The sequence below is a fragment of the Xyrauchen texanus genome, chromosome 22, assembly GCF_025860055.1.
Source record: "Xyrauchen texanus isolate HMW12.3.18 chromosome 22, RBS_HiC_50CHRs, whole genome shotgun sequence".
Taxonomy (NCBI): Eukaryota; Metazoa; Chordata; class Actinopteri; order Cypriniformes; family Catostomidae; genus Xyrauchen; species Xyrauchen texanus.
The window spans coordinates 23,734,372-23,864,759 of record NC_068297.1 but is presented as its reverse complement, the minus strand read 5'-3'; the positions used below and the strand labels follow the sequence as shown (position 1 = coordinate 23,864,759).

The 130,388-nt window shown below is 39.0% G+C and overlaps 4 protein-coding genes across 7 annotated transcripts; 1 reads left to right on the top strand and 3 right to left on the bottom strand.

Moving 5' to 3' along the window:
* Positions 1-16,368: 16,368 nt before the first annotated feature.
* On the bottom strand, positions 16,369-24,689 carry LOC127662528 (dnaJ homolog subfamily C member 27). Its single transcript, XM_052153748.1, has 7 exons — positions 24,332-24,689; positions 23,621-23,703; positions 22,404-22,473; positions 21,949-22,113; positions 21,603-21,725; positions 21,287-21,447; positions 16,369-19,615 (listed from the first exon to the last, which is right to left on the bottom strand). The coding sequence occupies exons 1-7, from the start codon at positions 24,416-24,418 to the stop codon at positions 19,483-19,485; spliced, it is 822 nt and encodes a 273-aa protein (XP_052009708.1). The 5' UTR covers positions 24,419-24,689; the 3' UTR covers positions 16,369-19,482.
* Positions 24,690-27,503: 2,814 nt separating this feature from the next.
* Positions 27,504-64,566, top strand: LOC127662417 (protein EFR3 homolog B-like). Of its 4 annotated transcripts, none has more exons than XM_052153576.1 (22): positions 27,504-27,830; positions 34,587-34,663; positions 36,858-36,985; positions 37,235-37,385; positions 43,842-43,963; positions 44,249-44,398; positions 45,023-45,142; positions 46,324-46,402; positions 46,570-46,705; positions 47,017-47,178; positions 47,559-47,670; positions 49,603-49,654; positions 49,810-49,982; positions 50,146-50,383; positions 53,118-53,246; positions 55,412-55,479; positions 55,877-56,004; positions 56,137-56,228; positions 56,368-56,416; positions 56,614-56,720; positions 62,560-62,609; positions 62,846-64,566. In XM_052153576.1, exons 1-22 carry the CDS (start codon positions 27,824-27,826, stop codon positions 62,937-62,939), a joined length of 2,424 nt encoding a protein of 807 aa, XP_052009536.1. In that variant the 5' UTR covers positions 27,504-27,823; the 3' UTR covers positions 62,940-64,566. The 4 variants fall into 4 exon arrangements, with proteins under 4 accessions (XP_052009536.1, XP_052009537.1, XP_052009535.1 ...); XM_052153577.1 differs by lacking the exon at positions 27,504-27,830 and adding an exon at positions 30,019-30,055; XM_052153575.1 differs by lacking the exon at positions 27,504-27,830 and adding an exon at positions 31,326-31,353 and having other exon boundaries at positions 56,617-56,720.
* Positions 64,567-64,599: 33 nt separating this feature from the next.
* Positions 64,600-67,854, bottom strand: LOC127662418 (pro-opiomelanocortin-1-like). The gene is made up of 3 exons (XM_052153578.1): positions 67,762-67,854; positions 67,313-67,452; positions 64,600-65,511 (listed from the first exon to the last, which is right to left on the bottom strand). Exons 2-3 carry the CDS (start codon positions 67,448-67,450, stop codon positions 64,981-64,983), a joined length of 669 nt encoding a protein of 222 aa, XP_052009538.1. The 5' UTR covers positions 67,451-67,452; positions 67,762-67,854; the 3' UTR covers positions 64,600-64,980.
* Positions 67,855-80,035: 12,181 nt separating this feature from the next.
* Positions 80,036-93,103, bottom strand: snx9a (sorting nexin 9a). The gene is made up of 18 exons (XM_052154268.1): positions 92,746-93,103; positions 90,685-90,771; positions 90,451-90,525; positions 89,373-89,462; positions 86,382-86,481; positions 84,762-84,906; positions 84,577-84,664; positions 84,304-84,429; positions 84,074-84,191; positions 83,787-83,917; positions 83,231-83,334; positions 82,965-83,068; positions 82,297-82,374; positions 82,036-82,112; positions 81,745-81,834; positions 81,036-81,150; positions 80,779-80,870; positions 80,036-80,669 (listed from the first exon to the last, which is right to left on the bottom strand). Exons 1-18 carry the CDS (start codon positions 92,755-92,757, stop codon positions 80,622-80,624), a joined length of 1,680 nt encoding a protein of 559 aa, XP_052010228.1. The 5' UTR covers positions 92,758-93,103; the 3' UTR covers positions 80,036-80,621.
* Positions 93,104-130,388: the final 37,285 nt, after the last annotated feature.

The following is a 130,388-nucleotide window of genomic DNA, read 5'->3' as shown; positions in this document are numbered from 1 at the left end:
CACCTGTTTTTCAGGAGACAAGCCAGATGCAGCCATGTAACAGCTGCCAATGGTTTTGATCTTTTGTATTTCCTGGAAGTAAGGCTCGTCCAGTAGCTAAGTGAAAATAAAATAAGTAATAATCTCTACTGGTGAAAAATAACATTGTTTCATATAATGTCTTTTGATAAAATAAGTGGGCATTTGCACATTTTAAATACACTACACTTAGTTATATCTGATTTGCTAGCTAAGGTATAAGCTGCTTCCACCGAGTATATCCAGGCTTGGGCTTTGACGACATTTGGTGTTAAGAGGATGCTGCTCAAATCCACATACCTCATCAAAGACAGCAATGATCTCATTAAGAAATCACAGACACTGAACATCCTAATGAATCAACTCTTTTTTCTCATAATAATCGGTGAAGTCTGGAATGGAAGCAAACATCACATCAAACTCTCTCTAAGGATTAAGAGTACCTGTCCTTGAAACCAAAGAAAATACAGTGGTATTTATATTGACTTAATTATACTTATGGATATTTTTTTATTTTTATTGAACAAAACACAAATTAACAAGACATATCAGCTTATACAAGTAAGAGACCAATGACACACACACACACACACACACACACACACACACACACACACACACACACACACACACACACACACACACACACACACACACACACACACAACAAAACAAAAACAAACAAACACAATTATAGATGTATAGATATAGTAGTGTCTGCAGGTATTCTGATAAGTTTAAGGAATAGGTTAATTTAATGTCATATAATAGTAATCATTATTATTAATACAATTTTTCTGGTGATGTTGTGGAGAGAGAGAAAGAAAGATATATATTTAAACTAGCTGAGTGATAGATATGGAACAATCATAGTTATAATAATAATAACAATAGTTGTAGTAGTAGTAGTATAATACTAGTAATAATAATAATAATAGTAATAGTAGTAGTAGTGGTAGCAGTGATAATAATAATATTATTGGGAGTGGTGGTGGTGTAGTGGTCTAAGTGTCCTTGAGCAAGGCACTTAACTCCAGGTTGCTCCAGGGGGATTGTCCCTGTAATAAGGGCTCTGTAAGTAATGTCAAAGCGTTTGGATAAAAGCAGTGCAGTAGTCAAATAATAGTAGTAGTAGTAGTAGTGATAATAATAGCAGTAGTAGTAGTAGTAGTGATAATAATAGCAGTAGTAGTAGTAGTAGTGATAATAATAGCAGTAGTAGTAGTAGTAGTGATAATAATAGCAGTAGTAGTAGCAGTGATAATAATACTAACAATAGTAGTAGTGATAATAATAATATTAATAGTAGTAGTAGCAGTGATAATGATAATAATAATGATAATAATAATATTAATAGTAGTATTAGTAGGAGTGATAATGATAATAATAATAATAATATTAATAGTAGTGGTAATGAGAGAATTTTCATTTTTGGTTGAACACTAATAAATAAACTGAGAAAACTGAAAAGAAATGATATACTGCTTATTATTTTACTATTAAATGACTGTTATTATGATATACTGTATAACTATACAACAATATAATATAATAGTATGTATATTTTAATTAAATATTAAGCTAATTAAACATTAATATCTACTTAATATAATAGATAATTATTACACATTTTGATACAATAACTGTCTACTGTTGTAGACGACAAACATTGCCATTAGTAGCACAGAAATGCCTTTTCGTTTGAGGTATTGAGAACTGGGTGAAACACAAATCAGATTGGGTCCCCACCAACTCAACAGAAGACAGTTATTTGTTTCATAAACAAACATTAAATACTGCACCTCTGAATTTGGCCATTTTCATGTTGGTGAATAAAGAGCACATGGAAGGCAAGCTCAAAGAGGAATGTGTAAACAACGATGACCAACTGCCAGCACTACTGACTGACTGTACTGCCAGCTTCAACAGACAACTGAGCCTCAGGAACACCGCATGTTACCATGGCCACCACACCACTCAACACAAAGAGCTGCAAAAAGACAGTATTATTTTCTGCCTTTTTGAGTAGTCACTGGAAAGGTGATCATGAATATGGGGCCAAATTTTTATCATCATACCAGTATAAAAAATTCACGAGTTGTGTTTACAATATGTCTGCTATACCTCAGGGTGAGTGCAGATGTTCACTGGCCACTGAGCGCTTTGTTGCTCAGAGCTCTTGTTACTCTCCTCACCCTCCACAATTGTGTTACACCACAACTGTACAAAAACAAATCATATATGGGTAACAATGATTCAGTCCATATTACTAGACAGTCTGTTTGAAAATGTAAAATATTCTAGCACTCAAAATATCAGTAGAGGCCATGCCAAAGTTAACAGCAATAGCAGTGAGGGTAATCAGGTTTCGGATGCCCTTGGTCTCGTGGACCCAGCTGCACAGATGATGTAGGTATGGTGGGGAGCACTTAAATTCCTCAGCCAGTGTGACCAGCAGCAATAGCATGTAGGCAAATAGGAATAATAGAAACTGGGCTACCATATGGACCATAGATTCTGTGAAGGACACATTCATAGAAAATTATTTAGAATATGTATTACTAAGAATGGGGAGGTACAACATTTATTTATTTTGTGCGTGTGTGTGTGTGTGTGTGTGTCTATATCATTTGAGACCACTGTGATGTTGTTGGGGTCAGGGTGGGATTGTGAGGGGTAATAGTGTGGGTTAAGATTAACTGTATTTATATATGTTTTGTTTTATGGTGTTCATATATGTGTGTGGAGCGGAGGGGGGTGGGGCCGGTTCGGAATATCGCGCGCCCGGTCCCCAATCGGCCTGATGAGGCGCGCAAGGGATAAAGGCGGCCGGTGACAATGGTTCGAGAGAGAGAGAATTACAGACATGTCCGTCATGTGTGTGTTTGTTTATGCTTTTGTTTTAAGTTTTCATTAAATTATGATTTATGTTGACAAGCAGGTTCTCGCCTCTTCCTTGCCCATCTTTAACCGTGTTACAATGTGAATCAATAAAAATTGTTAATCTGAAAAAAGAAAATGTAATACTGTTTTTAAATGTAATATCAAACATTTTTAAATGAACACATTGGGCTTTTATACGAATAGTAATTGCTCACTTTGGTGAGGGAATGAGAACCTGAACAGCCATATTGAAGAGGAGCATGAGGAAGGAGAAGGCTAAGTTGGACTTAAACATCTAGTCTCTCATCTGAGAAAACTGAAAATAAATTATTTACCTCTTAAAATGTACAAATGTGCAATAAAGCAGCCGGCTTACAGTCATGCACACTTTGAAAGTGATTCTACCAAAAAATTGAAATACTGTTATCATTTACTTACACTGATGTTGTTCCAAACCTGTGTTACTTTCTTCCGTGAAACACAAAAGGTTAACCAGAATGTTAGCCTCAGACACAAACCATCATAGCAGGTGTTTTGCCCTAACAAAGGAAGTGACTGGTGACTGAGGCCATCATTCTGCCTCAGTAAGTAATCTCCTTTTGTGCATCGAAGAAAGTTATTGTTTTTAACAATGTGAGGGAGTAAATGATGACCGAAATGTAAATTTTTAGGTGAACTATCCTTTTAATTATCAAGTAACAAATCTGCTCAAAAAGTACTTAGAAGCAGGCCAAGACTGAATTTGCAGGACATTTTCTGTATTAATTTCTGGGGGAAAATATAGCTGAATTTTGTGGAATGGATTTTAACATGGTTAAATGTGTTAATTTTTTTATTTTGATAGACATTACAATTCTGCTGAAATCTACTGAGCCCTCTGTAGATATTGTATGAAAAATGTGAATATTTTTTGCTTTTTAGCAACAATACTACATAAAGCATACTGACATTCAAAAGGAGACATGCCTAGTGAAGAATTGTAAAGGGTGTTATGTGTGAACTCAGCCCAGGTTAATTGAGAGCTCCATGTTGATTGATTGTCGGCGACCGGGCATCTTAGTGTCCTTTCAATCTCTTGATTTACACTCTCGGTCTGGCCATTGGACTGGGGGTGGAAGAGACGGCAAGTCTTTGAAAATCTGTCCACCACCACCAGAATTACCATATTTCTTTGAGACTGTGGTAAACCTGTGATGAAGTCCAAGGAAATGTGGGACCAAGGGCATCTCAGGATAGGTAGTGGGTGCAGCAGGCCTTGAGGGTGGGTCCTAGGTTCCTTGTTCTGGGTACAAACGGAGCAAGCAGCGACGAAGGCCCGGATGTCTCTCTGCAGTTTAGGCCACCAGAAATTCCTTTGGACAAGCTTGCAATTTCTAGTAGTTCCCAGGTGTCCAGAAGGGAGGGAGGCATGAGCCCACTGCAAAACCTCAGAACGCAGACAGTTAGGGACAAAGAGGTGCCATGGAGGGCCATTACCTGGTCCTGGCAGCTGCAGTTGGGCCCTCTTGACAGCCGTCTCAATATCCCACTGGATGGGGCCCACCACCCTGGAAGTGGGTAGAATGGGTTCTGGACAGGACTCCCCCTCTGGTGGCTCAAACTGTCTCGAGAGTGCATCTGGCTTGAGATTCTTGGAACCTGGGCGATAGGAAAGAGTGAAATTAAATTGGTTAAAAGAGGGCCCAACGGGCTTGTCAAGAATTCAATCTCTTTGCCTCCTGGATGTAAGTGAGGTTTCTGTGGTCCGTCCATATGAGGAAAGGGTATTTGGCCCCCTCCAACCAATGCCTCCACTCTTCCAATACCATTTTAATGGCCGGCAGCTCCCTGTTCCCAATATCATAATTCCTCTCAGTTGGGGTAAGCTGACGAGAGAAGAATGCACACGGGTGAAGCTTGTTATCACTCTTACTCCTCTGTGACAGGACAGCTCCTATCCCCACATCTGAGGCATCCACCTCCAATACAAAGGGCATCTCTGGATCAGGAAGTGTTGGGATAGGGGCAAATGTGAAGAGTCGCTTCAATTTATTGAAGGACTGGTTAGCTCTGCTGGTCCACACAAACTGTTTGGTTGGCTTCTTAGTCAGTGCGGAGAGAGGCTCTGCAACAGAACTGAAGTTTCTAATGAATCTCCTATAAAAATTGGAAAAGCCTAGAAAGCGCTGTACCTGCTTCACTGAAGTTGGACAGGGCCAATCCAAGACTGCCCAAATCTTGCCAGGATCCATCTGGAGGCTGCCCTTGGACACACAGAAGCCGAGGAATGAGACTGCTGGAACATGAAATTAATTCTTCTCCAGCTTCACTTGCCGAACATACTGAACGTGTTCTTGGTAGTTGCGGGAGAATATGAATGTCATCCAGATAAACAAACACAAATATATTCAGCATCTCTCCGAGAGAATCATTAATAGAGGCCTGGAAGATGGCTGGGGCATTTACCAGGCCAAATGGCATTACCTGGTATTCGTAGTGGCCTGTCGGGTTGTTGAATGCCGTCTTCCACTCATCTCCCTCATGGATTCTAAAGACGGTGGTACCCTGCAGGATCTCAAAAGCCGTGGTCATGAGGGCAAGAGGGTACCGGTTGTTGATGGTAATACGGTTTAAACCTCGGTAGTCTATGCAGGTAGTCTATGCAGGTAGTCTATGCAGGGTCGGAGGCTTAAATACATTTAAGAACTGTGATGAATTCTTCAAGAAGTTTGGAACATCCTGTCTGCAGACAACCAAGAAAAACTGTTTCCAGGGGGACTTTGTATGATGTTAACTGATAAATGAAAACTATTTATGTATTTATTTTTGAAGACATCCTCACTATGCAAAATTTTTCATATATGCCAAAAACTTTTGCACAATACTGTATATTTTGAGATGTTGTGTTTATAGGCCCTATTTAAAATATGTACACTACCGGTCCAAAGTTTTGAAACACACAAATTCTTTATTATAATTTTTTCCCCTCACATTTAGTAAATAATAGTAATAGTAAAGTCATCGAAACTATGAAATAACATAAATTGAATTTTGGGAATTATGTTGTGACTAAACAAAATCCAAAATAAATCATAACTGTGTTATATTTTAGCATCTTCAAAAGTCCTCACCTTTTGCCTAGAATTTGCAGACATGAACTCTTGACATTTTCTCAACCAAATTCTTGAGGTATCACCCTGGGATGCTTTTAAACAGGATTGAAGGAGTTCCCATCTATGTTGGGCACTTACTGGCTCCTTTTCTTAATTATTTGGTCCAAGTCATCAATTTCAAAAATGTTTTTATTACATTTTAGTTTTATAATGAAATAAATTTATATGATGGCACAATTATGTTTTTGTCTACAAAACTAATTTCAAACATTTAAACAAACTCCTTCAGATCAAAAGATTTTTAAGATCATGAGAAACATTTCAGTCAAGTGTTTCAAAACTTTTGACCTGTAGTGTACATATTTTAACTTTTGCACACATTCTGATCAACTTTTTGCTTTCATTGATTTTGTTGCTGTAAATAAACTTTTACGCATAGTTTTGTGGGTTGAAATGGAATTTCAAGCATTGTCATCAGTGTCCTTTACAATTCATCTAAAACTATTTTAAACAATATTTAACAGTTGTAAAAGTTAACATTAGTTAATACAATATGAACTAACATAACAATGCACAATTGTAATTTTATAAATCAACATTAGCCAACATTAATAAATGCTGGGAAATTCTATTATAAATGGTTAATGATTCCTAATGCAAACCTTGTTGTACAATGTTACCCAGTAATTATCATACTTGCAGTTTCCATGACCTCATATTAATTGAGAAAAGTTATTGGATATGTTATTTGTCATCTACCGAGCTATATGCACTAAGTATAGTGCCTATTTTTTAATGCTTTCTATCAACTGCACAAACCTAAACATATTCAGAAAAGTAATACATGGTTAGCGGAGCCAAAAAAGAAAATTCTGTCTACATTTACAGTATTCACACTCATTTTGTTCCAAACCCGAATTATTTTCTTTCATCTAAGGAGTAAAAGAGGAGACACTTGAGGAGAAATGTGATGCTGTTCTTTTATCCATACAATGAAAGTGAATAGAGACTTAGTTCACACTAACACGTTTCCATTTGAAAACACATTGATTTCGCTATGGTAACACCTCTCATTCACACCAGATCTATCTGTTTTTATCTACTGAAAACAAATACTCTCTCCATAACCACCTATGACATTATGAAAACTGAAAACATACATTTCAAACAAAAATGGATTTGTGTAAACATTGCCTTTTGTTTTTCACTGGAAGATACAGGTCATACAGGTTTGGAACAACATAAGGTTAAGTAAATAATCCTTTAATATTCAGTATTGAAAAACTTAAATAGTATCAGTATTAAATGTAACATAAATATGGCACCCAAAAACAGAATCAAAGGAACATTTTAGAATAATGCATTTAAAATGACAGCACAAGAATTTACTGTACACAATGCATACAGCGTGAATTAAATCGCAGATTAAAGATGCATTACTGGCCTGAATGGTACTGAAAAAGTAGATCATATTAAATTTGAATATTTTATAATGAAATAAATGGATTTAAAGGAATTCTTCCCCCAAAACAAAAACATTCTGTTATAATTTACCTCAGACAACTATGACCGTTGATAGTGACTCACGTGACAGCTTAAAAAAGCCCCCAAAGCCCCCAGTCCATCCAGTTTGTGCATCATATTCCAAGTCTTAAAGGTTTAAAATAATTTAACAAAAAATGTAACAAATTCTTAAAAAATTATGATAGAATTATCATTTTTGGGTGAACCATCTCATTATTTCAGTATGTGTATATAATTAAGCACAATAAAATAAAATACTTGCCATTGGTGTGGTGCTGCAACCTTGATAAGACTTGTAACGATGCATGCATCTACTCCTCATCCAAGTACAGTAGCCCAGGTTAAAATGCTCCAGACACATGGTACATTCTTGTCCCTCAGCGGTGTAATAATTGGCAGCAGAATGCAGAAAGATTCTTCTTTGACAGATTTCCTTTCAGCCATAACTATGCAAACCATAGCCTTCTAGCTATTGCAATCATATTATCTGCTATCTTGTCTCAAGTCTACTCCAGTAAGATGTCTCTTATGTGGTTGATTGACTGACTGTTAAGCAGTGCTGTCTGCAGGAAATGAAACTTGGCTTTGACCCTTCCCAAAGGTATCAGGGCTAAATCTGCTAGAGCTTATCCACTAGAAGAATTCAGACTCTTAAAAGAGGAAAAGTTTAAAGGCAGAAATACACTCACCTAAAGGATTATTAGGAACACCGTACTAATACTGTGTTTGACCCCCTTTCGCCTTCAGAACTGCCTTAATTCTACGTGGCATTGATTCAACAAGGTGCTGAAAGCATTCTTTAGAAATGTTGGCCCATATTGATAGGAAAGCATCTTGCAGTTGATGGAGATTTGTGGGATGCACATCCAGGGCACGAAGCTCCCGTTCCACCACATCCCAAAGATGCTCTATTGGGTTGAGATCTGGTGACTGTGGGGACCATTTTAGTACAGTGAACTCATTGTCATGTTCAAGAAACCAATTTGAAATGATGGCTGGAAGTAGCCATCAGAGGATGGGTACATGGTGGCCATAAAGGGATGGACATGGTCAGAAACAATTGTTACGTCCAAGAACGTATATTTTTTTTTGTGAAATACATGGCACTGTGATCTGTGTGTGCTTTCTATATCAAGTTGTCTTGCCTTCTGATTATCATTCTCAAGTATTGCAGCTTGCTCATGAGCATCCACTCTCTGGCCATCTCGGCGTTAATAAAACCTACAAGCGCATTCTACTGTACTTTTTTTGGCCAGGATTGAAGTCTAGTGTTCCCAAATTTTGCAAAAGTTGCCATGTCTGCCAACTTGCGGGTAAGCCGAACCAGACTTTACCTCCTGCTCCCCTCCATCCGATTCCAATAGTGGGTGAGCCGTTTGAACGGTTGATTTTGGATTGTGTTGGGCCGTTACCAAAATCAAAATCAGGGCATCAATATATTTTGACTTTGATGTGTGCTGCAACTCGGTTCCCAGAAGCTGTTCCGCTCTGTACTCTCAAAGCTAAGGCGGTGGTGAAGGAGATAGTTAAGTTCCGCTCAACGTTTGGATTGCCTAAAATTATCCAGACCGATCAAGGTACTAATTTCACTTCCAAACTGTTCGCTCAAGTATTAAAGGAGTTAGGGGTTGATCATAAACTCTCCAGCGCATACCATCCAGAGTCCCAAGGTGCGCTGGAACGCTTTCACCAAACCCTAAAATCAATGCTACGTGCATATTGTCTCAGTACTGGCAAAGACTGGGTTGAGGGTTTGTCGTTGTTAATGTTCGCAGCTAGAGAAACTGTGCAGGAGTCGTTGGGTTTCAGCCCTGCAGAACTTGTTTTTGGACACACTGTTTGTGGGCCCTTGAAACTGCTAAGTGAGCAGTTATTATCAAAGAACCCAGTGTCGAGTAATGTATTAGACTACGTGAGTGACTTTCGTGAACGCCTTCATAAGGTCTGTGATGTAGCCAAAGCTCATCTGGTATCTGCACAATCCAAGATGAAATTGCGTTATGACAAGAGATGTGTAAAGCGCAATTTTCAACCCAACGATTTAGTTTTGGTTTTGCTTCCGGTTCCAGGGACAGCATTACATGCTAAATTCACAGGTCCTTATGCTGTTGAGAAAAAGCTTTCTGACACTGATTATGTAATTTCAACGCCAGATTGTAGAAGAAAAAGTCGAGTATGTCATGTGAACATGTTGAAGGCTTATGTCACAAGTGAAGCCTCAAATGAAACCCCTGTCTCTGATGTGGTGTCTGCGGCTATTTCTACAGTGTTGCCTGCTGCATATTGTCCATCAGAGGATAATCTGATTGAAAATGAAGACCGAATGTCTTGTACACGTCTAGACAATTCTGTAGTACTGAGTAATTTAGACTCGTATCTTGCTCACTTGCCTCAGAACCAACGCACAGATGTAGTGGAGTTAATTAATGGGTATCCCATCTTGTTTTCTGATGTTCCCAGTCAGACTACTGTTCTCTCACACAACATCGACATAGGTGACTCTGTGCCCATTAAACAACATCCTTACCATGTTAACCCACATAAACGTGAAGTAATGAAATCAGAGGTTGAATATTTATTGCAACATGGTTTTGCTACCCCCAGCCAAAGCCCCTGGAGTTCACCATGTTTGCTGGTTCCTAAATCTGACTCGTCCTTTCGCTTTTGCACTGACTACCGCAAAGTTAATAACGTCACCAAGCCAGACTCTTTTCCTCTACCTCGAATAGAAGACTGTATTGACAGAATTGGTTCTGCACGTTATGTCACCAAGTTGGACCTTTTAAAAGGATACTGGCAAGTGCCACTCACGCCTCGAGCCTCAAAAATCTCTGCTTTTGTTACCCCTGACAACTTCCTACAATATTCCGTTATGGCGTTTGGGATGCGAAATGCGCCTGCGACCTTCCAACGCCTAATGCAGCACGTGTTGTCAGGAGTGACCAACTGTGAGGCCTACTTGGATGATGTGGTGATCTATTCAGCTAGTTGGGAAAGCCATCTGAATAGTCTTAACCAAGTTTTCAGTAGGTTGTCTAATGCGTCATTGACGTTAAACTTGGTGAAATGTGAGTTTGCGAAGGCTGTAGTTACCTACATGGGTAAAAAGGTGGGCCAAGGACAAGTAAGGCCAGTTGAAGAAAAAGTTGCTGCCATACTGAATTTTCCCATTCCTAGTAACAAAAAAGAACTGAGACGATTTCTGGGTATAACTGGTTACTACAGGAGCTTCTGTAAGAACTTTGCTTCTGTGGTTGCCCCGTTGACGGATCTCCTGAGTACCTCCAGAAAATTTGTGTGGAGTCATGTTTGTAACAATGCCTTTAATGCTGCGAAAGACCTGTTATGCCATGCCCCCGTCCTTGCTGCTCCAAGTTTTACTCTGCCCTTCAAGTTGCAGGTGGATGCGAGTTCTGCAGGGGCAGGTGCTGTTTTGCTACAAGAAGACTCAGCCGGTGTAGAGCATCCTGTGAGTTACTGCTCCAAGAAATTTACCAAATGTCAACAGAAGTACAGTACTATTGAGAAAGAGGCTTTAGCCTTACTCTTAGCATTACAACACTTTGAAGTTTACTTGGGTGGTAATTGTAATCCGGTGGTGGTTTACACTGATCACAACCCCTTAGTATTCCTTGGGAGAATGTGTAACTCAAACCAACGTCTAATGCGCTGGTCTTTAATCATTCAAGAATACAACCTTGACATTCAACATCTGAAAGGTTCAGAAAATATTGTAGCTGATGCACTTTCCAGAGTATATAGTGTGGATAACTAGGATGATGTGAATAACAAGTATGAAACTGTTATTGGAAATAACTAATTCATGAGATTACAAACATTTCTTTGAGGGTATTGTTTGTAACTTATGGGTGGGGGTGTTACGTTCAAGGACGTATATTTTTTTTGTGAAATACATGGCACTGTGATCTGTGTGTGCTTTGTTGTTTTGGGGTCTCCTGCTCTCTTTTGGCTCCTCCCACTTTGTCACTCTGGCAGGTAACTGATTACATCTCCAGCTGAACCTGCTTATCCAGGAGGGACGCAGCATAAAAGCCAGCAGAACTATCATTCAAGGAGAACCTTTCTCCAGAGCATGGTCTGTGTCCTGCCCGGCCCAGTTGTTGAGAGCTGTTGTGTTCCTTGTCGTGGACCTGTGCAACACTGTGCTTCTTTGTGTCACTGTTGCTTCTTTGTGAGACGTCCCAGTCCATACCCTTTTGCTTTACCTTTTAAGCTGTTATCTATCTGATTATTTGCTTTTTTTTTATTGTCTGGGAACTGTAGGGAGGTGAGTGCCATTTTTATTTTGCTATCCCCCGTTTTCTCCTGGTTTTCTGGTCAGGTAGGGAGAGAGTGTACATTTCTGTTATTTATTTGTATTTTCTTTAAGAGGTTTAATAAGAAATTGACTCTCCCAGGTAGATTAAACTTTTGTTTGTTATTATGGCATTGCCCCCTCCTGAGGTCTTTGTTTCCTTCCCAATTTACTCTCTGTAAATTGTTAACTTTTTAAATAAAATTGTTGAAAAGAACTTTGTTGTTGTGGTGCTGTGGCAGGGCCCTGACTATAGCTCTTTAAAATCTTAAACTTTGTTATGTTCTGACCCCTAGACATTCTTAGGACGTAACACAATGCTCGGGTAGGCCGTGGCATTTAAACGATGCCCAATTGGCACTAAGGGGCCTAAAGTGTGCCTAGAAAACATCCCCCACACCATTACACCACCACCACCAGCCTGAACAGTGGTAACAAGGCATGATGGATCCATGTTCTCATTCTGTTTACGCCAAATTCTGACTCTACCATCTGAATGTCTCAACAGAAATCGAGACTAATCAGACCAGGCAACATTTTTCCAGTCTTCAACTGTCCAATTTTGGTGAGCTCTTGCAAATTGTAGCCTCTTTTTCCTATTTGTAGTGGAGATGAGTGGTACCCGGTGGGGTCTTCTGCTGTTGTAGCCCATCCGCCTCAAGGTTGTGTGTGTTGTGGCTTCACAAATGCTTTGCTGCATACCTCGGTTGTAGCAGTGGTTATTTCAGGCAAAGTTGCTCTTCTATCAGCTTGAATCAGTCGGCCCATTCTCCTCTGACCTCTAGCATCAACAAGGCATTTTCGCCCACAGGACTGCCGCATACTGGATGTTTTTCCCTTTTCACACCATTCTTTGTAAACCCTAGAAATGGTTGTGTGTGAAAATCTCAGTAACTGAGCAGATTGTGAAATACTCAGACCGGCCCGTCTGGCACCAACAACCATGCCACGCTCAAAATTGCTTAAATCACCTTTCGTTCCCATTCTGACATTCAGTTTGGAGTTCAGGAGATTGTCTTGACCAGGACCATACCCCTAAATGCATTGAATCAACTGCCATGTGATTGGTTGATTAGATAATTGCATTAATGAGAAATTGAACAGGTGTTCCTAATAATCCTTTAGGTGAGTGTAAGTGGACTTGAACTCAATGCTGAGGTGGTGAGAGAGGAGTCAGAGATCTAATACAGATGCACACAAACACACACTCAATGATAGGTTGAGATATATGGGATTATCTACTCAGCAGAAGAGCACATGATCTATTAAGGCCTCATGGCTACAGCTAACAGGATAATGTTCTTGACAGGTGAGTTTATATGTGGAGGTAACGGTTTAGAAAGGCTCTGGAAATTCTTATTCTTGTTTGGAAAGCTTTATTAGTTTATTGCAAGTTAACCTAAAAATATATAATTATGTCATCATTTACATACCCTATTTGACTTCCATCAACATACACATTAATTGCACATTTTATAATCTTGTACAATGAAAATGTAGCAAGCTGCAGTTCGCTGCTTGAGGCAATGTGGGAAGTAAGCTGGATAAAGTGTTTCTCACTGATCTAGTTACCAGCAATATGTGCAAGTCAGAAAGTGACTGAGTCACCTGTTTCCCTCAACACACATAAACAGCCATGCTTCTGACAGTAGTGGGGGTGACTTAGGCTAAACAAGGTCGAGTTACTCAAACCTGCTCATTATGGTGGCTCGACAGAGCCAAAATCTGTTATTCTGTCATTTTCTTTTTTCAAATTCCCTAAACCAAGACCAAAATTCCAAACTGAAACTCCTCCTACATCCACCAAACTTGGCAAAGACCTTCAGCCTGTTCTGACCTAGGCTGCTATGTCTTTTCTAACTGATAATGGTTTTGTACTGTAAAAATCTAAAAACATCTCATAGACTTACATTATCTGAATCAACTAATCCATCAACCAACCTAGTATCAACCTATCTACAGTGGCAAGAAAAGATATGTGAACCCTTTGGAATTACCTGCATTTATGTATAAATTTGTCTTAAAATCTGTTTTGATCTTCATCTAAGTTAAAAGAATGAACAAACATAATCTGTTTCAACTAATAACACACAAATTCTTGTATTATTCTTGTCCATACTGAATACATCATTCAAACATTCACAGTGTAGGTTGGAAAATGTATGTAAACTCCAAGGTTAATGACATCAACAAAAGCAGGCATCAAATTAATGAAACGAGATTGGAGGTGTGGGTTAGAGATCATCATGCCTCATAAAAAAGAGAGATCTCAGGAGGCCTATGATCAAGTATTGTTGCTTTGCATAAAGATGGAATGGGTTACAAAGTTATCTAGAAAAGCTTAAATATTCATCTGTCCACAGTTATACAAATTGTCTATAAAGGGAGACGACTTAGTACTGTGGCTACTCTCTAATGTTTGGTGGACTGATTAATCCAAGGTTGAATTGTTTGGGAAAAACATGCAGTATTGCATATGGTGTGAAAAAGGGCACAGCATAACAACATGAAACCATCATCCCAACCGTAAATAATGGTTTAGGGAGCTTCATGATTTAGGGCTGTTTTGGGGCCTGGACCACTTGCCATCATCAGGGGAAAAATTAATTCCAACGTTATCAAGATGTTCTACGGGATAATGTCAGGGTGGCTGTGTGCGAGCTGAAGCTCAGCAGAAGTTGGGTGATACTGCAGGACAATGACCCTAAACATCAAAGTAAATCCAACTTTTGGAGTGACTAAGTCAAAACCCAGACCTTAACCCAATAGAGCTGCTGTCGAATGACCTCAAAAAACCTGTTCACATCAGATATCCTAAGAATATGGCTGATCTGGTACAGTTCTGTAAGGAAGAATGGTCCAAAATTGTTATTGCTGCCAAAGGCAGTTTGACCAATTCAACCAGTTATTAAATCCAAGGGTTCACTTGCAATTTCCACAGCACAGTGAATGTTTAATGGGATGTGTTCAATAAAGACACAAAATATTATAATTATTTCTGTGTTGTTTGCTTAAGCACATTGTGTTTGTCTATACTTGTGACTTTGATGAAGATGAGATCACATTTTATGACCAATTAATGCAGAAAACCAGCTAATTCCAAAGGGTTCACATACCTTTTCTTATCTATCTATCTATCTATCTATCTATCTATCTATCTATCTATCTATCTATCTATCTATCTATCTATCTATCTATCTATCTATCTATCTATCTATCTATCTCTACATTTGAAGTCAGAAGTCTACATAAACATTAGCCAAGTACATTTAAACTTCACAATTCCTGACATTTAATCATAGAAAACATTCCCTGTCTTAGGTCAGTTAGGATCACTACTTTATTTAAGAATGTGAAATGTCAGAATAATAGTAGAGAGAATTATTTATTTCAGGGTTTATGTCTTTCATCACATTCCCAGTAGGTCAGACGTTTACATACACTTTGTTAGTATTTGGTAGCATTGCCTTTAAATTGTTTAACTTGGGTCAAATATTTTGGGTAGCCTTCCACAAGCTTCTCACAATAAGTTGCTTGAATTTTGGCCCATTCCTCCAGACAGAACTGGTGTAACAGAGTCAGGATTGTAGGCCTCCTTGCTCACACACACTTTTTCAGTTCAGGACTTTATTGTCCTTAAGCCATTTTGCCACAACTTTGGAGGTACGCTTTGGGTTATTGTCCATTTGGAAGACCCATTTGCGACCAAGCTTTAACTTCCTGGCTGATGTCTTGAGATGTTGCTTCAATATATCCACATCATTTTCCTTCATCATGATGCCAAAAAGCACCCCCACAAAATTATGCTGCAACCCCCATGCTTCACAGTTGGGATGGTGTTCTTCAGCTTGCAAGCTTTACCACTTTTCCTCTAAACATAACGATCGTCATTATGGCCAAACAGTTCAAATTTAGCTTTATCAGACCAGAAGACATTTCTCCAAAATGTAAGATCTTTGTCCCCATGTGCAGTTGCAAACTGTAGTCTGATATGGTATCTGATATCTTTAAGGTGGTTTTGGAGAAGTGGCATTTACTTGCCGAGCAGCCTTTCAGGTTATGTCGATATAGGACTTGTTTTACTGTAGATATAGATACATGTCTACCTGTTTCCTCCAACATATTCACAAGGCACCTTTACTGTTGTTCTGGGATTGATTTGCATCTGTCTGTCTGTCTATCTATCTATCTAAGGAGGATTTGTCAAGCCAATATCAAAGTTTGTCTCAAGGATCGAGTGCTCCTTCATCAACACCAAACCAGACATGTGTTCCTGTAACTGGATATGTAAAATGTTATACTTAATATGATTTAGCATTACCATGAACATTATTGAAGTAAAAAATTATAATGTGGGTGGATAACAAAGGGCTGTAATTAGCATTGATAATTTTTTTTAATAAAATAAATAAAGAGATTAATAAATTCTCATTATTTTAATCTATTGATTTATTTTCTGAAAAGAACTTGTGATGACCAGTAATGTTATCGGTTTCACTGCAATTTATAATCAAAAGGCAAAAAGCAAAGTAATTTTGTTCCTTTATTAGCATAACCAAAATGGAGAAAGTAAATGCTTCTGTGCATAAAACAGAGCCAAAACATTTCCTCATTAAGCAGTGGCCTTGTCATTCATGTAAACAGGCCTGATCTTTGAGTTCTGTATCATCACAGATATGTTTTTTCATGCTTCTTAGCTCATGCCTTTTAACACATTTCTTTTTTACATCAGTGTCATACAATGAAATGAAAGGAGAAAACAATACAAAGCAATTCAGTCAATCCAGTTCAAAGATGTGGTTCTGTATAGTGAGGGTAGCTAATGAAACATTTAGTGAATTATCATCTCTTCACATTATGGGTGAAGTAACTAAACATTGGGGTAAACAGGTTCACGTTACATAGTCCAACATACAGAAGAGAATAAGGCAGCACATAATCCAATGCCCACAAACACCTTTTTACAACGTGCTTCAAAGGAAGCAGGACATTAAGGAACAATAAAAAAAATATCTTAAAAGTAAATAAATGTAATTATTTTTACATAAATATTTTAAAATATAAATAACATGTACAATCACATCATGATGTAAACTCCACAAGTCCATAAAAAATACAATATGTTATATACTTGCATTATAGTGATTTTTACATAGAACTTTTAACATACAAGAGCCAAACAAAACACTGTCAAACTAATGAATGTTGGCACATAAACACAGATTTGTTGGGCATTTCTGCTAATATAACAGTTGTAATGTTTTTAATAATGTATTTGATGTCTTTCAGTATGTAAACAAAGACCCTTTCTCCATACAGTATCCTAGGATCACACAATCACAGGACAGGTTCGCTGAGAGTTTCGTTCATGCTTAATCCATTTAAAAATAGAAACTATCTTAAACATTTCCATTTAGCACATGCATCTTAATGTGAGGAACCTAAACTACTTCACCAATATCAATGGACCCTTCTCACATATCTAGGTTTGGAAAGTGAAGTAAACTGTAGTGGGGTAAACTTCTATAGCAGTGAATGTAAACAACAGCAAATATAATATTTGCATTCTCATAACTAGGGCAGGCATTAGGGGTGATTGTAAAATACCATTAAGTAAGAGTGTTTTTGGTCAGTTATATTTTGCTTTAGAGCAACCCAAGACTGGAATGGACTTGCTGCTGAATTGAAAGCTCTAACAAGTCATCTAGTTCTCTCTCAAAATTAACCCGGAACTGCCAACATGGCATTAAGTGTTAGTATTGTTTTAGGGATTTTTTATATTGTGTTTTTGAGTTTCAAGATTTGTTCTTGATTAGTTTTGATTGTGATGTATTTTGAGTGTAATTTTGACCTTTGACATCAACCTGCCCAGGGACAGCAGATAAAAACTAGCCATTGGTTAAATCAGACAAATTTACATAAGTAAGATGTTTGATTAATAAGTAATGTGTGTTGTCCTTGACAAATAAATAAATAAATAAATGATATATGCCCAACAGCAAAAGAAAAATCCACTATTAGGTTTTCACTACTTTCCAAAAGAGGAATACATACAGAGAGATGGATTACAACAGTTATTGTCACCACCTAAACTCCACTATAGCAGCGTTGATTTTTTATTAATGCCCGGTTAATAACAAAGAATTACATTATAAATGTGTATTTACTAACTCAAAAAATTTTAAATATAAAAACTTTGCTAGATTTATGGCGCTAAATGGAGCGGAAATGCATCATAACGGTCTGTGAAAGGGGTCCATATTGGTTTTGTTAGCTTTGCACTTTGCAAAACCCCAAAAATGTGTTTACACAAAACATTGTAATATAGCAGTCTTGGCACCAGTAATCACAACCTATATCCTACATTTGATAAATCCATTATTATAAATATTAAATACTGTATTTAATAACTAATGTACAAATGCAATTAACAAAAAATTTTGGTACCACTTTACAATAAGGTTCCATTTCTTAACATTAGTTAATGCACTATGAACTAAAATTAACTAATACAAATATATATAGTTCATTGTTTGTTCATGATAATAAACACATTTACTAATGTTAATGAATGGAAATTATTGTAAAGTGTTTCCAGTTCTTCTTTGTCTAATGTATTTAAAATATCTTTAGATGTCCAAGGACCAGTACTAATCCAGTGAGTGAAATCAGATGTTCAAACTAAGATGAGGACTTCCATTAAAGTCACACTGGTTTCTTCCAAATCTAATGTGTTGTATTGCACTGATGCAAAGGTATTGGATAAGTTACATTGTTTCGTTTCAGGTATTTTCCTCCTCTTTGCAGTGAGCTGAGGTGAAGTAGAGAAGAGTCAGGTATTTAACAACAGCATTAGGATGCTAAGTCTGTCTTGCAAATCAGTAAATTAGTGGTCTTTCACCTGGACTCCTGAGCAAAACAATAAAGTCAGAATTCTCACAATAGGTTGGGAGGAGAAAAGGTCCACTTAAGTCATCATCATGCCTCATACCTAAAGAGTGAAGTTTAGTTACTGAGCAATGGATCTGGGCTGTGGCTAGACAGATACACTTCTTTAGATCATTATTGCTGTTGCCCATTTAACTGAAAAATGCATATTACATTATGGTAACCGTGCCATAGCTGTTTATCAAACTCAGCTGTATCTGCATCTTTGCTGAAGTCCAGAGGATTCTCCATGTGTCTTAAGTTTAATCTTCATTGAGAAGGCAAATCTGCTAATGCGTGGCAACACTCCAACTCCAATTAACGGCAATGTGAAGCTGATCGACTTAAAACAAGGGAACTTAAGGGTTACGTTTCAGTGTTGTTTTTTGTAACAATACAATCTGTACTTCTGATATTGTTAAAGCACACTCAGTGTTCTGACTCTAACAGTTTTTAATGCATGTTTAATAAACATAATAAATAAATATAAAACAAATCAACAAGCACCACAGCAAACAATCAAAAAAAACTAAAACAAAATAAATCCCCACTCTTATTACAAAAAACACACACACACAAAAAAAAAAAACAATGAAGTATTCATATGGCACACTGAAGATAAAACAATAGATTTGTTTTATGTTATATCTTTCAGATATGTAATAAAGAGGATGTATTTTTAATAGAAACCAAGGGGATGTGTGTGTGTGGGGGCATATGCTCCTACTTGATATTCTTGAGAAGGGAAGTGCGAGCATTAACCACTGCTTTAAAGGCATCCTCGCTGCCTGGTGCCACACACTTGTCTGGATGCAACAGTACAGCCAACTTCCTATATGCCTTGTTGACTTCCTCCCTACAAACACAAAACAAGAAAAAGTTCTATTAGTCATCGCTAACACACATTAAAACAGGCCTTCTGTTGAGGTTCCAAAAAACAGGGATCACAGTGAAGAATCAACTAATGATGATAGGCTTCGCTCTGTGCATGTACAAGAACATTGATTGGTTGGCCATGAGGGATGACACAAGCTCATGGTTGGTTTCTCAGGCTGCTGGGGGAAATCTCAAAGAGGCTGATAAAGCTGGCAGGAGAGATTCAGGAATGATAATTAGATTGCAGCCATTCTCTATGGTCTGATCCACATGATTAAACTAGCCAAACTAACAAACAGTGTGAATGTTGCAACAATCAGTTTTGAAACACTGCGATTAAATGGGAAATAATGGTATTTGGTCATGTTACTAATGTGATGTTTGTTAAATGTGTTTTTTCTAAGAACATCTGATTTTTAGTAAACGTCACAGAAAGCACACTGTAAATACTAATATCAATTGGCTCTTATAACATTGGAGAGGTTAATGGTTTAAGAAAATCAAGTCAAATCAACATTCTTATCCAAATGTAACACCAAAAGGGTTGCACTAATGGTTTACCTATATATCGAAAAGGCTGATAAACAGCCTATTTGATTTGAAATTGCATCAGTCAAATAATTACTGTGCATACTGAAATGCACTGCAAGGATTATATAAATATTTTTGATATTACATGCTTTAAAGGAACAGTTCACCCAAAAATGTAAATTCTCTCATTATTCACTCACCCTCATGCCATGCCAGAAGTGTATGACTTTTTCTTGTGCAGACCACAAACACAATTTTAAGAAGAATATCTCAGCTCTGTTGGTCCATTTTAATGCAAGTGAATGGTAGGCAGAACGTTGAAGCTCAAAAGAATCACATTAAGGCTTCAAAAAAGTAATCCATTAAGACTCCAGTGGTTAAATCCATGTTTTAAGAAGTGATATAATAGGTGTGGGTGGGAAAAAGATCAATAATTAGTCTTTATTTTTTTTTACTATAAATGTCCACTATCACTTCCACATTCTTCATCTTTTGTTCATGGTGATTTGCATTCTCAGTATCACCACCTTCTGGGCAGGGAGGATAATTTATAGTAAAAAAGAAAAAGGACTTTAATATTGATCTGTTCCTCACAAACACCTATAATACTGCTTCTGAAGACATCGATTTAACCACTATAGTCTTATGGATTACTTTTATACTGTACTGCCTTTAAATGCTTTTGAGCTTCAAAGTTCTGATCACCATTAACTTGTATTGAATGGACCAACAGAGCTGAGATATTGTTTTATAAACCTTTGTTTGTTTTCATCAAAAAACAAATCGCATCTAGGATAGCATGGTAAGTAAATACATTTTCATTTTTGGGTGAACTATTCCTTTAAAATAGGAGAAAGCTATCTTTTAGTAAACACACCTGTGAATCACTGTATATGACTAACCTTACAGAGCCCATTTTGCAGTGCAAGTCAATATCTAAATAGTCATTCATCTGGAGCAAAGTGTATAAAGTACAAAAATTCAGCAGCACAAGTAAAGCCATTCAGCATGAGATTGAGCAATAATGTGTTTCTAAAATCCATGACTATAACAAAAGTGTGCAGGCAGGATTATAGTAGTCCAATAAAATAATATGAGAAGAGGACTGCCTCTGTTTTACCTTGTGGCCCCTGGTTTAACCCCCAGCATGTCCCAGCTGTCTTTGCTATTGCGGATGCGCCGGATAGTGTCAGCTTGCTCTTTGGTAAAACCTACATTGACCTCTGGAGTGGGTCGTTTCCCTCCATTCTCACACATGTCCGTTATAGAAGAGAAAAAAGCCTTTGGAGGGGGCAAAAGCAGATAAATAAAAAAAGTGTTTTTTTTTTTTCATATATAGGACAGAAAAAACTTTCAAAAGTGTTTTTGTGTTTCCAAGACATATTTCCATTCCTACTGAGATGGTGCTGGTATCAGGACTGTAAGAAAGTGCACACCTGAAACATTTCATTGATGCCTTCACCGCTCTGGGCAGAAGTCTCAAAGTAATGAAATCCTCTGCTTTCAGCCCAAAGTCTCCCCTCACTCTCATCCACCACTCGTCTTTTTGTCAAGTCAACCTATAGTAAACAACAGCCACTCGTTATTATGGCCCCTTTGAAATACATTTGCAAGCATGAATGTTTAGGTTCATATACTGTCCTTCTGCAATTGAAATATGCAGTGAAGACTTCACTATAGTTGCTTATAGATAGACCGATAATCGGTTTAACCAAAAAGTGTAAATATGGGCAAGAAATATTGGTTATAAGTTAGTGGAAAATGCTTAGTAAAGATGTGGACCTTGTTGGCACACACAACAAAGATGATGTTCTCCATGTTGGCCTGTGATCCCATTTCCTGCTTCATCTCTGTAAGCCAGCTGTCCAGAGCGTCAAAACTCTCTCTCAGACCAACATCATAGACCAGAATAACCCCTTGAGAGTCCTTATAGAACTCATTACGTACCTGTCAAAACAAACAGCATCAATCCCTTCCAACAGCAAAACTTTAATAGAACATGTCAAACACTGATGCTGCTCTCATGTTCTTCAGGGAGGATCTTGTATTGACTGCAGCTCAATACTGCCACACTGTGGTCAGTTAGCTGTGCCTTCATTATTCACAATTCATTATTACCTTCTCTGGATATTAAGAAACCAGATTTTCTAATTTGCAATAACATTAATTCAGTATTACTTTCAAACAGACCCTATTGAGTGCTTACATATGAAAATATTAAATAAGTAAGGCAATACCTCATAGAAGAATGGATGTCCAGCCATATCAAAAATGTTAACTTTTATCTCCCTGTCCCGAACCTGAACCCTTGAGGTGAAAAAATAAAATTTTCATTCCATTACAGAGAAAAAAATTAATTACTATTGTTTTTTTAATTAAATTACTGTAGTAATAAGAAGTGTCAATAGCATACTGACTGACAGAAAAATTACCACAACCACTTCCATCATATGCTTGTTGATTATTGAAAGGTCATTATTGCTTTTGCACATTTAACTTAAATCACAGTAGGCTACATGGGCAAATAAAATCAGGCTACATGGGCAAATAAAATCAATGAATAACAAAAACAAGAGGGCCTGGGTAGCTCATCTAGTATTGATGCTGACTTCCATCCCTGGAGTCGCAAATTCGAATCCAGGCCATGCTGAGTGACTCCAGCCAGGTCTCATAAGCATTTGAGACTCAAAAGACTTTTTTAGAAGAATACCTCAGCTCTGAAGGTCCTCCAAATTCAACTGAATGGTAATAAAAAAAATCATCACTAAAAAGCACAAAGTCAGCATAGAAATAATCCACATGACTCCAGTTGTTTCCTCTTGTCATCTCAATTGATCTAATCGGCTTGAGGTGAATACATACAAAAATGTAACTCCCTTTTCACTGTACATCTTGCCATGGCGGTCTCTAGGCATGATCATGATTTCAAGCTCGATAACACTTTCTAGTGCTTGACAAATGCGCAGAGCACTAGATAGCACTAGGAAGTTCAAATGAGCTTGAAATCATGATTGTCAAGGAGACTGCTGAAGACAAGATTTATAGTGAAAACGGAGTTAGGCCTATATTTTAGTCTGCACTCAAAACTGAATGTATCGCATCAGAAGACCACTGAAGGCTCATGGATCACTTTTATGCTGACTTTATGTGCATTTTTGAGCTTCAAAGTTCTGTCCACCATTCACTTGCGTTGTATGGACCTAAAGATCTGAAATAGTTTTCTAAAAATCATAATTTGTGTTCTGCAGAACAAAGTCAAACACATCTGGGATGCCAGGAGAATTGTAAATTTTTGGTTGAACTATTCCTTTCATATCTAAGGAATTGTCATTCAACTAAGATGTTTTACTCTATTGAGTATAGATGTGTATGTATATGACAGAACTTTGAATGAAAGATGCTGGGTAAAAAAAGAAAAAAAAAAGACAAGAGATCATTTTGCCCCATTACTTACTTGGTTACTCCATAATCTATACCTATAGTGGCCAGATATTTGGGCACAAATCGCTTCTCACAATATCGTTTAATAATGCAACTCTGGAACAAATAAAGAAAAAGACAAACAAAATGATTAGTGTTCATATTAATACGATTTCTGAAAATACCCAGCCTCTCCACATGCACTACACCTACATTTACATTTACATTTATGCATTTGGCAGACGCTTTTATCCAAAGCGACTTACAGTGCAATTATTACAGGGACAATCCCCCCAGAGCAACCTGGAGTTAAGTGCCTTGCTCAAGGGCACAATGGTGGTGGCCATGGGGTTCGAACCAACAACCTTCTGATTAACAGCCCTGTGCTTTAGCCACTACGCCACCACCATTCCCACACCTAATAAAATAGCTCCTATATTCAACACTGTAAACAACAGATGCTTGGCAGCACATCTTTACAGTATCAGTGATTAAATACATAATTTGGATATAGAAAACTGATTACAATATGTGTAACACATGTCCAACCCTAACTAAAGATTCAAATGATTTAATGGTTATTTCGAAGCGAGACAAAGTGATCAAGCTATTAGAAATGTGAAAACGTATAGGAACAAAATGCCAGTAAATATTCATAAAGATGCAAACAGGCCTATTAAATATTTTTCTTGTTTGATAATTCTGGTCTCTGTATATTTGTCACAATTCAAAGTCCGTTTCTTACCTTCCCCACTTCTGCATTACCAAGACTAATGACCTTAACCCGTAATGACTTTTTGTTTTCTCGTCTCTTCTGAACATTCGTGTCCATATTGCACTTATTCACAAAAATATATCTACAAAATCACGTATGACTTCGCTATGTTTGTACAGTCTGTCTGTAAACAACAGTGAGCCGCTCGCCGTATGGCTAACAGATAGCTAGTGCCTGTAACATGTCACCGACAATTATGGACAGCATTTTTCCATATACAGTTAGCACATTTTGTAGCCGAAAAAAAACGCAAATATTTCAACAAGTAAAAATGTTTTTAAAAGCTAAATTCATTATGCTAACTGGCTAAATGCCTTAGCAACGACGGGTCAGCTGCGTTTGTGTATTTCTAAATTGAAAACGCAGATTCAACACAGTGCGTTACCTATAACAATAAAAATACATATAAATACATAAATTAAGACAGACATTTAAAGAACAGAACTGTAACGAAGTTAACTTAAATACTTATAAATAAGCTAAATATGTATAATCCAAACAAATGGTGGGTAAAATAAGGTAAAAGGATGAGGGTTTCTATGGCTGCAGCATCAGTATTACATTATTAGACAGATTCGTCACTGGGGAGTCAAACAGACATACAAATGCTGTTCAAATAGTTTGATAAAAAGGCTAATTAATTCAATGACATAATAATAACATGTTTATAATAGGCTGTTGTCTACATAAGGAGTTGCACGTTCAAGTGGTTGACAATGGGATAGATAGAAAGAGAATGAAACACAGAGAGGGAGGAGGTGGTGGACTTTTATTAATAGTCCCTACAGTGGATGAAGGTTTGCAGGTCTGTTGGTCCAGGCTGGATTCATATGCATTTCAGAAAAGGACAGAGAGGACTTGGAACAGATTCTGTTTTTCTACCTCAATGGTTTAGTATACTCTGATAAGCCAAGAAGACCTGGAAAGATGCCACTCCCAAGTTTCCTTAATTGTTCAGGTCGCCCAGATCTTCCAAGTCCGAGAAGACTACTAGTAGACTGCAGTGCTCTGTTGGATCATCAGGTTGGTAAGCAGTTGCAGATTTATAAACTCTCTATATATATCTGTTTTCCCTCCATGCTTTGTGATGAACAAGCCATGTAGAATACAGCACATCATTATAGCTCATGAACTGCATAATTTTGTGTAAATAAAAATTTGTGTGTCAGTTATTTAATCACTGAATTTTTGGTTTAGACATGTTACATGCTACCTGCAGTCAATACTCTCTGCAACTAATAATCTGCAAATTGCATATTCAAAATCAGAAGAATTAGTCTATAAACAAATTGACTGATTTTACTATTAAAAACTGTTAAATACAACATTTATGAACTGCAAAAATTATGTGGTCTTTCTTTAGCAGTTTTGCCTGTAATTCATGAAAAATTCAGTTCCGCATCTAAAACTAAAGCCCAGCCAGATTATCACTGAGCCATTTCACATGCCAGGGATCAGACACCAGGGCTTCTCCCATCAGGCCAGGGTATCACGGAAAAAACTCCTGATGTGGATTTAGATTATTCAGTGACAACCCTGTTGAAATGGCCAGCTAAAATCAGCAACCATACGCTATTTGGGTAGCTCAGGGAGACGCCATTCATGGAGTTGTGAGTTTGAATCAGGGCATGCTGAGTGACTCTAACCAGGTCTCCTAAGCAACCAAATTGGCCCGGTTGCTATGGAGGGTAGAGCCACATGGGGTAACCTTCTCGTGGTCATGATAAGGGGTTCTCACTCTCAATGGGGCATGAGGTAAGTTGTGCATGGATCGTGGAGAGTAGCATGAGCCTCCACATGCGGAGTCTCCGTGGAGTCATGCACAATGAGCCACATGATAATTGCCTGTCTCAGAAGCGGAGGAAACTGAGACTTGTCCTCCGCTACCCGGATTGAGGTGAGTAACCACGCCACCATGAGGACCTACTAAGTAGTGGGAATTGGGCATTCCAAATTGGGAGAAAAGGGGATTAAAAAAACAAGCCTTTTTGTTATACCAGCATCACCTGTGCCTGTATTCAAAACACAATAGTTCTGCTGTTTTCTTTTTTTTTTTTTTCTGTTTTTGTTTTTCCAGCAGTTATAAAGTTGTCAAATACAATTAAATACATTTATAAGCAGGGTTTCCACTGTCATAGACAACCTGGATATCCATCCATCCATCCATCGTCAACCGCTTATCCTGTGTACAGGGTTGCGGGGGGCTGGAGCCTATCCCAGCTAACATTGGGCGAAAGGCGGGGGACACCCTGGACAGGTCGCCAGTCAACCTGGATATATCAGGGAATTTTACAGTTGTGTTTTCCAAATAATAAAGTAAATTTCTATCGTGAATTTATAGTTTTCAAGTTCCGAAGATATTTAATCACTTAAATATTGCTCTTGGTTAGAGCTTTTGTAGATCAGAACTTGCTTGCCATAGTGATGTCCGATTTGTGAGTGAATCCTGCCTTTGAGTTGGTTCTGTGCAGCTAACTGGTCACAGATTGGTGTCAATGTTTAATTAGCGGCTCGGTCTGAATTAAAATAATTTTAAAAATGTGGTTTTTCAGTGTTAAAGGAGGTTACTAGGAGAGAACATGAAGCAGTCATCAAGCTATTATTTGATATGTAAAAACATAACAAGAGTTCATAATAATAAACAGATGCAAACGGATCCATACAATGCATTTATTGTATGATAAGTTCATCTAATTATGGATGTCATTTTATCAGTTTTTAATTCCCTGTAATGAAAATTAAAAAAGTGTCACTCAACAGTTTTAAGATATGTAAAAAAAACAAAAGGCAGTTTTATTTAAATAGTTCATTATTTTTTTTTTGTGAGAAGTGATTTATTTACTGAAAGTTGACCATATAAGATATTTAACACTTTGTGTTTTTGTGGTGCATCCATATATTGCATCCATGAAAATTAAACAAACACACACACAGGCAATTATAAAAAATAATCAACAATCCATAACTACTACTGTAGCTGCTTCTAGAGAGAGTGGGCAGTGGGAGGCGGTGTTCTCGTTGATTGCTTCATGGTTGCACCAATCAATTCTTTCCCCCTCTCATCCTGTCTTCACACTCTCCATCTCTGACGTCCTGCTTATCTCCCTCCCCTGTGCCTCTCTCATTGTTGAATGGTCAGGAGGTGTGTGCATGTGTTCATATTTGCTGAGGAGGGACTGCATGCATGCTAGAATGTGTGTGATTGTATTTGTGTGCATGTGTATATGTGGGTGTGCACCTGTGTGTTAAACCAGCATTGTTCCTGATAGAGGGAAAGCTGTGCCGCGCTGTTTGAAGAATCCAAGGTCATTGGAGAATAGTCTTATGTGAGCGTGCATGTGTGAATGAGTGTCTATGAGAGAGTGAGCGTGTGTGTGTCTCTCTCTCTTCCTTTCTCTCTGGCTGTGTGACAGAGAAAGAGGCTTCAGGCAAAGAACAGTGAATTTCATCTGCTTTTCATCAATGTACGGTAAGGGCATTTGTGTTTGTTTGTGTATGTGAGGGTATGATTATGTGCATAAATATAGTAATCATTTCCTTCCTGGATTAGGGTAGACAAAATTCATCTGCATCACAAAAGATTATGGCACATTAGAGTGATGCTGAAGCAACAGATTGCATGCAGTATTTATTATTAATATTTAATTTGAGTTATATACTGTGCATCACCCATTTAAGTGCATCCTCACTACTCATGTGCATTTATCAAATACTAAAAAATGCTACTAAAATACACACATATACCGCAATAGTAAGAAATTGCAATGTTCACATTCAATAATATACTCTAACTGTAAATTTACATGCACATGTATTAACTGTATTAATATCTCCTGCTTTATTAAAATGATTTTGGCATGAGCATGGCATGAGAGCTAGCAGCATGCACAGCAGATGATGTTTTGAATGAGCTGCAGGCTGTTGGTCTGTGATTTTTGATTCCTCACAGCATGGATGCCTACGAGACATGCGAATGGCTCGAGTGCTTCATAACCAGATCGTTTACATTTTTAACAGCCTGAGTATTTCACCCAGATTTCCCCACTTATTTAAACATGCCACAAGCAAACAAGCTTGTTCGGAGACTACAGAATTATAAGCGCATACTGATTAAGTTATGCAGATTTGACACTTAAAGGGATATTCACCCAAAAATGAAATGTATTTTTCTTTTTGAAATGTACTCACCCTCCTGGCATCCCAGATGTGTATGACTTTCGTTCTTCTGTAGAACACAAATAAAGATTTTTAGAAGAATAGTTCAGCTCTGTAGATCCATACAATGAGAATTGGTGAATGGGTGGCAACATTTTTAAGCACCATAATCCACATAAAGGCAGCGTGATAGTAATCCATTAGACTCCAGTTGTTGAATCCATGTGTTCAGACATGATATGATATGTGTGGATGAGAAACAGATCAATATTTATGTAATTTTTTTATAATAATTTATCCTCCCTGCCCAGTAGGGGGTGATATGTAGGAAGAATGTGAATCACCAAAAACAGAAGAAGGAGAAAGTGAAAGTTAAAGAAAAAGGACTTAAGTATTGAACTGTTTCTCACCCACATCTATCATATCGCTTCAGAAAATTTGGATTTAACCATCAGAGTTGTCTGGATTACATTTATGTTGCCCTTATGTGGATCTTCAAACTTTTGGCACCCATTCACTTGCATTGTATGGACCTGCAGAGCTGGAATATTCTTCTAAAAATCTTCCTTTGTGTTCAGCAGATGAAAGAAAGTCTTACACATCTGGGATGGCATTAGCGTGAGTACACAATGAGAGAATTTTCAGTTTTGGGTGAACTAACCATTTAAGGACTTAGAAGAGATTAGATGATCAACAATGACAAATCATTAATGGAATACTTGCTGAATATGTTTATTCTGTTGTTGGGAATAAAATAAATGTTTGTTTTTAAAGGATGATTGAAGCTTTACTCTTAAATGTACATTCTGTCATTATTTACTCAATATTATGTCATTCCACTTTCCTTCGTGGAATGCTAAAAGAGAAGTTTGACAGAATGATCAATCTGTTTTAGATGGGGACCAGGGGCTGTCAAGTTTCAAAAGGACATAAGTAGAAAATAAAAGCAGTCCATATGACATTTGCTCTCTATTTTATGTCTTTTGAAGCTATGTGAAAGCTTTGTGTAAGGAACAGACTGAAATTTTAGTTGTTTTTCACTGAAAATCTTGCTTGACTTTATGGTCGCCATTTACTTTCATTGTATGAAAAAGAACAGCTTGAACATTCGTCTAAAATATCTCCCTTTTTGTGTTCTACTGACATTAGGGTTAGTAAATTATGACAGAATTTTCATTTTTGGGCGAACTATTCCTTTAAGCTTGCCTTTTTGGAAATCTCACATTTTATATTACTTACATTTTAAGTATGCAATTTACATTTTCATTTTGGCCGAAATTGCAAACTATTTCTTTGTGCAAAATCTGACACTTTGTAATATGTTTTCACAGCAATACTGAAACATTAACTTCACCTCAAAACAAAAGTTCCTGTTACAGAGGCTGTCTACAACTGTAGATTATTTGCATAGTTTTAGATTAACCAGATACACATGAAAGTACACATGACTGAAGAAAATCAATAGATTTCATTCTTTGCTCTACCATCAAGTTATCCATCTGTGGTTGGTCTTCCTCTCTGTGACATTTCCGTGTAAGCGTGAGTGCCTTTGATATTGTGTCCTGTTTTGGGCAATCTGAAGGCATATGGCATGGCTGATGTTCTAAATATAACTGTCATTTCAAGCAGCTCTAATAATTCAGTGGAACAATATTTAGAGTGACTGCGTCATAAAGGGAGAGAGACATTGGCTGGATTTTGTGTATGGGAAAGATATGCAGCCGCTCTGATTGATTCACATGCATAGTGTGATGTGTGTTATGTAATTGCTGTAGTAGTGCGGTTAAAGCCATTATAAAGCTGGATGTCTTCTAGTCTCCCCACCAGTTTTGAGGATATTAAATCAGCCATTGTAGTACATCTGAGCAAGACTAGCACTTTGTTATGACCTAATCCTCTTTGTCACAATGCCCAGTATAGCCATTGTTTTGCAGTTTATGCTGATGTGCATGTACAGGATTACTTGGCAACAAAGTATGCACTTACCCGAGTGTAGATGTTGCACCCCTGAATCAAATTACTGACAGCACAATTGGTACTTAATTATTTAGTTGTTTGTGTTTTCTAAGCTAAAATTTTACGTTTAATTTTTTGCATCATATCACCTCATCATTAAAGAGAAAGTTCACCTAACAATTTACTCACCCTCATGTTGTGGCAAACCCTAGTGACTTTTATTCTTTGGTGGAAAACAAAAGGAGATTTTAGTCAAAATGTTAGGGACTACCAGCCTGTTTTCCATACAGTGAAAATGAACGGTGACTGGGGCTGTCAGTCCCTATAATCGTGCCTAACATCTCTCTTTGTGCTCCATGAAAAAAGGAAAGTCAGATGGGTTTGGACCAGCATAAGGGTGAGTAAATGATGGCAGCATTTTCATTGCTGATGAACTATCCCTGTAAATGTACTACATGATGATATGGCAAGATTTTATACACCCTGAGCAAAAAGTATTAATGCTGGAAGTAGATATTTTGGCCCCTGGGTCCAGACAGTCACCAGAATGCAGTGAATGAGTGATAGAGGCGAGTACACAGCCATACGAGAGTAATAAACAGGAGGGAACAGTGGAGGCAATATTTACCATCCTGTCAGAGAGCTAGAATGCCAAATCTCTTATATTTAAGACATATTGCCAATAAAATACTCATCACATTGTGCTTGTGGTCAAGTAAAGCAGTTGTTCCTGCTACTCTTGCATGGAGCTTGGATATATGAAATCAATATTTACTTCATGCTATTCATTATTTACACAGATGGATGATGGTTGGTGGGCTGATTATCAAGACTGTCTGTTTAGGAGCCCAAATGCAGGAGCCAGATGCTTTTGATTTCTTGTAAATCACTTTGTTAATAGAGTATGTTCAATGTAAATGTTGTATTATTCATGAACGGTGCTCTTTGTCTCCTACCTGACCTTTGAACATTGTTTAATGATTTATAAATTAAAATTGAAATGTTATTATCTTACATTTTTATTTTATTTTATTTTATTTGCAAGACTTGGCTATGAGTCAAAGCAAAGCCTGTATAGTATTTTGAAAGTATTTTTCATATCTAGCCATTAATTTAGGCAAAAACAGAAGCACAAAACCACATGTAACCTGTCCTGCGGAGTTCGAACCGGCATCAGCCGGCATGGGAGGCGGGCACAGTAGCGAGGTGGTTGAAGGCTACAAAGTATGCACTAATGAGTCACTAGTGTGCCTCTTCAGGCCAAGGGAGTGAGACTTACAGCTGGCTCCCATTACACTCACCCCCCTAAACCTCACTCCCATCCGGGTCACGGCACCACTGTAACCAGTCCTGCTCGACCTGCTCCGAGAGGGATTCAAACGGCCTCAGCCGGCATGGGAGGCTTACACGCTAAAGAGGAGGCTAAAGGCTACAGCCTCTAGTGTAAGTCGCTAATGCGCCTCTTGAGGCCAGGGGAGTGAGGTTTAAACCTACCGCACAGCTATCACATACCAGCTGGCTCCCCTTACACACAGATCAATTAAATTCACAGCGATTCTTAATTCTTTGTTTATTTGTTGTTTCTTTTTAGTGATTAAACATTGCTCTCATTAGTGATATTTTTTGTCAGACTGTAAAATCATTATGAGAGTGAGAAATAAAGTGAAAGAAAGAGAGAATTCACTGCTGTCATTGCAGTGGGGAAATATTCAGTCTGGGCTGTCAGATTTATTTTTTTCTCACTCAGACCTCTCACTTCTGTTGCTTTTGGCAGAGAGGGTGTCACACTGAGATGTCAAAACACTAGCAGGCGGCCCAATGTGTGACTCACACACCAGCTCCTCTCCCATCCATCCAATCACAGTGGAATGACCAATTACGATCTTTGTAAAAGGCAGCTTGACTCTAGTTTAACAGCAGGTTTGACTCAATATAAGCTTATGTTGATTTTAATAATCGTGCCTTCCAGTGATAGCCCAATGTTTACATTGTAGGATAGTATGGGTCACTTTTCTGATATGGTATATATATATATATATATATATATATATATATATATATATATATACATACATATTCATTTGGCAGACACTTTTAGCCAAAGCGACTTACGTGGCACTTCAATACATTTGATCAGTTTGTGTGTTTCCTGGGAACCGAACCTATTATCTTGGCATTGCTTGCACTATGCTCTACCAGTTGTTACAAAATCCAACTAACCATATAATCATGCATGTTTAGAGTAGCAAAATAAATCGGCTTATATTTATCAACTTCTAAAAAAAGAGAATGCTTCTAAAGTTTTTTGTTTTTGACATCAAAGGTTGTGCATCCAATCAAACTCTGGTAGAAGCTAGTCAGATTAGGCAAATGCCAATATTGGAAGGTTGATTGACATGCCCTCATCCTCAAAAACCATGAACAAAAATATGAAAAATAAAATAAATTACAACCCACACAACATTAAATATGTTCATTTGCAATAACAATAAACATTTTGTGCTGTGAAAATCAGTTTAGAACCACTGTGTATTATATAGATTAATCAGACTTTAAACAATAATTAATTATTGCATAATCTTTAATATACGTGACACAAATCTTTCTTTACACAATATATTGCTTTTATTGGTTATCACACTGCAATGTGGTATGTTCCATAATATATGATGAACAGAATGAGAAGCCAGTTTCAGTTATATGTGGGTGGTTGAGCACTGCTCTGATTTCTCCACCTGCTTTGGTTTGTTTACTCTCATCCATGACGAAGCCCTTTCTCTTTGGTAATGGAATAAACAGCTCTTTCCATCTCAGGGGTCCTGCCAAGGTGTTGCCTCTGACTCATCAGCCCAGAAGGGGCTTTGAATGTGTGCGTCATCGTGAAAGAATGTTTTAGCAGCTTTATACTGTAGTTGATAAAAGTAGCATGGACATTATTTTTTTATTCAGCATCAAAATATTATGTTAAAATTTAGGTTGGGAAATTATATTTATTATTTTGCAACAAATAGAAGACAATTGATGAATGGTAAATTTGAGGTGCTTTTTCTGTGATTTGCAATGTGTGCTTTATAAACCTTTTGTGGGCTTTGAAGTGCTGGTGTAAAGCAAGATTCTTTTCAAATCCGTTTAACTGGCTCACCAAGCTGCAGACATTTCCTAAATACAAATTAATGCCTGGCCTCACTTACTTGATTGCAGCACGTCTGATTTATTTAATGTGTTGATGCAATAAATAAATCTCACTTTGAGTATTATTACACAGACTCTTGATCACTAGGGCTCCACAACCTGATGATTAAAAAAGAATGAGGTCAGGTGATATGACAGGCCTTTTTTTTTTTTTCTTTAAGAATAACTTATATATTGGGTTATTTTTGTGGTTTTGTGCTCAGTTATTATGTTATTTGAAAAATTAGCATGATTGAAAGAAATCTTTTTTTTTTCTCAAATCGAAAATGTATTTAGTTTGATCCATCACGTATTTAAAAAATGTACTACAAATTGTATTTCACTGGCAAGAAAATACATTTCCAATATCAAAATTGAAAACAGATTTTAGAAAAGAGATTGTCCAAGAAAAAACTGTGAGGGAAAAGGAAATGTTTTATGTTTCTTAATTGTGTGTGTGTGTGTGTGTGTGTGTGTGTGTGTGTGTGTGTGTGTGTGTGTGTGTATATATATATATATATATATATATATATATATATATATATATATATATATATATATATTAGGCCAAAAAATATATCAGGAAATTAAATGACATAATACAATGCTTAAATATTTATATTTAACTTAAATATTTTAATGTATATATTATAAATGCACTTTTAAAATATACTTTAGACAATATTTGTATTGTCTAAAGAAATACAAAAAAAAAACATTGCCAAAAATATATCCAGAAAAATAAATGACAAAAATATATTCAAATATAATGTATACATATAAATATTTTACATATTAATATGTACTTTATAAATATTTTTGCATATATATTATAAATATATTTTTCCTGATAATTTGTATGTAAATCTTTTTATTGTTTTTGCTATATGTACAGGGGCTTATAAGATGGAAGCTCTAATTCTCCCTTCCCCATGTGTTTCAGGTGTTTGTGGATGTTGTGGGGCCCTGAGACCCCGTTATAAGAGACTGGTGGATAACATCTTTCCTGAAGACCCTGAGGTAAGGGCTCAGGTCAAATAACAGTTGCTGAGCATGAAATAGGTATGTGTTTACGGCCGAGGTTTCTGGTGGTTATGAGTTATCTGTGATCAGTGCAGTAATGTAAACATTGCCCTCTGTAGTGTCATAAGAGGTAGGTAGTAATGCGCTACATTTACTTTTACTTCTTACAATGGGCTCTTGTTACATCAGTTTTTAAGTGTACATATCAATGTGCTTTGTCCCGTGTCCCGCTGCAGTATTTGCGCATTTACCCCACGCCCTCACGGGGGTAGTGGAATTTATCGCAGCTACTTTGGGCTGATGAACTGTATAAATCCATGTAAACATCCACATTAAGTGTAAATGCTTTTTGCTCTGCCAAACGTGTAATTGACAACTGGGGCGTGGACAGACAGCCTTTCTGAGCGTGGCATACTCTGTGTTTAGGGAGCGGCAGTACCGTATATAGATCTAATGATCAAAAAAAATTTGACACTGAAAACTGTAACTACACTGAACTAACACAACTAAAAGTTATGAAATGGTGAAAGTAGGCATTAATAAATCTTGATCTTGCTTTGGTTTATAGTTCAGCATTTTATATAATGTCCCTGTTGGACATTGTTCACGTTTTCACCATAATAATTACTAGAAAGGTTTCAAAAATCTCTTCTTATTGACAAATTCATCCAGCTCTGATGAGTCCTTAAAGGGATAGTTCACCCAAAAATTAAAATTCTCTCATCTTTTACTCACCCTCATACCATCATAGATGTGCATGGCTTTTTTTCATCTGCTACACTCAAATGAGGATTTTTAGAAGAATTTCTCAGCTCCTTTGGTTCATACAATGCAAGTGAATGGGTGCCAACATTGCTAACATTTTCAAGCTAAAACATTTCACATATGTCAGCATAAAAGTAATCCATAAGACTCCAGTGGTTAAATCAATATCTTCAGAAGTGATGTGATAGGTGTGGGTGAGAAACAATCACTTTTACATTCTTCTTCTTTTGTTTTTTGTGATTCACATTCTTCTCTGCATATCACCCCCTGCTGGGCTGGGAGAAGAACTTCTAGCAAAAAATTGCTTAAATATTGATCTGTTTTTCACCCACACCTATCATATCCCTTCTGAAGATATGGATATACTACTGGAGTCATATGTGTTACATTTATGGCATCTGCATTTGCTTTTTGGAGCATCAAAATTGTGGCACCCAATTACTTGCATTGTACTGACCTACAGAGCTGAAATATTTTACTAAAAATTATAATTTGTGTTCTGCAGAAGAAAGGAAGGAAGTCACACATATCTGGGATGGCATGCAGTTGAGTAAATGATGAGAAAATTTTTGGGTGAACAACCCCTTTAAAGTGATAGCTCAGCCATAATGTAATATTCTGTTATCATTTCCCTACCCTCAGGTTGTTCCAAACCCGTGTTTGGAACACAAAATATGTTAGACAGAATGTTTGGGACTAACAGTCTCGGTCATCAATTACTTTCAAAATAAAGAGAAAAAAAAAACACATTCACTGAAATGTTGACAAAGGCTAACATTTCCTTATTGTATTGCATAGAAGAAAGTAAGTCATACGGGTTTGGAACAACAATGACAGAATTTCCATTAATAATAATAATACAAATAATAATTCTGTTATACATATTAAATGTGTACAGTATAATGGAATGTAGGGAGTTAATGTCCATAATGTAATTTGTGAAAGTAATGAGTTACTCACTACTTGAGTACTCTTACTCAAGTAATTTGTTATATTTGCACTTTTAATTCTACTTGAGTAATTAATTTGTTTAAATAATTGTACTTTTACTTGAGTACAATTTTGGCTACTCTACCCACCTCTGGGGGACATTCATTCTATTTAAAGCCACTGCGGCATAGCATGTCTGCTGCATGGTTGCCTGATTGCATTCAGCCCTCTCAGAAGCATAGGTTTTCTATTTGACCATGACAAGCTAGAGCGGAATGTTAAACAGCATTAGAATCTGTCTCTGTTTTCTTTAGAGTGATGGAATAGGATTTAGGATCTATATTCAACTCAAAACAATATTTTACTTTCAAAAACGTAATCATAAAAATAAAATAGGAATTAATTTCCTGTAATGATCCTATTTTGATTATTTTTTAGTATCTATCTATTTGTTTGACTGTTTGTCTGTTTGTCTTTCTTGTCTTTTTTATTCAAGGATGGTTTGGTGAAAGCTAACATGGAGAAGCTTACTTTTTATGCCCTGTCTGCTCCAGAGAAACTAGACCGCATCGGCTCCTACCTGTCAGAAAGACTTTCCAGAGATGTTGCCCGCCACAGATATGGGTAAAACATGCCAGAAAGGATGCATTTTCTTCTAAACCAGGTCACCAGAAAGGATTTCTCAATATGGCATTGATGACATTGATGTACTAAGTTATAGTAGTCTGGTTTTCTAAGATACTATGTGAAATGCATTAGTTATAATTTAAGTTTGAGTGGGCAATTTAAACTAGAAAAGGAGAGTTCTTCAAGACAGACATACAGAAAGTTAAATAGAATAGAAATAGAAAAACATGTTTGTGTGTCTCACAGGTATGTTTGTATTGCTATGGAGGCTTTGGACCAGCTGCTGATGGCCTGTCACTGTCAAAGTATAAACCTTTTTGTTGAGAGTTTCCTCACTATGGTGCGCAAGCTACTGGAGGCAGACAAACCCAACTTGCAGATCCTGGGCACTAACTCAGTGAGTGCAATCTTCTGCCTTTACTGTCTGGTGGAATTTAATTATGGACACTATTGTTAAATGTGAATATGAAAATGATCACTTAAAGGGATATTTCACCAAAAAAAAAAAATTCTCATACAATTTACTCTCCCTCCCAAATGTGTATGACTTTTTTTTTATTTTTCTGGAAACAAATTAAGATTTTTAGAATAATAGCTCAGCTCTTTAGGTCCATAAAATGCAAGTGAATGGTGGCCAGAAATCTGAAGGTCCAAATATCATTGTAAAGGTATTAATGGAAAGGAGGAGGCGAGAACTGGCTTGACAATATAAATAATCTTTTAGTGAAGAACGTAAACGAAAAGACAAACACACAAAGGTGTCGGACAGCTGCCCATAAATCTCTCTCTCTGTCCCACTGCAGTCTCCAGTCGGCCTTCATCCCTCTCTGAGGCTTCATTAGCCTGATTCCTCCGCCCTGTCACATTATTCTCTCAGGCCGGGAAGCCCCCGGCATGATGTACACCCCCTTTTCCCTGGGGAGGGGCGTGCCTAACGCCCCCTCTGCCGACAGGCCATCCCCGTCTACCTGGATGAGGGAGGGGACAAGGGGAGGGAAACAAAAAAAATTTGCACCTACACGCCGTAACGACGATCGGGCCAAATTAACAAAAACATTTTTAAAAAGTGAGGGAAAGGCCAACACGGAGTGGCAGTGGGAGAGAGAGAGGAGAGAGAGAAAAAGTTATAATTTAATGAAGAACTTAAACGAAAAGACAAACACACAAAGGTGTCGGACAGCTGCCCGTAAATCTCTCTCTCTCTGTCCCAGTGCAGTCTCCAGTCGGCCTTTGTCCCTCTCTGAGGCTTGATTAGCCTGATTAGGGGCCGGGTGTGTAGCATCATGACCCGGCCCCGCCCTCCGCCCTGTCACAATCATATGACATCATAAAAGTAATCCATGTGACTCCAGTGATTTAATCAATGTCTTCTGAAGCGATCCAATCTGTTTTGGGTGATAACAGATCAAAATAAATATTTTGCACTATAAAAGTTGACTTCAGTCTACTTGTGATTTCAAGCCATCTAGCACTCTGTGCATGCATCAAGCACTAGTTAGTGTATTCAAGCTTGAAATCATGATCGTGCCTAAAGACTAGTGTTGTCACAATACCATAATTATTACTTGCGATACTATACCAGCTAAAGTATCATGATACCAATTAGTATCATGAGACCACAACATAGTGTGTTCATTCTTAAAACAGTTTGTCACAGTTGTTCATAGAAAATGGCCATCCCACTTGTTGCTCCGGAAGTGGAGAAAATAACTGATGGATGAACTGGGAGAAGGCTCAAATGGACTAACTTGTTACCTACTATTTCTTAGTTTGATGTAAAAAAAAAAAAGACTTTGCCACAACAAAACATCCATTTCAAATGGCAACAGATTTAAACTTTTATTCCAATATTTCTGTGATTATTTGAATGTTGGTAACATAAAAATAAAGACTGCTTTGAGCAGTTGTTTCATTATTACAAGTGCTTCAGCCCCTCTCTCCTGGTTAACAGCAGTGCAAAAATGCAGATTACACACTGGTTTGATCTCACTCCTTAGGGACGGGATCAAACTGATCTGATCATAAGTGCGAAGTTACCGCTACCATGCATTTATAATTGTTAAAAATGAAACGAGTGCAGCATTAGATTTTTCAGAGAAAGGGTAAATCTCTAAATTTCAAAATAACTTGAGGTTAAATTATGTGGCACTAACCCGTGTGTATTCTGCAGAGGCAGTAGGATATGTCCGAAGGTGTTTAATAATGTTGCTGGTGTTTCCCTCTTTGACTTGAAATGTTTGTAGACATTCACAACAGATGGGTTCTCCCAGTTTCATAAGGCAAAACCCCAAATAATTCAAAATCTTCTTACTTGAAATTTGTTTTTTTAACAAGCTTTTAACTCTCCAAAGTTTTATTTAAATCCATATTATCCATCAGGAGACACGACCGCCAAATTAACACGTCGGGATTCAGACGTGTGTGGTTGACGCATAGGAAAACCACACATTGAAAAATAAACAACACCATAGTAGGGGCAAATTCTAAACAGCATTTGTGCTCTTAAAGGGCACCGAATAAAGGACATGCCACTCAAGAAGACTATTTTATTCAGTACTGTGCAAAAGATGTTTCACAATTGCATTTGTCATAAGATGGTTATTTATATCTTCAGCTTTAGTGTCAATAGGAAAAATACATTTTAGACTCCCAAAAATTTATTTTGCAAATAGAATAGAAAAGATTAGAAGAACAGGGAACCCTGCAAGAGATGGTCCCCACAGAGCTCCCCACTGAACATCATGTCAATCTAAGATTACATATGGACACAGAAGCAATTGAGACAGCCGAAATAGATAGAAGAACTGTGGTGAATTCTCCAAGAAGCTTATAAAATCCTATCTGCCAACAACCAAGAAACACTGTGTCTAGGTGTACCTAGGGGAATTGGTGCTATTTTGAAGGCAAAGGTGGCCACACCAGATATTGATTTTTAGCTTTTTTTTATGTCTGCTGGACTTTGTATGATGTTAATTGATAAATGAAATTGTTTATGGTATAATTTTTGAAGACATCCTCACTATGCAACATTTTTACCAAGTGCCTAAAACCTTTGCACAGTACTGTAGATCTAATACAAAAAATAACATAAAAAATAAATAACATTCACTAACGCACATACAACATAACTTACGGTCCTACCGTATTAACGGTACTACCCTTTAAAAAATACTGTGGCACGGCCAGTATTTTGACGCTTTATTATCATGATACTACCATAGCACCGGTATACCGTGCAAGCCTACAAGAGAATACAATGGCAATATGTACAGGGAAAATATGTGTTATATTTTGGTCTGTTCTCTCCCAAAATGGATTGGATCGCTTCAAAAGACATTGATTTAACCACTGGAATCATATAGATTTATTGATATTTGGACCTTGAGAGTTTTTACCACCATTTACTTGCATTTTATGGACCTCCAGAGCTGATATAGTCTTTGATATATCTTTGTTTGTGTTGTGCAGAAGAAAGGAAGTTATACACATCTGAGATGGCATGAGGGTGAGTAAATGATTAGAGAATTTTCATTTTTGGGTGAATTATCCTTTTAATCAATTTTTCTAACCTGACTGGGGTGAATAGGGTGTCTTTGTAGAGGTGGATGTGGCAGCTGCATGAAGCCTCTGGTTCAGATGGCAGTCTTGTAGTGGTCTAAAGGATCATCAGCAAAAGCTAAATACTTTTTCAAAGCTCAATTCGGTTCTGTTACACAGAGTGGAGAGTTGTACAAATTTGGATTCATCTAAATCAGGGGTGACCAACCCTGCTCCTGGAGAGCTACCTTCCTGCAGAGTTTAGCTCCAACACACCTGCCTGTCATTTTCAAGTAATCCTAAAGACCTTGATAAGCTGGTTCAGGTGTATTTGATTAGGGTTGGATCTAAACTCTGCAGGAAGGTAGCTCTCCAGGAGCAGGGGTGGTTACCCCTGATCTAAATCAACCTTATTCAAACTCTGTCAATTATAAAGCTCTTCTTGCTAACCAAATTTCCACACTGCTTCAAGTACAACCCCTAAATATGCTTGCACTTTAAATCAGATTAAGTCTAATAACTATTTGCTAATTTAAGAACTTAATGAAGATGATGAAACAAAACTAAACTAGACCACACCCTTAAACCTGTTCTTATATTCAAGGGAACCTTCTAAATTAATAGATATTTTACTTTTTAAACAACCAAAAGATAAAAATAAACATTGTGACTAATTTTTGTGGTGAGGGGAAGATAAAATCAAGCTAGTTTCCAAAGCAACAAAGGATACTGTATCTAAAAAAAGAAATGTTACCAAAGTGGCATTCAACTGATCACAATGTACAGTCAGGACATTAATAACAAGAAACATTGCTATTACAATTTGAACAAAATGTTCAGAACTTCTTAAACTACATCAAATAGTTCTCATCAAAAAATCCTCCACGTACAGGAATGACAGCTTTGTAGATCCTTGTTATTCTAGCTGTCAGTTTGTCCAGATACTCAAGTGACATTTCACCACACACTTCCTGTAGCACTTGCCATAGATGTGGCTGTCTTGTCGGGCACTTCTCACGCACCTTACAGTCTAGCTGATCCCACAAAAGCTCAATGGTGTTTAGATCCATAACACTCTTTTCCAATAATCTGTTGTCCAATGTCTGTGTTTCTTTGCCCACTCTAACCTTTTCTTTTTGTTTGCAATTCTTCTCATAAGTCCTGCTCCTCTGAGTCTTCTCTTTACTGTTGCACATGAAACTGGTGTTGAGCGAGTAGAATTCAATGAAGCTGTCAGCTGAGGACATGCGAGGCGCCTATTTCTCAAACTAGAGACTCTGATGTACTCATCCTCTTGTTTAGTTGTACATCTGGCCTTCCATATCTCATTCTGTCCTTGTTAGAGCCAGTTGTCCTTTGTCATTGAAGACTGTACAGAAGTGTACACCTGTGTATGAAATCTTCAGTTATTGACAATTTAGCCTTCATTCCTCAAAACAATGACTGACTGATGAGTTTCTAGAGAAAGCTCTTAACTTTTTTTTTTTTTTTTTGCCATTTTTTACTTAATATGGACCTTAAAACATGCCAGGCAAATCAAACACAATGTTAAGCTTCATTTAACAAACCAAAGAGCTTTCAGCTGTGTTTGATATAATGGCAAGTGATTTTCTAGTACCAAATGAGCAATTTAACATAATTAATCAAGGATAAGGTGTTGGAGTGATGGCTGCTGTAAATGGGGCTAGATTTGATCAAAAATGACTTTTTCAAATAGTGATGATGCTGTTTTTACGTCAGTAATGCACTGACTATACATTGTGATCAGTTGAATGACACTTTGGTGAATTAAAGTACCAATTTCCTTCAGAAACTGCAAAATCTGAACATTATTCCAAACTTTTGGCCACCAGTGTATATAATACATTTTCTTTTCCTTTGTTCCAAGAACCACTTACACACACACACACACACACACACACACACACACACACACACACACACACACACACACACACACACACACACACACACAAAATATTGTCCTCTAAATTTCCTTAAAAATACAACCATTTTATTTTGTAAATTTACCTAAAATAGAAAATCCTAATAATATTTGCTTTGAGATGATAATGCTATGGCAACAATTGGTGTAATACTGTGTTTTACTCTGGCTTTTTATAGTCTAAAAACTGTAAATAAATTAATTTAACTGTTTCTTCATTTGTAGTTTTTTTTTTTCTTTATAGTGACTGCCAAAAGTTTCCTTGTATTCACAGTAATACTAGAATATCAGTTAATGTTATATCTAGTTATATCTACAGTATAATATTTGTTTATTGTACTCTATTTTATTAGGCCTGTTTTTAAACTTAATATTGTGCTGTCTTTAGTAAAATGTCTCCATTCTGTTACCTCCTGCCAAACCTTCCCTTTTACCTGAAATATACATGCTCTGATGTAAGCCCAAGTTCAGACCTCCCTGAGCTTATTTCAGCTCATTATACATCACAAGCATTCACAACAAAGGTTTATTTATCCTTGATAAATTAATGTGAAACCTCATCGTTCCTGAAAGGTTTACACTGGGCCCAACTCACACATATGGGACATATAATCATTGATCTCATCTTCCAAAGCTCACAAGCGCTCACATCTGATGGTTCTAAAATATAAGCGCTTAAAGATTAAAAAGAGATTACTTTTCACAGATCTAGGTCAAATGCTTTAAGGGCATTTGCTATAAATGTGGAAATCTGTGCGCATGTTTACAGATTGTATGTCTTATGCAGACTTTTCATCGCTATATCACTTTTTCTTTCACTTAAAACGTTTAAGTCCCGTATACAGAGATCAGGCATATGAGGTATCGCTTGAAAGCTTAGATTCCGAAATTCTCAGAAAATACCATCACTTATGCATTTATGTTGCACAAAATAACAAAATTAAGCCTGAAATAATTTGCGTCGCATATTAGCGCCCCCCTAGATGTATTGGGGTAAAAATATTTATTTGAATATAAAAGTCTTTCTCATGGCACTTAAATGGACAAATCATATATCAAATAAAAAAAATCTGAAAAAAGTTTGACTTTTAGTCCGCAGTGTGTGTGAATTGTGAGCTTTTAAATTTCAGTGTGAAATTGCAGGCAGTAGCCCAAAATATCTTCAGAGTTTAACAAGTTAATCAGTATTTCGTCTCAAGATGGTGCAACACAAGTGTAGAATGACCCTCATTTAATTATTGTCAGATAATTTTATTTCTGAACTTCATAGTATCAGAAAGAGTCTTTTAGGTGTTATTATCTTAAATCTTTTGGGTCTACCATTGTAATATAAAGAATGTTGTCTATGTAATAAATTATTTTCTTTTTAAGTTTGTGAAATTTGCAAACATCGAGGAAGACACAGCTTCATACCATCGCAGCTACGATTTCTTTGTCTCACGCTTCAGTGAGATGTGCCATTCCAGTTACGAAGATCCAGATGTTCGCACAAAGTAAGTTATATGGACTTTACTGGGACTCAGATTTTACATTGGACATTAAGTGATGACCTTTGGGTCACTACCAGGATTATTTGTTATACAAAAATAGCAAAAATATCAAAAATAAAAAAGTGGACTGAAAATTAAATAACATTTTAATTAATCAATATCACCATGAACTGAATAGGCCTAAAACTATGCAAAATTATTAACATGACATAGGCTGAATAGGAAAATTGACCATTTATAAATGCAAACCCACAGTAGAAATGTGATTTTGTGTTGTGTTTGTGTAAGGATTCGTATGGCAGGTATCAGAGGTCTGCAGGGTGTGGTGAGGAAGACTGTCAATGATGAACTGCAGGCAAATATTTGGGACCCTCAACACATGGAAAAAATAGTGCCATCCCTTCTGTTCAACCTCCAGCAGGAAAAAGTCATAGAGAGGTATGGCCCACATGGACAAGCATATTTGCAATTGTTTACAAAGCTAATTATATGGACATAATATAGACTAAAAGGGAGGTTTTTGTCATATTTAGCTAAATTCTGGGGAAAATGTTTCTATAGCAAAGTAAACCCACACACACTTACCTACATATATGATCACACAAGAAGAGCCTTTTTTGCCTTATGGATTAAGTGCACTTTCCTCCTGAGAGATACCATGTAAGAAAGACATTTCTTGCTAATAGCTATTAGTCAGTGTGTGTGATTATACTAATGAACTCTTAATCGAATGCTAATCAACGCTGCTGTGATATTACAGCAGACTGAATACGGCTGAGGCGTCAGACTCCCTAAGTGCAAACAGAAAGTAATACATTCTTGGAACTATTGTAACAGCTATAAACCTAATTAAACAAAAAGCCAGAGGACAGAGAGACCATGAAAACAGAATTTAACTGTGTGGTGAACTTGGAACCATAAAATAATTTGCATCACACAGCAGCTTTTCTCTGGGGAAATCACTGACCACAACTAACAGTATTAACAGTACTGTGCAACTACTGGCTCATTGATTAGACCCTGGTTTGATGTGTGTTTTGTGTTTTTGATTCCTGTCAATAGATCTCCCTCTCCAGGGACAGAGAAGGAAAGTCCAGTGGAGCTGACTGAGAGGTGTTTCAGAGAGCTGCTGGGACGAGCAGCTTATGGCAACATAAAGAACGCCATCAAACCCGTGCTCATGTGAGTGTTTATGTGACACTTTAGTTAAACACAAGAGGGCAGCACAAGGCACTTTTTTTTATTTGTTTAAGTTCTTCATTAATTTTGGACAACTATTTAAGTTGTCTAGCTTTTATATCAGACATTAATATTTTAAAAGTATATATTAATGCATTATTGCTTATATCAAAAGATGGAATCTATGAATTTATGATTGAGATGGTATGTATGGTTATGAAACGAGTGTAAATACAAAGCTCTGATGTAATTGACTGAAGTGTTTAATAGAACGGGGTTATCAGACTTTTTATTGCCTCAAATATGATTATTTCTTTGGTAGGGACCCCTTTCTAAAATATAAAGGCAGCTTTATATTTAAATGTAAAGACCCATTTTTTACTATGTATGATAAATTTAAGTGTGATATTCTAAATATATCACCTATGAAACATTCTTATTATTTTGTATACAGTTTACAGTGAATATTTATTTTTTCTTGTTATTTTATTTTCACAATTAGATTACTGTTAGATGTATAAACCTGAAGAGAAACATTTTCAATTCAATTCAAATGTATTTCTGCAGCATTTTTCACAATAAATATTGTTTGGAGAATATGGCATTACAACACCCAGTGAGTAATCTTAAAGTTCTAGAAATATATATTTTTTTAATCACAAATATATATGTAGATTTGTTTTGATTTCGTATGGTTTAAAACTATGGCTTTCAATAGATAAGGTTATCATGATTAATCGCATGATATCTGACCAGACGTTTGAAAGCAAAATTAAACCCTAATAATGTCAAACATTTTTTTTTAAGACCCCTGTTATAGAATAATTGTTTGAAAATTTGGTTTTGATTCTAAAGTCAGTGTTTAAAAAAAAATGTCCTCCTTTTGACTTAAAAGAGACGTGAATGCAAAACTATGAAGAAAAATGCAATAATGGCATGGATGCTTAAATAAGTGAAAAATTGAGAGATTTATTAAGTAATTTAAGACAAGTTATGTAGATAAACAGCAACAAACAGCAACGTAAAGAAATTATCCTTAAAAACACATGTTTGTATTATAAAATAAAGGTAACTGTAGTAGAATCAGTCGGGGTAAATTTACGACCTACTTCGTGTGCTGTTTTCTGCTCTAGTTCTGTTTGCTGAAGCTAATAATTAATTTTCTTGTAATTTTCTGTTTCCAGGCACCTTGATAACCATTCACTCTGGGAGGGCAAAACATTTGCCGTTCGCTGTTTCAAAATCATTATGTACTCCATTCAGGTAGCTACTAACAGCTCTGGTGAAGTTTTGTTGTAAAAGTGTAACAGTGCAACTGTCATATCTGACACAAAATACAAGACAGTGTTGTGAAGCAGGTCCCTTTGACTCTAAACAATTACTGCTGTTTGAAGAGATATTTATAACTGACATATTTTGTTCCTAAACAGTCCCAACATTCGCATTTGGTGATTCAGCAGCTGTTGGGTCACTTGGATGCCAACAGTAAGAGCTCCGCCAGAGTGCGTGCTGGGATTGTGGAGGTGATCTCAGAGGCAGCGGTTATAGAGGCCAGTGGCTCCATAGGTAACAGTCTTTAGACCACTAGAGGGACCACTACAACCATCTCATGTGGAAACAACACTGTTCTTTCATGTATACACATATCTTCCCAGTTAAGCCTGTTTATTTTCCTTATTTAATTATTTTATTGCGCGATGGGAAAATTATATATATATATATGTATATATATGTATATATATATATATTGATTTTTGTTTATGCGCATCGATTTATATATGTTTTACAAATATTGTAACACACACATTTGAAAGTTATCATACATCTCAATTGTTCTTTAAAATGATGTTTTAAATGTGTGCTGCAACTCTCCACAGGACCGACAGTACTGGAGGTGTTTAATACTTTACTGAAGCAGCTCAGACTCAGTGTGGACTATGAACTCACTGGATCCTATGACTCTTTTGGAAACATGGGAACCAATGTCATTAAAGTGCACGAGGAGAGACAACTCCAAGAATCCGTCATCAAAACTATTGGTGGGTGAATATTCATGTTTTTTGAGGGTTCCAACAGTCTTGGAAAACCTGAGAATACAAGGGAATTTTAAAATGAAATGGTTAAAGTCATGGACATTTCTGTAATAATAGTATTTCTAATTATGCTCAGCTTTAAAATATTTAACCGGCTAACAGTTGCTTAATATAGGTTTTAAAAACAAATGCTTAACCAGTAATCTTGAATGACTGGGAAGTCATGGGAATTCATTAGTCAAACAGGGTGGGAACCCTGTATAAAATGAATGTGTGTACCTCTGTAATATTTATTATTTAGAATTTTGGTAAACAGCAAGAATTTCTCAGCTCAGCCCATTTTTTTTGTCTAAACAGTCTATTGTGAATGCTATCTTTGTTTAAAGGCTCATTTGCAAACACGCTTCCTACGTACCAGCGCTCAGAAGTTATGCTATTCATCATTGGTAAAATTCCTGTGCCAGGGATGTATCCGGCTCTGGGGTTGCCCAACACAGGGTGAGAAAGCTGCACAGAATTTAGACACATTTCCCCTGCATTTTGTTCCGGGCAAAGATTAAATGGTTGAAGCTCATCAAGGCTTAGAAGAAGAGGGAGATATATATATTATCATAAATATTAATATTAAATATTAATTATATTATGTCATAAAATTATATGTGTGTGTATGTATATATATATATATATATATATTGTGATAAGGTGGTACAGTATATTATTGAATTCATTTAAAAATCATAGTAGTATTTTTTCTATTGCCATTATAATCAGAATCATGCTGACTTTTATGCTAAATTCTATGTTTATAAATATACAGTACTGTGCAAATGTTTTAGAAACTTGGTAAAAATGTTGCAAAGTGAGGAAGTCTTCAAAAATGATGGCATAAATAGTTTTCATTTATTAGTTAACACCATACAAAGTCCAGCAGACATAAAAAAGTTAAATTAATATTTGGTGTGACCACCTTTGCCTTTAAAACAGCACCAATTCCACTAGGTGGAATAATAAGTCAAAACTATGTTATATTTTAGCATCTTTAAAGTCGTCACCTTTTGCCTAGAATGTGCAAACATGAACTCTTGACATTTTCTCCACCAACTTCTTGAGGTATCACCCTGGGATGCTTTTAAACAGTACAGAAGGAGTTCCCATCTATGTTGGGCACTTATTGGCTGCTTTTCTTAATTATTTGGTCCAAGTCATCAATTTCATAAAAAAAATTCTTAATTAAATTAAGTTTAGTTTTATAATTAAATAAATTTATATGGTGGCACAATTATATTTTTGTCTATAAATCTAATTTCAAACATTTAAGCAAACGCCTTCAGATCAAAAGATTTTTAAGATCATGAGAAACATTTCAGGCAAGTGTTTCAAAACTTTTGACCTGTAGTGTACATATATATATATATATATATATATATATATATACATATACATATACATTTTATATACATATACATTTTTATTAATGTATTACAATAATGACAATCTTATGAGCATGAGAAGTGATTCTAATGAGAATCTCATCAAAAGCAGGTACAGGTTGTCTTTCAGCCCAAAACGGAAAAAAACGATTGTATACAAATTATATGAGTTATATTATAGTATTATATAAGAACATGTATTGTGATATGATGGTATATTATTTAAACATCATGGTAATATTTGTTCTACTGCCTTTAATATATGCTGATTTGTATGGTTTTTATCATTATGTCCAGACAGGATGATTTTCTTTACTGTATTACAATAATGGCAATCTAAAAAGGATGAGAAATTATTTTAATGAGAAGTTTGTCAAGAATAGGTACAGGTCTTAATGTATTTCATCCCGAAAATGAAAAAAAAAAAACAAAATATATATATATATATATATATATATATATATATATATATATATATATATATATATATATATATATATATATATATATATAAAATAGGTATATACACTGTATTAATTATATTATAATGATATTAAAGTTATATATTTATTATATTATAATATACATTACATTAGTATATGTATTGTGATATGATGGTATATTATTTAAACATCATGGTACTGCCCTTATTCTGATTTTTATTTATTTATACATTTTTCAATCATTATTTTCTTTTATTAATGTATTTTATTTTTTATAATTATGTGCAGACAGGATGATTTTTATTACTAATAAAAATAATTGCAATCTAATAAGGATGATACATTATTTTATTAGAATAATCATTAAGAATTATGAGAATTAAAAGAAACGCAAAAGTAAAACACCCTGATGTATAATCAGAATTAGGCAAGTCCTTCGTCAACCCAGAGATACTCATCAAAATAGATATGAGTCAATGCAGAGAAACATTAGAGTGGCAAGATTATTTTAATTATTTAAATACAGTAAATGTAAGTGGCTGCGTTTTTGTTTTCAGGGTTGAGGGCAGTAGGATGATACAGATTATGCTGCTAAAATCTCTGCTGCAGGTGAGCTGATTTGTGTCAGTCATACTTGCATGCTGTGCAGCGCTGTGGGCCATTTACACCCCTGCTGCTTTGTAAAATCCACAGTTGCTGATGCAGTTAAAACATCTGATGATATTGTCTGCCTTTGAACGTCTGTCTCGCACTTTCTCCTTCAGGTAACAGCAGGATTCCAGTCTACGAACATTCTGACCGCTCTGCCCACCTCATTCCTGGACCCGCTCTTGTCCTTTACTCTGATGGAGGACGCGGAGATCCGGCTGCTCGTTCTTGACATCCTCATCAGCATCATTGATCGCCATGACAACCGCCAAAAATTCTCCCCTGTCAGGTTTGGGCTTGCTGATAATCTCAGTACTCTAGCGAGTTACAACAAACCTCTAAATAAATGAGCAAACTGTTTCATAAAATATGTAAACATGGTTTTATATTTTGTTCTTATTACTCAAAACATACTAGTGTATTTGATTTCTATGTACTCTGTCGTTATTCAGAATTGTGTCAGATATCGCTGTACTGAAGCTGAAAGTGGACAAGTGCTCAAGGCAGGACAATCTCTTTATGAAGAAACACAGCCAGAGGCTGTACCGCCACATTTACCTGGCCTGCAAAGAGGAGAGCAGCGTCCAGTGGCACTTTGAGTCTCTTTATACACTGTTGGGGTTGATCTGTGTTGAGCTGGCCAATGAGGAGGTGGTGGTGGACCTGATTCGACTGGCTTTGGCCTTACAGGTGTTTCTCTCACATCACTTGACCTGTGCATAGATTAGATATCTACATGACTGTGGGGATGAAATAAGCTAAGAAGTACTACTTTTAATAGATCCAGCTTTCTTGGTGCTCTTTTAAGGGAATATCAAAGGTAGTTCTGTATATCATGCCTTTTAACCTTTATGAAGCATGAATTTCTAACCATACATGTCCACTGATGTGGAAGAAATTCACTCATTACTGACCAAAATTACAGAGGTTTGCCACTTTTGGGGGGTGTGTTTGTAGGGCCTCACTGTGGTCTCTGATTGCTTTTTATATACAAGTCGATCATGTCATCATATACAGTATATGCATGATAACATTTATTGTTGAAAAATGCTAACTTTGTTTCCCAATATCTAAAACATAGACTGTGTCAATTTAATAAAGGTTTCTCAAGCCAGCTACAGCTTTAGCCACAATGAAAGTATGCAAACTGCAACCTGAATTAAAGGTACACTTAGTCATTTTTTATGTCATCTTGGACTTACACTATCACCTAAGAGTATGAATGCAACATCATTCAAATGCAATAGTTTTCAATTACCAGTGCCATTGTAGAAATACTATTCCCAGTCAATTATGATTAAAATAATTAAAGTGTTAGTTCTCCCAAAAATAAAAATTCTCTCATAATTTACTCATCCTCAGGCCATCCCAGATGTTTATGACTTTCTTTCTTCTGCAGAACACAAATTAAGATTTTTAGAAGAATATCTCTTCTAAAAAGGCTTTGTAGGGACTATAGTCAACCATTGTCCGACGCAAGTCAGCGGTGGAGAAAATTTGAAGCTTCAAAAAACTTGTAAAGTCAGCATAAAAGTAACTCATACGACTCTAGTGGTTAAATCCATGACTTTAGAAGTGATATGATAATTGAGGGTGTGAGAAACAGATCAATATTTAAGTCCTTTTTTAATATAAATATCCACCTTTTACTAGCCTGTCCAGTAGGTGGCAATATGCATGAAGAATGCAAATTTCCAAAAAACAAAGAAGAATGTGGAAGTGAAAGTGAAGATTTGTAGTAAAAAAGGACTTGAATATTGATATTTTCACCAAATACTATATTATCACTTCTGAAGACATGAATTTAACCACTGGATTCGAATGGATTACTTTTATGCTCCCTTTATATGGTTTTTGGAGCTTCACATTTCTGGCCGAAATTCACTTACAGTGAATAGACCAACAGAGCTGAAATATTCTTGTAAAAATCTTTGTTCTGCTGAAGAAAGAAAGTCACACACATCTGGGATGGCATGAGGGTGAGTAAATGATAAGATAATTTTCATTTTTGGGTGAACTATCTCTTTAATGAGTTAAAGTGTGAGGGCGGACGCTGAGATTAAGCATTCTCAGCAACCATAATATTTGACTGGTCATGTGATTCTAACATGGCGGTCCCCATGAAGGGACCCTCTTCTTGTAGAATAAAAACAGTTTTTATTAGTTTGCTTATATAACTGAAGTTTTCATCTCATGTTTTTATCTTCAGTGCTCATGATTTTATACATATGTTTTAAAAATGCTATTAATTTCTTTAGAGAAACTGGTATTCACCTGTAAGTAACTTATAATATATTGTTTGCATAAATTGCTCAATCTTTTACATAATATAAAACACAGAAATACATTTGGGACTATTTAAATTACAAAACAAATGTGCATATATAATGGCATAAATAGTATAAAAAAATTATTTGTGACGAGGAGGAGGGCGTGGCCAGGCCGTAATGGTGCACGGCCGCCGCTGAATTAGATGATCAGCGGGGGAGTGAGATGAAGGGGAGCCAGAGGTGCCAGTTCGATAGAGAAAGAGAGATGCACGTGGGCGCGTTGTGTGTGTGTGTGTCCTTACTTTTTATGTTGGTTCAAGTTTATGTTTACCTTTAAACTTTATGTTGACTGTTCAGGCGGTTCCCGCCTCCTCCTTGCCCATCCTTATACTGTTACAATTTTCTTTAAATATTATTAAAATATAAATTTTACATAAAACGTTATATAAAATATCAAAAGTTTTCTTTGTAGTCTAATTATTGTTTATTTATTATTATGTCTATAGAATTAAAATTTAAATTCTGCATATGGGTTATCAGATGCTTAAATATTTTTTACAATATTTATATATTATTTACAAATATATATGACATAAAAATAACCTGTAATTGTCAAAATATAAAATCAGTCAATCTTTAATAGTAATATGTAACAATGTAATTTATGCACCAAACACACCATAAACACCAGCACAGTCTACACATTTTTTTTAAATACTCATGGCAGACATCACAACCTTGGCTTGTCTCCACTACATACCAATTGGCTGCTACCCAGCATTTTTTTGCCTCTAATTTGTGTAGTTCAGCATTTCCCAACTTTTTGACGCTCTCACCACTTTTTTCTTTCCACTGGCAATCCCACAATCTCCCGTGTAAACCATGCCTGTCAATCAGCTCTTATTTAGAATGAACTGGAAACTCCCGCTTTACTTACTCGACACCAATGGACACGTAGGGCCAGCATATAGAAATGTTAAAAAGTAGCACAAGTCCATTTTTGATTCATTATCTCATTACTTAAAGTCCATGTACTTACTGAACTCAACCCTGTGTCCAACAGACAGATCATAAAATTATCTGTCAACCTCTGCTAGACTAAACAATAGGGCTGAGCCTTTTTTTCATGTCCACTGATGTATCCTCTTCCTCAGGACCTGGCCTTGACTGAAGACGCACTTCCTTTGTACAACCTCTGTGCCATCCACGCTCTGTCAGCTGCATACCTGAATCTCATCAGCCAGCTGACCACTGTGCCCACCTTCTGCCAACATGTCCATGAGGTCAGCTCCACAGAGGACACACAGGGACTCATCACATGACATGGCATTTTTCCAATATAAACATGAGAGCCAAAAAAATCATTTTGAGCTGTGCAAAATTAATTTCAGTTCCTTTAATTACTGTGTGTTGCATTTATAGCATGGGATGGTGGTGTGAACATGACATTTGAATAAACCTCTAACCCTTATTATTAGACTCTGGCTAATAACTTGTCACGGTACTTCAAAGCTATCAGACTTAGAACTTTCACCTGCCAGAAAATAAAATAGGTGAAACAATGTGACTTACCATAGACTTACAGTGCATCCGAAAAGTATTGACAGTGCTTCACTTTTTCCAAATTTTGTTATGTTACAGCCTTATTCCAAAATGGATTCAATTAATTATTTTCCTCAAAATTCTACAAATAATACCCCATAATGACAACGTTAAAGAAGTTTGTTTGAAATCTTTGCAAATGTATTAAAAATAAAAAAAATCACATGTACATAAGTAATCACAGCCTTTGCCATGACACTCAAAATTGAGCTCAGGTGCATCCTGTTTCCACTGATCATCCTTGAGATGTTTCTACAACTTGATTGGAGTCCACCTGTGGTAAATTCAGTTGATTGGACATGATTTGGAAAGGCACACACCTGTCTATATAAGGTCCCACAGTTAACAGTGCATGTCAGAGCACAAACCAAGCCATCAAGTCCAAGGAAGTGTCTGTAGACCTCCGAGACAGTATTGTGTCAAGGCACAGATCTGGGGAAGGGTACAGAAAAGATTCTGCAGCATTGAAGGCCCCAATGAGCACAATGGCCTCTATCATCCGTAAATGGAAGAAGTTTGGAACCACCAGGACTCTTCCTAGAGCTGGCCGCCCGGCCAAACTGAGCGATTGGGGGAGAAGGGCCTTAGTCAGGGAGGTGACCAAGAACCTGATGGTCACTCTGACAGAGCTCCAGCATTTCTCTGTGGAGAGAGGGGAACCTTCCAGAAGAACAACCATCTCTGCAGCACTCCACCAATCAGGCCTGTATGGTAGAGTGGCCAGATGGAAGCCACTGCTCAGTAAAAGGCACATGACAGCCCATCTGTAGTTTGTCAAAAGGCACCTGAAGGACTCTCAGACCATGAGAAAAAAAATTCTCTGCTCTGATGAAACAAAGATTGAACTCTTTGGCCTGAATGGCAAGCGTCATGTCTGGAGGAAACCAGGCACTGCTCATCACCAGGCCAATACCATCCCTACAGTGAAGCATGGTGTTGGCAGCATTATGCTGTGGGGATGTTTTTCAGCGGCAGGAACTGGGAGACTAATCAGGATCGAGGGAAAGATGAATGCAGCAATGTACAGAGACATCCTTGATGAAAACCTGCTCCAGAGCGCTCTGGACCTCAGACTGGGGTGAAGGTTCATCTTCCAACAGGACAACGACCCTAAGCACACAGCACAAAACAGACAAAGCACAAAGGAGTGGCTACGGGACAACTCTGTGAATGTCCTTGAGTGACCCAGCCAGAGCCCAGACTTGAACATCTCTGGAGAGATCTGAAAATGGCCATCCAACCTGATGGAGCTTGAGAAGTCCTGCAAAGAAGAATGGGAGAAACTGCCCAAAAATAGGTGTCCCAAGCTTGTAGCATCATACACAAAAAGACTTGAGGCTGTAATTGGTGCCAAAGGTGCTTCAACAAAGTATTGAGCAAAGGCTGTGAATACTTATGTACATGTGATATTTTTATTTATTTTTTTATTTTATACATTTCCAAAGATTTCAAACAAACTTCTTTCACATTGTCATTATGAGGTATTTTTTGTAGAATTGAGAAAAATAATGAATTTAATAAATTTTGGAATAAGGCTGTAACATAGCAAAATGTGGAAAAACTGAAGCGCTGTGAATACTTTCTGGATGCATTGTACATTAAAGAAAATACCTGAGCTATGTCTAGGGACCGAAATAACAGTCTTGGGCCAATAATTAACAACTCAGAACACTCTAGAAACCTCATAGCAATGTGTTAAAACCCCACTCTGAACACCTTAGCAAACCCCCATGCAACCACCCTCAACACCCTAACATTTTCTTCAGAAAATGTTTCAAATCTAGTCTAAACCACTAGTTCTGTTTGATGGAGTTAGAGTAAATTTGTGTTGTCTTTATATCCATAGGTGATTGAATCAAGAAAGAAACTGGTCCCCTTCCTGCTGCCTGAGGATGTGCTTGCTGAGACCTCAAAGTGAGCAATATGAACTGTGATGTTCAAATCAAAGTACAGGCTATTTAGGTTCGCATTATGCTCTGTTAAAGTAGTTTTTGCTTTTCAACACCGCTATTCTGCCGTGGTTCACACAGACAAACTGACAGAAACTCTTGGTTCCCTGTCTCATTTCGTATAAACGTACATTTAGTTATTAGGAACATACAGTTTTTACTGATTTCACAGGTCTTCCAATCATGGTAGAATAATGCTGGTGCTCTCCTCCACTGTAAGATTGTCCTGGTGACATTTTTGGGTGTGATGTACTCAGCAAATGGTTATAAAAGGCCTTCAAAGATGAAACATTCAGAGATCTCTTATCCGGCTGGTTTCAATTGAAGCTGAAGGAAAGCCTCAGTCCTTCTCTCTGTTTCAGGATCCCAGAGAAGTTGGAGAATGTGGAGGGTGAAGTGCTGTTCATGCAGGCTAAGATAGCAGAGATGCTGGGTGGCAGTGGATACAACACAGAGAGACTGGCCACTCCATATATCCCACAGATCACAGGTCTGAGCCTCAGCATGTGCTTTAAATCTATTTAAACAGTACACTGATGTAGTGTTATAAAAAACTGAATGTAAAAAAAAATATTGTAATCATTTAAAGTAAATTAGGAAACTTTTTTTTTTTTTTACTCAGATGAAGACAGACTATCCAAGAGGAAAAGTATTGGTGACACTATTTCTCTACAGTTAGAGATCGAGTCTGGGCAGAGTCCAGAAAAAGAGCAGGTACAAGAGAGAATCACACACTTTTCATGACTTTTTGCTGTGTGTTATCCACAATCCCTTACTTATACCTTAATTTGTTCGCATTATTGTACTATCAGCTATGATCCTTTCATTCTGACAGCAATCTGTGTCGTTACAGAGATCCTCAGCAGAGCAGATCACATTTGAAACCCTTAAACAAGCCATTGGTAAGTGTCCCACAAGATTAGGTGTATCTAATTGGTTTTAATGGTTGGTGTAAAGTAGTATGGCATTGATAGTGTATGTATTTAATTTCTGATGTCTTTAGTTTTGGCAAAATTGTATAAAAATTTCTAAAATGTCTTTCAACATCTTGCTTTGTTTTTAACCATTAGCATAGAATCACCCGTTTGTGTGTGTTCAGTAGACAGTGTGAGTGTGGAGGAGCTGGAAAGAGAGCGCAGAAGGCAGGTGGTGGAAAGGTTTCAGAACGCTCCATTTGAGGAGATCGCAGCACACTGTGGGGCCCGGGTTAGTCCACATGCTGACTCACTGTCTCACAATACCTACAATGAATACAATTTGCTAAAAATGTGTGTAAACTGGTTTGGTTGAGTGATGGAGGAGGAGACAGTGAGGCAGGTTCAAGGTTAGTTTTCTTTAATTTCTCTACAGATACGGCGGTAACCGTCGTTGTGATTGCACACAAACAGGGGAAGCGTTCTCCACTCTCGGGCTGTCGTGTCTCATGTATCCACTCTCTCCCTCTCTCGACATTTTGGCGTTCCTTAAATGTCTCTCTCCGCATCACTATAACAAGACACAGGTGTTAGAGGTAATTAAAACCCAGGTGACAAGCCTTACCGCTCTCTCTCTCGCCCGCAGACCGACACACGACCACGCCCCCCCATGCCACATGCCCCCACCGCTGACTCACTCCCCCCCATTTCTGGAGAGAAAGTCGGCCACAACCATCTGCGCCCCCGGCCTGTGGACCACCTTGAACTTAAAGGGCTGGAGAGCCAGATACCAACGGGTGATCCGCGCGTTGGTATCCTTCATGCGGTGGAGCCACTGCAGAGGGGCGTGATCGGAACAGAGGGCGAAGGCCCGCCCCAGCAGGTAGTAGCGGAGCGTCAGAACCGCCCACTTAATCGCCAGGCACTCCTTCTTGATGGTGCTATATTTCGTCTCCCTGAAGGAGAGCTTGCGGCTAATAAACAGCACCTGCCGCTCCTCCCCTCCAACCACCTGCGAGAGCACTGCGCCCAGCCCCCTGTCAGATGCATCAGTCTGCAAAATAAAGGGGAGAGAGAAATCAGGTGCATGTAAAAGCGGCCCCCCACACAGTGCAGATTTTACCTTAAGGAAGGCCTGTTGGCACGACTCTGTCCACTGGACCGGATCGGGAGCCCCCTTTTTAGTAAGGTCAGTCAGCGGGCTGGTGACATCAGAATACTAGGCACAAACCTTCGGTAGTAGCCCGCCAGCCCCAAAACTGCCTTACCCCCTTTTTGGTCTTGGGTGCCGGGCAGGCTGCGATCGCTGCGGTTTTGTCAACCTGTGGGCGCACCTGCCCGTGACCCAAGTGGAACCCCAGATACCGAACTTCAACCCGTCCAATTGCACACTTCTGCGGGTTTGCCGTGAGTCCCGCCCGCCTCAGCGCTCTCAGGACCGCCCTCAGATGTTGCATATGCCGCCGCCAGTCATTACTGTAAATTATGATGTCATCTAGATATGCGGCGGCATATGCCGTATGTGGTCTGAGGATCTTATCCATAAGGCGCTGAAACGTGGCCGGGGCTCCAAACAAGCCGAACGGAAGTGTTACAAATTGGTGTAATCCGAACGGTGTTGAAAAAGCGGTTTTCTCTCGGGACATTGGAGTTAAAGGGATCTGCCAATACCCCTTCGTTAAGTCCAGCGTCGAATAAAATTGAGCCGCGCCCAACCGATCGAGTAACTCGTCAATACGCGGCATTGGATATGCGTCAAATTTGGACACCGCGTTCACTTTTCGATAGTCCACACAGAAGCGGACCGAGCCATCGCTCTTCGGTACCAGGACTACCGGACTGGCCCAATCACTGTGCGACTCTTGTATTACCCCCATTTCGAGCATTGCCTCTAATTCCTCCCTAACGACCCTTTTCTTGTGTTCCGGGAGGCGATAGGGCCGGCTACGAACCACCACGCCCGGGGTGGTCTCGATATGGTGTTCTATGAGGTTCGTGTGACCGGGCAGGGGAGAAAATACGTCTGCGAACTCCGCCTGCAGCCTCGCAACATCCGTCAGCTGCGACAGCGAGAGGTGGTCTCCGCAAGGGACCGGGGTAAATGAATTTGCTTTGAGCGATACCTCCGGTCCGAGCTCCGCCTTCTCCGGAACTGCCGTCGCCAAGGCTACCGGTACCGCCTCCCTCCATGATTTGAGGAGGTTGAGGTGGTACGTTTGACGTGCCCCTCTCCTATCCGTTCGCTTAACCTCATAATCGAGATCTCCAACTCGTCGTGTGACCTCAAAGGGTCCTTGCAACTTGGCGAGTAATTTGGAGCTCGAGGTGGGTAGTAACACAAGTACTTTATCTCCCTGTGAAAATTCCCTTAGCCGAGTGCCCCTGTCGTACAGTCGGCGTTGGCGTTCTTGAGCTTGGAGCAAATTCTCCTGTGTTACCTGTCCCAAAGTGTGGAGTTTTGCTCGAAGATCAAGAACGTATTGAATTTGGTTTTTGCTATCCGAAGGTCCCTCCTCCCAAGCTTCCCGTATGACGTCAAGCACGCCCCGTGGCCGGCGCCCATACAGTAGTTCAAACGGAGAAAAGCCGGTGGAGGCTTGGGGGACCTCTCGTACTGCAAACAGCAGGGGTTCGAGCCATTTATCCCAGTTTTTAGCATCTTCGTGTACGAACTTACGAATCATGTTTTTCAAGGTCTTATTAAATCGTTCCACCAGTCCATCGGTCTGCGGGTGGTAGACGCTGGTACGAATCGACATAATGCCTAACAATTCGTATAGTTCGCGAAGTGTACGTGACATGAATGTTGTGCCTTGATCTGCGAGGATTTCCTTTGGAATCCCCACTCGGGAGATAATTCTAAAGAGTGCCTCCGCAACACTGCGTGCTGAGATGTTGCGTAGAGGCACTGCTTCCGGATATCACGTTGCATAGTCCACCAGAACTAACACAAAGCGATGCCCGCGTGCAGTCTTTTCTAATGGCCCCACGAGATCCATCCCAATTCTGTCGAAGGGGATCTCGATTAACGGTAACGGGCGCAATGGTGCTTTTGGGGTGGCTGGTGGGTTCACCAACTGACATTCCTGGCACGCCGCACACCACCTGCGAACGTCTGAATGCCCGGCCAAAAGAAACGGGCCATTATACGGCTCAAAGACTTTTCGTGACCTAAGTGGCCGGCCATTGGATTATAGTGCGCCGCCTGGAAAAGCGTTTCCCGACGGCTCTTCGGTACTAATAGCTGTGTTGTAGCTTCTTTGGTTTGAGTGTCCTGCGTCACTCGATACAACCGCTCTTTGATAATAGCAAAGTACGGGTATGTGAGCGCAACACCAGGCTGGAGCCGTTGACCATCAATTACTTTCACTTGGTCGAAGGCGTGCCTAAGGGACTCGTCACGTGACTGCTCCAGAGGAAAATCCCCCTCAGGGAAGCCCCTGAGGACGGAAACACCCCTGTCCGCGTCATCTTGACGCGGAGTCGACGTTGACGGACCCGGCAGCACCTCCCCAGCCATAGTATCGTGCGACACACCTCGCGCCGCCATTCGGCAGGACCCATCCACAGACATTACCCTCAGTAAATTTTCAAAGCCGGGCCAATTGGTTCACAAGATTAGTGGATGGGTGAGGCGGGAATTAACCGCAGCCTCGACTCTATGCTTTTTCCCCCTGAATCGTATCTCAATGGTAACCACTGGATATTTGTGAACGTCACCATGCACACACCTCACCCTCACTAATTTATCTCCATCCAATGCCCCGCCTTGCACCAAGCGTTGGTGGATCGAGGTTTGAGAGCAACCTGTATCCACCAAAGCTTGATGTGTATCCCCCTTCACCCTTACCGGTATGCGCTACATTCCTGCCCGATCGGGGGCGGCCTGTGGAGCGTCGGGGATTCGAACCAGTGTCCCCACCTCCATCACTGGACACCGCTCCTGGCTATGTCCGGCTTCCCCGCAGCTCCAACAGACCGGCCCAGGTCTTCCTTCCGCACTCGTGGGGGCGTGCTCGCCAACCTGGGTAGAATAACGGAGAGAGACAGGGGGGTTTGAAGGGGCAGAAAAGGAAAAGGGTCCTCTGGACCGGGGTCGGGGTCTGGGCGGGCCTCCCCACCTACGAGGAGCCGGAACTGGGCGGGAGTGAGGGGAGCGGGGAGAAGGGGAGGGAACAGTATGCACAGGGGGTGGAGAGAGAGAGAGAGAGGGAGGTGATACTGCCTCGCCGTCTCCTGGGAACGCCGCCATGTAGTCCTCTGCCAGCTGGACGGCTCCATCCAACGACGCCGGGCGGTGGCACTGGACCCACTCCGACATGCCTCGGGGAAGCTGGGAGACAAACTGCTCCAGTACGACCGTGTCGACCACTTCCACGACGTCGCAGTTTCCCCCCACCAGCAGCCATTTACGGCAGGCGTCACGGAGCTGTTGTGCAAACGCGAACGGGCGGCCGTCCTTCCCGAAGCTTAGCGAGCGGAACAGCTGTCGACTCTGCTCCGGGGTGCGACCAACCCGTTGCTGGATGGCCTTTTTCAGGTGGCTATAGTCCAGGAGGCTGGAGGCAGGAAGTTGTTGTGCTGCCAGCTGCGCCTCCCCGGAAAGTAGGGGCAGTAGGCGGACCGCCCTTTGCTCGGGAGGCCACCTCCATACCTCCGCCGTTTTCTCGAACAGGTCAAGGAAGGCTTCCGGATCATCGCTTGGCCCCATTTTCGCGAGGGCAAGCGGTGGGGTGGGCACCGAGGAGGACGCAGCACCAGCCCCCTCTCCGGTGATCAGGCTCCGCAGCGCTTGCCGGTCTTCGGCTTGTGCCTGGAGCAAGACTTGGAAGCGTTGCTCTTGCTCCTGGCGAACTTCCAAGAGGGCATGGTGTTGTGTCTGCTGGATGCTGGTGAGGGCGTTGATGACTTCGGCCAGTGGTGAAGGCTCCATAGCGGCGCTCTCCTCCAAACCCGGGTTCTCGGCACCACTGTAAACTGGTTTGGTTGAGTGATGGAGGAGACAGGAGACAGTGAGGCAGGTTCAAGGTTAGTTTTCTTTAATTTCTCTACAGATACGACGGTAACCGTCGTTGTGATTGCACACAAACAGGGGAAGCGTTCTCCACTCTCGGGCTGTCGTGTCTCATGTATCCACTCTCTCCCTCTCTCGACATTTTGGCGTTCCTTAAATGTCTCTCTCCGCATCACTATAACAAGACACAGGTGTTAGAGGTAATTAAAACCCAGGTGACAAGCCTTACCGCTCTCTCTCTCGCCCGCAGACCGACACACGACCACGCCCCCCCATGCCACAATGTGTTTCATGTGATGCTATCAAAATGGACTGGTTTTATTCAAGTCAAAAAGATAATTTAAAATCACTTAATGATGTTAATGTATACATTTGTTCACACAACAAAACTACATTTAAGAGTTACATCAGGTTAAAATAGCTATTTAAGGGATAGTTCACACAAAAATGAAAATTCTCTCATCATTTACTCACCCTCATGCCATCCCAGATGTGTAAGACTTTCTTTCTTCAGCAGAACACAAATGAAGATTTTTAGAAGAATATCTTAGCTCTGTAGGTCCTCATAATGCAAATGATTGGGTCCCAAAATGTTGATGCTCCAAAAAGCACATAAAGGCATTATAAAAGTAATCCATACAGTCCAGTGTTTTAATCCATGTCTTCAGAAGTAGGCGGTATGCATGAAGAATTTGAATAAAAAAACAAAAGAAGAAGAATGTGAAAGTGATCGGTTTCTCACCCACACCTATCATATCACACCTGAAGATATGGATTTAACCACTGGAGTCGAATGGATTACTTTTATGCTGACTTCTGTGATTTTTGGAGCTTCAAAATGTTGTCGTCGATTCACTTGTATGAACCTACAGAGCTGAGAAATCCTTCGAAAAAATCTTTGTTTGAGTTCAGCAGATGAAAGAAAGTCTCACATCTGGACTGGCAGGAGAGTAAATTATGAGGGAACTATCCCTGTTACAATTGCAGGTTTACAGTGTATCAAGGGTTACCCCCTATTTTTTTGATTGTCAGAAAGCACAAACAGTGCTCTTTGTTCAGTTAAGTTTTTTTCTTTCTTTATTTTTGATAAAAATTCTGTTAAATACTCTCTTTTCAGGCTTCCCTGTTGCAGAATAAACTCAACCAAATCTTTGAAATCACAATCAGGTACATAAAATTAAACTGAGTTCTAAAATAATGTATATGTTTGTTGTCCTCATAATAAATGGTATATAAAGGACATTACTTATACATTTAAATTATTGTATTTTATGTACATGAAACTGATTAGTGATTTGTTGACATGTAGGGCCTGAGAATTTCAGAAAAAAGCTTTATTGTCTGTCTCATGGGATTGACACTTGCTTCTTCACTCTGTCATTCTCTCTCTCTCTGCTAAACAGGCCTCCTCCAAGTCCATCTGGCTCTGTCGGCAACGGTCGGAGTCGTTCCGTACCAGTCTATGAAATGAAGTTTCCTGACCTCTGTGTGTACTGAGAGAGCCTGGAGCCAGTCACCACATACAAACCTGTTTTTATGCCTACAATATTATCACTCCTTAATGTCCAGGTGAAACTCAATGGTGTCCTTTAGTTTAATGTCTTTATATAAAGATAAAAGCTTTACTTTATCCAGAGATCTTCACCAAAACAGACAACCAAACCAAGAGAATGTACATTGGTTAAATATGCACTGTATCACTATAAATGACAATGCTCACACAACTTAATCTAATTGCAAATGTATTGAATGTGTCTACAAACAATTGTGTCATTGTCTGAGAATACATAGCAGAATAGGGGTTTTATGTGTAATCAAATATCCAGTAAATACACCAGGTTATTGTGTATGTCTGTCGTTCGGAGAAAGTGGTTGATATTCTTGTAAAAATAAAAAGTATAACTGCCTTACATATTTTTATCTTAAGTTAAGACTTTACATTTGTTAAAAAATGATCTCTGCATGTTTTCCGTAAATGTTTTTCAATGTGTTGATTAATTAAGTGATGTAGAAGTAGGGACAATAGAGAGAGAGAGAGAGAGAGAGAGAGAGAGAGAGAGAGAGAGGTAGAGGTAGAGAGAGAGAGAGGGGTAGAGAGAGAGAGAGAGAGAGAGAGAGGTAGAGAGAGAGAGAGAGAGAGAGAAGTATGTCCTTCTGCATGTTTAAACCCTCTCTAATTGCTGCAATAATATTTGTATTTAAAGCAATAATAAATGAATTGAATAATGCAGATTCTTCAGAGACAAAAGCTGAAGAAAAAGTACAACAAATATTTTTTTGCAAACACTCGATGCATTATTGCAGTCAGAACTGACAGCTGATTGACACACTGTGAGCAAGAGAGTAAATTCAACAGGTCCTCTAGTGTATTTGCATAGTAAAGTCATGCAAGTTATGCACTTTTGTATCTTGCTACTACTGGAAATGTGAAGGGTAAGAGATTTTATTTGCTTAAAATTCTTGTGATTGTGTGCTTTTCTCAAAAGAGTGTTTTCCTTTCTGAACCAGAGTGAAGAGGTAAGATTTCTTATAGTCCGCAACTATGGGGGTCCTAGGGGGCCGATTAGCTCTCTATTTATTGTTAAATTAGCCATGATATTAGTTTGTTTCTTTTGTTACTTGTATGACTTTTCTCTCTTCATAAATGTATAAATCTGTAATTCTAAGATCACATCAAGATTTTTGCTCTCTTGTATTTTATCGCAGCACTTTATAGCTCATCGTGTAAATGTGGTGTATGCTGAAAAATGTGATTGTGATTGTCCAAAGTGAATTATCCTTTATCATCTCATCTTTTCCCTGTTTAATCTTTCCTCTCTAAAAAAGGGTTCCTTGTCAGTCACCACATGCACTGGGCGTTTTGTCTGTTTTTGTCTTTTGATTTTAGGTTGAATCCTTATTAAGAATATTCAAGCAATGTGGACTGTAATTAGTAATGATTATGTCAACTTTGTCCCTGTTATGTGTTTGGGTACCGTCAATGCAAACTGATATGACTTCAGAACTGTGTTCTGTGAATGTTTGCTTAAATGAAACCATTCTTAAGTGATGTACATATGTGGTGTGAATAATCAGAATATCAATTAAAGACTAATTTTATGAAATCAAAGTTTGACCTGTCTTTATAGCTTTATTGGCAACTACATATTGTGGGATACGAATATGTATAGTAATGAATTTAATGTGTGTTTGCTTCTCAGAAATGAACCAGTTTGTTCTGCTCTGCTTGAAACAAAATACTTTATGTATCACATGTTCAAAATTTACAGTATAGTACATCTCAATAAATAAGATAAACATGATTTTCTTTTAGCCTCTAGCCAGTATTTAATAACCACAGCATTTCTATGTACATTATTCAGAATTGTGAATAAATGCTAAAACTGACAAATTAAGTGCTATTCAAGACAACCCATCCTCGTTTCTATTGTTTACTGTGCATTATAAGATATCTTCTCATCTAGAATTTTGCTGGGAAGAAATTTAACAGAAGTGTATTAAAAACCATTCTCAACACCCAAAACCTCTCATATACACCTCACTGGTCCTTCTTCTGGTGGTCTTTATTGATTACGTTTTTAAAGAGTGTGAGAAGAGGTTTCTGACTGCGCTCGTCCCAGGACTTCATGAAACCTCCGTAGCGCTTGCTGGTGGGTGGTCCGCTCCAGCGGAAATGGTTCATTTTGTAGGAGCCATCTTTCTTCTGTTGGCTTAAGATGTTCTCTTTCAGAGGGTAGTCATCGTCATTGGTCGCCAGCTCACGCCTCATCTCAGCTGGAAGAGTCTCGGCAGATTCCTCCTCCACACCGTTGGTGTAGACTTTGATGGGTCGGCGCTTGCGGCCCACTGGCTTGCCCCAACGGAAGTGCTCCATGGAGTAAGAGCGCTTGTGCTCGTGCCGAGGGCTGGACTCTGGGACCATTTGCTCAGCGGTGGGAATGAGGGAAATGCTGGATAGGTGTGCGAGGACCTCATTTTGCTCTTGCTCTGAGGGAGGCTGCAGATGGCTTTGTCCAGGGTAGACAGGGGTTTCATCTGTCAGATCAGACTTGCATAGCTGGATGCAGTCCTTAGAAAGAGCAATACAAGAAATAATCAGGATTATTTCCCTAGAACTAGTGAGATTTGTGTTTTACTGTGTAAAAGTTTTAGGCTCTTAAGATGTATCACAAAAGCATTTGTCTTAATCTGGTTATGTCTTTAGCTTTAGTGTGTCAATAGGAAGGATAAAATACATTTTAGACTCCCAAACATTATTTTGCAAACAGAAAAGATTAGAATATATGAACAGGGCACTCTGCAAGAGATGGCATTGCCCCCACAAAGTCCCCCACTGAACATCATGTCAGTCTAAGATTACATGAAGTGACAGAAGCAATTGAGACAGCCGACATAGATTTAAGAACTGTGGCGAATTCTCCAAGAAGCTTGTAACATCCAATCTGTTAACAACCAAGAAACACCGTCCAGGTGTACCTAGGGGAATTGGGGCTGTTTTAAAGGCAATGGTGGCGACAAAAAATATTGATTTAACTTTTTTGATGATGTTCACTGTAAAATGAAAACTATTTATACCATTATTTTTGAAGACATCCTCACAAGTGCCTAAACCTTTTGCATAGTACTGTAAGTGAGATTACTAAAAATGTATTCTGCCGATACTGTGCCTGAAAATTTCAGGATTTTAAAAAATGCACCAGGGCTGTAAAGGGCATATACATTTGGGAGGTGTGGTGGGGGGTATCAACAGTGTGCGCTAACCCTAACCCAAACCCTATCCTAATCCTTCCTCTAAACCATTCAGGATGAGATTAATGATCTACACGAATGGATTTTTCAATGGCAGATTCTAAAATGATTACCCCAATCATAAAGGTGAGGTTAAAGCCTTGCAAAGTAACAACAGTTATTTGTTGTTTTTAACCTAACCTTTAGCCTAACCGTAAAGTACTACATTATTTCAACCCCATCACAACAAGTTTGGAAATCACATAGGCTATTTTTAATTTGATTATATAGAGTACATTTTGGTAGGATCACTCAGTTTCAGTGTACCAAGCCATTCAAAATGGTTAAGGGTTGAACGTAACAGTGTTGAACGTAATGCAAAAATGGCTACTAACAGCCTTAACTACAAACATCCTTGCACAACACCACCTTTTTATTTACAGTCAAATTTTCTTCCAAAAAATGTATAACTATGATTTTTTTTTTTCCATAACAGAGTTGAACTGTTGAGCTTCAGGGAGCCCATAGAAGTGTGATCATAATAAAATACTGAGAAACATACCTCTTTTTGAACCATTTCGAAAAAATAAATCTTTAAATACAAAATCAGAAAAATCAAACGAAATGTTTTTAAGGGAGGACATATCGCTGCACAACAAGTTTCAACAGAAAGTGCTGGGCCAAATACATATTCTGCATTTTCTCAAAACTACAAAGACAGTGAATGGATACTTTAATTTCAATAAAAGCAATACTAATAATAATAACAGTAATAATACTACTACTAATAATAATTAGGTAGAATATATTTTTAAAAATATTTAATGTAATTCTATATAGCCCACTAAAATGAATGTTGGCCAATGAGTAATGAATGGAGATATGCAAATAGGCTGATATTCTGATATATCATCCACACAAATGAACATAAAAAAGTTATAATTGTTTTCCTGTTTTAAAATGTATGCATTATCTTTGACATTTGTTAGATTAAAATATAAATACACACTAAACAAAGTCATATAGTATTCCATTGATTACATCAGTATGCAGTGGGGACAAAAATGAGGCACAACAAACTCCTTTTTCTGAGAAATCCTCACCAACTTAAATCTATGTGTGCAAGATGTTTTGCAACTCACCAAGATGTTCTCCTCAGTGCTGAGGTCTCTGCAGCGATCGTTCTCCCAACACTGAGCTCTAACTTCAGATCCACCTTCACACAGTACAGCCAGAGCCAAGAGCCAGGCAGGACACACCATCCTTACTCCCTTTACCATATCTGAATAAACATAAAACAGCACAGAACGATTAATGCCAATATAATAACATTGCAACATTCACATTTTTACATCCAATTCACTTGAATATTTTTGACAATGAAAATAAATAAAAGCATGCAAAAGTTTGTGAATTGAACAAAAGAATGAAAGGAATAAAGAAAACATTGTGATGCATGTAAAGTAATAAAATATTAAGTAAAAAAGGAAATGCTACAATGTACAACGGACATGTGTAAAGCTAAAAACCAGAGCATAAAGTGTCTATATTCTTTAGAAAATTTACGAAAGTTAATTTCTAAGTTATCCACCTGTTGAACAGAGAGAATTCAGTTGCTCTCAGAGCAATCACTCCTTTTTCTAGTTGCTCTTCTCTCTGACTTTAGCTGATCGGTTTAGATGAGTGTGTATTTGTTTGTCTCTGGTGTCTGCAACCCGTCTCTAGTGCTCTTATATAAGCTAACTGTGCGTCAATTCCTCAAGGCCACCAAACTCTAATAAATTACCTGTGTCACTCTTCAACGGTTGGTGCAAGTTAGAAAACCCCAGCGCATAATTCACCGTGCAAATGAGTAATCCATCAAAAATCAGTCAATCAACATCCAAATGTCACTTATGAATGAGTTCTGGATTAGGGCTAGATCTTCAAGTAGTTGTCACTTACCAAATCATGATGCTGATTCTCATTATGCTCAAGGGGAGACGTGTAGGTTAGCATGGCTTCAGTGATTAAAGGTTAAAATTCACATCAAATAAATTATAGGGCATGTGTTTTGTTTTTGAAAGGGCAAATAGGTGATAATCCTGTACTGAAATGAATTGAAAGGTGAGAGCTTTGAATAAAGAAGTAATCTGGGTGCATTTACAGTTTGAGTGGTAAACAGAACAAAAGCTCAACATACATATAAGAGCTTCAGTTAAGAAAGTAATTGTAAAACATAAAATCTGGGTATTGAATTTAATTATTGCATTATTTCTACTACTAAGCATTATTAATGTGTTTAAATGCATTACATATATTTCCCATTGAGAATAAAAGCTCTAATTCATGTTTATTTGATAGAAGAAAATATGAAATAACTCAAAATACTAACAATAATAAGTAATTAATAATTTGCTCAGATATTATAATGTTGCACATGCTTTTACACACTCAAAAAATTATTCAAAAGTAAGATTTTAATAAAAAAAAAATATTGTTTAAATATGCTTAAACTTTGCTAAGTATAAAATTAGGTGAATTACTGTCGTTTTTTTATTGCCTTGCCATTTACCAAAGTGTATTGATTGAAACCTGCTTTACTAAGTTATAAAAGTTCATACTCGTTACCTTGAAGTAAATATTTCTAAAATATTTATATGGAAATTTGTCATACAACTGAAATGCTTAAATCTTAAAATAGTCTGGACTATTTATTTGGTAAATATTGAATGTAAGTTCTACAGAAATTGCAGGGAATTGGGCATGTGTTGTCTTGCGTAACTTGAACAGAAACATTGCCATGTACTGTATGTATATACGTATATATATACACTGGCAGCTAAATTTTTGGAATAATGTTCAGATTTTGACCTTACAGAAAAAATGTGGTTCTTTTATTCACCAAAGTGCCATTTAACTGATCACAATGTATAGTCAGGACATTAATAACAAGATAAATAACTATTACAATTTGAACAAAATGTTCAGAACTTCTTAAACTACATCAAAGAGTTCTCATCAAAAAATCCTCCACGTACAGGAATGACAGCTTTGTAGATCCTTTTAATTCTAGCTGTCAGTTTGTCCAGATACTCAGGTGACATTTCACCCCACACTTCCTGTAGCACTTGCCATAGATGTGACTGTCTTGTCGGGCACTTCTCACGCACCTTACAGTTTAGCTGATCCCACAAAAGCTCAATGGGGTTTAGATCCATAACACTCTTTTCCAATTATCTGTTGTCCAATGTCTATGTTTCTTTGCCCACTCTAACCTTTTCTTTTGGTTTTTCTGTTTCAAAAGTGGGTTTTTCTTTGCAATTCTTCTCATAAGTCCTGCTCCTCTGAGTCTTCTCTTTACTGTTGCACATGAAACTGGTGTTGAGCAGGTAGAATTCAATGAAGCTGTCAGCTGAGGACATGTGAGGCGTCTATTTCTCAAACTTGAGACTCTGATGTACTTATCCTCTTGTTTAGTTGTACATCTGGCCTTCCACATCCCATTCGGCTTTTGACAATTTAGCCTTCATTTCTCTAAACAATGATTATCTGATGAGTTTCTTGAGAAATCTGTTTCTTTTGTTTGTTTTTTTTTACCATTTTTGACCTAATATTGACCTTAAGACACACCAGTCTATTGCATAATGTGGCAACTCAAAAACAAACACAAAGACAATGTTAAGCTTCATTTAATGAACCAAATAGCTTTCAGATGTGTTTGATATAATGGCAAGTGATTTTCTTTTACCAAATGAGCAATTTAGCATGATTACTCAAGGATAAGGTGTTGGAGTGATGGCTGCTGGATATTGGGCCTGTCTAGATCAAGAAATTACCTTCAAATAGTGGTGCTGTTTTTACATCAGTAATGTCCTGACTATACTTTGTGATCAGTTGAATGCCACTTTGGTGAATTAAAGTACCAATTTCCTTCCGAAACTGCAAAATCTTAACATTATTCCAAACTTTTGGCCGCCAGTGTATATACATATATATATTTGCATATAGTCAAATTAAGTTGAGAAATCATAATAGTGGAATGACATTTTAAATCTGATTTTAAAAACATTGACAAATGTAAAAGATGTGCATCCTGAATTTAAGTTGAATTTAAGTGATTCTATTTATTCAGAAATAGTTACTATATTGTTAACTATTGCTTAGGGCAAATCACACATTTTCTATGAAGGCCACATCATTATTTTGGAGCTCTGACATGGCTGAATTTTATGTTCTTGTTATAGATTGCTTTGCCACACAGCCCTCTAAAATGATATATAAATGTGCTGGGCTTAAAGGATGTTTCAGAAGCAAGGAAGAACTTATGTTCTGTATTTAAAACAAAATAAACAAATGGTATAGGAATGTATACATACTCATTCTCATGTTTGCTATCACATTTTATTTTAGAAAAATAGCCAATGAATGCTTATAATAGATCAACATAAGTAAATGGTCTATAACATAGCTGTCATGCCAATAATACAATTAAACAGATGTAATATGATATTTAAATCAAGGATAATTCCTTTACAAAAATTAACATCCTGTCAACCTAAAAGCTCCTAAAATAAAAATGATAAAGTAATGCAAGTGCATGTTTTACAAAACAAACAGTTTTTACAGGGCGAGTATGTATTTCACGGTCATTGCACAGCACCTGTCATAAGAATCCTACTAGAGAAGATTTAGGGGATAAGATGCCTGTCAACAGAGCCTAGTAACAGTGCTTCATAGTGCAGCATTACCAAAGGTGAAAAACAGCATGGAAGAGGAGCACTTTCCTGCCACATTCATAACAATGAGGGATGTGCCTGTCTGGTGAAAGGTAACTTTTTCTTTTCTCATTTGCTGATTTGTCTTTTGTTTAGTTCTTTTTCAATGGTTGGCAATGCACTACAAGGCTTAAAATTTCAGCAAGTTCATGTACATGCATGATGTGTGCATCTTTAAAATTGCATCCATTCTCAGTGAATTGCAGTAATTCCAACTCATTTCAATTATGCAGTAATGTAAATGCTAAATGACATGTTGTCCATCTCCACTGTCACCTACATTAATTCTACCAGAAATGTTTTAGGAATATCAACGTCAACTCGCACATCTATACCAAACTATGTTGTTGGCTATGGTTGTGTTACAGTGAATAGGAATGTCTAAGATTGGAATACAAAATTTGACTTAGAATAATTAGAAAATCATTATAGTACATACAAACAAAATTTGAGCACACTCTACTAGCAGGGTGCTCCTCAAAGATGCGATAGAGCCCATCCCTCCATCCGAGATGAAGAAGGGTTTCTACAGCCCTTACTTCATCGTACCCAAGAAAAGCGGCGGGTTGCGACCAATCTGCGAGTTCTCAACCAGGCTTTGTACAGACTCCCGTTCAAAATGCTCACGCAGAAACAGATTCTCACCTGCGTTCGACAGCTAGATTGGTTCGTGGCAGTAGACCTGAAGGATGCATATTTCCACGTCTCCATTCTGCCGCAACACCGACCCTTCTTACGGTTCGCGTTTGACAGCCAGGCGTATCAGTACAAGGTCCTCCCCTTCGTCCTGTACCTGTCCCCTCACGTCTTTACGAAGGTCGCAGAGGCCGCTCTTTCCCCCTAAGGGAAGTGGGCATCCGCATACTCAACTACCCCCCTACTGGCCCACCCGAACCTGGTTCTCAGATCTCACGCTCCTCGCGACAGCCCCTCTCTGGAAAATTCCCCTGAGGAAGGACCTTCTTTCTCAGGGACGGGGCACCCTTTGGCATCCGCACCCAGACCTCTGTAACTTCAACGTCTGGCCCCTGGACGGGATGCGGAAGATCTAGTGTATTTACCACCTGCTGTCGTAGATATGATCAACCAAGCCAGAGCTCCCCCCACCCTCCGTGGACGGTGGAAAGGGAACGCCGTCTCCAAACAGAGGTTAGCCCACTGGGTCATTGATGATATTGCCTTTGCCTATCACACCCAGGCCATGCCCGCCCCCTTGCGGGTTCGAGCACACTCTACTAGAAGTGTGACATCCTCATGGGCACTGAGCCATGGCACCTCCCTAGCAGACATCTGCAGAGCAGCAGGCTGGGCAACACCCAATACCTTTGCCAGGTTTTACAATCTGAGGGTTGAGTCAGTCTCTTCCCATGTTTTGTCAGGTCCGAGCCGGTAGAACTCGTAATTTGGCACAACCGACCGGGTGTTCCACTTACACCTTGCGCCCTTCACCAAGTTGATCCAGTGTTCTTTCTGTCCCAGGTTAGCCACTGAGCGTCGCTGCCTGGATGTTTCTCCTCCCTAGCCCGCTGGCCCACGAATTCAGTGGAGCAATTCATGGCCAGACCCACTACGAGTCTCAAATGCTCTGGTTCAGGCTCAACGGGCATAGTTCCCTCTTCAGGCTAACTCCCTGTGATGTATTTTCCGGGGTATGTTCCCCCTTATCAGCGGACCCGTGTTTCCCCCGGGCAGCCCCGCTGCCCCAGCCGCCGTGCTTGTAGAGTCCCCTCTCATTAGGCTGGGCCTACAACCGCTCCATATCCCATGTCCGGCTTCACAACCCTCGTGGTGTATTTGCCACGCAGTACCTCCCCCTAAAACTGGGCAGGGCGTGGCCTCCGCAGGGTCTTTCCCTTCTCAAAGAATAGGAAATTTATGGACTGGACAGCTACCTTGCCTCTGGCCTCGCCTACAGCCCCTGCACGCCTCCTTAGCCTCTTCCTCAGTCTCTAAATCTGCCCTCTGCCGGGTGCGCAGAGCAGGGTAAGGGCTTCGAGTCTTCTCTCAGCACCCTAGCCTCGGTGAAAGACCGCCTTCCCCGACTTAAGATAGGCCCCAGCCGCTTTACGTCCTATGTGAGAGACATAGTGAGAGAGAAGGCCGCGGCTGCTGGGCTTGCTCCCATTCTAGGCATGTAACACCTTTTTCCCCCCTCAGGGCTGCGGGAAACCTAAGGTTTGTATGCAATAATAAAAGAGTTGGGGGCATTGGGGAGGGCTACGTGCAGCCGGCACAGGTGCCTCTAGCACGCAATAGCCTGCTGTGCACCTGTTTCGACAGTCACGTAACACGGTCAGTGCGTGGCGCTTTTCTAAGGACCCCTTGTGTCACTTCATTCGACACAACGTCGAGTGAGTGACAGAAGGGGAACGTCATGGTCCTCTTGAGGGAGGGAACGAGACGTTGAGTCCCTCCTGCCACAGCACAAGACCTAGGACTGTAAATGTCCGTGCTTAATTTTCAGCTCCTCAATGCAAAATCCTGACTGGCATTTGCTTCCCTTCATACCCTAATGTCCGGGGCAGGGCATGCAAATTCTGGTACGATTCGGCGTCCAAGGAAAACTCCTTGTGTCACTTCTTTCGACACAACGTCTCGTTCCCAACGTTCGTTCCCAACGTCTCGTTCCCTTCCAGTAACCAGGACGTTGTACATTTTTAAATGTTAAATCGCTCTGAGATCATTTGGAGTGCTCAAACAGACTAGTTGTGAAACACCCTTAAACTTTAGTGTGAGTTTAACAAAATGTGAAACACTGCAACCAATGGCCAAAGTGGTAAGTGTTGTTGGGCATGTGAGCTCCATTTTCCAAGTAAAATGTTCCACAAGGGGTGCCAAAAGCGACTTGTGAAACTAGTTGTTTTCAGCAGTACAGGCTTTAATCCAGTGAAGAGGACTGCTTATTTTATAAACTGTACCCCCAAATCAAAGCCCAAACCTAAACCTATCCATCAGCGGAGTAAAAACGTAATGTTTGATTGAAAAATGCAACCTCCGAATCATGCTTGAATGCGATTACTTTCTGGTTTCAACAAAATAGTCGGCATAATTGCAGCCGATCCTAGTGTACTGAAACTTCTGGAAACAACATGTCAACTTGTTTGTGTGATCATGTTGGCTAATTGACGTCAACTTGTGTCTAATGAACTGTATCGTTTTTCTTGGGCAATAATGGTGGAAGGGAGGCAGAGAGAAAGCAAGAAAGAAACAAATTATAATATTTATATATTTGTAACTGGTATGCATTAAACTTTTTTTATGGTTAATTTACCAAGAGAAAACCTGTCTTTTATCTTTATGTACTTGCTACTGGCCCCACATCAGCATCTGCCTCGTGAGAAGCAAGAGACAAATGTTTTAGTAATGCTTTGTTTCTGTACTAATACCTCCTTAACCCTGATCATTTACAGGATTAAAGCTGGAAATTGTCCCACAGTCACTTGAACAGAAGTGAGCGCAGTGCTCTACAACATTGTCCATCACTGTTCCAAAAAGATCTGCTGTGGTTCAATTAAATGTTATTTTATTATTAATATCAAAGTGGTGTGATTATTGTCGATATCAGTTATCTGGAACCTCTTCATCATTTACTCACCCACGTGCTACTCAAAACTCATATGACTTTCTGTCATATGGAACACAAACGGAGATGTTAGGCAGAATGTCAGCCTCAGTCACCATTCACTTTTATCGTATGGAAAAAAAGATGCAATGAAAGTGAATCTTGACTGAGGCTATCATTCAGCCTAACTTCTCCATTTGTGTTACTTGGAAGAAAGAAAGTCATATTTGGTTGAAACAACATGAGGTTCCATATACTATAACTGAGATTAGTAAATGTTAATTATGACAGAATTGACATTTTTAGGTGAACTATCCCATTAAGACTATCCCATTAAGTGATATTTCCATTCATCAGGCCCAGGTTGACAAATAAAGAAACATAGTAGTTTGTACTTTACTATTATTCTTAAGTATTTGGGGAATTTGTACTTTACTCAATGTAAAGGAGGAAGCGAGTACTGGCTTGACAATATAAATAATATTTTAATGAAGAACTGAAACGAAAAGACACAAAGGTGTCGGACAGCTGGCTGTAAACGCTATCTCTCTGTCGCACCGCCGTCCGCAGTCAGCCTTTATCCCTCACGGAGGCTTGATTAGCCTGATAAGGGGCCGGGTGTGTAGAATCATGCCCCTTCCTCCGCTCTGTCATATTCAAGTCTATTACTTACTAAATTGGAATATTTTTTACTCATACTCAAAAACATGTCCAAGGGGGACAAACATGCTTTTTACTCCATAAAGTTTCATCTTGAACCTCAATGTAGGCCTACTTGTTAAATATTTCACAGGTCACCATGACTAAAACTCAACCCTTTCTTTAAAATATATTTATTTTCTGTCTACTGAGTTAACAAGCTAATTAAATGATGCCCTCAGGCATTGACATAGCATTAAACGAATCTTCAGTAACCCTCAACAGTCTCTTGATTTTTTTTAAATGCTTAACTACAATGAAATGTGGAAACATTTTTAATTTCATTCAAGTTTTTTTTTTTTTTTTGAAATTTTTTAAACTTGTAATTAGTTTTTTGACCCATACAATGACAAAATTACTTTTTACACCTGCAGTGAAATAACATTAGAAATTACTATGTGTGATGTAATTTGCAGATTTCTTCTAAGCTTTCTTCTTCTAATGGGATTCAGGTGAAATAGATGTTGTTTGATTTTTACTCACTGAATGCTCTTAAAGGGTCTTTTTTTAAAAAAAGATCTTAAGTGTTTTGACTGACCGCTGCTTATTTTCTATTTGTGTGAAGTATGTTTTGTTGGGTCACTTTCACATACAGTACACTAAAAGAGAGGTACAACAGGATTTAGGTAACATTTGTTCATTTTGCATTTACAGTAAGATTTTGTGTGCAAACAATGGAAGAACAGTGCTTTCAAAGTGCACACAATGCAAAATAATCAGTTTTTTTGTATTTTTGTCCAATAGAAATATTTTAAAGCCTTAAAGTTTATTTGAGAAGCAAAACTTTTAAAGGCCCTTTTATTTTTACTGGAAAACAAGACCAAAATTCTGATTAATACATTTAAAAAAAATCTTTTAAAACAATTATATATACATTTGTTTTACACTGGTGTGTTTTTGAATCAGACTTGTGCTACTAGAAGGATAAGTGTATTACAAATATTCAAAACAAATGCTTTATGTCTGTGTTGGCAGAGTGAGAAGTATGGCATGAACTCCTCTTTAGAAAGTCGCTTCCACACACTGCAGCAGCTCTATGAAGAGACCAACACGCTGCTGCACATCCACAGATCACTCATCTATGACATGCAAACACAGATCTGCAAACACAGATCTGCATGTGCGTCGCAATCCTGGCTGCATGATCAACATCATTCGCTCAAGCCCACTCCTCAAAGCTTAAGATACCCTTCAACCAGGTCAGCATGAGGTACTGAAGAGCTTACAGGGAAGACTACGTTTTGAGAAGTGATTCTAAACTCATTAACAGCTGCTGTAAACACACTGTTGTTCAATAGTTTTAAATTCTTACCCCTATTTCATAACTCAATTGCTGATGGTCATTTCCATCCCAGGACATCTTTACCCTAGTAGAGAAATGTTTGCCTGCAAAAAAGTACCGTGGCAGTTCCACAATACAGTGATCAGATAGTAATCTTTATACCATGATATTTATATGGTTCTCCTAAATATAATGTGACACTACCATGGTGCAGTACATTGTCCATGGTATTGCCTTTTTAATACACAATAAAAAAATAAATAAATAAAAAAGCACAGTATGAAAAATAAAAAAAATAAAAAAAAAAATAATAAAAAAATAAACAAGGGCCGTTGTACTTTTTGTTATTGAGATAATTTGAAAATGTTTCAATTCAAAAAACAACAAAATCTTAATCTGTATTTATGTCTTGATTTTAAGCAAAATATCCAAAAATCATTTAAACGATACATTTACTTGAGAAGCAAAATAGCATGTAATATGATATTAAGTCTCGTTTTCAGAGACACAGTCGCAGCCAAAAGTTTGGAATTATGTTCAGATTTTGCAGTTACAGAAGGAAATTGGTACTTTAATTCACCAAAGTGTCATTCAACTGATCACAAAGTATAGTCAGTACATCACTATTTGAAAAAAGTCATTTTTTTATCAAATCTAGACAGGCCCCATTTCCAGCAGCCATCACTCCAACACCTAATCCTTGAGTAATCATGCTAAATTGTTTATTTTGTACTATAAAATCACTTGCCATTATATCAAACACGGTATAAAGCTATTTGGATCATTAAATAAAGCTTAATATCATCTTTGTGTTTGTTTTTGAGTTGCCACAGTATGCAATAGACTGGTGTGTCTTAAGGTGAATATTAGGTCAAAAATGGTAAAAAGAAACATCTTTCTCTAGAAACTCATCAGTCAATCATTGTTTTGAGGAATAAAGGCTATACAATGCTTGAAATTGCCAAATAACTGAAGATTTCATAGAAAGGTGTACACTACAGTCTTCAAAGACAAAGGACAACTGGCTCTAACAAGGACAGAATGAGATTTGGAAGACCAGATGTACAACTAAACAAGAGGATAAGTACATCAGAGTCTCTAGTTTGAGAAATAGACGCCTCACATGTCCTCAGCTGACAGCTTCATTGAATTCTACCCGCTCAACACCAGATTCATGTACAACAGTGAAAAGAAGACTCAGGGGTGCAGGTTATGGGAAAAATTGCAAACAAAAAGAAAAGGTTAGAGTGGGCAAAGAAACACAGACATTGGACAACAGATTATTGGAAAAGAGTGTTACTGAGCATTTGTGGGATCAGCTAAACTGTAAGGTGCGTGAGAAGTGCCCGACAAGACATCCACATCTATGGCAAGTGCTACAGGAAGTGTGGGGTGAAATGTCACCTGAGTATCTGGACAAACTGACAACTAGAATAACAAGGATCTGCAAAGCTGTCATTGATGCAAGTGGAGGATTTTTGATGAGAACTATTTGATGTAGTTTAAGAAGTTCTGAACATTTTATTTCAAATTGTAATAGTAATTTTTCACGTTATTAATGTCCTGACTATACATTGTGATCAGTTGAATGCCACTTTGGTGAATAAAATTACCCATTACTTTCCATAAGATCAAAATACATTATTCCAAACCTTTGGCTGCCAGTATATATACTGTATTATAAACTTGTATTCCCTTTGCATTAAGTTTATTTTTCTCACTCAATTAGCAAATACTCTTTTTAAGCATAAATCTCTTTATTTGATCTTTTATATATTTTTCTTTTCAAGTAAATTAAAATTGTTCAATGGATGTTTAACGTTTCTGTTAATTGAATACATGTAATAAAAGTAACATATACAAACCCCAAACATGTATAGGCTTTTAATATCTAAATATAATTATGCTCAATTTTTACTCTGCCAAAGGGAACAATCTTCTGGGACCTGATGGGATTGTGTGGTACTCATGGAAGGACTCAGATTACTATTCATTGAAGAAGGTGAGCATGATGATCCGGCCACAGACATGCAGCCCACGCCTCTTTCTGTAACACTCCTTTAGGACCTATGCAAAACAATACTCTGGTGACATCATAAGGCCATTGTTGATTCTCCATGGTGAATCAATTACAGTTAAAGGGAAAGTCTCATCTGGAATATCCACTTGTCTCATTCCAGTTAATCATTACTCAGAATCTATTGTTCAGCATACTAAATTAATAGTTTACCTGTAAAGAAAGAAACACCTTAGATTGTGACTGATATTTTGTAACTCTAATATAACAAATATTCACATGTTATCAATGTAAATGAACATTACATTTGAATGATCATTATTAAATATAAATAGTTTGTATATAATTACAGTTACATTCACTTTCTTTCCCTGCATTTTCTTTCTACATTTGGCAAATGTACAATCTTTGTACATCCTACCACATAGGCTATAAGACACAGCAAATGTGTACATAATTTGCTTTATAAGCCATAACATTTCTCTTAACTGATTAAATGTAAGATAGATGTGCTGATACAATCCCAAAACATTACAGACTTTTAATGCCTAAATATGTTTCATTGTTTACATTTTGTAACTACTTTGAGAATGTATAAACATTTCTTTGTTACTGAACTGGTGTAATCTTCTGTATGAATTATTGCATGTTCTACCTCTCAGCTTTAAGCATCAGACTATTGACCATAAGATAAACTTATCTGCACCACCCACGAAGACTCGCTTCCTGCCTATCACTCACCAACAGACATGGGTGGAGCAGACCCCCAAACAAATTTAATAAAAAAATTAAGAGCTGAGCTCACAGGAACAAAAAAGAGAGTTTAAAAGGAACATGTCTAGTTAAATGCAAATTAAGCTCTATTGATAGCATCTGTGACATGCCATCTATTCACAGAAAATGATTTATACTTGTACCACAGTTTGTAAATTCAAGTCAAAAAATGACATTTACAGTTATGCACACAATGGAAGTCTTTAGGACTGGTGCTCAAAGGTTGCCCCCATTGACTTCCATTGTTAAAGAATTTTTGTAAAAAGAAATTTGTCATTGTTTCTTTATTTTTACAAACTGAATGTCTAAATAATTTCCTGTAATCGACAGGTAATTCTGTGGTATGCCTTAAAAATGGACTAACAGATTTTCAAACTTGGTTTTAAAACGTCCCAGCAAGCAGAATAAAACAGTAGAATACTTATGGTCAAAATGAGAACAATTAAAATTTGATGGCTGTTTAAAGGAAGGAAACCGATTTGGGGCATAATGTGTTTCCTTCACTTGCATAGACAAACGTGTACTGAGGCCACCATATCCTTATTTCCTCATCTTCCCCTCTAAGGTCAGAAATTTGTTTCCTTGTTCGAAGATAGCGACAACTGACCCTGAGCACCAGCTTCCTAGACCAGGACCAGACTGTAATGTCCAAATATCTGACCAGAATAAATTCTGGATAACTTCCACTACTATCTCAAAAGGATATTTCTTGAGTCTTATCCTGAACGCAAAATACAAATGACAATAAGCCAAAAATGCAGGGCATTCCTGGCCAATGTAGACTTGGAAAGGTATAAAGAAAGATTTATTCCACATTGGAGGGCTTGTTAAAAACATTTTATACAGAGACATTTTTTGTATTTTACATCTAACGTTTTACCTTGTAAAAGCCAATGCCGATATTGCTTCCATCTAATACATACCACTAAATATAACATATATATACTACATAATAAACCAAATAAAATCATGTCAGACAATTTAAGACGTTAATAAACATTTTGGTAGAATGCAAAGCCTGAGCACAAGTCCCTGAGAGACCTTAACTTTATTCAAAGAAAATGAAATGTCATAATATCGGGGAGTGTGTTAACTTATGAAAGCTGCTGTAACAGTTAAGTTCCTTATTTATCATGTTCCTCTCGAATGGAATGTTTGGTTAATGATTTGCATCTTATGATGTGCACATTTGACATTGCTCCCTTACAATGCACATATTCTATATTAAAAAACAATAATTCAATTTAATTTGTTAAATTAATACAAGATGGTTAATTGTGAATTTGGGTTAAAAAAGAAGAGGATAAGCAGCAACCACATGTTTATCACAGTTTGATGAGTATTGCGTTTGACGGTGTCCTCACATGGAAGTATACTGGCTGAGGGCTTTCTTCAGTTTTTCAGCAATCTACCTCATGAGAAGAGGAAAAAGATGTTACACACATATTACATGTGGTAACTGTAGATTGTTACTGTATTTACAGTGTCCATTCCAACTAGAATCATTTGTTACTCACATTCTCATATAATTTCACCTGTTCCTCCAGGTAGAATTGCATGAGTCTGTTGTAGTCATAGATACGGTTGCTATGGAAATGATTCATCTCCGCTAGAGACACAAATGCAAGTGTAAGGTTACATGTGTGTGACAAACACTACAATTCAGCACACAGGTGCACATATAAATGTAATATTAGGGATGGAGTACACTGGACCACAGGGACAAAAGGGCTTTTCATTGATAACACTGACAAACAACACTGTAATAATTTACCTTGTAATGCATAAGACATGGTGCTAAGATTCTTTTCCATCGTGTGTTTATCCTGTAGGCTAATCTTATTCAACGTCACCAAATGATCAGCCTCTTTGACTTTATCAATGGCAGCCTGAGAAAACAAAAACAGCACTGTGGGTTCCAAAAGTGTGAGACCACTAGATTATATTTTGCATTCTTTTCATATTTCATACAAGATTTGTCATTATTAAATTATCAGCATAACAATTTGAGATAAAAGTAGAATTGAAAAGTTTACATGTGTTTTCACTTTCAGATATTAGTCTGTCTCCCTTTTGCTTTAATGACAGCATGAACTTGAGCTGGCTTGGACTTTGCAACATTGTGCAAGACCTTTGCAAGACCATTTGTACAAAGGTAGGTTAACATGGCCAATTTCACAAATTAACCCTCGAAATAGTGCAGAATTTTAAATATTTCTTCATAATTTTTACACCAATCATAAAACTTTGTTTATTTTCACATTTAAATGAAAAAGAAAATCTAGATTTTCAATGTAGATAGATTTTTAATCTAGATTCACAAACATTTTTCCCCACAATTTTCATAACAATGTAATTGAAACAAGCATCCTGTAAGATGCAAATGGCATTTGGAATATATTTAAATTATAAAAGCACAAAATGTTATTAAATATATATATATTAAAAAAAAAATTATTCATGCAAAAGTGAAAGGTCTATACCCGGTGAACTCCTATTGTGTCAGGGAAGCAGCCCAGAAGTCCTTTGTATTCGGTGTTTGTTTCCATTAGGAAGTGTAGATCTTTTTTTGGCTGATAAGCAAAAAAGAACACAGATAGTCGATACTCACAGAATTAAAAACAGCAACCTTGGATGCAGTTATCATAAGACAACCTTCATAGACACAATTCTATCACATTTAGGAAATAGCAGCAAAGGACACGAGGAAGTGTACCATAGATTCAAGGACTGAATGGTTTGTTTCACATGAGAAAATATTAGATTTATGATACCTGCCCAGCAACGATCTCTGCTATTTCTTCATACGTTTTCCCTGTTGCAGTTAATGCGTCAGTTAGAGTGGATTCCCCTTAACATAAAAACAATCAACCTCATTAACAACCAAATCATTAGGTCATCATACATTACTAATAATAAGCCTGAAGTCCCAAGATTAAATGTGATTTGTTTGATGTTTTTGTAAAACAAAACAGTACAACAATTTGTATATGCAGTATTAGAATAAAAAGTAAAAAAAAAGTACAATCTCTTACTCGGGTATCCACTGGTGTTGAAAACTGACGAGAGGTTCTGAAATGCTTTTCCAATCTGCCGATACTCCTTTTGCAAGGCTGTTGATTTAAGAACAGAATATTGCTACTACTATTACATGGGCAATTCACAAGGCAGTTTTAGCAGAAACAAATCTAATGAATAACGTACATGGGTCATTGATTTAATGCTCATATTTTTGTCCAGATTTATTAATTTATTCAAAAATACATAAATGCAATTCACACAAACCAATTACTTGAATCCGCATCTTCTATGATGAGCATGTTTTCAATTACTGATTTCAAAGTTACATTGATAAGTCAAAATCTAAAGTCACAAATGTCATATGTCATGTGTCACCGTCCGGAAACAGTAAAAAATTATATGTAATTTTTGTAAAAAGAAATGTTGGCAAAGGTAGTGCAGAATAAACTTTAATATTTCTTTCAAAAATGAGCAGAGAAGCAATTGTGTTTTAAAGTATTATTAATTGTGTATATATATATATATATATATATATATACACACACACACACACACACACATATACATACATATTTTATCATACCAAACACCCTTATTTGTCAATGACCCACGTGTCTTCGACTGCACAAAGTAAATATAAATCTATGATTATCTGTGACAAATGAGAGATATGTAAACTCACGGCCTGTGCATCTCTTCCAGTGAAGATGACCAACAGCCAGAAGTTCTTTAACTCCATTGTCCATAGATCTAGTAAACTGGCTGTACAATTCACACTTCTGCTCCCTACAATCATATCAAGTGAAATCACTGTTTTTTTATATTTTACTTAAATACATATGCTCATACAGAAACACAATTAAATAATTTTTTTATAAAATATGAACTAACATAATGAATAAAAAACATTTAATCTTTAGGAGAATAATATTTTTTTAATTGCCTTACACTTGAGCAGGTTCTAACTCTGGGAGCTCTTGGTCTATGGTGGCGAATATCTTCACTCCCACTGTTTCCTCTTTCTCTGCTTTCCGCTTCCCTATTTTCCATTCCTTATAGAGAGAAAAAATAAAATATGTCTTACAAGATTCCTTAACTGCCTTATTGAACTCAACTATCCACCTAAAGATAACACATAACGTTAAACACACTTCTCAAGGACCTGATCTCAACGTTCAGCCACGGTGGCTCAGTGGTTAGCACTATTGCCTCACAGCAAGATGATCCTGGGTTCGAGTCCCAAACCCAGAAAAAGAAACAGCCATATCTAGTTGTTTGGCATTACCAATTCTTCTGTCACAAGAGCTCTTTACCATCTTGCACATACAGTGTGTTTTAGTATGCAAATTAGGATATTTAGTAGTCTTTTACTTGTTGAAGAAATTTCCTAAACATCTGGATATATAAAACTTATTGAACGTTTTAACCAAGTTAAATGATACTTTTTTAAATTCTAAAAAGATAGCAATCTACATGCACAGAATTTATATTAAAGAAAGATCACCTTCTCGTCTTTGTAGTTAAGGAATAGCTGGAAAACTTCACTGTTTGAGATAACCGGATGTCGGCACATCCGAGACATCCAGCCCTGCAGGCGTTCCATGCGCATTTTGATAAATTCCTCTTCAAACCGGCCTAAAGAGAAATGAATGACAGATGTGCAGCAGCCTACCAATTTTATTACAAGCCAAAAACTCTTTCTGTGGTGGTAAATAAAAGAACACAATGAGAAGATTCAATATAGAAGCTGTTTTAACCAGAAAAACCACCATTCATTTTTTGCATGGTCACCTGTAACTTGTTTGTCAGGTAAACATGGGATGGGCAGAGCACAGCCAAACTTCTCCACAAGCCTCTCATACAACCAGTCAAAGTGCTTGTATCTGTGGTTGACCGGTCTGTTTGTAGTCTAAAAAAAATTTAGTTAAATATTAAAATAAATTCAGATACAAGTCAGAAAAACAATTACAGCAAGTGAAAGTTATTAAAGTAGTCCTGAGGGGAGTTTAAAGGAAACTTACATTAGGTGTGACTTGGTATTCAATGTAGCTCTTCAGTCCATACATTTTCGAACCCTTCTTAGGATCAGCCACCACACAGTCTAACTGATTTTGAGGATACAACCATACGGGACCCACCTCACCTGACTGCAAAGAAAATCAGGAGCTGAAGAAGTCCTTTTTCTATTTCACTATCTGATATCATACAAATTTAAAACCAGATGTTTGGTTAATCTTGTTTAGCAAATTAATTGTAACCATCTAATAACATTATGATGAAGTCAAATATCTTACATATATTGGCAGTTTGTCATTTCCTTTAGCTATGTGTTTGGTAAGCAGATACACCTCTGGATTTGGGGTCTTTGAGAACCCTGGAAACCTAAAGAGTAAAAATGAAAGCCATAAAGCCTTTTTTCAGTGTAGTTCTTTTTTTCCAATTAATTTTATAATTGGCAGACTCAGAACTAAGGCTTTACTTATTGAGAGATATCTTCATTGTAGAGTGAGCTCCACCCCGCTGCATTGTCCCGCCCTCCTCCACCTGAGACCCGCCATAACCACCTGTCGACTTTCCATCATCAGAATCATCATCCCATTCATCATCATAGGAATAGACAGAACCTAAAGGTCACAAGACAACATATTATATTCAAATAATAGAGTGACACAATAACAAAGTGAACTTTAGTGTATAATACAAAATGCAGACACTATAAAACCCAAAATCACTGGTTCTCTAGCCATGACGTTAAAACACAGAGGCTAAAACTGAAGCAAACGTTTTATATTAGGAGTTATTTGTATTTGAATATTCTTTTTTCATAACTAACATCCTTGTACAGGACTGAATTGTAGAAGTCTGGCTTTATTGCAATGGATAGTTATAGCCAGTCTGGAGAACCCAGAATATTGATTGAAATGAAAGACATGTATCGGCTATTTATAGTGGAATGCTTGCATAGGAGGCCAAAAAAGGTTTTGCTTCATTGTACAAACATTTCACTCACAGTTGTTGGAAGTGCATTTCAGAACAACTCAACTGTATAAGAGGCAAAGACAACATACCCTGTAGTCATCACTATACCACACCAGACCCAATAACTTATGCAAGTACTTGGCTGCTTCAAGTACTAAAGAGCTTATTTACTACTGTATGTGTGGCATGCTGAAAGGTGCTGATAATTGAGAGTCCTCATAACAAATTGATTTTCTGTAGTCAACATTGCACTTAAGTTTCACAGATAGCAGACCAGCAAAATCGCTCATGAGCTCTGTCCATAATAGATGTACTGCACATAGAGTATGCCCAAGCAACAAACAAGTCACTCTACTCTTTCACCTAGGAATTCAAACCTGAGCAAATCTCAGCCTGATCTCATGAACATAACGTGACAGTGGCAACATTTTTGCAAAACCAAATTACATGCTTCATTACATGTTTCTCTGCAGTTTTAGGCTGTCCAGTGGGGGGGCGCCAAAAGTGAGTGAAACGTTGTTACAATCAGATAACGTTTTTTAGGTGAAAATTAGATGAAGGTTTTAATGAGTAAAACATACCTCAGTAACCAAAAACTTTAACCTAAACCTAACCTACAGTATATTGTTCTGAAAAAGCAAATGAGAGATGACCACAACAGAAATCCTTACCCTAAATGTACACCTAAAACTAACCGATAGTGTCCAAAAACTAAATGTGAAATGAAAAGCTACATTTTTGAAGCAAACGCATCATGTATTGTTTTTCAAATTATGCATTGTCGTAAAAGTGTTTCGATATGACAACTTAGCAGTCTGTGAGTAATAGTCCAAAAAATAAGTGTATATGAAGCCATAATCAGCCAATGTACACATCATTTGTGTGAAAGTGCATAAAACATACAGTTGTTGTAGCGACTCTAATGTTCATTTCACCAGGAAACTGCAGCAAAACTTAGAATTCGGCACGTAAAAGTCTGCTTGCAAAACCTTTGTAATAGTAACGTTCATTCTATGAGACTAGGTTGGCAAATCTATAGTTATAGTCAATTATGGTTGTAGCAAAGATCAGAAATGTTTAATGGAGGTTGTAGCTGGTGAAAGTGTAATTGTTCTCCTACCATTATTGCCTGCTGGTTCCTGTTCAGTGTAGTTCCAGTTTTCCGCAGGGTAGTTGTTGGACAACGTCGTGCCAGTCCAAGCCTCATTTCCATTAACCCCCTAAATAATATTCAACATTAAATCACTCTTTTGACCACATCCTAAATTAACTCTTTACATACTGTATAAGGACCCCTCAGACATTGGATTTGGCATTTTGTAGGTAACAAATACTCCTAAATTATTGTTTATTACCTACTTAGAAATAAATGTAGACCCTATTAGTACAGTAGCTCTTTCACAGACTCCCCACTATCCACTACCTGAATTTGACCATCTCCAATAATCTCCCAACTAGGATGGTTCTAGTGTACTGTATGAGAAACTGGGCTCGAAACCCATAATTCCTCGGCAGTGTCTGCTCAAATGATGATGAATAACCACATTTCACCACAATTTAAGGAAAATAACGCCCTTTCTTCCATCATGTATCCTTATTCCAACTCCATTAATCTCACGACTGGATTAGAGCAATTCACTCTTTCCTGATCATTCTACATCAGCCATATAACGCTTGGAGCACATCTAAAGGGTTGCTGCCTTATTCATTTTCAAATTCTCACATAACATTTGCTTTTGTGTCTCCAATCACGTCACAAAACAGCTTGAAATTCATAACCAAATATCTGGCCTACAAAGCAAAAAAAAAAAGGCTGGCCCTGTCACTGACAACACAATAATTTGCAACTTGTGACATTTTAGTGCAAGTTTAGGAGACACATTTTCAAAATTCTTTTAAGGTATCAATACATTAACATTAGCCAACATTTAAATTAAAAGCCTTCTTTGTGTGTGTGGCAGGGTGGAGGGCGGGACTGGGTTGTGATTATACACACCCGGTCCCGCCCTCCACCCTGCCACAGTGTGCTTTCCAATTCACTGTCAGTTGGCCTTCCATTTAAAGTAGTCTGGCATAATAGCTTTGGGAGACCACAAGGGGGTGATATAACATTTACTGTACTTAATACACCTTTAAGTTACCCTGCCACTCACATTTTTACCCAAGTTGTGTTGAGAAATATTGCACAATATAGTTTTTGTCTCTATATACATGATTAGATAAGACAATAAGATAATCTAACTGCTGTTTTAGAGGTTATTTTTTACAAACTATGACTCAAACAACTAAAACATTTTACAATTAAAGTCTTTAATTTAAGCTCTATACCTAGAATTTTCTTAAAATGTAGAAAATAGCTTTCCAAACCATTACAATGTTTGTTCATTATGAAGAAGTCAATGAAAACGAAAATAATTTCTATTATTGGAAAAATGTCCGATGGTCACAAAAGTACTGAGTATAAAGGTATAAAAATATGGTTCTCTAAATCCTCTAACATGTCCATAGACAAAAGGCCAGGCTGTGCTTTAGGCACTAAAAGGCCAAATGCTCAAGTTCGTCTCTGTCCATAAGTCCAAGACTAAATGGCCAATTCCATCAATAGACCTAACCTTGACGCTGCTAAAGACTAACTCAGCCCCGCAAAACCATTTGTCTTGCTTCCTCGCCTCACCAATTAAGATAGTCTATACCAATTTTCCCTGAACATAATGTGTTTATCGTTTTTAGTACTTTGGTGTTGTGGATCCCCCTAAATGTCTCTGAGTCATCAATGGATGATGGAAACGTTAGACGTTAGTCTTTTCATGACTTGTACCATTTGGTCAATTTTCCTGCAAGTGTGCCGTACAAATGAAACACTTGACCAGTTTCGTCCCATCAAGATAAATGCTGTATATGGCCCCTTGTATATTCAGCTGAATCACATTACAAACTGAGACGTGTTCACCTATAAATCTTCCCATGTTCCTCAAATAACTTTTAATAAATAAATCAAAAGTAACACAAAATTATATCAAAATTAAAATATGCTTTTGGAACCCATGTAGTTTTCTCAGCTAAAAAATAATCATTAGGTATTAGCATGAATGTATCCTTGCACAAATTCTGCCCATTCTAACTGGTAAATTGACATGGCCCTAAAGCTTATTGGTAAGGATACATTTCACTTTTCATCTATCTGAGGACTGCCAACAGACTGCCAAACAATCAAACACCATTACAGGCACACTAACACTGTGCATAAAAAGAAGTGAGGAAACATGACAAACTATATACTGAAAGAGCAGTAGAGACAGAGAGAAAAAAGGGGCCACATGTCCAGAACTATAATGAGGCCCATTTAGTCTCAATCTCCTGCAGGAAATGGATTTCAACTCTGGTTGACACATAGGCCTTTTGTGTAACGTTAAACACATTTGAACACTGATTACATGAATGCAGATTTCTAATAAAGGTGGCACTGAAAATGAGGAAGAAAAACTGAGATTTGAATTGTGGGTTTTGACGGTTGTGGCTATCTGTTAATTTTAGTGAAACCTGATTTACATTTAATTTCTGGGAAACTTGATTTACATTTTAACTCATGTCATGGGGTGTAGTGCAGAATGCAGAGAATACTATTACTTGACATTTAAATCAATTTAAATGATTGTAATGCTCCAAATATAAGATTAATATTTGATTATGTAATTCATGCTGAAGTGTGTAATTTCTGCACCACAAACACCACTTAAAATAAATTCAATAAAACAAACAGTTGTTCTCAAAACAACCATCCGAAAATATCCCCCGTGTTCCTCTGATAGAACCCACACCCCCAGCCCCAGATAGTCCCGCACCAACTCACGCCATTGCTCGAGTCAGTGTTTTTGTATAGAGCTAGACGGGTCTCTCAAAACAAACAGTAATTTTCATAGCACCACAGAGACAGTATTCACAGTTTTTGCGAAAATTTACCTAAGAATGGCTTATTTGTATTTGTCTCTGCATTTACGCTTGGATAGAAGAAAATATTTTAACTCCGAACATTTGACACTTCAGCCTTAATAAATAAAATAAAGAAAAATGAGCAAATGATTAGTACATTTGGCTTTATTTACAATGGTACCTGAGTGTTTGCAGAACTGTTGTTGTAATCATCATGTCTGTGGGCATCACTGTTCGGTGTCGCTGCTGCATGTGTGGGACCAGCTTTGCACTGCAAACATGACAACCAAATTCAAAATTAATTCATGAAAATGTAGCCTGGTTTTTAAAAACTAGATTATTACATTTTCTGAAGAAAATATTAGTGGTTCTTGTCCTTGCAAAATCTTCCACCAGAACACAGGTTTTTTAGGTAGTTGCCAGGGTCTGGATGTGGTTGCTAAGGTGTTCTGAATGGTAAGTGCATAGCAGTGAAGTTGCTGGGATGTTCTGGGTGGTTGCTAGGGTGTTGCTAGGTGATTGCTTAATGGACCAAAAAGAGAGTCAAAAGAGCACTCCCTAAAGTCTTTTGGATAATTTGGTCTCTAGATATGGCTTGGTTGGCCCCCTCCTTCAATATAAATTGATAGGACTTTTTTCATCTGTGTTATCTTCTGCCAGGCAAAACTTTGAATTCTGATCACTTAGAAAAGAAATACCACACCTATCCTCTACAATCCTCACAATGTTTAACTGACATTACACATGGGAGTTGTCATTGTGAAGCATATTGGGATGGGAAAGTGTTAAACATGTGTAACTATGATACAGAGATATTGCACAGAACACATGGGAATAATCTCTGAAGCAAAAGTATGTCAGAAACCCCTTAATTAAAACTTGAGGCTAATCAGTAACATTTGCCATCTTTCAATTTCAGCTCAGAAAACAATATTACATAATGTATATTCATTAATTTTGCTTAGATGATGAAGTGATTTTATTGCAATAATAACAACATAAATGAATTCATGAATGAATTCCCCTGAAAAATATTGGACAATTATTAGTATACTGTATGACCACAGCAAAACAAATATGATTCTCTGCTAACTTATGTGGTACAGATAGTAGACAGATGTTGGCTTTTATTTTTCCACTCCCCTCTCTAGTGTACTAAATATGAACACACACTGTTCTCCTTTTTATCTGGTGACATGAAACAGAAATTGAATAGATGAAAATTAAAAACAAAACTGATGATGACAGTGTTCTTGTACCTCAATATAGTCCTCTGGCACAAGACCTACTTGTCCTCTGGAGTTCTGAGCTTCTACCCAACCACCACCAACATTCTACAAAATACAAGGCAAAACAAAGAAGAAAAACTATATATTAGAACGACATAAGAAACTTCTCATAAGATTTTAAAGATAGAGGTAAATGAGAACTCGGTCTCGCCTGGCCAAGTCTCTATCTTGAAACATTAGAACTAAAGCTCTGTATATCCTCACCTGGTTAGTGACCGTGAGTATTTCACCCTCTTGAACAGTCAGCTCATTGTTGCCTTGCTCAGCGATGAAGTCATACAATACCTGAGCCTGAACAAAAACCCAAGCCAAACATATGGGTAATGTTTAAGTTACTGTATGAATATTTTAGTGTGGCATGGACAAAACTTTCACTTCATGGGTTTTGATAAAGAAAAACATTCCTAATTACCTATTTGCTTTGACTACATTCTTAATACATTAAATGTAGAACATTACATCACATCATAAAAAAATTTAATCCAAACATTTAACATATAGTTCACCCAAAAATGAAAATTCTCTCATCATTTACTCACACTCTATCTAGATATTGGGATAGTGTATGACTTTCTTTCATCAGCACAACACAAACAAAGATTTGTAGAAGAATATTTCAGCTCTGAAGGTCTATTTAATGCAATTGAATGGTGTTCAGAACTTTGAAGCTCTTAAAAGCACATAATGGCAGCATAAAAGTAATCCATACAACTTCAGTGGTTAAATCTGTGTCTTTAGATGCAATATAATAGTTGTGGGTGAGAAAAAGAACAATATTTAAGTCCTTATTGTTTTACAATAAATGTACACTTACACCCCTCCTAAGCCAGCACTTCTCTTGTAATAGTTTTTGGTAAAAAAAAAATTATTAAAATATACAAAATTCTCACCCACATAATATCACATCTGAAGAGCCAGATTTAACTACTGTAGTCTTATGGATTACTTTCATGCTGCCTTTAAATGCTTTTTGGAGCTTCAAAGTTCTGGCCACCATTCACTTGCATTAAATGGATCAACAGAGCGGAGATATTCTTCTAAAAAATATTTTTTGTTCAGCAGATGGAAGAAAATCATACACATCTGGGACGCCATGAGTAATGAGAGAATAACATTTTTTGGGTGAACCATTTCTTTAAAGTGAAGATTTTGGTGATTCATTATCAGCTCGCCTCCAGGAATTTAACAAGCAGCCTGGTACATTTCTCTGTTAATGCACTGACTGTAAACAGGTCCCAAACCAGGATGCAGAATATTATGAAACACCAATATTGACAACAATTGTACAAAAAGGTGACCACCCACATGACCAGCCACCATTCAACACAATACACATAGGCCAAAACTGGATCAAACGACCTCTGACAGAGCTCATATTCCATATTTAGTGTGCTGAATGTTTATACACATCAAAACGGCATGTTTACTTGAATAATATGTTGCTGACTATTCGTTTTACACAGCTGACTATCACTCGACGGCATGTTCCCTTGGGTTTTGTTCCTCGCTGACAGGATGCACCAAATTCCGGTTCAAATTAGCCAAAACAAGATGAACAGGGCACAGACGACAAACATGGCTGGCAGGCAAGTGAGCTGCCAACCAAAACGGCATTTGTGGAGCAGCATACTGTAGGCACGTTCAGAGTCAGATGATTTATGTGTGTGAGAGGACTAAAAAACATGCGTACGATGGCCAAAAATTCTGTTTAGACGAGCAAGGGCACCTCTCTCGGTTGAGACACAAGAGTTTGTTATTAACTTTCCCTCCGAAATATTTCACTATGTAGAATACTTAAGAAGCTCTCAACTCTTCTTATGTGACAGGTAGTTCTCAGGCCACAGCTATAACCTGAACTCGAATATGATGAACGTGAATCTGAGATGATTATACTTTTGTCTGCTGTGCAGGCGATCTCTTATTTTTCCATATTGCTGTTTTCAAAAACGGCTTGTCCAAGTGTAAACGTGACGTTGCAGCTCAAGTAGTCACAAGAAAAATCACTAAATTATACGTCAACTAATTTGCCATGGGTTTCTCCTTCTAAACTAATGTACTTAGATGTGTAGTACTCGTCAGGGTAAACATGTCAACACAGATTAAGACAGAACTGCATAGCCTACATTAGCAAATCTACAACAAAAGTAAAATAGAAACACTGATAAGCTTTCCACAAAGTGGACGTCATGCACGATCGATTACTTGCTACACTTGCACAACCAGCAAATGCGCCATAGTTATTTCATAGTAGTTGGAAAAACTTACCTTCACTGCCATCGTGGTATCAAATTTAAATCACCATTAACATGCGATATGAGCTCTTTAAATCATAAAACAAAACTTAGTAAAAGAACACCTTCCTGCCTTTAAAAGAGTTGAAAATACGTGTTTGTTTTTGTGGAGCAGCAGTGCGCGCGCTCGATTAGCGAAACATCGCTCGATAAAATCCAGTTATCGACCCATTAAACGCGATGGGCGTTAGAAATGAGACGTCCTCGCCCTCGTCCCCTTTCCCTAACACAGAAACGGGAAACTTCAGCACATTGGCCGATAATTATTTTTTTGTTATTTGACTGTCAATCCAGAGCCAACTCTCTTCCTCCAACACACACCACCCTTGAAAGAAAAAGTAAACAACAGTCCGCAACATTATGCAATGTTACATTACAGTATTTATTTGATTCTTGTGACACGTCATTGGTAAGGAAACTCATGGGACATGCAGATATTATTATTATAATAATTTATATATAATATTTTAGCATTATCATGGGGACATTGTAAGAGGATTGTGACCGTGTTGAGGCGTGTCAGTGCAAGTTTACAGAAGGATCGGCTTTCACTGCCTGTGACAGTTAATGTAAGTAAAGGTGAGAAAAAACATATGGGAGAGTCTGCGTGTAGTAAACCCATGGTGAGGTAAGATTGCCATCTACTGGTTTTAAAAAGGAAACACATACATTGATTTGGAGTTTGTCATCAAGCACTTCAATACTGTTCAACAAAGTCATACATTATGCTGTCGATGTGCTCATTGTACTTGTCTGGACATATTACGTTCAAAATACATTAAACATGAAATGATTACAAAACGACGATTAGAATACCCCTAAAAAATGTCAAAGCAGTGTAACCGTTTGGATAAAGTAAATAAACAAAAACATTTCAATTCTTGAAAAAAAAAAAAAGAATTTAGATAACATAAGAATTTTTGGAATAACCTTTTACTATTTTTTTTTTTTAAATAATTAGTGAGATTTAAAAAAAATATTACTTTTAATCTATCTATCTATCTATCTATCTATCTATCTATCTATCTATCTATCTATCTATCTATCTATCTATCTATCTATCTATCTATCTATCTCTCTCTCTCTCTCTCTCTCTCTCTCTCTCTCTCTCTGTCTGTCTGTCTGTCTGTCTGTCTGTCTGTCTGTCTAGAACAGTCTTATTTTTTGAGACCATATCAGTCTTAGAAAACACATGCACATAATTACAAACACTTATCACACCTGTCTGTCTGTCTTAAATTTAGATTGTGAGCAGATTTGAAAGACTTGAAGTTTGTAAATAGGTGTGTGTGTGTAATCTAATGCCACAGATGATTTACGGGAATACAGTTGCACCAGAGCAAAAAAAACCTCAGTTGCCTAGGGAGATTCCCTGTTTGGTGAAGGTTATGTGGTCATTTTCAAGGCTTTGTGTGTGTGCATGTATGAGAGAGAGAGAGAGAGAGAGAGAGAGAGAGAGAGAGAGAGAGAGAGAGAGAGAGAGAGAGAGAGAGAGAGAGAGAGGGGGGGGGTCAGGATGCCAGCAGCTGCTCGGTACTGATTGTGTTCCACTTTTGTTCACTGTCCTCCATATCAGCCTAAGGAGAGAGACAGGAGAGAGAACACCCAAACAGAGATGCTCCCATGTGTCAGAATACTGATGAGTGAGAGATACATGCAGGTGCCTGAAGATCTTCCAGAACATCAAGGGTGCTTCTAATTTAATTCACCCTTTACATTCTGTGATCTTTATTTGTTCTCTATCTCTCAGCATTAGTGTTCATTTCCAGTGTATAACTTTGCTCAGAAAAGTTTTATGAAAGAGATGTGAATGATAGTTCGTGCTTACTTAAGTATGGCAGTCATTCCTAGCAATATTTATACATTTAAAAACAATCCGTTTTAAACAGCAGTAAGACATTAGGTTTATACTTTCTTGCTGTTCTTTTTTCTTTCACAGCTGGTTGATGCGTTTTTAATCTGTAGGAGAAGATTTGGCTGAAATGCTGCTGCAAGGTTCATCAAGGTTCAAATCCATGGATTCATGGTCCAATTTTTCAGTCATTATACTGAATTAGCTGATTCAACATTGTATATTGTACACATTTGTAAAATTTTTGAATATACTAAATTAATTGATCAACATTGTACCTAAAAATATGCAAATCCTACCTTATGGGCAGGACAATCTGAAAAAAGAGGAACACAATAACAACTATAGTTTATCATCTATAAAATATATATTTTGGAGTGTTGGTGGTGTAGTGGGCTAAAGCACATTACTGTTAATCAGAAGGTCCCTGGTTTGAGTCATCACCATTGTGTCTTTGAGCAAGGCACTTAACTCCAGGTTGCTCCGGAGGGATTGTCCCTGTAATAAGTGCACTGTAAGTCACTTTGGATAAAAGCGTCTGCCAAATGCATAAATGTAAATGTAAATATATTTACAAAATGTATTTACTTATGGTGGAACAATGTTTCAGTCTACAATTGAAAATTAAGCTTGCATTTGAAGTGCTTTTGACACTTGAGGGGAAGAAGGTAGATATTGTATTTACATGCTTAAAACAGAAGAGGTCTCTCTAACACAGTGTTTTTCAGTTACCAGACTCTGGGCCAATACTCCAAATTAAGCATCTGAGCATTACTCCTATGTACTATGTATTATTTATGAGGTGTTAATAGCTCACGAAAACAGATGAAGTATGCACTTTAATTTGATTTAATGAACTGTTTCTAGTTTTTAATGTGTTGGTAACTATCTGCATATTGTTGATTAATAAAACATAGAGTGTGCTGCTTAACCTCTGTTATCACAATAAATGATCCCAAATAAAGGGTGGACAGTCAGTTTATTAAAGTGTTCTTCTGCTAAAATGGCTTTATACAGTATATATATATATATATATATATATATATATATATATATATATATATATATATATATATATATATAAAAACATAACCTGTATGAATTGGTTCAGAAATGTTGTTCTTTGATTTTCTACCCCTGCTCCTTCAGGGTTATTGTCTCCTGAAAGGGTTAAGAATAAATCAAGATGTGCACCTGCAAATTAGTCCAGGCATATTAATTAGTCAACTCACGTTGCTAAGGCAAATTCAGTGTTTAGAGGTCATAAATTACTTTTGGCAAATTGAGTGTGCCAAAAAATTTCATTGTGTTCAGTTTTAGAGCACTTTTATCAATGGGATATCTTTGGATGCAACACAGGTGTGTACCCTTCCTTCAGCTTTAAAAGGGTAATACACATCAAATAAATCAACAATCATTTAGTTCAAGGAAAATATTTCAATTGAATGGTTAATGGATGCAGTTATCTGGTGCAAAATCAGTAATTAGTGGTGAGGTTTTGGTTATTCTCTATTCACTGATTACATTTTTTATTATTTTAGACACTGTTGATCTCTTTTCAATAATATTCACTCTTTACTTTAAAATGCTGTTTACAAACTACAACCTGACAGATGTTTTATGCTTATGTTGCTTCCTATATAATGTGGCTGTGATGGGAAGAGAACGCACATGCCTAAATTGTACGAAGAGCTGCATTCTGCTCTTTTCAGCTCGGTTGCAAGGTGAACTAAGGAAAAAACATAATATAAAGTAACACTGTTATCCTTTAACCTACAGGTACACTCAGAATTTTTAGTAAATACATCAACCCCCACCAAGCTGATTGAATGCCATTAAAGTGATCTTCCATATCCTGGTCCATTTAAAACAAATAGTAAATGCCTCTGGCCTGTTCAATTTCCCTCTGCAATTACATAAATTACACTTTCAGGAAAAAAAAATAAAAAATGTAAAAGCAAAGTTTTCATATTGATCATAAATCTAAATAAACAAACCTTCAGCAAACAGCTTTTGAATACTGCTGTAACGATGTGGACTAATCATTTATTTTATTTTTGTTTAGGGAGTAATGTTTAATATACGGCAAACCTTTTTTTCCCTTTTCAAAACATTAATCAGCAATCCTTGTGACTGATCAATATGTACAGAATAATGCTGCCATAAATGTAAACTTATACACATTCATATATTCACAGTCAGCAGACAGAAAGCCTTGAACTGACAAATCAGATAATGATAAAAAAAATATATAATCAATTCAGCAAGTCCTTGGTTTCTCATATTTCACAGCTAAACGCAGAATGTGTCAACCAAATGTGTGAATGCTGCCATGATGTTTTACAGGGTCTCTTTTAATTGTTTTGTTTACTTCCCAATCTGTATGCTTTTTCATGTTAGGTGACTATGACAGTTTGCATGTATGGTTTTGTAATTCTGTGGCTAATGAAAATAAAAGATTATTTCCATTTGCTTGCACATGTGCATCACATGCATCTTCCCAATATATCTGTTACTAAGTAAACCATATTATTGGGGCACAGGTTTAATTCTCAGGAGGATGACTGTTTGGAGGCAGTGAATGTGTGCAGTTAGTGAAAGATGTATGAGTGCTTGTGTGGATATGTAAATCTGAATATGTGATTTTGAGCATGTGTTTTCTAAGGCAGCTTTGACCTAAAAAAAAAAGGTGAAACTCTTGTGTTGCAAATCTCCCGCTGTATGGAACACTGATAACATGTAGAAAACATACAATCAGATGTAGCCTACAACATTGAGTTATGCTATTGTTTTGCTCAGTTAGAGTTGATCTCTAATACGTTTCAGAAATGTTACATTTGCATTGTCTGAATGTTCAGCAATAAAAACATATATGCATGAACAGCATGGCACTAAGGCAATATCAGACAAAGACCAGTCACTGTTATTACTGCTAAGTAAGTGAACAGTGAAGTTTGCCACTGTAAAGACAAAGTTTATTAAATTTTCCTTTAAATACTTTTATGCAAAAAGGCTTCTACTATAGCAAATACCTTGTGTTATTTCATAAAAATAAATAAAATCCTATTAAATATTTAATTCTGCAAATTCCTGGCACTATACCTCATGCATTAATATACAAAGGCTCTCCCTCGAGGTTGACCTCCTCTTTAATTGCCTAAAACATGTAATTGGTGTTGCATTCATTTGCCTGTGACCTTAGTTTTTGGGTATTTGATTTGGTACGGATCTATAGTTGACAGGCATTAGAGTGATTGCATGGCATTATTTCGGGAAAGCGCATGGCTTGACAATACTTCAAATGTGTCACTGTTTGTGATTCCTGATGTTTACAACATCAGTTGAGTTAAGAGAATTGTGTAATTTTAAATGTGCTAAAACTCAGACTTTAATGTGCCAGAAAAAAAAAAAAGATGCCTTATGAAATATAATAGAGATGTCAGTAATGCTTTGTAAATACGCCTGTTAATCAATTAAACTTTTAAGCAAATACATTTCATGGTAGGCCGATTAATTAATATAATTAATTTCATATACCAATATTTTAAAAATTTATTTTTTATTAAATAATTGATTTAAAACATATTTTTTCATTGTTAAAAAGGTAATAAAGTGACCTATACTTATAACTGTAATACAAATGTACATTCACAATGTCTACTACATACCATACATCTTTTAGAATAATTTTTAGATTGCTATCAAGCAGGTTTCAGACAAAGGAATTAATGCTACACATCATATAGTCAGAGAACAAAACAGAAAAAAAAAACTACATATTCATAAAGACTAGTTCTGTCAGTCAAGGTCTAGTTCAAGGGGAAGTTGAGACGATTATAAGACTCAGTAGCACTGTCATGTTTACCTCAAGGTTAGATCAGAATCACTCTCTTTGAATCAGAAGTCGATGCTTCTTGAATTTCTATGTCGTTTGCTCTCAAAGAGTTACAAATGAATAGAACAACGTTCCAATATTATGAATATACCGTACTTAAAAAGAAGCACAACAAAACACAAATAAGTCAATGTCCTCTCAACAATCGTTCCCCAAGCTCATTACATCAACCACAAGCTGACTAACACTGATCCGATCTCCCAGTTGCAGGTGAGAAATGACAGAATTGATTATGTATTTGCAGCCACCTATAGTTGGAGATGAGGCACCTGGCATCAGATTGCTCCCTGCTGTCCTATTGGATGATGGCGAGCCTCCAGCCCAATAGAAGTTGCCTCCCACTGTCTCGCCCCCAGCTCTGGAACCATGCTGTGTTGCAGGGGCAGCAGGAGCTGCTTTTTACCCCAGGAGGGGCTCACTCCTGCTGGTCTGCTGGCTCGCTCAGCTCCTGTCCTGCTGACCGGGTGAAAAGGAGCCACTCGCCAGGTACCTGCCTGCCTCAGATTCCTGCACACATTGAATGCCTCTCACACCTGGAGTTGTGAATTTGTACTGTGTCTGAACTCTGTTGTTTGTGTGGTATGAGAAGCAAATGGCATTTATGATACAGAGAATAACTGAGGTTATTATAAACACTGTTTTCATAATGTTTAATAAAGCAGGCTCTTCAGATAACTTGAATTTGAACATCAAGCAGCTGAAACTGTGCTATTACAGTAATTTAGTAAAGCAATTTATTTAATCAGGGGTTAGCAGGTTAGATTAAACCTCTTATGTGGAGATTAATTATAATTTTTTAGTCTCCTTCAAGAGTTCCTCAAAGTTACATTATTTTGCCGAATAATGAATGAAGTTCATGTTTTTTTTATTGTTGTTATTTTTCATAGAACATTAAAGCATTTGTGTGAGAGAGTCCAAAGCCCATTTAATACTGTAGCTCACAACATACTTATAATTTAAGAATCAGGTTGCTAATTCTTGACTATTTCTAGTTTATGAGAACCGATTATCAATAAACATTCAGATTGATAACCTGCTTCAATGCTTGTGAAAGACAAATTTGACATTTCTAATGTTTGGGATCTCAGAGACCCCATCTATTGACCTGTTTCATGTAATGTCATTGTACCAGACTGATGTCACAGTGAAATCAGAAAGGTTGATTTTTCTGTAACACTTAAGAACAATAACGTTCCATTTGTAAACATTAGTTAACAACATACTAACAATTAACAGTACTTTTACTGCATTTTATTAATCTTAGTTAATGTGACTCACTCTCTGTCTTCAAAAAAACGGCTAAAGACACATCTTTTCCAAGAGCACCAGTCACTAAAAAAAAATAAATAATAATTCTTGTTGCAATTAAATCTGTTTTGAATGCTATTCTGATGCTAGTGAAACTTTGTCGTTTCATATAAATGTCACCTTAAAATGATTTGCTTATGTTTTCCTCTTTTGTAAGTCACTTTGGATAAAAGCGTCTGCCAAATTAATAAATGTAAGTGTTAATTTCAACATATACATTTTTATAAATGAAACGTTGTATTTGTTATTGCATATGAACTAACAATGAGAGATTATTTTTTTTAACTAACATTAATAAAGATTATTGTAAAGGAGTTCAATGGAAAGGAGGAGGCGAGAACCAGCTTGTCAATATAAACAATATTTGAATGCTTAATTAAAACAAAATACAAACACACACACATGACGGACATGTCCGTAAACGATCTCTGTCTCCCGCACCATCCTCCGCAGTCGGCCTTTATCCCTCTCGGAGGCTTGATTAGCCTGATAAGGGACCGGGTGTGTAGAATCACGATCCGGCCCCGCCCTCCGCCCTGCCACAATTATTAATAATGAATATAATATATTTATAAAAAATATAAAAATATACAGGTACTTTTCTGATAATGCATGAACTAATGTTAATGAATGGAACCTTTTGTGAAGTGTTACTAATTTTTCTTTAGGAAAAATAGGCCTTTGCATACTGAAATGTGAAACACTGCCCCCAGTGTCCAACGTGGTAAGTGTTGTTGGGAGTATGGGCACATGTGAGTGACATTTAATGTCCACGGAGGGGCGCCAAATCAAGTTATGAAGTAAGTTGTTTTCAGCTGTACAGGCAGTAATACAGTGAAGAAGAATGCATATTTCATAAACTGTACTCCACAACCCAAACCCCAAACCTAACCATTAATGGAGTGATAATGTATGGTCAGAGGCAAAAATGATACCGTTGAATCATGCCCGTCATTGATTATCTGAACCCAATTACTTCCTGGTTTCTACAAGGGATACCAACTCGGGTCTTCCACACTGCTGACACCACACACTTCCGTTCATGCCACAGGGCGAGGTGAACACACTGGAGCAGATGCAAAAATTTCTGATAAGAGATGTCAACATAACGTGCCCGATCTGGTACTGGAAACTCTGGGAAACAACTTGTCGACTTCTCGTTTGATCATGCTGCATCGCGCCGCCCTGTTAGTGACCAAAAGCCCATATGAGATGGGATGCGGCAATAGTCAGTGAAACCTTTTTTTTCTATTAATCAAACTTAATACAACGATACTGCATAATTTACCAGAGCCAAAATGCTTTTTTATGACGCATCACATTTACCTTTTCACTGTGAAATTCCACATGGGGAAGGTGGTGTGGGCAGATGTTAAACATGAATGAAACTCTCAAAAAAATATTTGCCTGCACATTGCAGTGTGGGAGAGTGAAGTTTTAAAGAAACTCACCTGTAAATTATGTTAAAACCCTCACAAGGGTTACTGCTAAATTAGGCAACTTCCTATTGGTCAACGAGGTAAATTTGCATGTCAAAGTTCACCAAATTGAAATCCACATAAAATTTGCATAGGGAAATATTTTTTCACCAGAAGTTCATCAGGTAAAATAACCAGGATGAGTCTAGAAGGTAGCACACTGGCAGTCTAAATATCATGAGAGTCTCATTCCCTGTTACTTAGGTTAGTGTTAGATTTAGTGGTAGATTTAAGGTTAGGTTTAGGGGTAGGTGTAGGGTTTCTCTAGGACTCCAAATAAACATAATAAACACATGTATGAATGTCGCATGCGGCTCTCGTGAGACTTTAAGTTACCGGGATGTTTCCATCCAGACAACCGGATTACCAGTGATATTAATTTATTTAATCTCTTGAAAATAAAAAAGGAAAATGTGACCACACATTGACTGCATAATTGTAACAGAGGTATGTGATAAATGTAACAAATTGTAATGAATAAAAAGGCACTATAATTTCAATATACAGTATATATTGAATATGTACACGCTAATGTTGGTCAATAAACATATCAGAAGTTTATGATGCACAGACTTTTTTTACACAACCAACTTAATGTAAAAATATTAATCATACAGTAAGTGGATATTTAAAAAAATTTATATATTTTTTATTTACTTATAACTAAATTAACTTACTGAAAATAACTAAGCTTCTAATGTGACCAATTTTAAATGCATGACACAAAATAAAACAGATGAATCATGGATAAATTATACATAAATTTCTGTGAAAGTAAAATTGGCAATATTTGTGCTGACTTCAGACAAATGGATCAAAAGTAATTAAAGTGTTAGGCATATAAGATGTTTCACAATACATTTGTCTTAAAATGGTTATTTATATCTCCAGCTTTAGTGCGTCAATAGGAACTATAAATGTTAGACTCCCAAATATTACTTTTGCAAATATAAATAACAGAATTGAAGAACAGGGAACCCTGCAACAGATGGCATGACCCGAACGGAGACCCCCACTGAACATCATGTCAGTCTGAGATTACATGAAGAGACAGAAGCAATTGAGATAGAGTAGATAAAATATCTAAATAGATAGAAGAACTGGGGCGAATTCTACAAAAAGCTTGGAACAACCAACAACCAAGAAAAACTGTATCCAGGTGTTCCTATGATAATTGGTGCTGTTTTGAAGGCAAAGGTGGTCACACCAACTATTGATTTAGCTTGTTTTATGTTTATTGCACCTTGTATGATTTAACTGATATAAAAAAATTATTTATGGCATTATTTTTTTGAAGACTTCCTCACTATGCACTCACTTTTCACAACTGCCTAAAACTTTTGCACAGTACTGTATATATATATATATATATATATATATATATATATATATATATATATATATAAATTATAAAATTCTCTTATTGGTGTATACACATTAGCAGTACACTCCTGCCCATTGTCAATACGGATTTGTTGAACAATGTGATTTTGTAGGGGTCAAAATGAAACATTGTTAGTACAGTAGATTGGGCAACAATCACATTTCTGATGTGCATGCCTATTTTGTGATATAAGAACTGAAACACGGTTAATTTACCTGAACTCAAAGTTTAGGAAACAGTTTTGGAAACAATATCAACTGAAAGTACAATGATTTGCTCATACATATCATAGTGACCAGAGAGAAATATGCAGAAAATATGTTTGTGTGCACAGGTTTGGATATGGCCACTCTATATTTTCTGCTCAGCGAACCATCAAGGTGGAGGTGGCTACTGCATTTGAGCACACACACTCCATGAATAAGTGCTTTAATGTGACGCCAGGCATTATCAAACAAATAATAATTTCGGAGGGGTGGAAGGTGTGTGTGGGACGAGAGAGAGGGAGATAACGAGATAGAGAGGGATGTGTTATAATTACAACCAGTGAAGCATGGTCTTCATATAAAATGCATTAGTTTGACTTGACACATTAATTATCTGTTTTTGCAGATGTTTTGCAGTATTGTTGTGCAAACAATTTTAGGGGGAGGAATTACATGAAAGTAAGCTGAAAATAAAATAAGTGGGAGGTCTCTTGCAGATTTACCTTCATTCATGCAGAGAGAGTGAAACGATGCAGCTGGAGAAAATGGAACCAAAGCGAATGGATCATCCTAACAAGGTTATCATTATACCCTGCTCCTCGCCCCAACCCCTTTATTTTTTTCTACCCACATGAATCTAAATGCACTCTCCCATTTTTTTGCTGGTTTGTTGTAGTGGGTAGAAAGGGGGAGGATGTAAGGCTTCCCATTCAAGCATCACAAAGTACCATAATCAGCAAGATAAATAAATTACAATTTATAGATTTCAAAAGGAGATAATGGTCTATTTGTTTGTTTTTATGCTTATTTGTGCAAATCGTAGGTGCTCGATGATGCCTCACAGTTAAGGGATTGTTGTGTTCTGTTGCTTCTTTTCTTTTCAAAAAGATCTTAATTACAATGCGTGCAAACAGAATTTTGTTTTTCCTTTAGTGGAGTGGATGCAATGGATGGCAGACACAGCTGTTTTAACACTGATATTAACAAAAGGAATCAAATTGCACCTTTTAGCCTTTTAGATATACTCATCAAGGATAGTAGTATGCATTCAATCGTCTTGGTTACTGTCGTAACCTCTGTTCCCTGATAGAGGGAACAAGACGTTGTGTCGATGTAGTGACACAAGGGGTCTCTCTTGAGAGCTTCGGTTACCTCTTATCTTTGAGAAAAGGCCAATGAGAATTGCCGAACAGAATTTGCATGCCCCTCCCATGGACATACGGGTATAAAAGGAGGGGAGCTTGCATCTGTTCAGACAGGTTTTGAGCTGAGGAGCTGAGAGTATGGTCCTGGTCATTTCAGCGGCTAGTACAGTGTTCCCTCCATCAGGGAACGGAGGTTACGACAGTAACAGAGACATTCCCCTTCTTTCACTCACTCGATGTTGTGTCGATGTAGTGACAGTAGTGGTCCCTATCTAAAAATGGCACAATACTAAACCATGTTATGTGAACTACTGATGCAGGTGCAAGCAAGCTGCTGCATGCAAAAATAGCAGGTGCATTAGACTGCACGTAACCTTCCCCAATGCCCCAAAATACATCATGTAGTTCCCCACATCCCTGGAGCAGGGGGGCAGGCCACGCCAGCTGCGGCTTTTTCTCTCTCTATGTTTTCTCTCCATAGAGCGTTAGATGTGGCTGGGGCCATCTAACGCTATTACACGCACCGCGGAAGGCATTCTTTTCCTATCCTATTCTTTCAAGGGGAAAAGACCCCGTGGAGACAACATCCTACCCAGCAGGGGAGTCATATGGGCTTACCAGCCACATACGGAAGTGGCGCAGTGGTAGGTCCTGCCTATTACCTGCCTATTGGGGAGTCACATGGGCTTACCAGCCACATACAGAAGTGGCGCAGTGGTAGGTCCTGCCTCGACAGGGAGGAGCTCTAAAAACTCCGAGACAAGGGAGACACTGTCCACTGACAGGTGGACCGTACCTCGGAAAATACATCACAGGAGATTATTGGAAGAATCAGAACCCGTGGAGCACCTATTCCAGTACAGGCACGTCGGAGCCTGCGGTGGGTCTGGCTTCAAACTTCCTCCACTGAATTTGGAGCCAGAGGGCTGGGGAGGAAGGACATCCAGGGTCCATGACTTGTGGACTTGAATGGTGGTGTAGAGCGCACGTCTTCACCTCAAGGGATGGGAAAGGCACTATGTGCAAGTGATACACCTGGCAAGCTGTTCCATATTACCAAATTCTACGTGTTCGGATCTGTCAAATCACGGGATGAGACCAGCTCAACCTGGAGTTTGTAAAATCTCACCAAGGTATTGGGTGTTGCCCAGCCTGCCGCTCTGCTGATGTCTGCTAGAGAGGTGTCATTGGCCAGTGCTCACGAGGATGCCACACTCCTCATAGAGTGTGCTCGAACCCGCAAGGGGTGGGCACACCCTGGGTCTGGAAGGCCAACTCAATGGCATCCACGATCCAGTGGGCAAGCCTCTGTTTGGAGCCAGCGTTCCCTTTTCACTGTCCACCAAAGCAGACAAAGAGCTGCTCAGAGTGTCTAAAGCTCTGTGTGCGATCCAAATAGGTGACGCAACAAACACAGCAATGCTAAGGCTGGGTCTGCCTCCTCCCGGGGCAGCGCTTGCAGGTTCACTACCTGATCCCTGAATGGGGTCGTAGGAACCTTGGGCACGTAGCCCGGTCATGCTCTCGGGGTGACAAGAAAAGGAAACAAAAAATTGTCCACCCAGCCCTCCACCGGGGGATGGATTGGTCTGAACACTAGCTCCATAGAGGTAACGACCGCATCCAGGAATGACACAAAGACGAAACGGCATCTTGAAAAAGACGCGTCTTTAAAAAGACGTTCAACATCAATGTGTCTTACTCTTTCAGATAAACATATACTCTTTTTTTAGAGGGCTGTCGAAGCGCCCAGGGGCGTAGTCTGCACTGACGTGCAGAAGAAGAGAAAAGCCACTGAAATGCGGCATATCTCCAACAGCTTATGGAACAGCAGTGTGTTTTACTCAGCTCACTGAAACATAACCGCTCGGCTCCGAAGAAAAAATCTGTCTGAAAATCTTTCACATTTCCCTCAATTTATACCCATATGTCCAGGGGGAGGGGCATGCAAATTCTGTTTGGCAGTTCTCATTGGCCTTTTCTCAAAGATAAGAGGTAACTAAGGCTCTCAATAGAGATCCCTATTGTCACTACTTCGACACAACGTTGTGAGTGACAGAAGGGGAACTTAATGTGAAGGGATTAAAAAACAGCATTCAAAAAGAAACAAATTTAGTTCCAACATTATAAGAGCACATGGTGCTTTGATTGCATAATAAAGTATGTGGACTGTTAAAGGACTGGTGCACCCCAAAACGTCTAGGTTACGGATGTAACCTCCGTTCCCTGATGGAGGGAACGAGACGTTGTGTCGAAGAAGCGACACTAGAGGTCTCTCTTGAGCCCCGAATATACCTCTGATCTATGAAAAAAGGCCAATGAGAAGTTGGCGAACAGAATTTCCTTTCCCGCCCCCGGACATACGGGTATAAATGCGGGGAAATGCGTCTGTTTCATTCAAGATTTTTCTGAGGAGCTGGAAATGGTCCGACCACAACAATGGCTCAGCTCAGTGATGTGGCCGGGAGGACACAACGTCTCGTTCCCTCCATCAGGGAACGGAGGTTACATTTGTAACCTAGACGTTCCCCGTCTGTCACTCACTTCGACATTGTGTCGAAGAAGCAACACTAGGGGTCCAATTTAAATCACGCCATGAGCATAGCCGTGTATGTGTATTGCTGACAAAGGAGTGGGCAGGTACTTGACGTGCCAAAACGATCAGCTGTATCAGACTGCACGTACCCTTCCCCAATGCCCCATAAAGTCGTCGGAACCCTTATAGTTACCCTAAACAGGGGAACAAGGTGATGCTTGTCAACCTGGGAATGGGCCGAGCCTAGCCGGTCCTGTTTTCTCTCTATGTTTCTTGCATAGAGCAAAACAGCTTGGGCCCTTACACGCATCGTGGGAAGGGGGTCTTACCCAGTTTCCTATACTTTCAGGGGGAACAGACCTGCCCAGAGAGGGGGAGGTAAAAGTGGTGAAATACAAATGTATTCCCACATGTGGGAAGTGGCGGGGTGGTAGATCCCGCCTCTTCGGAGGGAGGAGTTGCTACAGACACAGCGACCGGGGGGGGAGCGGGAACTGCCCAAGGGAGATGGGGGTCCACTAGTAAGGAGACCGTACCGTGGAAAATACACACAGGCGGAACGACCATGTAGGAGCCCTAACCTGTGGAGCACCTATTCCAGTACAGGGTAGATTTGAGTACCCGCAGTGGACTGGGTCAGTGAATTCCTCCGCCGAATTGTGGACCCACAGGGCTAGGGAGGAGTCATCCAGGGAGCTGAGTAAGTGGGCTCTCCTGGGAGAAATAGCGCATGGTATTGCCGAAGGAAAAGTCGCTAGGTGCAAGCGATTCACCCGGTCGTGCAGAGAAGGAGAAAGCCGCTGATGTGCACCGTAGATCCAACAGCAGATTCGACCAGAGGTAAGAGGAACAGGTGTGTGATTTGCAGCTCACTGTATACACGACCATCGGCCCCGAAGAACATTTCTGAATGTCCGGGGGCGGGGACATGCTAATTCTGTTTGCCAACATCTCATTGGCCTTTTTTCATAGATCAGAGGTATATTCAGCGCTCAAGAGAGACCCCTAGTGTCCCTTCTTCAACACAACGTCAAAGTGAGTGACAGACGGGGAATGAAAATTCTCTCATCACTTACTCACTCATGCAATCCCAGATGTGTGAGACTTTCTTTCTTCAGCAGAACAGAAATAAAGTTTTCTGTCAGACTAATTCTGCTCTGTAGGTCCATTAAATGCAAGTGAATGGCTTCAAACTTTTTGAAGCTCCAAAAACCCATGTAGCCAACAAAAAAGTAATCCATATGACTACATTAAGTAATTTATGGATTAATGAATGTCTTCTGAATTGAAATGCTAGGTGTGTGTAAGGAATAGATCAATATTTAAATTTGTTTTACTAAAAATTCACAAGGGTCGAGGTAACGCAGCCTCTCGTGTGACGTAGCGCAGTGTTGTTTATAACAGAGGAGCATATATATTCATACATATATGTCTCATCTACTTCTTACACACACACCTAGCGTTTTGCTTCAGAAGACATTAATTAATCCACTGGAGTTGTATGGATTACATTTATGATATCTTTATGTGCTTTTAGGAGCTTCAGAAGTTTAAATATTCTTCCAAAAATCTTTGTTTGTGTTCTGCTGAAGAAAGACAGTCATACACATCTGGGATACCATGAGGGTAATGATGAGAGAATTTTAATTTTTAAGTGAACTATCTCTTTAACCTTCTCTTAAAATGTATGAATGTCATTAGGTATTTATGTTAAGATAGCATTGAAACACTATACAAAACAAATTTTTCACAGAAAGAAGCTTGTTAGGTTTTAAATGATAAAACAACAGATACAGTTAAACATTATTGAGTATTTGGACACTTTCTTGCAGTCAAAATTATTAGAATATGTCCATAGTTACAGCTGTATATGTGATAAACGGCATATGTGTGTCCCATCTTAGGATACTTGTGTAAACCTGACAAGGAACTCACTTCATACATGCACTCAAATTTACATTGAGGCCAGCTGATTAAAGGTAATGCACTTTTATTAAAGCTGAAATTTGTTTTTTCTGACACATCAGAAAAACATGGTGCTATGGTCAAAAACATTAGTCTAGCATGTTTACAAATGGAAAAAGAGTGCATATTAACATAAAAACAAGTTTGATGTAAATACCCTTACAAAAATAGAGAGTTCTGGCAAACCTGCTGCAAATTTGCCACTCGTTATTTTCACATGCAAATGAGCTCCAATGCCAACTCTTCATTACCAGGAAAGGGTTGCTGCAGGTTTACCTGTAGTTTACCTTCTGGCAAAAGTTTGCTGCGAATCTCAAGCTCATTTACATGTAAAAATAATGAGTGGGAAATTTGTGGCAAGTTTGTCAGAACTCTAGATTTTTTTTTTTAAAGGGTAGCACCCAAATGTAGTCTTTTCCTGACCCATCCTGCACATAAAATTTTTGTCCATTAAAATTCTCTCTTGAATAAGAACGTCCCCCCACTCCCAACCCAGATTATAAATACTAGCCTTACTGCCTCCAACAAGTAATAGCTCTAAAGGCACTTAAATAGCACTTAAAACAAGAGACATGCTCTTCAATACATCCCACCTCAGCTTCCTGTTTCAATAGAAATACCTCAACACAAGGAAAACATGGCCACTGTGTGATATCTAAAACAGAAAATGGCAAATCACACTGAAACACACACTCATCGGATGCTGCCTGTCTGTAAGTGAATGCTACTCTCTCATGCCCATTTTGTGTGGCAGCCACGTTGGCCAAGGTGCTAGGCAGCCAGATGAATGAGGCAAGATACTACTGGCATTGCTTGGATTTGACATTTCTGGATGATGGAAATGTCTTCGTTCAACCCACATAGCAATTTTTGTCTGGCCCAGCTCCGGTCCACATAATCTGTTTTCCCTCGGCCCACATACAGCAATGAATTATGGCCCTCCAGTGGCCCAGATCCAGATTTTCAGTCAAGGGCCCATAACTGGCCCAAATCTCAGCTGATCAGTAGCCCATAACTGGCCCTGCACTGGGCCAGAACATGTATAATATCAGTACTGAATCTCAGCCTTATGTATACCATATGAACACCAGCCTTCAACCAGAAACACCATAACTGAGCCACACCCAAGCCTCATCTAACCCAATTTCTGCACAGAATCTCTTCTCAGCCATAATATCCCCAAATTACTGTATATACATTTAGAATATACCACAAAACAACTGTTGTAGGAAAATAATTATTTTTGTATATTTGTAAAATCAGGCCCTTTAGACAAATTACAATGTTGTTAGTTTTGTGTGTTTTTTTGTTCAGTGCACAAAACATTAACAATGATCTAACTAAAAGTCAAATAAACAAACTTGAACTAAAATAAATAAAATTAACACCTGCAACAGGTAAAATGCAATTAATTCAATGTTTTCCAATTATCACAGTTATACATTTTGCAGAGGGGTCAAAAGGAAAGCCTTGCATTAATGCAATATACATGCACATTCTAAACAAATTAAAGGGATAAAAAAAAATTTTAACAGATAAAAAACAATACATTTGTATGATCACAGTCACCCTAATAGCTGCATTTGTTTGTGTGTGTGTCTGTGTGTGTGTGTGTGTGTGTGTGTGAGAGAGAGAGAGAGACTAGTCAGATTCTAGTCAGAATTGTCCTAAACAAGGGAGTTAAAAGTGTCCTGCCCTTTTTTCTCCTCTACCGCTTCCTTCTTCCTCAATCTCTTTCAGGGGCAAACTGAAGCCATCTCTTTACATTTACGTCTGTCTCCTGGTCGGTGGTGTTGCAAATCAGGTGATTATATGTTCCTCACAGCAGCGAAGGACACTGTGGCAGGGCAGAGGGCGGGGCCGGGTCGTGATCCTACACACCCGGTCCCGTATTAGGCTAATCAAGCCTTCGAGAAGGATAAAGGTGGACTGCAGAGGATGGTGCGTGATAGAGAGATCGTTTACGGACATGTCTGTCATATGTGTGTGTTTGTCTTTTGTTTCAGTTATTATTAAAATATTATTTACATTGTCAAGCCGGTTCTCGCCTCCTCCTTTCCATTGATCCCTTTACAGACACAAACTAAATCAATCAATTGTCACTTTGTTGACCGTCCGGACCAACACGTGCTTGCCCCGGATCAACGGCAATAGCCTCTACAGGACAAGCAATACCGGCAGCAACTCGAGGTAGTTGATGTGCCAACGCAGTCGTGGGCCAGTCAAAGGACTGGCAGCTGCATGCCCATTGCACACGGTGCCCCAGCCACGCTTGGAGGCATCCGTCATAACCACGATGTGCCTGGAGGCCTGTCCTAGGGGAACTCCTACCCGGAGGAACACTAGGTCGGACCAAGGGCTGAACAGACTGCAGCAGACCTGCGTGACAAGCACACGGTGCGTGCCACGGGCCATGCCCATCTCGTGACTCGGGTCTGAAGCCAGTGCTGAAGCGGTCTCATATGTGTCAACCCGAGCGGCATGACAGCCGCTAAGGATGCTTTATGCCCCAGGAGCCTCTCAAAGGATTTCAGTGGGAACGATGTGCTAGTTCAGCACCGAGAAAATAGATGCTCTGAACTGGGAGAAATTTCTCTTTTCCCAGTTGACCCGAAGCAACAAACAACTGAGGTGCCTTAACACCAGGTCCCGGAGTGAACACAACAGGTCACGCGAGTGAACTACAATGCGCCAATTGTCTCGATAGCTGAGGATGCGAATACCCACTTCCCTTACTGGGGCAAGGGATGCCTCTGCGATCTTCGTGAAGGTGCGAGGTGACAGGGACAAACCGAAGGGGAGGACCTTGTACTGGTATGCCCGGCCCTCAAAAGCAAACCAAAGGAAGGGTCTGTGTCGAGGAAGGACCGTGACACAGAAGTACGCGTCCTTCAGGTGCATTTTTGCATGAATGTGAATGGGAGTCTGTGCAAAGCCATCCAGAACTCGCAGGTCCAAGATTGGCCGCAACGTGCCACTTTATGGGTACGATGAATTAGGGGCTGTAAAACCCCTTCTTCATCTCAGCTGGAGGAGCAGAATCTATGGCGTCCATAGAGGAGAAGTTCCCACTGAAGTCCCCAAATTGCCCCCAGTGCTAACCGACTCCGCCTCATACCCGTAGGTAGAAGGACCGAGCCGGGGAGCCACTGGGTTGGCTTTCCCTCTGACGAAGGAAAGCTACGACTGTAATGTAGTCATGGTCATGCTCTCGCAACGATTGCCGTCTCCACGTGGGTAGCACCCAAGCATGTAAGACAGCGATCTTGTCCATCAGAGATCGTGACCACAACCAGGAAAATCACAAAAAGGAAAATGCATCTTGAAAAAGACACTTTCGTAAGTGCCACTCTTATAGTAGGAAATATTCTCTTTTAGAGAAAATGTGCTCTTTTTTTCTTATTAAAAAAAAGCTCTTTGCTGCTGAAGCACCCAGGGGTATTTCTCTGCACAACACCAGTGCTAGAGGGGGAGAGCCGCTGCAATACGCCGTAGAAACCAAGAGCGAGAGATGAATGGCTGGCAGAGTAATTCTGCTCAGTGAAATACAACCGCTCGGCTCAGAAGTCTGAATGAGTGTTTGCATCCCAGGTCCTTATATACTCGTATGTCTGGGGGAGTGGCATACAAATTCCACTTGCCAATTTTCATTGGCATTTTCTCAAAGATCAGAGATGTCTGGGGCTCCCAGGAGCCTTGTGTCACTAGATCGACACAACTAGATAGAGTGACAAGCGGAATTATAATTTTCATTTTTGGGTAACCATTCCTTTAAAGACTCTTTTTACAAAAACAGTCACTTAATTAATAAGTAAATCAATCTTTTTGGTGAAAAAATTAAAAAGAATCGAGTCACAAGTTAATGACAGAAAAAACGATATTATCTGAAGTTAATTCACCTATAACATGTTGTGATATGCTTTGCACTGTCTTTCTGCAAACCACAGAACAAAGCATATCAGAACATTTTATAGGTTGAATAAATAATTAAATTGCAAATTAACAAATTCTTACATTTCCTTTGGTCTTGCCAAGATTTTCTTCTTGATGGTGACAGCCCCTTGAGAGTTAAGAAGAGATGAGTAAAAATGGTACTGCCCACTTGGCAGAGTGAGAGAGAGAGAGAGAGAGAGAGAGAGAGAGACAGAGACAGAGAGATCTAATTGACAGTTTATAAACTGATTATAGAAAAACAAACTTATAGCAACTGAAACTTCCGCTTTCCTTGGCTTTGGTTTCTCTTAGCGAATTAATCACCTTGGAAGTCAGGAATCAATGTGTGTAAGATCTCAAGTGCACTACTGTAGACAGATTTTGTGGTCTGTACAGAAAGAGGGTGAGAGGCAAATATAATAGACATTTTATAAATTGCTTACAGGAAAAAAAAAGAAGTCAAACGCAACCGAAACTTACATTTTATTTGGCTTAATTTTTGCCAAGACAGACTTCAAGGGTGAACAAATACACTTGGGAGTGAGGAATAAATGAGTAGAAGATGTTTGGTGCACTAGGCAGTTCTTGTGATCTGTATACAGACAGAGGGAGAAGCAAATATAATATCAATGTTTTTATTTGTTTACAGAAAATTTAACCCAGAAAAGCTACAGAACCCTACATTTTACTTTGATTAGATTTTGAGAAGTAATTTTCGACTTCATCTTCCCCAGGAAAAATAATAATACACTTTATAAAATTTTGGTTGGATATCATACATTTTCTCACACAGAAAAAAGATAAGATTCGCATTCTTATTCGTTTGAATTCCTATGGAGAATTCTCTGTCCCAGGGTCTGTTTGTTCAACAACTTCTGGTAGCTTTAACCCTGCTTCATTGTAATAATCTACAACAACAACAAAAAAATGTCTGTCCCCATTCATTCCATTATTTTGCACTGGCAACATTTCAGATCAAACAGAATTCTGTCATAACATGTGAAATTATACAGTATGGCTTTGTGAGTTGTCAAAGTAAGTTATAATTCTACATGTATGGGATTCGCAATCTACAAGATTGCACTATCCTGATGTGAATATTCTAGCATGGTGTAGGGTCCATCCTTCTTCAGATTATTCCTAATTTTTTATTGCCTTGACGACATCTATTTAGTTTGGTGGACACATACAATACATTAATTTGTACATTCCATTAAACTTTGTTTAAAGTCTAATTTCTCTCCATACCGATGTCAGTTTGTCACAATTTAAATTTTCATTGACACCAAAATCAGCCCCCGAAGAGAAGGAAAACGTTTGGTTACGTATGTAACCTCCGTTCCCCGAGGGAGGGAACGACACGTTGTGTCGGAGAAGCGACACTAGGGGTCTCACTTGAGCGCCGATATTCACCTCTGACCTATTGAAAAGGGCCAATGAGAGTTGGCAGTCAGTATTTGCATACCCCGCCCCCGCATACGGGTATTTAAGCGGGGCAAATATGGAAGTTTAGTCAGGATTTTTCTGAGGAGCCGGAAATGGTCCGGCCACAACAGTGGCTCGCTTCAGCGACATGGCGGAGGAAAGACACAACGTGCCGTTCCCTCCCTCAGGGAACGGAGGTTACATACGTAACCAAACGTTCCCCTTCTGTCGCTCTCTCCACGTTGTGTCGGAGAAGCGACACTAGGGGACCCATTCCAATCTTGCCATGTGCTGAACCGTGTACGTGAACTGCCGATACAGAGGCGGGCAGGGATTCATCCAGTGCCGCGCATCGTCTGTACCTGGCTGCACGTACCCTTCCCCAATGCCCCATACAAACATCGGGATCCTTCTAGTTACCCTGAGAGGGGAACAAGGCGATGTTTGCCAACATGGGAACGGGCCAGCCTGGCTGGGCCTCTTTTCTCTCTATGTTTCTCGCATAGAGCAATCACGGCCGGGGCCCTTACACGCATATAGGGAAGGGGTCTTACCCAGACCCTGCGGAGACCACACCTGCCCTTTTTCTTGGGGAGAAAAAGTGGTAGACACGTCACACGGCCGTCTTCGGGCTCGCTTTCAGGTCCCCGACCCTCTTGATAAAGGCGAGCGCGATCAGCAGGGCCGTCTTGAGAGAGAGGGCCCTGAGTCCAATTGATTCAAGCGGCTCGAAGGGCGGTCTCTGGAGTCCTGCCAAGACTACCAAGAGATCCCAGGAGGGAACTACGCCTGGCCGGGAGGGATTCAACCTCCGGGCGCCTCTCAGGAACCTGAGGATCAGGTTGTGCTTACCCAAAGACTTGCCGTCTACAGGATCGTGGTGGGCGGCAATGGCGGCAACATACACCTTGAGGGTGGACGGGGACAGCCTCCTGTCCAGCCTCTCCTGTAGGAACAGGAGCACTGACTTGATCGCGCATCTCTGCGGGTCTTCAGTTCGGGAAGAACACCAATCTGCGAACAAGCGCCACTTTAGGGCGTAAAGGTGCCTGGTAGAGGGGGCTCTGGCTTGGTTGATTGTATTCACAACAGTCGCCGGTAAGCCGGCTAGCTCTTCCGCATCCCGTCCAGGAACCAGACGTGGAGGTTCCAGAGGTCTGGGCGCGGGTGCCAGAGCGTGCCCCGTCCCTGAGAGAGGAGGTCCTTTCTCAGGGGAATTCGCCAGGGAGGAGCTGTCGCGAGAAGCCTGAGTTCCGAGAACCAAGTCCGAGTGGGCCAGTAGGGGGCCACTAGCGTGACTTGCTCCTCGTCCTCCCTGACCTTGCACAGCACCGGTGCAAGAAGGCTCACTGGGGGAAATGCGTACTTGCGCAGCCCCGAGGGCCAGCTGTGTGCCAGCTGTGTGCCAGCGCGTCTGTCCCGAGGGGAGCCTCTGGCGTACCAGAGCGGGCAGTGGGAGGTTTCCTGGGAGGCGAACAGGTCTACCTGGGCCTTGCCAAACCGTTCCCAAATCAGCTGGACCGACTGGGGGTGAAGCCTCCACTCCCTGCCGGGCAGGCGTTGTCGTGGTAGCGTGTCTGCTACGACGTTGAGCTTGCCGGGGATGTGAGTGGCACGCAGCGACTTGAGCCTTGGCAATTTATGTACGCCACCACTGTGGTGCTGTCTGATCTCACGAGGACATGTTTGTCCCGAACTAACGGGAGGAACTTCCTGAGAGCAAGAAGGACGGTCAGCAACTCCAGGCAATTGATGTGCCAACGCAGCTGGGCCCCTTTCCAATGGCCCGCTGCTGCGTGCCCGCTGTACATGGCACCCCACCCGGACCGGGAGGCGTCGGTTGTGACCAGAACGCGTCGGGACACCTGCTGCAGGGGCACTCCTGCCCGTAAAAAGCAGAGGTCTGTCCAGGGTCGGAGTGTTTTGAGGCAGGCGGGGGTGATCCTTACCCGATGCGTGCCATGGTGCCATGCTTGTCTCGGGACTCGAGTCTGGAGCCAGTGCTGGAGTGGTCTCATATGCATCAACCCCAGCGGCGCGACCGCCGCTGAGTTTTAGAGGGACAACTGTGCCTGGTTTGAAGGAAGCGAGGCAGTCCAGCACCGACTGAGCACACTCGCTCGTGAGACGTGCCGTCATTGAGACTGAGTCTAACTCCAACCCGAGAAAAGAGATGCTCTGAACCGCAGTGAGCTTGCTCATTTCCCAGTTGACCTGAAGCCCCAAACGGCTTAGGTGCCGGAGCACCTGGTCTCTGTGGATGCCGGCTACTCGTAGCAGGGCAAGGGCCGCCTCTGCGACCTTCGTGAAGACGCAAGGGGACAGAGACAGGCTGAAGGGGAGGACTTTGTACTGAAACGCCTGGCCGTCGAACGCGAACCGTAAGAAGGGTCGGTGTCGTGGCAGAATTGAGACATGGAAGTACGCGTCCTTCAGGTCTACCGCTGCGAACCAATCTAGATGCTGAACGCCAGCCAGAATATTTCTCTGCATGAGCATTTTGAACGGGAGTTTTAACAAGGCCCGATTGAAAACTTCGCGAGGTCCAGGATTGGTCGTAAGTCACGCCTTTCTTGGGTACAATGAAGTAAGGGCTGTAGAAACCCTTCCTCATTTCAGTTGGAGGGACGGGCTCTACCGCCCCTTGGCTAAGAGGGTCACGATTTCCGTCGCAGGGGACTGGCATGCTCGGCATGTACTGCGGAAAGCGGACGCCCTGAAGGGGGCGGAGCCGGGCAAACTGAATTGCGTAACCAAGTCGAATGGTCCGGTGCAGCCAGCGTGATGCGTTGGGAAGCGAAAGCCACGCTTCCCAGCTCTGCGCTAGGGGCACCAAAGGGACGCAGTATTTTGGACGTACCGGCGGGGCCTCGCAGCGGGGCGGAACAGGTAGTGCAGCGTCGGGCGGCTTCGTTGCGGCCTGAGGCTGAGGTGCTGAGAATAGACTCAAAGCACTTACCTTGCTCCGCGCACCCGGCAGGGGGCGAGTTCGTGACTGAGGAGGAGGTCTGATGCTGGCGTCCTCTGGACTCATCTGAACCGGCCGGCCGGGGGACAGTCGTGGGCAGGCAGAAGGCGGGATCGCCGCGTCCGGTGTACTGGGGCTGTCGTAATCTGAAAGCAGATTGCCGTGAGAACGGCATTTGCAGGCCAGGTGACCCAGAGGCAAAGGAAATAGCTCTTATTGAGAATGTGGGTACCACAGCCCCCGTCAGGGGGTGTGGCAAATGAAAAAACAAAGGATTCTCCTCCCGGCCCTCCACCGGGGACGGAGCGGTCTTACCACCTCCGGAGCTAACGTCTTCCGCTCTGGGTCGGCTGTCTCAGGGACGCTTGGGAGCCTTCCGGGTCCTAGAGGGGTTCGTGAGACAGGGGCGTCGCGCCGTCTGCGGGGTGCTCGACGCTGGGGCTGAGAGCTGGGCCCGGGTTGAGGCAGAGCAGGAGCTGGTTTCTTCGCAGGGGGACGCCTCGGCGAGCAGACGGGCAGGGCCCGTAGCGGCAGGTCTGCGGCGGGGCATGATGCTTGAGAGATGGCCTCCATCTGCTTCTTTACCGCGGAGAACTGTTGGGCGAAGTCCTCGACGGTGTCGCCGAAAAGGCCAGTCTGAGAGACAGGTGCGTCCAGGAGGCAGTTCTTGTCGGCCTCACGCATCTCGACCAGATTGAGCCAAAGATGGCGTTCCTGGACCACTAGGGTGGCCATCGCCTGTCCGAGTGCCTGCGCTGTGGCCTGCAGCTGGGGTGGCTTGCTTTCTGTTGAAAGCAAGCCGCGACCGCAACATGGTCATGGTCATGTTCTCGCAGTGAGAACATGAACCATCCACAAACGCCGTCTCGGTGTGATCGCGGCCCAAACACACGAGACAGCGCCTGTGGCCGTCTGAAGCGGAGAGCACTCTACCGCGATCCAGGAACAACACAGGGCGGAAGGGCATCTTGAAAAGACGCGTTCTGAAAAGAACGTTCAACGCCGCTGTGTTTTGCTCTTTTAGAGAAATTACTCTTTTAATAGGAATTTACTTTATTTAATACACAGTGTGTGTGTGTGTCTGCGCTGTCGAAGCGCTCAGGGGCAACAATGCACGCCGTGCAATGTAAAGGAGAAAGCCGCTGTTGTGCGCCGTCAAGATCCAACAGCATGCAGATCGTCAGAGGAAACAGGAACATTTTAATGTGGTGTGTAACTCGCAGCAAACTGCAGACAGACCATCGGCTCCGAAGAAATTTTCTGACTAAACTTCCGTATTTGCCCCGCTTAAATACCTGTATGCGGGGGCGGGCTATGCAAATACTGACTGCCAACTCTCATTGGCCCTTTTCAATAGGTCAGAGGTGAATATCAGCGCTCAAGAGAGACCCCTAGTGTCGCTTCTCCGACACAACGTGGAGAGGAGTGGGGGGGTGCTGAGCAGTCAAGGGCACCCTGTTAGTCAAGGGCCCCTGTGCACTGGCCCCATTGGCCCAGTCTGTAATCCGTCCCTGACTTAGACTATAAAAATACTTACAAGACACAAGGATAATATCACAGTGCAATGCAGTGTTATCATAGAAACATTGCTTACCTCGCAGCACTCATGGAAGAAAAAAAGAGGCACATAGACACACACGTGCGATTTTGAATCACATTTGGCAGGAACAGCAGTTTAAATTAAACACCCAACTGCCAAAAGGCTAGATGTAGAAAACAAAGTCCCGCCTTAAAGGTAAGAGATCCAATCACATTTTAAATTCAGACATTGCCTGTCAGTCAAATCGTGTATGCGCATGTGCTTCAGCTGAACCAGTCAGAATTTTTTTTTTGTTATCTGAGCTAAAGAAGTACAATTTATGATAACAGCTGATTTAAATTTGTTCTTTGAATCCAATCTTGACCAACTTTGACCTATTTTTAATAAATATCAAACATATATATATATATAACAAATATATAACAAATGTGATGGAAAAAATAAATATAAACAAACATGGGTCATTCAGGTGGTTTACGAAAGGCTTATAAGAATGTCTTGATTTTTTTATGATCAATTATTCTAACATTTATTAAAATTATTATTTCTAAGAAGAAGAATAAAATAAAGGGATCCATATACAGTATATATATATATATATATATATATATATATATATATATATATATATATATATATATATATATATATAAAATCAATGGAACTTTTCAAATGTGGCCCGTGATTCACAGGCCTGACCTCCAACCAACAATTGGGTGTCATGTTGTTTGCCGTCACGTATAGGATGCATGCCGTTACCGACATGAGGCCATCAGTGCCAGCTTGAGGCCACATGTCCGTCTGCTGTATGGGAACAAATATAGGATTTGTGTTTTATGTTCAGTGACATAATTATCTTGCAAAGACATAATTACAATGCTCCTGCCCATTGTATGTGCACACAAACATGTTTATCTACCTCTTTCCCTTAACTAGTGTTTTTATAATGAGCTGATGATATTTTCAATCCCCTAAGCCTGCTCTCAACCGTACCCTCACAGAAACCTTTTTATTACTTTAAACCTTTAAACCTGATTAAAAAGTTAATCACAATTAATCACACACATAATGTTTTGCCGAGAAAGGTCCATGCATAGTGGGTATAAGGGAAAGGAGGAGGCGAAAACCGGCTTGGCAATATAAATAATAGTTTAATGATAAACTGAACAGAAAACACACAAACATAAACACAGAGCAGCTGCATGTCATTCTTCCTCTCTCTTTCGAACCGTCGTCAGCGGCCGTACTCATCCCTCGAGCACCCCCATCAGGCTGATTGGGGACCGTGTGTGCATTGTTCCAGCCTGGCCCCATCCTCCTCCGCTCTACACTCCTCCCGGCGTTGCCTCAGGCTTGGGAGCCCCCGGCATGACATACACCCCCTCCTCTCTGACATGCCTTGCGCCCCGTCTGTCGGTGGGTCATCCCCACCTTGCTTGACCTGGGAGGTGGTAGGATGATAAAAACAACAACAAAACAATATAGGCAAGGGATAAAGGCCAACACGGAGGGACTGAGAGAGAGAGAGGAAAGAAAAAAAAAACTCACTCACCGGTTCTCTGATGTGCCGTCACTTGGTCCCCGATCACTCCTCCTCCCTCTCAGCAGAAGGCAGCCGCTCCTCCCTGGGCAGACCAGAGTCAGACCAACCCCCAGCGGACAGAACGCACCTCCGCATTCTCGGCGACCCGTGGGGACTCTCCTCCTTCCCTGGCAGCGGCCATATCACTCCAGGTGGTCGGGGAGTTGCTTCCCTCCTCCCTTCGCGGACGGCGGTCCTCTCGAGCCCTCCGCATTTCTGGGAGACGGCATCCTCCACCCCTGGCAGCGGCTCCATCACTCCAGGCAGTCGGGGAGTCCAGTCCCCACTCGGCTCATGGATGGCGGCCGCTCCCCAAGTCTGGGTGGTCGGGCCACTACGTCCCCCGGCGGATGGCGGTGGCGCTTCCCTGGGTGGATGGCAGTGTTGAGGACTCCGCGACGGGCATCCCTCCTCCTTCCCAGGATTTGGCAACATTGTAAAGAGGGTATAAGGGAAAGGAGGAGGCGAGAACCGGCTTGGCAAAATAAATAATAGTTTAATGATAAACTGAACGGAAAACACTCAAACATAAACACAGAGCAACTGCATGTCATTCTCTCTCTCTCTCAAACACATCAGGCTGATTGGGGACCGGGTGTGCATTGTTCCAGCCCGGCCCCGCCCTCCTCCGCTCTACAGAACCCAAATAAAGATAATTCATATATATTATGCCTGACAATTAGGACCTATAATAAATGTACAATTTAATCAATTGAAATTCATGATGAAAATAAAATGCATTATTGTGGCAGATGAATAAATCTAGTAGTGCCACTCCCTATACGCATATTATTCAGTCTGCGTAGGGCACCAACTCCCTGCAGTCGCAGGACACAGACAATCACCTCCTGCTCCCACCTCGCAACACCTTCCCCCTGTCCAACGATCGTGAAGCAGTGGGTAGGGCATCAATTTGGCCAGCAGCAACCCTAAATAAAGCATTGAATAGACAATACAAAAAGTGGCATAAGAACTCAATATAATGTTTGTTTTATTCTTATGTCCCTGAACAAGCCTACAGTTGACAGTAATGTGCTTTGTACTGAGTTTGTCAATATGTGTCCAGTTCACACAGTACCCGTTCTTGCGTTCCATCTGCGCTATTTATAACTGTTGCTCTATGTATACAAACGATTTATGTGTACCTCAGATTTTACAATCTTTGTAGGGACATTTTGTCACCACAGTATAGATAAGCCTTCCCTACTAAGACACACACATTCACAACTATTCAAATGCCAAAATTAATAAACAAGATTCTATTTCAGCATGTAAAACTATATTTTCCCCTCATTGGTTGGAAGTTTGGGCATGGTGTCAGAAGCTCTTTGAGCTTTATCTTCTCATCACAAGAGAGATACAGAAAGAGAGGCCTGATCATAATATCTGTTTTCCCTCTCCCTGCCTGCTGTGTTTCCCTAAGCTTTATCAAACAGCCGTGTGTTTGTTTGCAAATGCAGGATTTCACGGGTCATCCTTTATCAGCTCTTTCTCCCATCACCTCCAGACTTCCCAGCATATTGTGCCATGTTTTCCGTTGGCTCCAAAAAAGCTGCTCATATTGGCAAGTGCAGCCTGGCTTGTGTGTCTGTGTGTGTGTCAGTGTGAAGGGAGCCATCTCCTCTCACAGACACATGGCCTTCTCACTTGCCCACCCTCCACCCTCCTTCACTGAAATCATGAGCTGCTTTTGAGGAGCAATGCTGAGAGCATTCGACCAATCTGTAAATTTGGAGCAATCATTTATTGACACATTCATTATGGGTAACAATGTTATCACAAGAGCAGCAGGCTATGTTGGGATGTGCTGGGAGAAGATTCTCTCTGAGCACAACACAAGACGAGGGGCTCCTGAAGGTGTTAGCAATCAGCTAATCAGTGTATTTCTGTGATGATCCTCCTGCAAACCTCCAAAGGATTTTGGGGAGGTGAAGGGACTGGCCAAGCAGATCTTCCTTCCCCACCAACCACTGTAATGCTTGGTTTAAATAGGACACAAGGCTGTGGAAACAAAGAAGCCATATTAATGGGATAGAACTGTCAGATAAAACATTTTCCGCTACAAGCTTCCAAGTAAGGTAGAAAGGTACATTGCTAATCCATAATGCCAGATTTGTTTTTTGTTTACTTGCCTAAATGCAAAAAAATGAAGCAAGCAGGTAACCCATAAGGCTGGAGTGGAAAAGGATCATAATCAGAGGCCCCTGATCCTTTAGCAGCTTTCCAAAAATTTGGACTGACTCCTTTATCTGCTGCTTAGGGAGAACTTTCAGATAAACTAGGCCATCACAAAAGACTGCGAGGATTGCTTATTTAAAACAGCATATTTTTGCTGGAAGATGTAACCCATGTTTTTATTTTATTATTGTTCTTGTTTTCATTTATACCTGACTGATCTCACAGTGAAAAAAAAGAAACATTAGGTTGACTTTTGCTGAAATTTCTGTTTATGTTGCATCGTAATAGATGCAGCATCATGCAAAAAAAGAAGTTCACAGTAGGATATATCCAAAGCCATTTACCTTTTTTGGAAGGCAGATTAATGACTTTATTTGAGAGGATGAAGACGATGATGTATGATGAACCCAAGTGCAGTTTATTATCAATCGTGAAATCTTAAACCGTAACTCCCAGTGTAAATAAAATAAAAAAACATGAACTTGACTATAACTTGACTTGACCTGACTAAACATGACTTGACATGACATGACATGACATGAACAATCCAACAAAGTTACATTCACAATACCTGAAAATGGACAATGGCAAACATGAGGTTTAAATACTCATGACAATGAAAACCAATGAACACTTAGGACTCTAAATAAGATAACGAGACTGGTAGCATCCCAATGAAACAATGAACCAATGGGGAAAAGATAGAAGACCATGGGAAACACATGACAAGATCACAAGGAAACAGGAACAAACATGGCATGGAACAAATTTATCAGACATGTTAGACATGAACAACAACACATACACATATACAGTATATGCTGTATACATAGGTGTTGTTGCAAATATTAAAACCAATAATTACAATATTTTTTACTCTTCTCTAATAAAGAAGCTACCTATAATTAAAAACCTCAAAACAGTTGTGAAATGGCTGCATGGGAATAAACAGAAGTTCAGGAGCACAGGTGAAGAGCTTTGTTTCCTACAGTTGGAAGAAAAACCAGAACTTTCCAGAGAGACCTTCACATTTCATTTTCTTTTTAGGGATGACTTGCAGATTTGTTTCCTGGAATTAAATGGCAAGACGGGCCTAAGAGTCAGTTTTTCTTTTGATGTGTTTTAAGTTGTCTATATGTTGTATAAAGGTTGATTGTTTCTGTTAAAATGTTGCTGTTGCTTACAAGTTTAAATTATGAATTTAGTTCCATTTTATCAATACAACATTTCTTATTAGTTTTCTAATTGTTCAATGGACATTTGTGCTATCCTTTGAAATTGAATATTTATTTTTAATTTGATGTGATTTAATATATATGACATTAAATGCCCATGCTTTGTTCCTTTAAGTACTATATGTAACATCATGTACATAAAGGAAATCATATTATCTCATATAAAATAGTCAAATGTCTAACACTTTAAAATAAATTTCCATTTGTTAACATTACTTTACTACATTTGTTAACATGAATAACAATGAGCAATACATTTTTAGCATTTGTTGATCTTGATAAATGTTGCTTTTAACATTTACTAATATCTTAAAAAAAAAAAAAAAAAAAATGTATATGTTAACATTAGTCCATGCACTATGAACTAACAAAGAACAATTGTGTGTTTATCCATTAACATTACCAAGATTAATAAATAATGTTTACAAATATAGTTCATTGTTCGTTCCTGATACCTACTTAATTAACTAATGTTAATAAATGGAACCTTATTGAAAATTTTTACCATTAAATGATTAAGATAGTCATCAAATTGAAATCACCATGTTTTAAATCTATTAAAGCAAAACAAATTCGGAACTGTAGGTCCAGAAACTGCTGTGGCTCAATTAGCTCTGCCCTAACCTCTGGCCTGAAACTGCTGTGACATATGGCTCTGCAGATAGATAGATATCGTTAAAGCTGGTCTACTGATTGTTCAGTTTAAATGTAGCAGGTCTAATTTTGGTCATATGGTCAAGGAATGATAAAAGTGAAGTTTAACTTATGCTCAGTGCTCTTTTCCTCTTCTCTCTTCTTATCTCTGGGCTTTGCTCTTGAGTGACTGGAGTTGCAGGCCACAAGGCCAGACTCCAGCTCTCAATGGCATTTCTCTCTCTCCACCCTCTCTCTCACATTCTATCCTCCATCCTCTCTCACTCAGGTAGTATGCACACTGGTTGCATATACATATTTCATACATCCAATTTGTAAGTAGTATATTGTAAAGGGATCAATGGAAAGGAGGAGGTGAGAACCTGCTTGACAATATAAATAATAGTTTAATTATTAACTGAAAAGACAAACACACACATGACGGACATGTCCGTAAACGATCTCTCTCTCCCGCACGATCCTCTGCAGTCGACCTTTATCCCTCTCGGAGGCTTAATTAGCCTAATACGGGACCGGGTGTGTAGGATCATGACCCGGCCCCGCCCTCCGCCCTGCCACATATATCTATATTGTAACCATCTGATGTAACAGAAGTACCAGAAGGTGGTAATAGCCAATATAAATATTTTTTTTTTTTAAGATTTATCCATTTCAATTGAATAAAACATTTCCATCTAATTGAATTGAATAGTCTTGAAGAAAATGTTATTAATAGATCTTGCATTTTGTAAGATTTATACATTTTATTTAGTTAAAGATTAGTCAATTCAATTAGATGGAAATTTGTTATTCAATTGAAATGGATAAATCTTAAAAATAGGCTAACCTATTTTTTGGTGTGAAGAAATTCACAGTTTTATTCCATCTTGCAATTAACATTTCATCCATCACCTCTGCATTCCTATAGCTTGAGCCACTGTAGTAAAAAAAAACCACCTTACAACATTTAGCAATGTAATTGTTGAAATGTATTATTTCAGACTTAGTTGATTACGTGAGTGAAAGCATTCAGTTGCAGGGGATTATTAAGATAAAGCCATTAATTTTCAGCTGGTGATTTGGAATACCGGTGTTGTATAAAGTGTCTTTTACTTAAGTAAAAGTAGTTCATAAGTGTAACACAGTTCAGGATGGGCAAGGAGGAGGCGAGAACCGGCTTGTCAACATAAATAATATTTTAATGAGAAACTTAAACCAAAAGCACAAACATAAACACACATGACGGACATGCCCTTAATTCTCTCTCTCTCTAACCATCGTCACCGGCTGCCTTTATCCCTCGCGTGCCTCATCAGGCTGATTGGGGACCGGGCGCGCGATATTCCGACCCGGCCCCACCCCCCTCCGCTCCACACTCCTCCCGCCGTTATCTCAGGCCGGGGTGCCACCGGCATGAAGTACACCCCCCCCATCCCTGGGGCGGGGTGCATCTTGCGTCCCGCGTGGTCATCCCCGCCTTCCTCGCCCTGGGAGGAGACAGGAGGGGAAAAAAACAACAACAAAATAGGCAAGGGAAAAGGCCAACACGGTGCGAAAGGGAGAGAGAGAGGAGAGAGAGAGAAAAAGCTCACTCACCGGTTCTCTGATGTACTGTCGCGTGGTCCTCGAACACTCCTCCACACTCAGGCAGACAACAGCCGCTCCAACCCCGGGCGAACCGGAGTGAAACCGTCGACCCCCAGCAGGCAGAACGCCCCTCTGCTTTTCTGGCAGCAAATGGGGACACTCCTCCGCCCCTGGCAGCGGCCCTACCGCTCCGGCCGGAGAGTTTCTTCCCTCCTCCCCTCGCGGACGGCGGCCTCCCTCGACCCCTCTGCGTCTCTGGGGACGGCAGGGCACTCCTCCGCCCCCGGCAGCGGCTCCCTCGCTCCAGGCGGTCGGGTAATCCAGTCCCCACTTGCCCCGCGGACGGCGGCCATTCCCCGCATCCGGGCGGTCAGGCTACTCCGTCACCCGGCAGATGGCAGCGGCGCTCCCCTGGGTGGACGGCAGTGTCGAGGACTCTGCAACGGGCATCCCTCCTCCTTCCCGGCTTTCGGCACCAATGTAACACAGTTCAGGATGGGCAAGGAGGAGGCGAGAACCGGCTTGTCAACATAAATAATATTTTAATGAGAAACTTAAACCAAAAGCACAAACATAAACACACATGACGGACATGCCCGTAATTCTTTCTCTCTCGAACCATCGTCACCGGCCGCCTTTATCCCTCGCGCGCCTCATCAGGCCGATTGGGGACAGGGCACGCGATATTCCGACCCGGCCCCGCCCCCCTCGGCTCCACAATAAGAAATAAACCTTAAAGGATTAGTTCACTCTCAACATTAAGACATCCTCATGACTGTCTCTGTATAAAACATAGATTCAAACTTATATGAGTATTTTCTTCTCTTCCCCAGTGGAGATAACGCAACAGGCGTCATTACTCAAGTATTTTTTGTGGTAATCAACTGTATGCCACAAATGCTGTCAATTGAGCTTATATTGACCTGGAATATTACTTAAAAACATATATTTTTAAAAATACTACTCTACTATTACTAATTATTTCTGATTAAAAGTTTAGCAATTAGCAAAAAAACTAAAACAAAACATGCCTCATATCTATGTCACTTAGGCTTATTATACTTTACAAATTTACAGAAGTCTGCATGCTGGTGTAATTAATATTACACTACTATATGTATATGACTTTCTTCTTTCAGCCAAATGCAATCGGAGTTATATTACAAAATATCCTGGCTCTCCCAAGCTTTATAATGGGATTTTGAAGCCCAAAAAAGTGCATCCATCCATCCATCCATCAAAAAAGTAATCCATACTACTCCAGGGAGTTAATAAAGGCCTTCTGAAGCAAAGAAAGGAAAAATATCCATATTTATAACTTTATAAACTATAATCACTGGCTTCCTGTAATGGCTGCCTGTGCGTTCACAAGAGAGTCGAGTTCCAGCGTATGATGTAGGCGTAGCGTAAGCTCCGGTGAGAAACCTTTAAAGTTGCAGAATGTAAGATTCAGAAACACTTGTTATTAATGACACTTTTGACCTTTAAGTGAACTGCAGCCAGCTACCTGTTGTTCGTGCTCACGCAGACACTCCATGTCGCGAGCATCGGCCAAAACAATCATGTAACGTACAAAGAGACTGAATGTGATTCACCGGCATCATGCTGACAGATGAGGTATCATAATTAAAATTACACAATTATGATTGTTTTACTACAAACTTTGAGACTGTATATTATATCTGATTCTTCAGTGCTGGAACAGGGCTACAACAAAGTGTGGATATAGGTCTGACTATGCAAGTCTTTAGTTTCACTCACTTTCTTTGCATGGTACATTGACTGCATTTATACGATAGCATATATCAGCGTTAGCTAGCTAGCTGGCTTTATCAATAGCTTTTAGCTAAATTTGGTGGATGATGACAGGAGCTGTTTGTAAAATTTACTGTACATTATAAATTTGTTGACACAATTCAGAATTGATGTGATTCCCTCACAACTGTCATTTTGATACATCAATGCGCTATTGTTTTATAATAATAGAATGTATATATTTTCTGTATCTCCAAGTTATGTTACACTAATGAATGGAGCTTTTTGCGTAATCTTGAACATTTTCTAGCATTCATTTCATGTGTTATTGTAGTTTACCTGGCTGAATAATTACAGATTAACATTGACATTAACCTGATTTTAGTATAAAGAGAAGATCGTTGAAATGATTTGAAAGTTATGAAGCAACTTGCAATTAGTCAGCATTAGCAGGCAAGATCAAGTTAGCTAAAATTACACAGATCAATCCTGATGGCACTATATTTCACATGCTTTGTAGTTATGTAAGCTTACCTGTCCAATAAGAAGAATGCCAATTCAGGGTCGGTTTTGATCCCCAAAACTGAACAAAGGTCTCTCCAGGAATCAAATACCCTGCCGATGCTCACTCTAGTTGATGCTCGACCATGATCATGTTTTCGCCAGATGGGATTCAGTAGATAAATGTTTTTTCTTTTTGCTTACTCAAAGTTTGTGTAGGAGTCGGTGTTGTGCTGGAAGCCAGACGTTTTCTGGATTCCATCTCTAAGATAACTTTGCGTAGTGTTGCAGTTTGATGTCGCTGTTGAATAGCGGATGAGACGCTACTGCCTGAGGCAAGGCTCTCGGGAGCGTGCATAATCGTTACATCCTTTCGATTTTCCTTTCCATGAAAATTAGTCTACAGACTTTAATAGGCAACCTAAGAAGTCCGGGAAGGGCTAATTTTTAAGTTGCGTTATAAGCCGTTCACACATTGGCAAAAAAAACCCAATATTGCTACATATTGCACCTTTAATAGGGACATTCAATAATTAATAATTAAATACATGTCCTCTGAAGCAATTCAGTTTTTGTGTGAAAAGAAACCAAATTTTAACTCATGTTCACTGTATATCTTGCCATTGCAATCTCTAGGCACCATAGTGATTTCAAGCTTGATTTCACTTTCTAGTGCTTGACGCATGCACAGAGCTTTAGATGGCGCTGTAAGAAGTGTAATTGAGCTTGAACTCCTGATCGCCAAGGAGACTAATGTCAAGATTTATAGTCGAAAAAGGAGTTATATTTTGGTCTATTCTCACTCAAAACCAATTGGATCCGTTCAGAAGACATTGGTGTAACCACTGGAGTCTTATGGTTTAGTCTTTTGCTGCATTTTGGAGCTTCAAAGGTCTGTCCACCATTCACTTACAATGAATTGACCTACATAACAGCGATATTCTTCTGAAAATCTTTTTTTGTTTGTGTTATACAAAGTCATACACATTGAATGGATTGAATTAGAGAATCAATGAAAATCATGAGAGAATTTTCATTTTAAAATTAACTATCCCTTTAATGGCGCACTCAATGATCATATTTATGGGATGAGTGTAAATGAACACCACAGTCCGTAAAAACTGGAACACCAGCTATACATACATTACAACTTAGCCAAGTTGTGGCGTAAATGGGCACAGAGTCACAATTTACGCACTACTAAATATTTGAGTGTTACATCATTAAACTTTGGTAGGACATAACCATATGTATAAACAAAATATTTACGGAAGCCTCTGACCAGGATTAATGGTTGGAATTAAAAAACAGACTAATTTACTAACATCAATGTGCTCATGTTTTGCATGACAGGCATCAATAATTTCAACATATATGATGATGTTGGCATTTACACTCATTTACATTTACGAGAGAGAAAAAGACCTTACATTTAAGCAGCTCTTCAGCATGAAGCTGATCTAAGGGTGCAGTTTTCAGGATGCATCGCCCAGTGTGAAGTTTCATCATATAAGAATTATATAAGATATTAAAATGAATAAATGTCTATTTTCCCAGCCTGTTGTATTAGTATTTTTTTATCACCCCTTATTTATTTTTGAAACAGTTTCTATTTATAGTTATTTACACAGGGCATATATAGTATGTATTAAATCTACTTTTATTACGTATTGTATTTTAATGGGGATTTATTTTATTACAGCTGACAGTTACGGGTTACAAGGTTTGAACATCAACCGTAGCAAGATAAAACTGAAATTCACAGATTTGTAATACTTCTGTGTACAAGGCTGCTTATTGGATCAATAAAGGTAAACGTCATATTATGCGACTACGCATTACTTTATGGAGAGTTTACGACCTACTAGTTAAGTCAACCCTACCCAGAACAGAGACTTGTGGGGGTGGGCTCTTTTCATTTGGGCCAATAAGCAATCACCCAGGAACCACCGTGAACACCTTGGAAACTGCATAACAATGTGCTGAAACACATTTAAAACAACTTAACAACAGCATAGCAACAACATAACAACCACCTAGAAAACCCTGTTAACTGCAAAGCAACGTGCAAAAAAAACAGAAAACAACTTAGCAACAGCCAGTGTAGAGAAGTAATGGAATACATGTAACAGGACTACGTATTTAAAATACAAAATATAAGTAACTGTATTCCACTACAATTACAATTTAAATAATTGGTAATTAGAATACAGTTACATTCAAAAAGTATTTTGATTACTGAAGAGATTACTTTGCATTTTAATGTAATTTGTTTAATTTAATATTTAATCCTTTCAGATCGAAAACATTTATAAATATAAATGATGTGATCCAAAGTGCATTTGAACAGCGGTGAAACAATTTCTTATGATGTTTTACATTCATACGAGCAGACAGAGAAGTAAGTTTCAAGTAAGTTTGGAGTAGAAGAAATTATGTAAATTGTCAGCTTTACGTTAAGCTAAAATGCTATTTCTAGCCATTTTACATGCACAAGTTACCATGGACCAT

Coding starts and splice junctions, on each gene's coding strand:
- LOC127662528 (XM_052153748.1), bottom strand. CDS start 24,418: ATGGACACGAATGTTCAGAAGAGACGAGAAAACAAAAAGTCATTACGG. Junction 23,704..24,331: donor GTAATGCAGAAGTGGGGAAG/GTAAGAAACGGA, acceptor TATTTGTTCCAG/AGTTGCATTATTAAACGATA. Junction 22,114..22,403: donor GACATCCATTCTTCTATGAG/GTATTGCCTTAC, acceptor TTGTTTTGACAG/GTACGTAATGAGTTCTATAA.
- LOC127662417 (XM_052153574.1), top strand. Junction 53,247..55,411: donor TCTGCCAACATGTCCATGAG/GTCAGCTCCACA, acceptor TTATATCCATAG/GTGATTGAATCAAGAAAGAA. Junction 55,480..55,876: donor GTGCTTGCTGAGACCTCAAA/GTGAGCAATATG, acceptor TCTCTGTTTCAG/GATCCCAGAGAAGTTGGAGA.
- LOC127662418 (XM_052153578.1), bottom strand. CDS start 67,450: ATGGTAAAGGGAGTAAGGATGGTGTGTCCTGCCTGGCTCTTGGCTCTG. Junction 65,512..67,312: donor GCACTGAGGAGAACATCTTG/GTGAGTTGCAAA, acceptor GCTCTTTCTAAG/GACTGCATCCAGCTATGCAA.
- snx9a (XM_052154268.1), bottom strand. Junction 84,907..86,381: donor GGAACCAGCAGGCAATAATG/GTAGGAGAACAA, acceptor TGTGACCTTTAG/GTTCTGTCTATTCCTATGAT. Junction 80,871..81,035: donor CATGTCTTATGCATTACAAG/GTAAATTATTAC, acceptor TTGTGTCTCTAG/CGGAGATGAATCATTTCCAT.